The sequence below is a fragment of the Schistocerca nitens genome, chromosome 5 (assembly GCF_023898315.1).
Source record: "Schistocerca nitens isolate TAMUIC-IGC-003100 chromosome 5, iqSchNite1.1, whole genome shotgun sequence".
NCBI classification, from domain to species: Eukaryota; Metazoa; Arthropoda; class Insecta; order Orthoptera; family Acrididae; genus Schistocerca; species Schistocerca nitens.
The window spans coordinates 537,793,929-537,938,107 of record NC_064618.1 but is presented as its reverse complement, the minus strand read 5'-3'; the positions used below and the strand labels follow the sequence as shown (position 1 = coordinate 537,938,107).

Here is a 144,179-nt window from a genome sequence, read left to right as displayed (position 1 = left end):
TGGTAACTCAGTTGGTTCAGCACTTGCTTGCGAAAGGCAAAAGTCCCGCGATTGAGTTTCGGTCTGGCACACAGTTTGAATCTTCCAGGAAACTTTCAAAAAAAAAAAAAAAAAAAGGTTCAAATGGCTCTGAGCACTATGGGACTTAACTTCTGAGGTCATCAGTCCCCTAGAACCACTTAAACCTAACTAACCTAAGGACATCACAGACATCCACGCCCGAGGCTGGATTCGAACCTGCGACCGTAGCGGTGGATAGTTTAATGTGGATGGTTGCTTTGCGTACGTACATGTAACGGTCATTAATTTTCTAACTAATTCGATACGACCCACCTAGACGTCTTCTTCTGTGTCAACCAGCTCATCTCAGAGTATCATTTACATGCAGTCTCCTCAGTTATTTGTTGGATATAGTCGGATCTCTGTTTTGCCTAGAGTTTCTATCCTCGATATCTCTCTAACACCATGGCAGTTAGTCCCTGAAATCATGACACGTGTCCTCTGAACCTCTTCCTTCAGCTAGTTCCTACACATTCCTTTCCTCGCTGATTCTACACAGGGCCTCTTCATTTCTTATAATGTCAGACCACTTAATTATCGCCGGCCGGAGTGGCCGAGCGGTTAAAGGCGCTACAGTCCGGAACCACGCGAACGCTACGGTCGCAGGTTCGAATCCTGCCTGGGGCATGAATGTGTGTGATGTCCTTAGGTTAGTTAGGTTTAAGCAGTTCTAAGTTATAGGGGACTGATGACCACAGCAGTTAAGTTCCATAGTGCTCAGAGCCATTTGAACCATTTTTGAACTTAATTATCGACATTCTTCTGTAACACCAAATCCCAACACTTCGATTCTCTTCTCACGATTTCCCGCAGTCCATTATTCACTTCTATACAATGCTGTGCTGCAGACGTACATTCTTAGGAATTTTTTCCACAAATTAAGTCCTACCTCTGACGCAAGAAGTCTTCTCTTAGGAATGCCCTATTTAGCTCCTCTATTCTGCTTCTTATATCTTCCTAACCTCTTGCATCCAATATAACAATCCATTCCCTTCTTATGCCATATGGTCCCAAATATTGATGTTAGATTAGTAGTTAATCTCATTTCTGCTACACTTCGTTACTTTCGTCTTTCTGTGGTTTCCTCGCAGTCCATATCCTGTGTTCATCAGACTGCTCATCGCATTAATCAGGTCTTGTTATTGTTTCTCACTTTCACCGAGGACAGCAATATCGTAATCGAATCTTATCACCGATATATTTCCATTTTTAGTTTTAAGTCTGCTACTAAACCTTTATTTTATTTTCGCCATTGCTTCTTCGACGTACAAGCTGAATCGAAGGAGAGGAAGACTGCTTCCTCATCTTACGCCTCTTTTAGTCATACAACATCTCTCTTGATCTTACATTATTACTATTCTCAGTTGGTTCTTTTACGTATTGTATATTACCTTTTTTCTCTTTATTTTACACTTTCACTAACTGAAAAGGAAACTGTCATGCTATGAACATCTTGACCGAACGCTACCAAACAGGTACTCTAACAGTTTTTATGCCTGTGCGGTATGTTAGTCACAATTTCATCTTTATACACGCTTATTTTGAGTGTTTTCATGAGAGAAAACACCTATTCCTATAGATGAAGAACAGCATGAATCGATAATTTCTGTAATGTGTCTGACGTTACTGAAAATTGTCAAGAGGAGATCGCAACACATACCCAGTCGATGTGAACCAGCAGCATATAGCCATATTGCGGGCACTGATTAAGGTCGAATCATTGGCGTATGTTACACGGCAGTACCATTAACGACAGAATACGCAGACAGTTGACTGTTGTGGAATGACAACAGAACGAGTGGTGACGAGATGGACGGTAGTGTCGCCAGAAGACTAGTCACGGATCCTTACAGAATGTCTGCATCACGGTTAGATATTAGGGTACGATGCTGCGGTGCCTGTGTTGTTAACAAGAACAATGCCATGTTCTTTGCGGCGACTACAGTAGTTATCAAATACATAAATTCATGAAATGTATTCACAGTTGCGAATACAAAGACCCATCAGCTGCGTAAGGGAACGACGAAAACGAAAATTTGTGCCGGACTGGGACTCGAACCAGGATTCTCAGCGTTACCCTAGAAGCCGCCATAACTGCTTTGGCTATCCGTGCACAACCCATGGCCAGGCCCAGACTTCCATATGTCGTCGTTCCTGCGTCACAACCTGTACTCGTACACACATTACGTAATTCCCGTTTAGGGGACGACGCTTTCAATTGAAAGCCGCTACCTTGTAAGAGTGGATAAATTACATGCACGCAAGCCGGAAGCAGCATTACATCATTCTTCTTAAGAACAAAGGCACCGCTATATCGAAGTTATCCGGCGATGCTAGGCAGTCACTTCCAATTAAAAATATCCTTCCCTGTAGGGGAATTATATGTGTATACGTGTACAGGTTGTGATGCAGGAACGACGACGTATGGAAGCCGGGGGTCTGGATGTGAGTCACGCGCGGATAGCCACGACGATTGAGGCCACCGTTCTCGTTAAGTGGGAAATACGGGTTCGAGTGCCGCTCTGGCAAAGATTTTCATTGTTGCCATTCCTTTAGACACCTGACAGTTGTTCGTTTTCGCAACTGCGAATACATTTCGCGTAGATTGTAGGATTGTTCGACTCGCTCTGACGTTTACACGACTGACAACAGCATGAATCTGGACAGAGATTATAGGCAGAGTATCTCCACAAACCGCCGGGAAGCCACGTTTTCAGTCTGGGTAGAGCTCTCAAGTGGCAGAGAGTCGCTAACCATTGACACAATTCTACAGACAACAACCGACATCAAGATCTCACGCCAGGATGGACTGGGACATTGAATAGCATTCTGTGGTGTTCGGCGATTAGTCTCTGTTTTGTTCCAGGTGGTGATGCAGCCACGTAAATTTCACTTCTTCTTCTCATATTTCGGCTGTGTACTGTGCAGCCATGTCCAGCGTAGGCCGGGTGACTGACGCTTCAACACTTTTTCCGTCTCCTAAGACCCGCGGATCGCGCCAGTGCGCATGTGGCTACAGATACACAAGACGCCAGAGATGTTGATCGGCAACAAAGAGCAACAAAATATGCATGAAATAAGATCTATGGCTGGTCGGTCGATCCACACGGTGAAATCGATGTATCACTGCGCGCTGCGTTGTTGCGACGCCTTCGTGAGTTTATTACAGAAAGTGCCAGATTCCATGATTTGTCCAAGCTAAGCCAACCATCTCTGGGACAAATCACGGAATCCGGCACTTTCTGGTATAAACTAGCAAAGACGTTGTAACGGTGCAGCCCGTAGTGATACATCGATTTCACCGTTTGGATCGACCGTGCAGCCTTACATCTGGTATCATGCCTACGTTGTACCTCTCTGCCTCCGATGGACGTCTCTGGCGCCTTGTGCATCTGTGGGCGCAAGCGCAGTTGCACGTCCCGCGGGTGCTGGTGCGTTAGTCACTCGCCTCAATCTGAAGATGGCTGGAAGGTATACAGCCGAAAGATCGGGAGAAGAAGTGAAATTTATACGGCTGCACGCCCTAAATTTTATGGAACAATCATTGCGCCGCGAAAATATGAAGATGCACAGTCCCTCTTTTGATTGTAGCAGTCAGATACGAGCCGAAGTGTCTGTAAACGTGCTGGTGAAAGAACAGGAAAGAGCAATTCTCGCGTCCCATACGTCTTCAAGTCATCAAAGGCTCCCATACCATAGTTTTTAGGACGGGAAGGAGGGGGGAGACTTGGGAGTTTGGAGTATTTCCAATATTTTGGAAGACGAATGTCGACTTGTAAATGGCCATGAAAATATTCCAGTTCCGGCCCTATTAAAAACCTACGGAATACCGATTTTAAATCGTTTCCTTGAAAGGAAAAACACCTGCCACCATAAGAGCTGGTGGAGTGGGGGAAGGGGGGGAGGGAAGGGAGGGCCCATCCTTGCCCTCGGGTTTGGACTAACGACGGCTGTTATCACCGAAAAAACCGGTTCTCATTTACGTCAGGTTTTTTATCCCCACTGCTGTTTAAAATGAGAACCGTTCAAAATAATCGGTTTCTGAAGTAACCGATTTTCGTTTTCTTATGCCTATTATTTTGAGCAATAAACGTAGAAATCGAACAAAGATTGAAAAATTTTCACTCACTCAAATTTCAAGACGTATTGAATCAAAATATTAAATTAAATAGCCAAATAAAAGAAAACTTATTCCATCCAGTGTTTGCTGCTTTTATCGAAAAGTCGTAACTACTCGCATACTACAAAAAGTCACCAGTATTCCCCTACTGATTTCAACTTTTTGAAACTATGCTCAAAAATCGATTTGCATTCGGGGATCATACCACTATTTAGGCTCTGCGAATAATCAGTATCAACTGGTAAATACTGAGGACTATTTTTCGTGTTGTTTTGTCAGTTTTCAAGGGCTACAATTATACAACGCCACATCTTGTAGGCACAGAAGCAGGTCAGCTACTTGCTACTTTTACTGTATACTATGAATGAATTATTGCTAACTTTTTAATTTGTTACTGTTTCCATAAATTCTTTCCTCTTTTACTACTTCATAAAAATAACAAAGCTCCGTCTTTAGGCCACAAGTGGCCCTTCCGGGACCGTCCGGCCGCCGTGTCATCTTCCGAGGAGGATGCGGATAAGGAGGGGCGTGTGGTCAGCACACCGCACTCCCGACCGTTAGGACGGTATTCTTTGACCGAAGCCGCTACTAATCGGTCGAGTAGCTCCTCAATTGGCATCACGAGGCTGAGTGCACCCCGAAAAATGGCAACAGCACATGGCGGCAGGATGGTGACCCATCCAAGCGCCGGCCACGCCCGACAGCGCTTAACTTCGGTGATCTCACGGGAACCGGTGTAGCCACTGCGGCAAGGCCGTTGCCACTTCATAAAAATGGCAGACAAATCTTTATTCTTTTAAAGCAAATGAAGCATTGTTCCTCATTGCTACGTCACTTCCAGGCTAGGTTTTGTGCCATTCTGCAATACAACGGATGTTCGACGATGACAGCGAGAAACTGCCATGTAGACCAGATGGGTGCGAGTCGGTAGCAGGGACATTATTGTCTCAACAATGCTGTACCAATTCTTACGTCAGGTGTTTGTTGTCCCTTTCTGCCAGCATTGTTATTCAAATAGTACTGATCGCTTTTCCCATTTACTACATAACGCAGTATTTTAAACCAAATCAAACTTTACAAATAAAAATTAATTTAAAAAAAAGTATTACTTGCAAATGAAAAATTTTAGTAGCGCTTCTATGTCAAATTGATATTTCGGTTTTTTATTCGTTTATTAGCAAAAAAACCACCCCTATGACTGAGACCAAACAAATACCGAAAAAAAACGTTTATTCATAATTAAAATATCGATGTCGGTATTAACCAGTAAATCGCTGTGTGGAGAGTTACTGACTATGACAACAGAAATGATTTGGGAATTTATTGATGGAAGATTAAATGCATTCCAGAATGTGGCAACATAGGTAAACCCTGCTGGTACAGCCTCTGTTTATTCTATCATTATTTACGAGTAAAGGTAACGTTATGCTTTCAACAACATCGGTGTTAATGCAACGCTTAACCCTAACGCTTATCTTGAAAGTACATTTGTACTGGCATGGTGTCCGCATCTTCAGTAATCTAACGCTTATTTCGTCAGCCTCCATCCTCTGTACCAGAAACACACGAACCCGTGCAATCTCGTACAGCGTTTGCTAGCCAAGACTATGGTTCTGATTGTTCCCCGGGTTTGATTCCCAGGTGTCAGTGTCTAAATCAAGATCTTGCTTCTTCAGTTGCAACCGGAAAGTTGCTATCTGAAATGAGTATCTACAACGATTTCTTAGCCAAATTTCACCATATTCAATGACGGTGTTCTGAACTGGAAATTAAATATCGAAAAATGGAGAAATAAAGTGCTTAGGTTTCACCGATCAAAATTCCTGAGGTTCAGTTTACCCATCGTTGGATGTCTAACAAAAATTGAATGTCAGATAGCAAATTTTCATGTAATAGAGAAGTGACAAATAGATAAGACACCACCGTTGTTACTGATGCCAAAAAGCTTACAATATAAATGTTGTTTCTGTGTTAGTCCACAGCCTCGAAATATTTTACGAATGAAAACATTGTCCTTTCTAGGTTGTTTATTAATGTTCTTCATTAATTTCTGCTATTAGTTAATTTCTACTCTCAGTCGTTTTCAAACATCCGAAATTGAAATATACTAACGTGGAAGAGAATAACATTGTATGCTGTGTAGATATAAAACATTAGACATACTGCATTAACATAAGCACATTGTAATATGATAGCTGTACTTACATCAACTTATGCACATCACTTTCTACATTGTGTAGCTATAGGATTTATCTTACACGTATCTAGCCACAAGCCACAAATCATAAATACATGCAGACAGTATACAGATCATGATGCTGCACCAGTACATTCCACACGATATTAACCGTAACTAAGAGTGATGCAGCCTGAAAGCTACAAACAGCTTTTATGATATTGTCAAAAATACACTTACAGCTAACATAGCAAATGTTGTATCTACGAATCCTCCATATTCGATTAGCTAGACAAACAATCAAACAACTCGTATTAATGAGTTTTATTTGAACAAGACAAATGCAAATACTCAACTTTCATCCGCAAATTCTTGTAGTCTTTTATATATGATCATCCACAAGTGCAATTACACAGATGTGTCGCAAGCAAAAGGCGACATACAAAATAATCATTCTTCTTCAGAATGGACAGACACAAGTAACACTTCTGGTCCTAGCGACCGCTACTAACAACTGTCTGTCAACTGAACTGTAGTGAGTACTGATCTCTAACTGAGCTACGTAGAGATTTCTAACGAAGAGGCTATGATGCGTAAGCTAACGATGTGGCTAACGTTGAAGGCGCTATCGCAGAGGCTGCAGGCAGTCGGGCGCGGCGATTATGTCTTCACCTAGGGGCCGGTGTTGTCGCGTTGTCATCCCGGAGGTCACGCGAGGGTAGCCGAGCGGTCAGGGGCGTCTTGTTACGGTCCGCGCGGCTCCCCTGTCGGAGGTTCGAGTCCCCCCACGGCCATGGGTGTTTGTGTCGTCCTTAGCGTAATTTAGTTTAAGTTAGATTAAGTGGTGTGTAAGCTTAGGGACCGATGACCTCAGCAGTTTGGTCCCGTAAGACCTTACCACAAATTTCCAAATTTCATCCTGGAGGGAGGTCGGTCAGCATGCGATTGGCTGACTTCTTTCCACAGCCTTCTCTTCTCTGTCGTTCCCTAATGGCGTGCTATCGCTGACTTTATGCCGTAACAGCAAAATTGTCGATATCGATGCGGAAGATGTATATTACATTATTTGCTGATGTACCAAATTTGTGTCACGTACTGTACCCATCCACATCTACATGGATACTCTGAAAATCACACCTAAGTGCCTGGAAAAGGTCATCGAACCACATTCTCAATAATTCTCTATTATTCCAATCTCGAACAGCGAGCGGAAGAAACGAACAGCTTTATCTTTCCGTGCGAGCTCCGATTTCCCTTATTTTATTATGACGATCGTTTCTCCCTATGCATGTCGGCGTCAATAAAATATTTTCGCCTATGGAGAAGAAAGCTGGTGACAGAAATTTCGTGAGAAGACTCAGCTGCAACGAAAAGCGCCTTTGTTTTAATAATGTCCATGCCAAATCCTGTGTCATGTAAGTGACATTCTTTCCCGTATTTCTCGATAATACAGAACGTGCTGCTCTTCTTTGAACTTTCGCGATGTACTCCGTTAATCATATCAGGCAACGATCCCACAGCGCGCCGCTGTACTCCAACACAGGACAAGCGTGAAGAAGACAGCCTTTTTGATAGACCTAATGCATCTTGTAAGTACTCTTCCAGTTAAATGCAGTCTTTGTTTCGCCTTCCCGAAAACATATTGTATGTGTGCTTTCCAGTTTAAGTTGACCGTATATTAATCCCTAGGTAATTAGTTGATTTTACGGCCTTTAGATTTGACTGTTTTACTGTGTAATAAAAGTTTAACAGATTCCTTTTAGCACTCATGTGGATGACCTCACACTTTTCATTGTTTAGGGTCAACTGCCAATTTTCGCACCATACAGATATCTTTTATAAATCATTTTGTAATTTGTTTCGATCTTCCGATGACTTTACTAAACGATAAACGACAGCATCATCTTCAAGCAGACTAAGACAGTTGCTCAGATTGCCTCCTAAATGATTTACATACATAAGGAACAGCAGAGCGTCTACAACACTACCTTAGGGAACGCCAGAGATCACTTCTGTTTTACTCGGAGAGTTTCCGTCAATTGCTAAGAACTGTGACCTCTCTGACAAGAAACCATAAATCCAGGCGCATAACCACTACGATATTCCATAATCCTGCAATCTGAATACAAGCCGCTTGTGACATACAGTGTCAAAATCCTTCTGGAAATCTAGAAACACGGAATCAGTTTGAAATCTGTCAGTAGCACTCAACACATCGTGTCAGTAAAGAGCTAGTTGTGTTGCCCGAGTACGATGTCTTCTAAACCCGTGTTGACTGTGTGTCAATAACCCATTCTCTTCGAGGTAATTCATAATGTTCTAACACAATATATGTTCCCAAAATCTTGCTGCATATCGACGTAAATGACATGGGCCTGTAATTTATTTCATTACTCCTACTGCCTTTCTAAGTAAGTAATCAAAGACGGAAGGACATATAAACAAACGTATTAAAAATTTTGTTTAGTACATTGAAAGTAATTTATAAATTAATTTAAAATCTTAAAATTTCATTGAAAGAGATACATTCCATTTTTTGTTGGCGTACATTACGTACTGAAATTTTTGTAGAGTACAGCACTACTTGAAAGAAAATAATTTAATGAAGTATTTTAAGCTTAAAAAGCCTATACATTATAATACATATCGGCATGATCCAATATATTTGTTAGTTATTAGTTACAATAAAAGTATGAGCACTACATTTTATTTAAGAAACAAGCTTGTTACAAGTTAAAACATATGATAATTTCACAGTGAATCCAAGCGTGAAATTATAATAAATCTAAAATTATATCATCCATGCAGAATAAGCAAAATTTCCTTACGGGGGACATTCTATAACAAACAAATATGCGGCTATATGTTTCCCTTGTGTTTCTCCAAAAAGTGTTAAACAGAGGTTGTAAGTACCAAATTATGTGACAACAGAAGGATAGAAAGAATGAAAATGCCTGCAAGTATACACAATCAACAGTCATTGCATAATACACTACTGAACACACAAAGATGCCATAACGTTCGTCTCAAGTCATGTAAAGCAAGTTACATGGTAACGCAGAAACTTACTTGAAGGAACAACGGGTGGTAACCAAGTAGAATAGTTAGGAAACCACTGGCAAAAATTATTCAGTAACAAGCATCGAGTGGAAGTATACACCCTACTTGAGGTAGTACGAGCTAATACACACAACTTGAGAGAAACAAGGCGTCAGTTAAGGTAACATTCAACAACTTTTTTAAAACAGAAGGTACCAAAAAACAAAAATTGTTTCTTTAAAGTGTATGGCTAAAACATTTTTCATCTGTCCGACGATATAAAACATAAAGCAGACGGCAAACAAACGGCGCCAGCAATAAGAAGTGTGGGAAAACAATGCTGGTTCCACCATGTACTTCATGACACAAATGTATACTATGTTGTCATAGTATAATACATCCTTTAAAAACTTTAGGGGTCCTTTCAGTTTAAATATAAAATGCCGAGAAAACATGACGTTGAAAAATAAAACTGAATATCAGTAACACCGAAAGGCTTGAACCAAAGTTTACAAGGCTGCATGAATTTAAAAAGTCGTGAAATGTAATATTTACAAAACAAATTTTTAAAATTCAGAATAGAAGTTTCGTTTTTCATATCCGTTTACCATGAGTCAGAAGTAGATCTCAATTGCTGAAGCTTGAAAATAACGCAAAATCGAAATTAGCTAATTACATACATTAAATAAAGATCATTACTATACAGTCTACAATGGACCATGTTTTCATTTGTAGCTTACTGCATAACCTTAAAGAAAAGGAAATTCACAGTTTTTTTAATTAGAGTTATGCTGAGAGCTAATTTCTTTTTCGTGTGCTAGACAGTGAAGTTAATTTTTGTTTTTAATCTGTGCGAGGAGGAAAGAGTCCAAAGACCGCAAAGACGATAGGATATGAGGTAGAGAGAGGTATATCTCGTGCTGCACATAATCGTGTTTGTCTTTCTTCAGCTAGTAATTTGTTGCTTTATTGATTTAGATAACAATAGAAAGACATAAAAGTGTGAATAGAGGTACACAGTACACTTTCTTCTCCACATTCTGTTTCGCGCTGCCTTGAGTTTGCGTTATCGGCAGTAGAAGGAAGCGTGTGTTGGGTAGTGAAACCGTGGCGGAAGTGGATGCGCGTATGTCAGCCACGATATTCTTTGTCTACAACCGGCTGTTTACCAGAATGATGAGGCAAACTCGTATTTTTAATATGTCCCATCCTTCTCTCAGCCACCCACTAAACCTTCCCAGACTGTTAGACTTTTCTCAGTAGCAAAGAAGAATTAAGTGAATGATTTCCTGACGTTCTTATTTAATATCTTCTGATGCCAAAACTCGACGAGGAATAAATTTTACCAGTGTCACAAAGAACGTTCACCGATATTACCCGTGGCCTTTAATTCACGAATAGTGGTGGTGCAAAACTTCGATTACGGATGTACCAGTTTGAAATATCTTGAGGATGTTCAGCTGGGTCCATTTATATCGTTCTAGAGGGAGAAATTCTGACACACACTTAGGAGCAGTGTCTGCCACATGGCACGAACATATCATGTCGTATTTGGTAGGATACAGGAAGTTCTTTAAGGGATCCATCTAATCATCTAGCATTCGAACAAAAAGCGCAAAGTGAAGAGCTACAAGCAGAGACGAATCTTCGACGACCTTGGATGTGGATTTCTTGACATCCACTATCGGATGGAAATGTGTAGATATCCCCACAATAGATCAGGCGTACACTACGGAGAGACAGCTACTTGGATACCAGAGTAGGTATGGCGTGCACATGTCCCTGTTTTCTTTTTTAGAGGATACCCTCCCAGGGCACGAGGGGAGTTGAGTGCTACAGTTAGAAAGAACAGAGCAGTCACTTTAATGACAAAATAATTTCCTTGCAGATCAGAAAAAAATGTTAATATGGTGTTAGTTAACTCGAGCAGCAACCCTGGAAATGACCCAGAATTTGAAACACTTGTTGTTGTTGTTGTTGTTGTGGTCTTCAGTCCTGAGACTGGTTTGATGCAGCTCTCCATGCTACTCTATCCTGTGCAAGGTTCTTCATCTCCCAGTACCTACTGCAACCTTCATCCTTCTGAATCTGCTTAGTGTATTCATCTCTTGGTCTCCCTCTACGATTTTTACCCTCCACGCTGCCCTCCAATGCTAAATTTGTGATCCCTTGTTGCCTCAAAACATGTCCTACCAACCGATCCCATCTTCTAGTCAAGTTGTGCCACAAACTTCTCTTCTCCCCAATCCTATTCAATACTTCCTCATTAGTTACGTGATCTACCCACCTTATCTTCAGTATTCTTCTCTAGCACCACATTTCGAAAGCTTCTATTCTCTTCTTGTCCACACTAGTTATCGTCCATGTTTCACTTCCATACATGGCTACACTCCATACAAATACTTTCAGAAACGACTTCCTGACACTTAAATCTATACTCGATGTTAACAAATTTCTCTTCATCAGAAACGATTTCCTTGCCATTGCCAGTCTACATTTTATATCCTCTCTACTTCGACCATCATCAGTTATTTTACTCCCTAAAGAGCAAAACTCCTATACTACTTTAAGTGTCTCATTTCCTAATCTAATTCCCTCAGCATCACCCGATTTAATTTGACTACATTCCATTATCCTCGTTTTGCTTTTGTTGATGTTCATCTTATATCCTCCTTTCAAGACACTGTCCATTCCGTTCAACTGCTCTTCCAAGTCTTTTGCTGTCTCTGACAGAATTACAATGTAATCGGCGAACCTCAAAGTTTTTACTTCTTCTCCATGAATTTTAATGCCTACTCCGAATTTTCTTTTGTTTCCTTTACTGCTTGCTCAATATACAGATTGAATAACTTCGTGGAGAGGCTACAACCCTGCCTCACTCCTTTCCCAACCACTGCTTCCATTTCATGGCCCTCGACTCGTACAACTGCCATCTGGTTTCTGTAAATATTGTAAATAGCCTTTCCCTTCCTGTATTTGACCCCTGCCACCTTCAGAATTTGAAAGCGAGTATTCCAGTTAACATTGTCAAAAGCTTTCTCTAAGTCTACAAATGCTAGAAACGAAGGTTTGCCTTTTCTTAATCTTTCTTCTAAGATAAGTCGTAAGGTTAGTATTGCCTCACGTGTTCCAACATTTCTACGGAATCCAAACTGATCTTCCCCGAGGTCCACTTCTACCAGTTTTTCCATTCGTCTGTAAAGAATTCGCGTTAGTATTTTGCAGCTGTGACTTATTAAGCCGATAGTCCGGTAATTTTCACATCTGTTAACACCTGCTTTCTTTGGGATTGGAATTATTATATTCTTCTTGAAGTCTGAGGGTATTTCGCCTGTCTCATACATCTTGCTCACCAGATGGTAGAGTTTTGTCATGACTGACTCTCCCAAGGCCATCAGTAGTTCTAATGGAATGTTGTCTACTCCCGGGGCCTTGTTTCGACTCAGGTCTTTCAGTGCTCTGTCAAACTCTTCACGCAGTATCTTATCTCCCATTTCGTCTTCATCTACATCCTCTTCCATTTACATAATATTGTCCTCAAGTACTTCGCCCTTGTATAAACCCTCTATATACTCGTTCCACCTTTCTGCCTTCCCTTCTTTGCTTAGAACTGGGTTGCCATCTGAGCTCTTGATATTCATACAAGTGGTTCTCTTCTCTCCAAAGGTCTCTTTAATTTTCTTGTAGGCAGTATCTATCTTACCCCCAGTGAGACAAGCCTCTACATCCTTACATGTGTCCTGTAGCCATCCCTGCTTAGCCATTTTGCACTTCCTGTCGATTTAATTTTTGAGACGTTTGTATTCCTTTTTGCCTGCTTCATTTACTGCATTTTTATATTTTCTCCTTTCATCAATTAAATTCAATATTTCTTCTGTTACCCAAGGATTTCTATTAGCCCTCGTCTTTTTACCTACTTGATCCTCTGCTGCCTTCACTACTTCATCCCTCAGAGCTACCCATTCTTCTTCTACTGTATTTCTTTCCCCCATTCCTGTCAATTGTTCCCTTATGCTCTCCCTGAAACTCTCTACAACCTCTGGTTCTTTCAGTTTATCCAGGTCCCATCTCCTTAAATTCCCACCTTTTTGCAGTTTCTTCAGTTTTAATCTACATTTCATAACCAATAGATTGTGGTCAGAATCCACATCTGCCCCTGGAAATGTCTTACAATTTAAAACCTGGTTCCTAAATCTCTGTCTTACCATTATATAATCTATCTGATACCTTTTAGTATCCCCAGGATTCTTCCAGGTATACAACCTTCTTTTATGATTCTTGAACCAAGTGTTAGCTATGATTATGTTATGCTCTGTGCAAAATTCTACAAGGCGGCTTCCTCTTTCATTTCTTCCCCCCAATCCATATTCCCCTACTATGTTTCCTTCTCTCCCTTTTCCTACTGACGAATTCCAGTCACCCATGACTATTAAATTTTCGTCTCCCTTCACTACCTGAATAATTTCTTTTATCTCGTCATACATTTCATCAATTTCTTCATCATCTGCAGAGCTAGTTGGCATATAAACTTGTACTACTGTAGTAGGCATGGGCTTTGTGTCTATCTTGGCCACAATAATGCGTTCACTATGCTGTTTGTAGTAGCTAACCCGCACTCCTATTTTTTTATTCATTATTAAACCTACTCCTGCATTAACCCTATTTGATTTTGTATTTATAACCCTGTAATCACCTGACCAAAAGTCTTGTTCCTCCTGCCACCGAACTTCACTAATTCCCACTATATCTAACTTTAACCTATCCATTTCCCTTTTTAAATTTTCTAACCTACCTGCCCGATTAAGGGATCTGACATTCCACGCTCCGATCCGTAGAACGCCAGGTTTCTTTCTCCTGATAACGACGTCCTCCTGAGTAGTCCCCGCCCGGAGATCCGAATGGGGGACTATTTTACCTCCGGAATATTTTACCCAAGAGGACGCCATCATTATTTAATCATACAGTAAAGCTACATGTCCTCGGGAAAAATTACGGCTGTAGTTTCCCCTTGCTTTCAGCCGTTCGCAGTACCAGCACAGCAAGGCCGTTTTGGTTAATGCTACAAGGCCAGATCAGTCAATCATCCAGACTGTTGCCCCTGCAACTACTGAAAAGCTGCTGCCCCTCTTCAGGAACCACATGTTTGTCTATCCTCTCAACAGATACCCCTCTGTTGTGGTCGCACCTACGGTACGGCTATCTGTATCGCTGAGGCACGCAAGCCTCCCCACCAACGGCAAGGTCCATGGTTCATGTGGGGGTTGAAACACTTATCAAAGGAAATTATGCTTACCGTGAGAATGAAAGAGAACATAAAAGTCGCTGAAGCACCAAGATATAATTATGAAATTCGGGCTGTAAATTAAATAATATTAGGGCCGTCAATTCATCGATGGCAGCAACACTAAACAGTAAGATGGAAGAGTGAATTCACAGCACGAGAGGCCTTGGGAGTAAAGGATTGTTCTAAGAATATGAATCCAGATTGGTGGGCAAAGTATGTTGAGATGGTGAGGAACTGATGAAAGAGAAGAAACAACAGCCGACGGTGTAGCCGTGCGATCTGAGGCGCCTTGCCACGTTTTGATCGGCTGCCCTCCCCCGCCCCCCCCGTCGGAGGTCGAGTCCTCCTTCGCGAATGGGTGTGTGTGTTGTCCTTAGCGTAAGTTACTTTAGGTTAGATTAAGTCATGCGTAAGCCTAAGGAGTGATGACCTCAGCAGTTTAGTCGCATAGGAACTTACCACAATTTTTTTTAAAAAAAGAAACAACTATACTAGAAGTGGTTAAGACAGGACAACGGGGATGGGAAGTGCTGTGCAAGCTGCAACAGGGAGGTTAAAAAAGACACTGTAAGAGCAAAATAGGTGATGTGGGAAAAAAAATATGAGGAAATCAATTGTTATATGGAAGGTACTAAAGTAAAAGGGGCCTGTAAAGCTACAAAACGCCTAAGATCTGACAGACGATAAAAAGCTAATATCGCAGTAATTAGTGTACAGAAGTGGGAGGAGTATTACAATAAGCTCTTGAGCGAGAATAGAAATGAGTACAAATAGGTAGCACATCATCTGAAAGATGCAGATAATTTGAATTTGGAAACAATTACGCCAAATTAAGTAAAAAAGACTGTCAAATAGATGAAACATAACAATTCGTCTGGACCGGCAGACATTCCTATTGGTTTAGTGAAATATATACAGAGCTATTCGTGAGAAGCGTTCGCATGTTTCTTTAATGAACTGAAAATGGATGGTGAAGAGCTAACAGGGGATTTTAATACATTTGTCATGAGTTCCATTCACAAAATAGGAAATAGGCAGGACTGTAACAATTACAGGGGCATCAGTGTAACCAGCTCGACAGGAAGGCTGTGTAGTCGGATACTGAGAAAGAGAGGCGAAGTAGAAATTGTAGACATCGGAGAGCAGCGTGGGTTCAGAGCAGGCAGATCATGTAATAAAGATATATTCTCTCACCGATAGTTGACAGAAAATACATCTGAGAGAAATTTGGTAATCCATTTAGCGTTCATCGACCTCGAGAAAGCTTATGACGACGTCCCGCTAGCCAAGCTATTTGAAGCACTGGAAGTATATGGCACTGACCCGTTATACCAATAAATGTATATAACATATATAAAGACGTGCACGGAAGAATAAGAGTAGGACCTCCCGTCTCTAATTCCTGGGAGAGGGATTCTTGTGAGATTATTCTAAACGTCTTCTATGGAACCGGAATCAGACCAGAACGATACTATACCTATAGGAAAGGAAATCAGTGATCACAAGATCATTGTAGTACCAATGACTGAGGTGTTAAAAACAGTGAAGAAAAATGCAGGAAAATGAATTCGCTTGTCAAGTACGACAGGAAACCTACAATAGATTTCAAGATCAATTAACGCCGAACCTGTATTTATGGGGGCGGAACATGGGGAGTATCACTTCACAATATTCGTACTATTGTTTATTACGTAACAGACATATATCTACGGAGTAAGGTTTGCAGGCGTGAGAAAGAGACATGGCTGTAAAACGGGCCAAAATAGAGAGAAGTGCAAGTAATTTCGGAAGGGCCTCGATGGAGGGCCATTACTCTTTCCAGTATACGCCTACTTTAAAATTTAAGACCGTAATACCTTTAAAACAATACTAGATATTAACAAATGGTCTTCAATATGTGGTAAGATTACTCATAAAGTTCGCTTACCTCCTTCATACACGTCAATTTTTGCACCCTTAATGGCTCGGATAATGTCTAGTTGGAATTCAATGTGTCTCCACGTACGATTCAAGACGTCCACCGTGATCCGTTCATACGCACTGCGAACCCGTGCCTTCAAATCCTGTAGGTCTCCAAACTTGCATCGGTACACCAAATCGTTTACAAAACCCCACAGGAAGAAGAATAGTGGTATGAGGTCAGAGGATCGTGGTGGCCATAGAATTGGACCATCTCGTCCAATAAATCTATCCGGAAACATCTAGGAATTGACGGACGTTTAGGGACCAGGAGGTTAGTGATCCATCCTCTTCGAATACGACATAAGGTTGCAGGTGTTTCAGTTGTGACACAGCAAACTCTTGTAGCATGTCCAGGTAAACATCACTGTTGACGGCAGACTCGATGAAAAAGAATTGACCAATGATGCAACTATGCATCAGTCAGCACCAAACATTGACCTTGGGCTTCCTATTTTCATTTCAAGTGTAACATGACGATGCTGTGAACCCCATATACGAACGTTATGACGATTCCGTTTGCTGTATACATGAGACGTTCCGTCATCGGAGAAACAAGTCTTTTCCAAAAAGTGGTTGTTTGCGTCAGTCTTGCCTAGTATACCCACTGTAAAGCGTTCGCTTCGAATTTCGTACGTAGGCTTTAACGCCTGAAGCAGCTGTACCTTGTAAGGATCTATAACCGTAACCTCTTACGGCATTGTGCACTGTTGATCGTTTCATTTCCAACTGTCTGGCCACCGAAGGCACCGATTTTGTCGGACTCCTTGTTAACGCCTCCCGTACCTTGTCCACGCTGACGTCTGAAACAAATCTTTCCATAAAAGACGTATGTCAAGTCCGAATTGTTGGTTGGGATGGCGGTTGCCGTTCATACCGTGTTCGAAAGTTTCGTTGCACTTGGGTATCGGACGTCGTGTGTATGAAGTGGGTTACAGTCTGAGCTTTTTTCTGTAGAGTCCACATTTTATCAAATTTTCAATGTCAATTCTGCGTCAAAACTGCGTCACCTGGAAGTAAGAAAACTTTATGAGTAATTTCATCACATGTTGAAAACAATTTGTTAGTATATAGTACAGTTTTAAAGTTGTTAAAGTCTTTAACCCTAAAAATAATGTATCGACATACTGTATATAAACCATCTAACATCTAATCAATCTAATAGATAATATCAAAAGATCTGTGGGGCTGTTTCTGGAAGATGCTGCTGTCTACGTTATGGAACTCTATTGAACGGCTGCTGAGATTATACATGCAGGGAAAGGTCGGTTAAGCTGACGAGAAGTCTAAGATAACGAATTCTGAATCGCTCCAACAACTCCATAAATGGTGCTATGTACAACTCCATAGATGGTGCTATGTACACCATGACATTACTTCCTTAGCACGCTCTGCAGGCACGTCTGTTGAATTAGACTCGCTTGATCATTTTGTTTCATTGAGAAGAGTGACTTCGAAGCGGACGCCGTTTCTATAACAATATTTCTAACGGTTTAAATAAATTTCATGTAAGTAATACTTGATGAATATTAGTTCATTTATGTTAAGTCTCATAGATTTACTGATGGTGTAAGAATAGTTTAATGAAATTATCCTGTAAGACTTTTTGCATGTTTAAGTCTGCACGCAAAATTTCGACTGCGGTTAAGATGGCGAATATGCAGAAGGTATAGGGCGTTTAAAATAAGTTGCAACTTTTGACAGTTCAGTAAGGAGCGAGTGGAGGGATGTGTAGTTGCCAGCGTGCGCTGCGCGCGTCAGCAGGTGACCGCAGTATAATACGGGTCCTATTCGGCGTGGAATCTGGCAGGATCGCTTGGCTCGGTGGAAAGCAAGCCGGCCGATCTGTGAACATTCTGAAGCGATTTTAAAGAAGCTGTTAGGTAGTAATTCTCATTCTCGCACATTTTATTGTTAAATTCATCAGCTTCGTGGTGATCTGTCTATCACTGCGTGAATGGTCATAGTTATTGCGATGTTTCGATAATAAGTAAACTAATGCAACAAATTCTTGGTTTGCAGTGAAAAACGGGTGTCGCTATAAACTTGTGTTTGGTGTGTGTTAGGTTAGATGTTGTTGTGGATTACACGTTGTAAGACGTTGTGGTCTCCTTACCTTCATTGCTTGCATATTCCGCCCTCACAATCATATTCCGCACATCAAGACGCTTCATTCGAACCCAAACTCGATAAGATAAAGTCAATGTTGTATGAATTCATGTAAACGATAGGCAAATAACTATTAAATCGTAAGTGCGCACCAAGATTGAAATACTCGAGGCTGGCGTACACACACACATTCAAGACATGACGGTCGCAAGGGCTTTTAGTTCGGGAGAGGCAAACAACATGCCGGGGGGCCGGTCCCTTCAGAGGATGAGTCAACCTATCTACGTCGGCTGGCGACCGCCCGTACAGCAGACAGCATTTGCCCGAGTGAAAGGGAGAACGACCCCGCATTCGGCTACAAACAAATTCCGCTACATTGTGTGGGAGCGCCCAGCCTACACATTCTTTACAAACATAGCTTGCAGTTTCAGAGGTTTTCACAGAGAGACAGCAAACGCCAAACGCCGATTCTACAGATTTCCGGATAGGTCGCCTTAAAAGAAACGTCATTCTCCCGTTTTAGAAGAGCAATGCTGACTGGCAGACGATATTCCTGATGCCTTGAGCTGAAGGAGTAATGGAAGAGACCGAAAGATATAACCCTCCTCATCTGGTGTGGAGATGGGGCGTTTCATTGTCACTCTTGGTGCATAACGAGAGCATGAGCGGTCATACGTGTACTCAAAGAGCGAGGAACAAGTCTCTCCTCAGTACTTCACTGGGAGAGCACCTCTGTTGAGAGCGAATCGGAGTGCGACTCTATATTGAGTCTTTGCGATTAAGCTTTGTTCACTGTGTTGGCTCCCACAAATATTGTGCGGTGTGAATGGACAGAGTTATAGTTAAACGCTTGCGAAGGAATTTTTGAGTGGCATCGCTGTGGACTGATTATCTGACTGGTGTACCACGCCAATAGTTAGACTAAAGGCGAATAGGAGACGTTGACTTCATCAAGGCGTAGGGAGAGTTTGATTGGCGAAGGTCAATCCAGATAGAACGAGAGTTATCTTATTTGTCAGCAGCGAGCGGCGCAGACAGCAGTCATCGCAGCTTACGGTATTGTGCACTACAGCTCTTGCGAGCCGCATATTTCCTCCACAACAGTACACTTCACTGCATTTCACACGCGACAGCCTTGACCGTACCTAGCAACATTCTAACGGATAATTATTCAAGTTGAGTAGGTGCGGCTCTCAGCCATTCTGCCAAGTCAATAACAATCTTAAACTTTGTATAGAAATTTCAGTAGCGAATCCTATCATGAAGAGATAACTTCACATTCTAAAAGAACCCGGAAATAATTTGTTCAGTTCATAACTAAAGGTGCCATTGTGATTTCTCAGAATTTTTGCAAAATAAATAATAATTTTCGTTAGTTTCATGTTTTTCTTGCACTAACTAGTACTACTCCAGTACCCAAGTACCCCACTAGTTACGTAAGAAATTTTGTGAATTTTTGTGTCATTTCTTTACAGTGGACGACTCCAGAAGATATTTATTGCTGAAAGTTTTTCCGGCATTTCTCTTTAGAATGTTAGGAGCGTCTATCTGACTTCTGTAGTAGTGTGGGGGTGGAAATTGCATCTTGCAGGAGCCACAGGGTAAAGGGTACATCTCAGATTAATCCGTTGCTCAGAATGACAGAATAGCACCTACATGCTCACAATGTAGGTAATTTTTGAATTATTCTTTAAACTTGGAAGGATAAAGGTGTCTATTTCCTATCTCGAGAAAATGGAATGAGTGTAAAGAGCTCTGTCACGAACTCGTGCACCAGTGAAAAACTAGAATGAAATACTTATATAGATTCTTCATGTCTTATAAATGTTGTCAGGTATCGCAACAAGATTTAGGCAAACAATAGTGCGCAAAAATATGGTTCAAATGGCTCTGAGCACTATGGGACTGCTGAGGTCATCAGTCCCTTAGAACTTAGAACTACTTAAACCTAAATAACCTAAGGACATCACCCACATCCATGCCCGAGGCAGGATTCGAACCTGCGACCGTTGCGGTCGCGCGGTTCCAGACTGTAACGCTAGCGCCTAGAACCGCTCGGCCACTCCGGCCGGCTAGCGCGCAAAGACGAGAGTGTTTTTCCGTATGATTAATATGCGAAACTTCCATCTCTACCACGATATTCAAGAGATCACATATTTTTTCAATCAAAATATGTCATTATTGAGGGCCATCGATAGCTGCTGCAACGAGAACTGCTGTGGTTTTTGTATCAAGATAAATCGTGAAGTTACACGTTTATTTTTATACTGAGAATTGGCTGTTTCGTAAACTATTGACCTGACTAGCAGTCAGTTGCTAGTTTAATAATACACTATATTTCAGGATTCTGTCACAGTTTCGACTGCATTACAATGTTAGTGAGATGAACATTTCTAAACTCTGCTGTATTCTGACAACAGATGCAGATTTTAACATAGCAACAAGTGATGTGACGTATTCCTCAGAACTCGTCACAGTCCTTCATGAATGGCTCGTTAACACCTTCCTGGTGTGGTTGATAACTCAAGACCAGTCCTGTCGTGTAACATTTGAAGTGCCTTCTTTTGTCTGCATTTCAACCTCAGTGAGCGTAAACTTCTTGCTGTTTTCGCCACATTACGTTTCACCTACACCCATATACCCTCAGTCGGATTTAAATGAGCATGATAAGGAGGAGGCCTGATTAAACTATGCCCTTCACAGTTAGCCAGTTCGTCGACCTGGTAGCGTGGAGTTTTGACTTGTACAACAGTACAAGTTCCATTAACTTCGTCTTATACACGCTTCGTTATCCTTTATCTCATGGAGCATTTATTTGCACCCAGAACAAAATATCAACTTTCCTCTAGTGCACTGTTGGAGCTTGGTGCATCACAACGGCGTGGTATGGCATTTTCTTCATTACTATTGTCGAATTCCGCGGAACGTTTTGCAGCAGAACGTTGTCTTCTCAGCCAGTGAGCGTGTTCCTGGAAGACACTTTTATTGAAAATCTCGTAGTCAGATGTACCACACTATTGATATTAATGCAACGTCAACACAAAACAATTGTTCACAATACGACGACTACAAAACAAAGCAATGTGAGAAAATACGACTTTATAACGAAAGCTGACAAAAACGTTGATGTATCTAACGCGAGTCACCACGCGGTACTGTTTACTCATGGTGTGGCAATAGGGGCGCTTTACCAGCCGAACCGCTGGCGGCAAGGTAGGGAAAGCCGGATCGCTATTGGTGGTGCCTAGGCAACGGCGTCTCGTCCCCCTCCGTCAAACGTAGCAACTAATTTTAAACGCACTATAAGACGTCGAATTCATCATCTGACCCTCCTCGTTCTGTTACCATAATTCAAATTCCTTGGTTATTGTATAGTCGTGCCAGTTTGATTTTAGGCTACGTAATAAACATTGGGGAAGTGTGTACGAGGAAGAAGAAGAAATGCAATCCTTTTGTTTGCGGATAATCACAGTTCACATGTCGGTTTGGAAGCCATTAATGTCTGTAGATCCAACTTCACAACTCTTCTGGGTTTCCTACGTCACACAAGCCACAGATTGCAACAGTCGGATGCGTCATTTTACAGACGTCTGAAGACTGCCTGTAGCAAAGCTTGTACCGACTATCCTGCTAATCATCCAGCCTTTAACAAAGGTGCATCTTTAAATAATACGATCATGTGTTTTCTAGACACAATAGTTGGCTGATTAAATTAACAAATATCTAGTGATGAAGACTTCATGCCACCACCAACAATGGACAGTGCCACCACCACCAACAACGGAGAGCGCCATCGATGAAATTCCGTCCATTTTATCTGCGATATCAGCAAACCCAAGTGCAGAATTTGATGCACTACCAGTTTCCTCACCTAACTCTACAACACCTCTATTTGACTTCCGTTATCCCAAGCAGAACCTCTAACAGGGCCTTCATCTAGCTGTACACGTACTTCTATTTTGTTCCGATTACCCAAGCAGAATTTGGTTCATTATCAGTGGCCTCACTACCTCTAAATCCACAGCTACCTCTGCTTCACCTACCTTATCTCAAGCTGCAACTGAAGGAGGTCCAAAAAGACGAAGAAATAAGATGCCGTCTCCACAACTAACCAGCATACCCGTGAAACGAGCTGTGGAAGAAAACAGGACAATGAGAAGTAGAGACAAGAAAGAAAAATGAAGAGAGATCAAAAAAATTAAAAGGAAATGCGAACGCAAAGGCAAAACATGACCAAAAGCCCTAAATGTAAACTTGCCTTCGACAGAGGTTTCGGAAAACAAAGAAAGAATACTAGAACAGACTTCTGCAACTCATCTTCAAACTCATGAATCGAATGTGAGTACGCCGACAGTGATTCTGCTGATGTCGTTGAAAGAGACGGCATACCTTGTGGTGAAGTTGGAAAGGCAGAAATATGGTGGTATCAGTGAAACTTTTTGGCCGATTAAAGCAGAGTGCTAGACCGAGACTCGACCCAGGGGCCTCTGCCTTTCGCCAGCAATGCTCTACCGACTGAGGTAGCCAAGAACTACCTCATCTCCTACCTACCAAAATTCACAGAATCGGTGTCTCGATGCAAAGGGTGGACGCATGCTCACTGTACGGGCTTAAATTATAGAAAAGGAAAGGAGAAATGTTATATTTGTGACTTTTGTGATAAACAGATAAACTTCAAACAAAATGTCTTTGTTTTTTAAATAAAACTTTTATTTCAGTATCTTACCCATACAGCAAAGTCATCCTATCCTCACTGTACAGTAAGTTGACGAGTGATACTATCTCTGACAAAAAAGGTCTACCTAAAAACACCTTTATTTTTAGGAAATATTTAAATGATAAATGAGGTAATAATATTTCCGTAAACCAACTGGTTTCAAATTAAGGGCCAGAAAAATCGTTGTATAACTGAATCGCATCAGCTTACCCGACTTTCTCCTGTATATCATGAATGGGCCCTACCAAATCAGCAAATATATTAATAAAGAGCTATTGACTACCGTTAGCGTACCTCACGTTTCCAGTGCAAAACAACATCGCTGCTCGTAGACTTTGTCGCCACAAATTCGTACTAAATCAGTCCGATGGGATGTTCAAAGTAGTTACTTGCATCAATCATACATCGTTTGAAATCGTTGAGTTCTCTGGGTTGACTTATTGTGACAGAAAAGATACCTGTGAATTACAGAAATATGAACGCGTACACGATGGCTGCACACCGTTGGGATGCCTACCTGTGCGTATTTCGCACCAGACTATACGGAAAGGAAGTGAAACTGATTTATTTCTCTTACCAACTATGTCTCTGCTTTGACCAAATTCACTGGTATTCTAGATAATACAGAAATCTTACGAATACATAAAGTTTAATACACTAAATCTGGCAAACTTTTTGTAGTTATGCCGTCTTTACTTCCTTCACTTTATTTAAAGTACAAACACTCCATTTTTAGAGACTCATGAAATGTCGAAAGGACTTAAACAACTTCGTGCTTTTGCTGAGTAAACCAAGGGTAACACGACATTTACAGTGTCCATTCTTCTAATTTCCTGTGTTTCAATGCAGAAAGTTGTCTTCCTGACTTCTCATTCGTAAACGACTTTCCAGCTGAGTTCCTCAAGTCAAATCACATATGTACTTTACTGCACAAGTTCGATAGCATCACACCTAATTATTCTTTAATTACATTAACGTATACTTCATCGATCGTCCAGATTTACAGTATCTATGGGTTGCAGGGATAGAATGTGACCCAAACAGGGAGTTTTGATTTTCTGTCCTGTCCTACCACCTGGATTACCCATTAAATTCACAGCAAAAGCTTTCAAAAGCACCATAATTAATGGCTACGCTGGTTTCAGCATCTGCGCCACAGGAACCACGTTCTGCTACGCAGTTCTCGGCAAGCTATTTCAAGAACAGTACATTTCTCCCAGATTAACTTTATCAGGACTGAATGCTGTTATCGCTCAGTCATCCGGGAAAGAACTCTGGGGTTTTCAGTCCCATTCTTCTGTGGTTCCCTTTTCCTTGTAACAGTAAACAGAAGTTTCTTTGTACCAGAAAAGGGTCTAAGAAAACTTTATACCACTGTATTTACAATAAACGGAAATACTCTCACAAGTGAGCGACAGGAGCTAAAATATTAATCTCTTTTTCCCTCCTGTGTGTCTACACGGCAGGTTTAATTTACGTTGTAGACACTAATATGTACAATACAGTACTGCTTTTGAACGGGGCACGTATTTTATTTGTTCCGTGTTTGGGAATAAACTGCACCGAATTAGAAAATTAATTCTCAGAAAAAAATCGCTATAATCTGTTTGCTTATGTCTTTATAAAATAAAATTAAAAGAAAATGAAAAATATTGATACATGAAATACCCTCTTATACATGAAGATCATACCGATGTTGGGAACAAAAGAACATAAACTGTAGCTACAATGACGAAAATTGTGTACGTAACACGAACACAATATAAAGCGCGTATCTGACCAGGACTCGAACTGCTTTTTCCATGCAGTGCCCAACCAGCTACACTATCCGAGCTTAGCTGGGGGTGAACTTACTCAATACAATTGACAACTACTTCGTCTCTACATCTTATTGATTCCACACGTAGTCTTTATTCACAGAAGAGCCAAAGAAACTGGTGCACCAGCCTAATACCGAGTAGGGCCACGCGAGGACGCAGAAGTGGCGCTACACGACGTGGCATAGAGTCGACTAACGTCTCAAGTAGTGCTGGAGAGAACTGACACCATGAATCCTGCAGGGCTGCCCAAAAATACGGAAGAGTACGAGGGGGTGGAGGTATCTTCTGAATAGCACGTCGCAAGGCGTCCCAGATATACACAATAATGTTCATGTCTGGGTAGTTTGGTGGCCAGTGGAAGTGCTTAAGCTAAGACGAGTGTTCCTGGAACCACTCTGTAGCAATTCTGGACGTGTGGGGTGTGGCATTGTCCTGCTGGAATTTCCCAAGTCCGTCGGAAAACCACAATGAATACGAATACATGCAGATGAGCAGACAGGCTGCTCACATAAGTGTCACCTGTGAGAGTCATCGGCGTGTGGAGCCGTAAGGCGTTCTTAAGTGTAATTTGCGAAATTAAATTTCCTAAAAATTATAGTATACCATCCACTTTTGCTTCTTTTTTTTCTATATGGCATGACTGTGATGAAACTTCTACATGTTGTTTACACTATCGTATTAACACAGGCCGTTTTCAAAGATGGCACTATAAGTTGCAAAGAAGTACACGTATTGTATGACTGCTTCGGTACGACAAAGGTAATAAATATTTTACATTTTCTTTAACACAAGTGGCTGTCGTACAGGAATAAATGCTAGTACATTCTTGATGGAAGCCACAGTGCCTATTCTTAGCAAAATCCAGACACAGAAATAAATTCTGTTGATTCGACTGTGGGTTCTTGATGAAACTTCATACATTTTACTAACTAAACGAATTCCTTTTTTAGCCTTGTTACACAACCTTCATTATTACTCTACGACTTAGGTTTCGTATTATAACTCCATTTTCTAGTACGTAACTCATCCAAAAAATGAGAACCAGGCAAACATAAACATGTTAACTTTTTAATCTATCGATTCTTTACTTCGACTGTAAAATTTATCGAAGTAGACAAAATTAAACGTGGATTTACAAATTTCATGAGCACGGCATTTACAGTAACCATGACTATGACACTGGACTAGAACTATTCGTAGTAATGGAATTTCTTTCCTTTTTTTATGTGAATGAGCACACCAAGGTTCTAGTTTTATGTAGGGGTTGTAATAAATGTGGGGACACACATATTTGTTTCTTAATTTCTGGCTAAGTGAACTCTATGTGGAGGACTTCTGCATCTGTTACGTATTTGTGGTTTTCGTGCACCCTAAGTTCAGCAAAGGATGAATCTGGCTTTCCTTATCTCCTACTTCTATGGTATTCTCTGAGCCCAAAGCACATTGACCTCCGTGTCAGCCCAATACAGCAAGACTGACTCTCTTGGCAGATCATCTTATAGACCCCACTCTTCATAATGGCTTGTTGTTTATCTTTTCAATTGAAGAGGCATCTACCTACAGTCTGTGGGACGTAGAAAAGCACAGAAAAACCTATTGTTTTTAATATTTTGCTTAAACTGTTCGGTTTTACCTGTAAAAGGCAAACGGTACCATTTCCTTTTTGGCTTAGGTCCTTTAGGGACCTGACTGCGTCTTCACTTTTTACTGAAAATTTTGTAAACAATGCTGCAATCAAACTGTCTGTTTCTGGCTATTATTTTTAAATGAGTTTAAATGAGTTCCTGGACATTACCTTCGTGTGACAAGGGGGTTGATAGAAGATAGTGGATCATGTGGTAGAATGTTGCATGTTTGAAGGCTTTACGATGTCGAGAGGAAGATGAGATGAACGTGTCAGTAAAGGAATCTTAATGGAAAATTTTAAATTTATGGTTGTTACTTTCCATATATAAGCTGATGTCTAGGAAATTAATGCTCGCACCCCCTAACTCGATATAGACCTTTATGCTAGTATGCCACTGATTCATATTTTCCATGAAATTGTGGAGCTGTCTTATGGAATCTTTCCTCTTACAGAGAATATCATCTACATCTCTGTACCAATACTCAGCAAGTTTTGCCACAATTTCTCTCATAAGAAGTTCCCCACTGTCCGTGAACATTTCTGCTAGCAAGGGGGATAAGAGAGAGCCCATTAATAAACCATCTGCTACCATCTTCTAGCTTATATCAGATCCATTCAAAGCAGAAATAATTTTGATTCAAAAAACATACCACTGTACTAATTATGCACAGCCGTTCTACTGGATTAATGTTGTGTAAATACGATTGACACAATATGTATACAATCTTTCACAGGAAAGCTTGAGAACAAAACTGTGTACGTCAAAAGAGACTAATTTTTCATTTATTACGATCTTAACATCTGTTAACTTTTTTACTAAATCGAAGCTGTTCTTAATGCTATTCTGTATACTGGTGCTTGTACTGGAAATGCCACTGGTCAGATTGGCACTTCTGGTTTGTGGAGTTTGGATCAGCCTTACAACTATGAAGCCCTACGTTTCATTTGAATAGTGTTGAAGCACCTGTTTACTATCTACTTAGCCTGACCATTATATTTAGCTGCTGGATTTTCTCTAGTTTTTGTAGCTGCACTGACGGGAAAATTCTTCAATTTTGCTTGTATAAACTGTTTTACTTAACTGAGCTACTGTTCATTTTTTACCTGCTCTAATCACAACCACAATACTGCTTTCAGTCCAAGTTTTATGTTCCTGCATCAGTAATAACTCATTGTTCTTCTAATAATGAAATTTCTTTGCCCTTTTGATATCTTCTGCACAATGTAATTTTGTAGCTATATCCTTATATAGGGGTAATTCTAGGTCTACTCTTTGAGGCTCTAACACTTGGGGTTTTGGCACTATGTCTGGGATATTTATATGGCCTTTTGATAATAACATTTCTTCTGGTTCCGTCAGGGTTAATGTTGATATGTTCACAGTTCTATATGCAAACTGTATTGTTGTTTTTGGGGTTGGAGTTCTCTCCCTCAGCAACAGTAACTGTTCTAACTTCTTGTGTTGACAGAAAAATGTGTTATAAATGATATCTGCAACTGCCACTCTAACTGTATCGTCAAAACAGAGGAATTCTCATGGGTGCAACATGTGAATAAGCTGCACTTGTACTAATTTCAAATGCATACTCACATTATCGCATACTCAATACTAATTCGACATTTTTTGTTTTAGCCATAGTTTTCTCCTGGATTCTTACATGTCTTGCGGAAGCTGGGTTCTCATTGATCTTGATGTTAATGTATTTTAGTGTTATTTCGTAATCTAGGCACCTCTTATTGCGCCAAATATACTGACATGCTTTCTCCTCCTTGATTAGAAATCGCCTGTAACGGACAGTTGTTATGCTTGTTTTGCATTCTTAATCATTTTAACTAGTTTAGTTTCGTTATGTCATGTCCCGTAGATCATTTTCAAGATTATTTTATCGATATGATGTGGAACAAGTCTGATTACAAGATATGTACTAATACTAATTTTACTGAAATTATTATTTCTACACATGTAACTACATTTAAGGGTAATTGATTAAACTGTTGATTCTTGGTGAAACATCGCATATTGTATTTACTGACAGACTTTTTCAACGTTTCTTCACAACATTCATTATTACTACATGATCTAGGTTCCGGGATGTAAGGACATTCTCTAGTACATAAATGATCCACAAAATTAGAAAGAAGCAAAGATAAATATGTCAGCTCTTTAATCTTACGCTTCTTAATTTAAACTGTAAAAGTTATCTCTGTTTATTAATTTCATGAAATTGGGTTCAAAAATGGTTCAAATGGTTCTGAGCTCTATTGGACTTAACATCTGAGGTCATTAGTCCCCTAGAACTTTGAACTACTTAAACCTAACTAACCTAAGGACATCACACACATCCATGCCCGAGGCAGGATTCGAACCTGCGACAGTGGCAATCGCGCGGTTCCAGACTGAAGCGCCTAGAACCGCTCGGCCACCCCGGCCGGCTCACGAAATTGGGTATGGATTTACAAAATTAATTAGGCCAGCATTTGCAATATTCATGACTAATTATGCACACGAGTGGAACTATGCACAGGAACGGATGTTTTTTCTATCCAGCCATCATGAAAACTGTTATTTGTGAGATCATCTGCCGAGAGTGTTATTCTAGCTATACTGGACAGACTAGGAGGTCAATCTACACAGGGCTCGGATAACACCATAGAAGTTCGAGATAAAAGAAACCTGATTCATTCTTTGCTGAATACTGCGTAAATGGAAACCACAAATACATAACAGATGTAGCAGTTCTACACATAGAGAAAAAGGGTGCAATGTTCAGTCAGTTAGAAATTGTAGTAATTAAGAAAAGATGACTGCGTTCCCACATTCATTTTTGAATAAACAAAATTAGTTCAATTATTCCACTCCTTTTGGACAATATTATAATCTTTGCATAGAAGAAGAATGTCGGTGTCTTGACTTACGAAAGATTTTTAATTCCTTTTTTTTTTTTTTTTTTTGATCGTAGGAAGATTGTCTTACTAATTAAATACGGATTGACTTAAAAAAAACAATTTGTTTTGCATTTAAATAAAAGATTTCATGTGTTGTTTTCAGTATTTCTGCTGTACAATAATGCAGAGACGAATAGAATTTCCATGCATAGTTAAATTGGGGAAAGTGGAATTATATTTCGATTTAAGTTTTTTACGTATTTCAATTTTTTGACTCAAGTGGAAGCAGATAGGCTGGATAATTGTCCAATATAGTCTTTCCTATTTTTGAAGGATGAGAGGAAGATGGGAAGGAGGGCTAGGTGCGAGAGACAAAGAGTAGAAGACATATTGGTGATATTAGAACGGAGTGGAATTGGGCGGCATCAGCTATGCAAGAGGGGGAGATTACCCACTCTGCTTACTTTCCCTGGGGCCACCATGACTGTAGTTACACCACTGGTGAATATGCAGGTTTTCGAACAGCCTCTCTCCCATCTGTATGTCTGCTACTGTACAGGGTGAGGCAAAAGTCTGCGTACACAGCTATCAAAGTCGAACGCTGTGAGGAACCGTAATGGCGTCTGGTATGAGGTGTCTGTCGGTGAAGGTGCAAGTTACAGGAGCTATGGCGACAGCGGCTGCCATCTTGAAATCCGTCATCTTGGATTAAGGTTACATGTTTCAGATGGGAAGGGGGTCATGTACTAGAACTCCTTCTTTATCAAGAACACACATGTGAAATCTATCTTAAGACATATATACCTGTTCAGGAGTTAAGACCTGTTAAAGTCTGAAACTGCAAGTTTGTGATCAGTTCTGTTTATCGTAGCAGACGACCCACAATGGCACTTACATAGCACGAACGCACTAAAATTGTGTTTCTGAGTGCTGGGTGAAGTACCAGAGTAATTGCTGCTGGCTTCATAGCCAAGCATCCTGAGAGAAATATAACATTATCCAAGTTATTGGACAAATTTCGTGCAACAGGTTCTGTAGTGGACAAGCCAGGTAGCAGACTTCCAAGAACAGCCCCCTACTAGCACACTGCAACAAAAATTGTGTCAACGTTTGTGAAATGTCCACATCGCAATACACACTGGTTATCAGCAATATCCGGTGTCAGTCAGCGTACAACCCTGCATGTGTTGCACACACACCAATGACACCCGTAAAAGTTATAGTTGCAACATCATCTCTCGGAGTATGACACTGATCGGTGGGTGCACTTTGCAGAATGGGTTCTGGATCAGTGTTACAGGAATCCAGACTTCATACAGCAGCTGTTGTTCACTGAAAAAGCTAATTTTTATGTGCAAGGAGAAGTAAACAAACATAATCATCATTTGTGGTTAGATGCAAATCCCTCTTGGGTGACCTCCGTAAAGGTTCTGGTGGTGAAAAAGTGATGGTTTGGTGTGGGATTTGAGACAGAAGAATCGTGGGTCCAAGCTGAATGGGGAGATGTATCTTAACATGCTCCTTGATTAAATGTTTTCAAAGCTGTTGAATCCGCAGGGTGATTTCCCAACCTTCTTCTGAAAAAGCGGCGCACCTCCCCATTGTGCTACCGAAGTCAGACAGTTATTGGATGAGCAATTTGGAGGTCATTGGATAGGTAGGAGGGGCCCTCGTCACCATGGTGCCTTGAGCTTGCACCTCTTGAATTTTATCTGTGAGGACATTAGAAATCAATTGATTGTGAGATCAGAATCATCAATGTAGCTCATCTTTCCTGGCATATTGAGGAGGCTGTGCCTCTGTTGACTCACGGATCCTGAGGCGTGTCCAGTAGGACTTGCAAAAAAGACTCCGATTGTGTGTCCAGAGCAATGGAGGTCATATTCAGCCTGTGCTGGAAAGCCGACTCTGACAAGTGTAATGGCAACGTCTGCCACCGAATGTAACAGCAACACGAAACGTAGCGGTAAGAGGTAGAAGGAACCGTATTAAGACTCGTCCGAGTTTTCCAAGTGATTTAATGTTCCCAACTACAGTGCCCCCATTCCTCTCGGTCTACGTCACCAAGTCACATACTCATAACACTTAGGTTGGCCAGTGGGCCCCTTCTGGCTGTGACTTGCACCACGCAAACTGCTTCGTCTACTTTTTCCAGCGGTTCTACGCCCCTGTGGCCTCTACTTTACTTCGCTACTGCTGATGAATGTAACTCACTGTAAACAGGCCCGCGCCTGACTGCTACTTGCGCGCTCAGAAATATGGCACCGGAACTGACTTTTCCTATCCCAAACGGTAGTGTCGCTACACAAGTGTTCTAAAATTTAACAGGTCATAATTCCTACACAAATAAAGAAGTCTTAGAAGTATTATAACAGATTTCACATGTGTATTCCTGAGAAAGAGGCAGTTCAGAATAATGTGCCGTAAGACCTCTTTCATATTTGAAATATGTAACTCAAATCCAAGATGGCGGATTTCAAGACAGCCGCTGCTGACGCTATAGGTCCTATAAGTAGCAGCCCCACCTACAGACTCCCCATACCAGACGGCATTATGGTTCCTCACACCGTTCGACTTTTATGGAGGCGTATCAAGACTTTTGCTTCACCCTGTAGTTACCAGCCCTGCATCTCGAACAAACCGATTAACTTGTGCAGGAACCCAGCCGAGAATAAAATAGACGATTCTTCTTATTATCGTAGCAAACGTAGCAAAGGAGCGGACAAACATGTGCGATGGTCTATAGAAGCAGAGGGCGACATTTAGAGCGTTAAATATGGAGTTTTCTATGAACTGTTGGCAATGAGAACAAAATCCATTGTTTCTTACGGCCGTATACAAATCAGGTACCATTGTGTATGCACATCATGAGTTAGTAATCTTAGTGCTCGTTATTATGTTTCCTAAACCTGTGTCAGGGAAGAAGAAATATAATACTCTTTATGAAACATGCTTACATATCTATTTGGCGATTTTGATAAGAAATAGATCCGCATACGATGTGTCATAACTGTTGAAATACTTCGTGAGTGAACATACGTAACCAAAAGTGTATGTCGTTTGCCGCTGTCGTGGATAAATGAAAATGTCTGATTATGCCTCGTCATTGTTAAACCCGTCGCCAAAAACAAGGTATCCCACCTTTTATAAATTCTGCACTACAACAGATCCAGTGCTGTAATAGTTTTGCCTTTTCAGGGGATGATAGAATTTAGCTTTGTGAGGAGGCTTGTGAGTTTCGTGAAAAGTTGGATAGTAAATGTGAATGTCATTCCAAGACACCACATTGGACAGTATGATGAGCTGAAACCCGAAGTTTGTCCAAGCACCGGGTGATCAAAAAGTCAGTATAAATTTGAAAACTTAATAAACCACGGAATAATGTAGATAGAGAGATAAAAATTGACACCCATGCTTGGAATGACATGAGGTTTCATTAGAACAAAAAAAAAACAAAGTTCACAAAATGTCCGACAGATGGCGCCTGAAAGATCTTTTGCGCGTCGTTTGGTGATATTCGTGTGCTCAGCCGCCACTTTCGTCATACTTGGCCTCCCAGGTCCCCAGACCTCAGTTCGTGCGATTATTGGCTTTGGGGTTACCTGAAGTCCCAAGTGTATCGTGATCGACCGACATCTCTAGGGATGCTGAAAGACAACATCCGACGCCAATGCCTCACCATAACTCCGGACATGCTTCACAGTGCTGTTCACAACATTATTCCTCGACTACAGCTATTGTTGAGGAATGATGGTGGACATATTGAGCATTCCCTGTCAAGAACATCATCTTTGCTTTGTCTTACTTTGTTATGCTAATTATTGCTATTCTGATCAGGTGAAGCGCCATCTGCCGGACATTTTTTGAACTTTTGTATTTTTTGGTTCTAATAAAACCCCATGTCATTCCAAGCATGTCTGTTAATTTGTACCTCTCTATCTTCATTTATTCCGTGATTTATTCAGTTTTTCAAATTTATACTGTCTTTTTGATCACCCGGTATTTGGATATAGCCGAATGATACAATAAAACTTACGGTACACACACAGTTTATATTAAATTACGAACCGTCTAAAATCTCCAGTGTGTTTCGGTGCATAGGACAAAAATTAAACTGCAGATGGAAACCCGTGACCGTAACCGTCACTCACCAAGGCAACAGAGCATTGAATTCATAGAAAACAAGGCCTGCCTACGCAGCAGCTAGCCCCATCGTCTCCATTGGTTACCATGGAAATCAGTCGACGTCACTGAATAACAGACAACATTGCGAGACGTTTCACCTACTGTCCGCCAGAGTACAAAGTCACGTTTTCTGTTGAATGGGTGACCTAGTGGCAGGCAAAGGATGTAACTTCGACACTCTACAGCGTCTTTGGATGATGTTTTCGCACAATGGTTTCTATCTTTGATTTTTTCCTCAAGTGAACCTCTATAAGCCCTCCAAGTTTGTCGCAACGTATCTTGGACATCCGATATATACGAGGTATGAGGGATTTAAGTGCAGGTGTTGTGATCATTGGTGCCTTAATAGGTACCCACTTTAGTGTGTTAATGTTTTTTCCTATGTGTCTCACAGTCTTCCCGAAAATACGTCACATAATTTACTACCTCATGTTTTCTGCGTGGTCGGAACTGCACCACTAAGTGGACTACACCTGTCACTATAGACTAATCGTTTTGCGCCCACGTGTCTACAATTCAGCACTGCCCAGGGGAAAATAAGCATTAGTGGCTTGAAAATAAACAATTTTTTTCAGCCTTCAGTTGCAAGGTAATTTTTACTCGTTTACCTAGGTTTCGATTCCAGTAATGGAATCTTCTTCAGAACCTATTTATTAAACCACATACGGACATATATTACTCACTGAAATGCATCATCAGTCTAATGATTGAATAATAAAGAAATCGTGATACTTAAAAAAAATTAAATTATTTTGAGAGCCAACTAAAAAATAGAAGTTATTTCGAAGGATTTCAACCTTTACTCCAGTGGAGTTGACCCACAGTCCGCTTCGAATGGCCAATGCTGTTTCCCTATCTGCTTTGTCCCTTTATTATAGTGCGATTGTACATGTGTGTCTTCGTATTTCGTAATATGCTTGGTAATGACACATAGTTGCTAAGGCGTTTTTATGTTAAAGACATTTTATGCTTAGCACGCATGGTTTCGACACTAATTTTTTAGTTACTGTAGCGGGGCTTCGCCCTCTTACTATAATATTTAAATGTAAAAAATTTTTATACCTTGGCTTTGTAGTTTGTTCTCAGGTAAATTGTTTAATGTTGCCATACCAATAGATAGGTTTGTCCATTTGTAAGACGGCTTTCAGTCACATTTTGTTTATATGTTTATTTGCTCTAAATAATTATGAGACAGTTTGTCTCTCGCGCCTGCGCTTGCGCTTGCGCTCGCGCATGCGCTTGGCCGCGGCCGAGCCTCGGCGCGGAACTGCTCGCGACGCCTAGTTTCCGTGCCGCTCACATGTGGTCTTTATTTCTGCCCGGCGTAGCTTCGTTTACGTTCGCCTTAATGGTTTTTAATTTTGACAGACATTATCTTATGATTATGCGTCTTTATTGTTTTAATTTTTAATCTGTGACATGGCCAGTGTTTGGCTCTCAAAATAATTTAATTTTTTGTAAGTATAACGATTTCTTTATTATTCAATCATTAGACTGACGATGCATTTCAGTGAGTAATATATGTCCGTATGTGGTTTAATTTATAGGTTCTGAAGAAGATTCCCTTACTGGAATCGAAACCTAGGTAAACGAGTAAAAATTACCTTGCAACTGAAGGCTGAAAAAAATTGTTTATTTTCTATACATATACGGTTGCTGACGCGCTGCATTATGTTAAAGATTTGTAAATTAGTGGCTTGCTCTTGGCACGTGTACTTGGAGATAATAAACAATATAAAGCACAGAACTCCTAATATCTATAATGATCAGTCTTCAACTGAAGCACTACTGATGTAAGGTTGTTCAGTACACTGTCCTCAGTCACCAATAAAAACAGCTGCCCTTATACCGGTAACACACTGTGTATATATCCGTCGATATTGCATCTTGTAACTAGCAGCTTCATGTGAACACTATGTGGGGTGTCAGAAATATCTGGTGTAGCTTATTAGGTTAGTAGATACCAGGGCGAATGGCATGTCTGAAGCGATGTTCTTAGGATACGTTCACCCAATCAGACGCTTTTCTCTGAGATTTTAGCCATGGCAGTTAAACTTAGGCACTTTTACTTCCAGCTCTACCTGGCGTCTTGTGGATCGAGCTGTCGACGTCTACCGATCGGTGTGCTGTCTGTATTCATGTTGCTCTCACTGCTTTTTTCTTAAGGAAAACATTGCAGCGACAATCATCTGTTTTAATTTTGGACGAGCTTATTATTATTATTATTATTCCTGGTGTCACGCTTGCTTACAGTAAACCACTTCATTTTATTTTGGATTCTAACTGAAACTGGAACTTTAACTTTGTGAGTGCTGTGCCCACGCGGACTGTGGTGTCTACACTTGTCCATGCTACAGGTAAACTTCCCCTATCAGCTGGTAGCAAGTCAGTTTCACTGTTACAAAATATTAGTTTAAATCTTGTCTCAAAGTAGGTACTTTCGTTTGTAGAGCAAATTTGTAACACGTATTGTGTACACGTAATTGCTTTTTCGAGACTTCTTTTGTTTCTCTTTTAACGTCACGTACGGAAGTCCAATGGAGAGATAATTCCATCTGTTTAGGTAAGATCACGCCCTGCAGCAGGCGATGTTTTGTTACCTTTCCCTGTTTACCCGTGCCAGTCGCCTCAAATATTTCGGAGATCATCATCACTGTTGGTACCGTTATTATATTCCATATCTCCCAATGCAAGAATAGTTATCTTCTCGAAATTTATGCCCATAAGTAGGCATTCACAGAATGTGATGTGGAGTTTTTCTTTTCTTTACCGAATTAGAGCCTCGAGCTGCCATTTAGCTGTAACTCTACACTCCGCCATGGTTACCGCTTTAATGCTGAACGTACGTATGTACTCTGAGTACTGTCGTACAATGACAGGAAGAGTTTGTTGCGGAAATATCTTTTTTATCAGATGTTGTTTGATTTTGGAGGTTCCACTTTTAAACTGCTACGTGAGGTGTGTAGTGGGACGTGGTGTGTAACAACGGGGTTCAGCATCGAGTTTTTCAACAGGGTACATTTTAAAATCATGGTTTACAGTTTACAGAAGCAACAAACAATTGTGCAGCTTCGAGGAAATATGGAGTCACAGATGAAGCAAATGTTCGGAGTTGGCAAAAGGACAAAGGACGTCTGAAAAGGGCGAAGTTGACTAGGAAAGTTTTCAGTGGCCCACAGAGAAGACGTTTCGAAAATACTGAACTGGATGTAATGACATTTGAGAGCAAGAAACGCAAAGAAGGAATGACAGTGTCTCGCAATGTCATACGAAATAAAGCATTTGAAACGATGCAGGAACACGGCATCCAATGTAAAACAAGCTCTTGGTGGCATACAACGAAGCTGCAACGCAATGGACCTGTGCTGTGACATCGAACATTCCTTGATCAGTCTCTTCCAGCATCGAATGTCGAGAAGTAGGTTGAGTATCAACGATACGTTATGTGGTTGACAAAGGCATGTGCTACGTCCTGGGGGAAGCCGGTAACGCTGACGAGACTCCTGTTTACATCGACATGCGATCGAGTACAACAGCTGAAGAGAAAGGAACCCAAAAGTAGCTATTCTATGTCAGCTTCCATCGTGAAAATATGCCAGAGGAAAAGCTGTCACCTTGTGTCATATTTCGTAGCAATGGAAACGCTTAGATGAGCAATGAGTTGGTTATAGATTGGCTCCGTACGGTCTGGAGCAGGGGGCCTGTTGGTCTCCTAAAGAATCGTGGGATGTTGATCCTTGATGCTTTCAAGAGGCATCTGACACGAGAAGTGAAGCCAGATATACTGATATTAAACACAGATCTTGTCATTATTCCAGGAGGCATGGCTTCGGGGCTACAGGTGTTACATGTGGTGGTGAATAATTTAAACAACAGCTGAAGCAGTTGTACAGCAACCGGTTACTTCAAAGTGGTCGAGCAGTGACGCCTACCGGTAAGTTAATGAAGCCCTCAGTGTCTCTAATTTCGGACTTGATGGAGACGGCCACGCATATCCAGTGCATCAGTTGTGATCGGCTTGAAGAAGTGCCACGCAACAAATGCATTATATGGGAGTGGAGGCGATCTACTGTGCGAATAACTAAAAGGTATACATGACAAAGGCAGTGGCACTGCAGATTCTGTGGACCGTTGCAGTGAGGAAGACTGAGAGGCATCTGTGTCTGACTAAGGGAGGTCTTTTATCTGATTCCCTTTCCTGTGTACCGGTACTTTTAATGTCTTCTGTAGTAAGGTAAGTTTTAAAATTAAGGCTAGTATGTGTATACATGTTTTCCGTGACCCTTGTTGAACAATGGGAAGAGGGGGATGGCGGTGAGGGGAGGGGGGTGGGAGGGAGGTCGTCGTCCATTCAGAGTCGTTTTGGATTCGGAGATATAGTTACAGGCACGACATCGAACTGGATACCGATGGCAGTCGAACAGAACAGCCAGCACTATCTTCAGATCGTCTCTTAGCTAATAGTCAGTTAAAAGACCTATGTTTGTACTCTAGGAGACAGTTATTTATGATGTGCTTAAGGCCTGCACCCACATGTGCACCGCACAGACGATACCTATAAGGAAGACTAAATTTATACTAAAAATTCTTATCTGCAGTTCGTATACGTCGTTTTCTGGGCTACATTATCATTTTTATAAGTAACAATTTCTGCTGATGCTTAATAAACTGTGTTATGTTGTTCTTATATTGAGAAAGTTAACTGTTGTCGCCACGTAGTATAGCCAGTACCAGATGGCAGTTATAAGAGTCGAGGGACATGAAAGGGAAGCAGTGGTTGGGAACGGAGTAAGACAGGGTTGTAGCCTCTCCCCGATGTTATTCAATCTGTATATTGAGCAAGCAGTAAAGGAAACAAAAGAAAAATTCGGAGTAGGTATTAAAATCCATGGAGAAGAAATTAAAACTTTGAGGTTCGCCGATGACATTGTAATTCTGTCAGAGACAGCAAAGGACTTGGAAGAGCAGTTCAACGGAATGGATGGTGTCTTGAAGGGAGGATATAAGATGAACATCAACAAAAGCAAAACGAGGATAATGGAATATAGTCGAATTAAGTCGGGTGATGTTGAGGGTATTAGATTAGGAAATGAGACACTTAAAGTAGTAAAGGAGTTTTGCTATTTGGGGAGCAAAATAACTGATGATGGTCGAAGTAGAGAGGATATAAAATGTAGACTGGCAATGGCAAGGAAAGCGTTTCTGAAGAAGAGAAATTTGTTAACATCGAATATAGATTTAAGTGTCAGGAAGTCTTTTCTGAAAGTATTTGTATGGAGTGTAGCCATGTATGGAAGTGAAACATGGACGATAAATAGTTTGGACAAGAAGAGAATAGAAGCTTTCGAAATGTGGTGCTATAGAAGAATGCTGAAGATTAGATGGGTAGATCACATAACTAATGAGGAGGTACTGAATAGGATTGAGGAGAAGAGGAGTTTGTGGCACAACTTGACCAGAAGAAGGGATCGGTTGGTAGGACATGTTCTGAGGCATCAAGGGATCACCAATTTAGTATTGGAGGGCAGCGTGGAGGATAAAAATCGTAGGGGGAGACCAAGAAAATGCATACACTAAGGAGATTCAGAAGGATGTAGGTTGCAGCAGGTACTGGGAGATGAAGAAGCTTGCACAGGATAGAGTAGCATGGAGAGCTGCATCAAACCAGTCTCAGGACTGAAGACCACAACAACAACAGTGTAGGCAGTTGCAAAGTTAAATTGGCCTGCTGGGAAAACGACTACTAGCAATTTAAAAGTATTGATTCTTTAATGTATAGTGAACAGTTGGCTTTTAACACCTTTGGATGACGCAGGCCTACATGAAGCGTGTACATTAAACAGGCCGCATCATTATCCGCATGAATGGTAAAATGTTGCCACGTAGGCGATGAGAAGATTAGCTCAGTGTAATTTGCTACGAAGGATGTTACCGGGAGAATGGAAGATTAAATTAATTCAGAAAACAAAAGAAGCTTCTGACACACCCTACACAGAAGAGCCAAAGAAACTGATACATCTGCCTAATATCATGCAGGGCGCCCGCGAGCACGCAGAAGTACCGCAACACGACGTGGCATGGAGTCAACTAATGTTTGAAGTAGTGCTGGAGGGAACTGAAATCATAAGTACTGCACGGCTGTCCATAAATCCGTAAGTGCACGAGGGGGAGGAGATCTCTTCTGAACAGCGCGTTGCAAGGCATCCCAGACATGCTCAATATTTTTTTTTAATGTCTAGGGAGTTTGGTGGCCACTGGACGTGAATGGATGCAGGTGATCTGACAGGACGCTTTCGTACGTGTCACCTGTCAGAATCGTATCTAGAGGTATCAGGGGTCCCCTATCAATCCAATTGCTCCCGCCCCACACCATTACAGAGCCTCCACCAGCTTGAACAGTCGGCTGCTGACATGCGGGGTACATGGATTCACGAGGTTGTCTCCAGACCAGTACACGTCCGTCCGATCGATATAATTTGAAACGAGGCTCGCCCGACCAGGCAACATGATTTCAGCCTTCAACAATCCAATGTCGGGGTTGATAGGCCCAGGCGAGGCGTAAAGCTTTGTGTCGTGCAGTGATCAAGGGTACACGAGTGGGCCTTTGGCTCCGAAAGCCCATATCGATGATGTTACGTTGAATGGTTCGCACGCTGATACTTGTTGATGGCCCAGCGTTGAAATATGTAGCAATCTGCGGAAGGGTTGCACTTCTGTCACTTTGAACGATTCTCTTCAGTCTTCGTTGGTCCCGTTCTTGCAGGATCTTTTTCCGGGCGGTGCTATGTCAGAGATTTGATGGTTTACTGGATCCATGATATTCTTGGTACACTCGTGAAATGGTCGTACGGGAAACTCCCCACTTCGTTGCTACCTCGGAGATGCTGTGTTCCACCGCTCTTGCGCCGATTGTAACACCACGTTCACACTCACTTACATCTTGACGACCTGCCACTGTAGCAGCAGTAACCGATCTAACAACTACGCCAGAGACTTGCTGTCTTATATATGGGTTGCTGACCACAGCGCTGTATTCTAGCTGTTTACGTATCTCATAATACGCTTTTCTATACCAGTTTCTTTGGCACTTCATTGTAGCTGTGTAAAATGTGCGGTTCATTTCCCACAAATTTTATGCGACTGATTCTCTTGGAGAGAGCTAGGTCAGTATTTGGTGTGCCTTCTATGGAAGTGCGGCTAGGGAAGTGCGTGGATGTTGGCTGTGGCCGCAGCGACGGGAAGTTCGCCGCTCCCACGAGCGTTTATCTGGTACGTCGCGAGGCCTCGATACCGCGTCACTAAGATAACGCTCTCAGTTCTCGGCCAGATTCCTCGGGAAACGGACGGCCCGTCACGTCACATCACAACGTACCATATGTTCGCAGTAAGCAATACTTGTATTTAAACATTGTTTTCCTTAGATCTGCAATCCTTCTGTTCTTTGTAATCATTTGAAGCAGCTACTCAGCTCCGGCCAGTGTTCAGCTGTTCGTTGCTAGACTTATATTACTTGCGATGTCTTATATATGTGCGAGGACGTAGTTTTTATTTGCGTTACAACGTAAGGATGGATTTGTCATCTGTTTACTACTGTTTCGCACACACGTATTTTTGTTGTACATACTTTTTATTTATCCACGAACATAACCTTTGAAATTACGTCTGTTTCTTATTTTCAAAACACATGGGAAGGCGTTTGTTGTAATCCCTAACTTACGATAAAACGCCCAATGCACTCACACTGTAAAAGAAAAGTGTCTTGCCTGTTTCTCTCACTTATGGCTAGGACAAAGACTGTAATTTCTAAATGAATTCGAAGGACATGAAATCTACGCTCTTTACATGTTGTGCATACGTGCTTGACATCACGTACGAAATTTCCATGAACAGATAATTCCATAATCATTACTCGTCACATCACGTTCCGGCAGCTGACAAGACAGCACAGTACTGCCGTAGTAAAAATTTTGTAACTGCGACTTCACTTGACGTACGCCAGGTTTCAACAACATGCCGTATTATCTGTCGATATATCAGCTCGAACATAGCATACTCTTCTCCGAGCCAAATCGATCTCCTCTGCTGACGTAACAAGATAGTGGTGTGGAGAAACAGAACGATTTCATTAAATACGGTGTCACAAATCGCTGAAACGGACCGTACATTAGGGAGCGGACCGCCATTCAGCACCACTTGTTTCGTAACACAACTACGTAGTGATGGTTCCAAAGAAGCCCACGTCAGCGGAAGTGTGAGGTTAGCGCACGTGGGAATCACGACCTTGATAGCTGATTTCTGAATAACCACCGCTTAGTCGATAGAAAAAGCAATGTACTAGACACAAAATCGACAAACCGAGTCTTCGTTATCGGGGATATAGTGACTGTTAACAATTAACGTGCAGTTTAGTCACCATAGGTCATTTATTAATTTATCTATTACTTGTTTCACTAATCAGTCGCGAGCGTCTCTAGACGTTCATTGCGCTGATGGCAGTATGTTAGCTGATATACAACATAACATAGGCGACTCACGACGTTTTGAGTAGAGGATTGCGCCGTATGGTGCTTTAAACATTAAACGACTTGTATTCAGGGCAATGAAAGTCTGAAGATACTAGCAGCCGATGGCCGAAGCTAGTAATAGAACAAATAATAAGCAACATGTGGCCGCTTCTCTGTTCATTAAGAAACAAAATTTTTTATAATATCATAGTTTGAACTAACAACGTTCCACAATGTTTCACTTCTGTATTTGGCTAAAAAAGATCTTTAAAACCCGACAATGCAGGACCGAGGAAAGCTCAACATAAACATTTCTAGAATAGTGTGTATTTGGACTAGCATGTGACTATGAACAAATAACACCTTGAAAAATTACAGATCTTGGAAAATTTCTAGTAACGCAGAAAATATGGTTATTAAAAATTTGTGCTTAGGTACTGCTACTGTTTATTTTATTGATAAAAATATTACTATTCAGTATGAGTCTTCTTACTTATACAGAACTCCCTGTGAACAATGAATGAAATATTTGCAAGGAATCTAACCAAATCAAGGTTCGAGACCGTATTTCTGAAGATACTTCGTAACTGATGAAATTTTCTCGGGCTACCAGCCTACTCGTGGTGTCGTGTTTTGGCAACGGCGTGTATGAACTTGTAATCTTGAAGATGACGTATAGGTAATTTATCTAAACGTTGCGACAACACGATGCCACGGCTCAACTTATAACTCGAGAATATTTCATTATGAAATTTTCCGAGAAAACCTTCATTCCCATACTTTGTAACTACTATTTATTACGATTAAAAGATATCGAAGAGACATCGACGGCCATTTTGGAGATAGCTGAGTTAGTTTCAACAGAACTGATACGTTTTCTTGAATCTAGAAAGTCCTCTCACATCCATTATAACCTATACTTACATGTCACAGTCTTCTTTTGTCAGGCTAGTAATTTTTTAGTAATTTTATAGCGTATTGCACTGTTTTATTCTCTTGTTTATATTAGTTTTGTGTATTTTACTGACTTCTTCATCAATTCATAAACGAAGTACTGCAAAAAAATGATTATTTATTTCTTCGGGTGGAAAGCAGCATCTAGTAGCACGTTCAGTGTTTCTTATTTCACTAATCGCTAGATACAGTGCCCAGTAAATTTCAAGGTAGATTCTAAAACAGTGTTGCGTTTCAAGATATGTTACGAACTACTACAATGAAATGAACTCACAAACAATACGACAGGGCAAAATTTCTTCTTTTAAGGTTCACCATCTACGGAAAGCAGAAAAGAGTAACGCCCAGGCAGAGCCAGCAGACAGATAAAATAACAGTACAGAATCGGTCTGTGAGATATCCACTGAGGAAATTCGGGACACAACAGTGAAAAGGTACTGTAAATGGATATTCAACAAAGTGCAAATGAATACAAACGCCGGAGTAGAACTCACCACTGACAACATCTGCATTGTTAACTCTTCGTTTAAAAGTGAGGTTTATCCACAGCCTCCAGATTACAGCGTACACAGAATTCCAGTGTAATCTGACACTGTTGTTGCTTTATCTCAGTTTTTGAGAGGGTGATACTGTGCATTTGTGTGTATATGACATTATCGGTAGTTCACGAATTTTTGGAATCAACTCTCCTAACTACCAGAATTCTCAGCACTATTTTGTATAGTCGGATAGCTGTCATAAGCCTAGCACGTCTGCTTCAAGACTTCAGTGAAATCATTTACAATACGAATCCTGGTCTTGATATGTGTACTCTCATTCTACCACATTTTTAATGTTTTAAAAAGTGGAGTGGTGTTAAAAACATTCAGTGGCAGCACACGTTGTGACCACCTGCTTAATAGGGTGTTGATTCATTACTGCAACACAATGCAGCTCCGATTCTGAGTGGCATGTATTCGACAAGTCGTTGGTAGGTTTCCGGAGGTAAGTTCCAGCGGAAGTAAGCACATAAGCAAACAAACTTCATAAACTGCGGGCCGGTGGTATGTGGCTGTCCCCCCATACTATGTTACCGCCCGCCCCCACCAGCTTGGGTACATTATAGTGCGGTGCATGTTCCAAGTAGCCGATTACCAGGATGAAAGCGTGTCCGTATGCAACCATCTACCTGTTGTAAGAGGAAACGTGATTCACCCAACCAGGTGACACATTTCCATTCCTCCACGGTCCAACCTCAATGGTTCCGTACAAATTGCAGTCGTCGTTGACTAGATCGTCAGGATGCCACGCAAAGAAGTAGGAGTCGCCTGCTTGCGAGCCCCATGTTCAACCGTGCTCCCCAAAATACTTTTGATTGCACCAGCGTTGTACTCCATCATCAGGCATGACACATATCGCCGCCTTCCCTGCTTTATAGAGTGGGCAAGCCCCAGACTTCCAAGTTTTCTGATGATGCATGGAAGTCCAACAACTTTTCTACTAGAATGAGACGTTCACTCTGCAGGGGAGCGTGCGCTGATATGAAACTTCCTGGCAATTTAAAACTGTGTGCCGGACAGAGATTCGCACTCGGGACCTTTGCCTTTCGCGGGCAAGTGCTCTACCGACTGAGCTACCCAATCACGAGTTGCGACGTGTCCTCACAACCTCAGTTCTGCCAGTACATCGTCTCTTACCTTCCAAACTTCACAGAAGTTTTTCTGCAAGCCTTGCAGAACTAGCACTCCTGGAAGAAAGGATATTGCGGAGACGTGGCTTAGCCACTGCCTGGGGGATGTTTCCAGAGTAAGAGCACTTGCCTGCGAAAGGCAAAGGTCTTGAGTTCCAGTGTCTGTCCGGCACATGTTTTAATCTGCCAGGAAGTTTCTATTTTTCTACTACTCTTGGTAACACCATCCTTAAGTCATTTTCCATGGATACCCATGATAGTATCACACGAACAGCAGATCAGCTTCGCCATCTGTGGGGTACTGGTTCAAAAATGGTTCAAATGGCTCTGAGCACTATGCGACTTAACTTCTGAGGTCATCAGTCGCCTAGAACTTAGAACTAATTAAACCTAACTAACCTAAGGACATCACAGACATCCAGGCCCGAGGCAGGATTCGAAGCTGCGACCGTAGCGGACGGTCAACTCCAGACTGTAGCGCCTAGAACCGCACATGTGGGGTACTCTTCTGGGCCATAACAGTCAGCACTTTGTCAAAATCACGCACTTCAGACTATCTGAATCGATCCCCATATGTTTCTGCAGATCATATGCCTATTATCACACTAAGTATCATTCTGTCTCTCTGTGGGCAGTTGTCATAATGCTTTATCACACTAGCGTATATGTCAGAAAAAACATAAGTACCTGTGCAGTTGTTACGGCCGATAACTTTGTGTAGAGATATAATTTACACATGTAACTTCAAATTCAAAAGATACACTTTTTCTGAATATTACTGTGAAAGAGAAATAGGAGAAGATTTATTGGATTCCTATTAGATTTATAATCATCAGTAGTTGTGAAATTTATCATAATTCTACTACGGACTTCACTAAAATTTTCATCTCTGTTTGCAATAATGCAAGTACTTGTTTCATGGTTTATTTGTCTTCATTTTATAATAAGAAATATTAAAAGATCTGATATACAGACACATTTTATAAGCCCCTGTTATATAGGCTGCCCAGCATGACAGATACATTGTGTGGGAACAGCTGCAACCTCCCTTATCTACTATATTTGCAATGCAGCCTACATGTCATGGGCAAGAAACAGTTATCCAGCGCTTTAGGTGTAGGCTGCCCACCAATACAGGTGTGTTGTGCTGTTGCAGTAGTACTGGCCTACTTCATCGGCCTGTTTTGCATCAGAGCCTGTACATTATGGGGAAAAAAATGTTTTCAAGCACTTGACGCATAGGTGGTGCTGCACAAGAGGCATTTTGTGGGAGTAGTACCAGCACGTTATCGACCCCTTTTGTAGGCACTACATGGGTAGGTGGGAATGCCTGGAGGAAAGTTGAGATTGAGAGAGAGAGGCAGGGGACAAGGTAGGGAGAGAATGGCCAAGAGGGATACACAGAGAGGGAGGATGGGATGAGGTGGACAGAGAGAGAGAGAGAGAGAGAGGTGGAGGAGATAGACAGAGAGAGGGGAGGTCAGAGGGAGGGGGAAGAGGAGATAGACTGAAAGAGGAGAGGGAAGAGGTGCGATTGGGGAAGGAGGAGATGTGCAAGTAGGGAGATAAGGAGGTGATGGGGAGAGAGGGGGAAGGAGATGGACCAAGACATGTGTGTATTACAATGTGTGACATACACCTACACATGCAATGCTTTGTGGACAAGGAAAGTCTCTATTAAAAGGAACTTTCTTCCAGTATTTCTGTTAGTTCGATTTATGGTTGTGTCCATATAGAGCCAGTGTAAGGTACCCAATATGAAACAAATTCATGACATGGGTTGTGGAACACCATGTCAAAAATATTGTACAGAGAGAAGTGATAGAGAAGTCTGTCGGCAAGGAGAGAGTTTTTGACAGGTTAGATATGAAAACTACACACTTTTTCACTGCTATCACTACCTGCTATGACTACTACCGAAATTAATCAATAATTACTCATGTACTCATTGTGGAGTTTTGTGGGTACCCCTTGACTCATTTATTACTTGTTTTAAGGTCTATTGCGGGTAGTTTCCGCATCTTTTTTTATTTTTTGACTTGTTATAAGTAATTAACTGTCTGCATGTGATTTTTTCCCTGGAAGGAGCACAGTTTTAAAGGAGGCAGCAAAGAACAGGAGCCGAGACATACTGTTGTTTTCGATTATTATCAAGAAAGTTGGTCCAGTTTACTGCCTCCATCTGAAGGATGAGTCACAAGGCCGACAGCAGTGTCACACATACCTTCACTATAAGTGCTTGACCTTTATAAGTTACGAATGACGAGGGGAAAGTTATGGTACACCTCGTAATATGACACCTCGTAATATCGTGTCAGTCCTCCTTTTGGCCGGAGTACTGTAGCAGTTCGACGTGGCACAACTAAGTCATTGGAACTCCAATGCAGAAATATTGATCCATACTGCCTCTAGAGCCACCCATAATTGCCAAAGTCTCGTCAGTGAAGCTTCCCCCATGAACCATGGACCTTGCCGTTGGTGGGGAGGCTTGCGTGCCTCAGCGATACAGATGGCAGTACCGTAGGTGCAACCACAGCGGAGGGGTATCTGTTGAGAGGCCAGACAAACATGTGGTTCCTGAAGAGGGGCAGCAGCCTTTTCAGTAGTTGCAGGGGCAACAGTCTGGATGTTTGACTGATCTGGCCTTGTAACATTAACCAAAACGGCCTTGCTGTGCTGGTACTGCGAACGGCTGAAAGCAAGGGGAAACTACAGCCGTAAATTTTCTCGAGGACATGCAGCTTTACTGTATGATTAAATGATGATGGCGTCCTCTTGGGTAAAATATTCCGGAGGTAAAATAGTCCCCCATTCGGATCTCCGGGCGGGGACTACTCAAGAGGATGTCGTTATCAGGAGAAAGAAAACTGGCGTTCTACGGATCGGAGCGTGGAATGTCAGATCCCTTAATCGGGCAGGTAGGTTAGAAAATTTAAAAAGGGAAATGGATAGGTTAAAGTTAGATATAGTGGGAATTAGTGAAGTTCGGTGGCAGGAGGAACAAGACTTTTGGTCGGGTGATTACAGGGTTATAAATACAAAATCAAATAGGGGTAACGCAGGAGTAGGTTTAATAATGAATAAAAAAATAGGAGTGTGGGTTAGCTACTACAAACAGCATAGTGAACGCATTATTGTGGCCAAGATAGACACAAAGCCCATGCCTACTACAGTAGTACAAGTTTATATGCCAACTAGCTCTGCAGATGATGAAGAAATTGATGAAATGTATGACGAGATAAAAGAAATTATTCAGGTAGTGAAGGGAGACGAAAATTTAATAGTCATGGGTGACTGGAATTCGTCAGTAGGAAAAGGGAGAGAAGGAAACATAGTAGGGGAATATGGATTGGGGGGAAGAAATGAAAGAGGAAGCCGCCTTGTAGAATTTTGCACAGAGCATAACTTATCATAGCTAACACTTGGTTCAAGAATCATGAAAGAAGGTTGTATACATGGAAGAATCCTGGAGATGCCAATAGGTATCAGATAGATTATATAATGGTAAGACAGAGATTTAGGAACCAGGTTTTAAATTGTAAGACATTTCCAGGGGCAGATGTGAATTCTGACCACAATCTATTGGTTATGAACTGCAGATTGAAACTGAAGAAACTGCAAAATGTGGGAATTTAAGGAGATGGGACCTGGATAAACTGAAAGAACCAGAGGTTGTAGAGAGTTTCAGGGAGAGCATAAGGGAACAATTGACAGGAGTGGGGGAAAGAAATACAGTAGAAGAAGAATGGGTAGCTCTGAGGGATGAAGTAGTGAAGGCAGCAGAGGATCAAGTAGGTAAAAAGACGAGGGCTAATAGAAATCCTTGGGTAACAGAAGAAATATTGAATTTAATTGATGAAAGGAGAAAATATGAAAATGCAGTAAATGAAGCACGGAAAAGGGAATACAAACGTCTCAAAAATGAGATCGACAGAAAGTGCAAAATGGCTAAGCAGGGATGGCTAGAGGACAAATGTAAGGATGTAGAGGCTTGTCTCACTAGGGGTAAGATAGATACTGCCTACAGGAAAATTAAAGAGACCTTTGGAGAGAAGAGAAACACTTGTATGAATATCAAGAGCTCAGATGGCAACCCAGTTCTAAGCAAATAAGGGAAGGCAGAAAGGTGGAAGGAGTATATAGAGGGTTTATACAAGGGCGATGTACTTGAGGACAGTATTATGGAAATGGAAGAGGATGTAGATGAAAATGAAATGGGAGATAAGATACTGCGTGAAGAGCTTGACAGAGCACTGAAAGACCTGAGTCGAAACAAGGCCCCGGGAGTAGACAACATTCCATTAGAACTACTGATGGCCTTGGGAGAGCCAGTCATGACAAAACTCTACCATCTGGTGAGCAAGATGTATGAGAAGGACGAAATACCAACAGACTTCAAGAAGAATATAATAATTCCAATCCCAAAGAAAGCAGGTGTCGACAGATGTGAAAATTACCGAACTATCAGTTTAATAAGTCACAGCTGCAAAATACTAACGCGAATTCTTTACAGACGAATGGAAAAACTGGTAGAAGCGGACCTCGCGGAAGATCAGTTTGGATTCCGTAGAAATGTTGGAACACGTGAGGCAATACTAACCTTACGACTTATCTTAGAAGAAAGATTAAGAAAAGGCAAACCTACGTTTCTAGCATTTGTAGACTTATAGAAAGCTTTTGACAACGTTAACTGGAATATTCTTTTTCAAATTCTGAAGGTGGCAGGGGTCAAATACAGGGAGCGGAAGGCTATTTACAATTTGTACAGAAACCAGATGGCAGTTATAAGAGTCGAGGGGCATGAAAGGGAAGCAGTGGTTGGGAAAGGAGTGAGACAGGGTTGTAGCCTCTCCCCGAAGTTATTCAATCTGTATATTGAGCAAGCAGTAAAGGAAACAAAAGAAAAATTCGGAGTAGGTATTCAAATTCATGGAGAAGAAGTAAAAACTTTGAGGTTCGCCGATTACATTGTAATTCTGTCAGAGACAGCAAAGGACTTGGAAGAGCAGTTGAACGGAATGGACAGTGTCTTGAAAGGAGGATATAAGATGAACATCAACAAAAGCAAAACGAGGATAATGGAATGTAGTCGAATTAAATCGGGTGATGCTGAGGGGATTAGATTAGGAAATGAGACACTTAAAGTAGTAAAGGAGTTTTGCTATTTAGGGAGTAAAATAACTGATGATGGTCGAAGTAGAGAGGATATAAAATGTAGACTGGCAATGGCAAGGAAATCGTTTCTGAAGAAGAGAAATTTGTTAACATCGAGTATAGATGTGTCAGGAAGTCGTTTCTGAAAGTATTTGTATGGAGTGTAGCCATGTATGGAAGTGAAACATGGACGATAACCAGTTTGGACAAGAAGAGAATAGAAGCTTCCGAAATGTGGTGCTACAGAAGAATGCTGAAGATAAGGTGGGTAGATCACATAACTAATGAGGACGTATTGAATAGGATTGGGGAGAAGAGAAGTTTGTGGCACAACTTGACTAGAAGAAGGGATCGGTTGGTAGGACATGTTTTGAGGCATCAAGGGATCACAAATTTAGCATTGGAGGGCAGCGTGGAGGGTAAAAATCGTAGAGGGAGACCAAGAGATGAATACACTAAGCAGATTCAGAAGGATGTAGGTTGCAGTAGGTACTGGGAGATGAAGAAGCTTGCACAGGATAGAGTAGCATGGAGAGCTGCATCAAACCAGTCTCAGGACTGAAGACCACAACAACAACAGTCAGTGAAGGATGTTTTGCACGAACTGACCTCTCGATTATGACCCATAAATCTTCCATGGGAGTCATGTGGGGCGATCTGGGTGGTCAAATGATACGCTCAAATTGTCCAGAATGCTCTTTAGACCAATCGCGAACAACTGTAGCCCCGTGACATGACATTGTTGTCTGAGAGCATGAAGTTCATGAACGGCTGCAGATGATCTGCAGGTAGCCAAACATACCAACACAACCAGTCTATTCCATGGAAACACGGCCCACGCCGTTATGAAGCCACCACCAGCTGGCACACTGCCTTGTTGACGGGCCTATCGGTTCTTGGGGTCTGCGCCACACTCTAACCCTACCATCAGGTCGTACCAAATGAATCGGGACTCATCTAACCAAGCCATGGTTCCCAGTCGTCTAGGGTCCAAACGATAAGGTCGCAAGCCCAGGAGAGGAGATGCAGGCGATGTCGTGCTGTTAGCAAAGGTACTCGTGTCGGTCGTCTGCTTCCACAGCGCAATAATACTATATTTTGACGCATTGTCCTAACGGATACGTTCGTCGTGCGTCCCACACTGATTTCTGATAATATTTGACGCAGTGCCGTCTGTGTGTTAGCACTGACAACTCTAAGCAAGCGCCGCTGCTCTCGGTCGTTAAGTGAAGGTCGTCAGGCACTGGGTTATTCGTGACGAGAGGTAATGCCTGAAATTTGGTATTCTCGGCACACTCTTGAGATTGTGAATCTCGGAGTACTGAATTCGCGAACGATTTCCGAAATGGAAAAGCCCACGCGTCTAGCTCCAACCACCATTCAGCGTTCAAGGTCTATTAATTCCCGTCGTGCTGCGATAATCTTGTCGGAAGCTTTTTCACGTAAATCACCCGAGTATAAACGGCAGCTCCCCCAATGTATTACCCTTTTATACCTTGTGTATCCGACGCTACCGCCATCTGTACATGCGCATATTGCTATACGATGACTTGTCACCTCAGTGGGTATTGGTTTCGGATTAGTGACAGTATCACAGGACAGACGCGGTCAGGCCAGTAAGATTCTGGCTTTGCGTGGTTCCTCTAAAACTCCTCGGATTAACGAGAGCTATAGCTTTAAACAAATCAAGATCGCGTCTCTTTTCAGTTTTAGCGAAATTTAGCTACTTTTCTGTCTCCCATGATTCTGATGTCGAAAGGAGGTATAGCTATATCTGCTTCTCACTTTGACTCCTTGAGACACTGAAAATGTTAAGGAATGACTAGAAGAACGACTCTGGAATTGATGTTCACAAACTGGATGACAGCACATCTAGCCGTCGAAATATTTCTGAAGCAACGTTTTGCACACGAGGGATTCCAAGCGCTGACACGCTAGTACGCTTCCTATTGACGGATTTTTTTCGACAATTGCTCATACGAATGAACTGATGATGCAAACTTAATTCATCTGTAGGCAGCATTCCTGTCAAACAGACCTTTTCTAGAAAGAAACTCGAAACGAGACGGCCTTTTAAAGAGCCTCTTCAGTCTAAAACTGAAACTATCCTAGCGTTTGTGAAACGATCACAGATCGTCCGCAGCATAAATCTACGGTAAATGTCTGCCAGCTTATAGCTTCATGAAAAGGCGCGCTCCAGTTGCATCATCCACATTCTTCCAGAACAAAAAAAAAAGTTTTGATCGTTCCCCATTTGGGTCATTAACAAGTAGTTAATTCCGTCATTTCGCCTTTCATTAGATGTTTTTGATAATTTGAGCTTTTACCGTTTCTCTACTTACGTTCTAGTGTAATCGCTGAGACCAACCGTGAGAAAATTGTGCGGTTTCAGCGCAGCATGATGGACGAAAGTAAACTAATGCGCTGCCAAATACGGAAATTAATTACCATGGAGACGTCATGTGATATTATTTTGGAAACGCATAAAGAAATAAGATGTTCTCCTCGACATGGGATAGTGACAAAAATTTGAAACCTGGACTGGGAGATAGCCTGTTGCTTCCAACTAATATCATTCGAGTAAGGCTGATAAGAAAGATAAGAGAGAGTAGAAGCCTTGTTAAGGCTCTCGAACTGTGCTTTCTCTTTGGCAGTTCGTGAATGTAACGGGAAATAGCGAGGTTCGTACTATTTATTAACTTCACGCAGTCCGACTCCAATATGCCTTTTGACTCCGCACTTCACAATACTGTGAAACTACGGAGCACATAACTTACGAACTCCGTGTATTCATTCGTAACTATGAAATTGAATGCAAAAGTAACTGCCCATCCCGCTTTATTTTCCTATCCTCAGTATGTTAGCTTGAGAGACTACAACTTCAATTAAACATTTGTATTCAGGTTACGTGATGTAAAGCAGTCCTGTTGTTACCTGTTTGCCACACGCCATAAGAATGTTTTGTTTGGCATTTCTATTCGCTATAAAATCTAATCATTATTTACTTAAATTCATTGAAGTATCCAACTGTAATTAGATTTTATGATCTGTAATGGGCACTTTCCCAAATCGTGATGTTGTGACCAATTTGATCGATGTTCTTGGAACATACTGAAATACAGAAAACGGATCCTTATTCCTTTCTCGAAGTAACAACTGGTTTGTACGCAGAGGCAGACTAATTTAGATGTTAGTGGAACGTATTCCTCCACCAATGTTCCTGATTATTCATTTCAACTCGGAGATATCGTCGACCCTTAACTGCATCATCAATTATGTTTAACTCAAAATTTTTATCATTGCTTTCCTGAACTTATGGAAAAAACCCCTGAACGTTTTATGTTATGTCTGAGCACTTTTTCAAACTGCAGTTAATTACGATTGCCTCAAGGGTTCTATTTTTGTCATTGTGTAGCGGTAAAGAAATACCGAAACTGAAAGCCTTTCTTTTGAGTTGATACATACAGGATGACAGTTATTGAACTATATGAAATAAGTAACTTAGTTACAAACTACGGCTTGCACACACTTAATTCAACCTGTAAACGTCACTACAGAAATTTGGATTTAGTTTATGACATGTTCGATATGACTGCCATCATAGGCTATGAAGTGGCGGAGACGAATAGCGAAATTCTGCATGACCCGCTGAAGTGTCGGAACATAACTGCTGTCGATGACTTCCTGAATGGCTGTTTTCAATTATTTAGGGTTATTGCTGTGCACCTTGTTTTTAATATAGCCCCACGAAAAGAAGTAGCATGTGTTCAGATCCGGAGAATATAGTTGCCAATGGAGGTCCATGCCATTGGCCTCTGGGTATCCCAGAGACAGAATGCGTTCCCAAGCTGCTTCTCCAGGGCGTCAAAAACTCTCCTGATTCGATGGGGTCGAGCTCCGTCTTGGATGAATGCGGATTCTCTGTAAACCCAAATGTGTCCACTTTGCTTATTGGTGAACCCACCCAACTGAAAGTGGGATTCGTCGCTAAACGAAACCATATTTCTATCAAAGTCCTGCTCGTTAGTTCTGTGGACAACAGTGTTGGCGAAACGCAGCCACTGTTCCATGGCCCTGGGGCTTAATGGCTGATGGGTCTGAATTTTGTAAGGGAAGAGGTGCAAGTCTTCAACAACAATTTGTCGCAGTCTCCCAGATGATTTCCACCTGTTGCACAGCTCGTCTGACCAATTTCCTGGGGCTGATTTGAAACACAGTGCGTGTCTCTCGATGTTTTCGGGCATTTACATTCTTCCTGGACGGCCGACATTGCCGTCATCACGAACACTACCCGTTCTCTCAAATGTGCGGATCAAATTCTTGATTGTTACCACACTTGGACCGGTTGTCTTCGGTTTGAACTCGGTCACAAACTTCCTTTGAAACGCATTTGGGCTGTTATTGCTCGCATAATAGGCCTTCAGTAGCGCTATAAAAAATGGTTCAAATGGCCCTGAGCACTATGGGACTCAACATCTGAGGTCATCAGTCCCCTAGAACGTAGAACTAATTAAACCTAACTAACCTAAGGACATCACACACATCCATGCCCGAGGCAGGATTCGAACCTGCGACGTAGCGGTCGCGCGGTTCCAGGCGGAAGCGCCTAAAACCGCTCGGCTACAACAATAGCGCTATACTCTCAGGCACGCTGTAACGTGACATTTTCACGTGCAAATGGTACCAATTCCCGTCATGGCCTGCGGCCTACCGTGCCGTTTGAACGTCCTAAGGCAACCTTTTAGGAGTTATGACGACTTTGTTTTATATAATTCAATAATTGTCACCCTGTATCTGGAAACATATGCAATGGTTACACATTATATTGCAAGCACATTTAACAATGACGTGAGTTTGAAACTTGCTTGTCTTCATATAATTCAATAATTGTCACCCTGTATCTGGAAACATATGCAATGGTTACACATTATATTGCAGGCACATTTAACAATGGCGTGAGTATGAAACTTGCTTGTCATTGACACCTGTGAGATAGGAATATATGTTAAGTCTTATCTTATGAACCTAAAGAATCTGATATCTACAAGCATTATCTTCTCTCACCGTCAGCAAGAATACCTGCTTTGTAATTTTGTAGACTACCATTGTGCTCACATTTTTCGTATGTATGAATAATAATAATAGACCTCTGATGCAAGTAATATTGCTATTAACTTGTGAGAAACAACAAGTTCTTGTATTTGAAAGGCTATTAGCACCTACACCTATATAGATATTTCGCAAGCCACCATAAGTTGTATGGCGGAAGGCACCATTTTCCCCCGCTAGTAGTTCCCTTTCCTGTTCCACCCGCAAATGTAACGAGGAAAAACGACTGTTCATACGTTTCCGTACGCGCCCTAATTTCTTCGTGATGCTTACTTACGTTGGCAGCAGGTGAATCGTTCTGCACTCAGCCGCTATTGGCAGTTCTACAAATTTTCTTACTAGCGTTTCGCGAAAAGAATGTCGTCTTCCCTCCATGGATTCCAATCTTCATAATAAAACATAAAACTACAACAAATTTTCTAGTATTATATCGCCGTTACACGACATAAAAACGACTAACTTTCAAATTAAATATGCTTCTTTTGGTCAGTGGCAAAACCTGGGGTTTGTGTTACTGAAGATAGTAAGTACCGAAAACGCTTTAATGGAGGAAGGTATAGGTAAACTGAAAGTTTATGTTGAGATTTCCTGTGAGCCAGAAAGATTCAGCTCCATAATGTGGGCTACGGGGACGGAGGTCTGAGTTACCGTTCTGAAATATATTCCTCAGGAAAGAAGATTAAGGGCTGACGTCCTGTCGGTGACGAGTTTCAGGCGGTGAAACACTGTCAGGAAGATTGATTGAGTTTTCTGCCTTGTTAAGGAATTTGGAAACTGGCTGTCACATTACTCAACTGCCGAAAAAGTAACTCGAAAGGTATGATTTACTGGCAGTTGGTAGAACGCTTTTCTTTCTAAATTAACCCAATGATATGAGTTTCTATACCTAATATGTCACCAAAGTAACGATGTTTGAGCGCCGAAAAAGCGTTTTAGGTAAAGAAATAGTTGTGGGTTTCAGTGTTTTCCTGGGACTTCTGTGAATGGTACGTCAGTGTAGGAACACTACAGTGTAGATAATTAAAGGCAGCTAGGGGGCAAGATATGGTGTTAAGAGGAGGCTTTTTCACTCGAATAGCACTAATTCTTGATAATCTTTATACTTTCAGTGATACTTTCAGCGAAAGGGGGCCACATCCTGCCACACACAGTCTCGTCAGTAAGTTTCAGTCTCTCGCTTCCTTCACTGTCAAATGATGGGAACTGAATGTTATTTCACCTCTACCATTTCAGCCAGCTTGCTCTATGTCGTTTCGGCAGCGAATTTTAGAAATATATATCAATATCTTCGTAACGATAATGGGCTGTCCACAACTCAAAGAGAAATCAGGCACCGAAAATACGCATCAAAAAGCTAGAGGATGTCCTGAAATCGCTGAAAGGGAAAGGAAGAAAGACAAGGGGCGAATGAAACCTCCCTGTACCATTTCGTTACGCCAATGGTTCTGTGTTGTCTGCCCTTAGTGTAACAACAACTAGACGAAATTAATAGAGAAATTTTGAAATTATGCCTGAAAATCAGTTACAACACTAAAAGAAGATGTAATGAATACTTCGAGAACAACTGCACAAATTTATAATGATAACAGCAGCTGAATTCTCCGTAGTTGCTGAAAAATATATGATAATCGAACAAAAAAAGAATTTATTTTCGCTTGCAGATACGTTAAGAATGGATAATGAAGTTACAGTACGAGCTGACGGGCTTTTGTATTTAGAGCAGTTGAAGACAACCAATCAGTAAAAGCAATAAACAGAAGAGTAGAAAACAGTCTGTAATGCATTTGGTAAACCATACAGAGGGCTCTTAACCAAACATGCGGTGTGTCGTCAACAGCTACATCTATACCTCGCAAGCCACCTTCGTTCGGTATGTGGCCGCTGGTTACTATGCGTACTGCAAAACTTACCCCACTTCTTATCACAGTCGCGAAATAGTTGCGGGAGAAACGGCATTATTAATCTCTCCCTGTCAGTTGGAATCCCTCTAACTTTGCCTCCGTGATCTTTTGGTGTGATATATGTTGGAGGAAGCAAAATTTTGGTTCACTGTTCTAGGAATGTACGCTGTTCGAACTTAAGCTGTAAGCCCCACCGTGATTCGCAACATCTGTATTGCAGCGTTCACCAATGGAGCGTCTTCGTGGCGCTTTCGCACTAACTAAACGATCCTGTGATGAAACCTGCTGCCGTTACGTGTTGATTTCCGATTCCTCTATCACCCTGTCTGGCAAAAGATACAAGCGTGAAGAGTAATTTTCAAATGTCGGTAGAAAAAGAGTTTCGTAAGACGCGTCCTTCGTGAGAGGTCTACACCGCCCGAGAATTCTTTCCATGTATCTCGGTGTAGCACTACCTGTCCTGCTATTAATTTCATGTGGTGAGCCCACGTGAAAGTATTCCGTATGCGTTTCCAAGATGTTTAATGAGAGTGTTTATTTCAGTTATTGTTCGACAACTATGTAATCGAACAGTAACGGATCCTTTAATTTACCCTCTTGGTCAGTTTTTTAATGCTTCCTCTGACATAAAATTGGGGCCAGTCCTGAAGTGGGTGAGCTCTTGGTGATAACTATCTCCGTAAATAGTTAGAAGGGCACGATTAAACCATAGTAAGTAAATCCTACTCCCAAATTTGGCGGATAGTAAACGCTACTCATTATTGTTTGGGCGTCCACCACCACTCACCTGCGAGTAAGTGAAACCAGTCGTGCGCCCTTGTGTACGTGTGTACGTGTGTGTGTGTGTGTGTGTGTGTGCGTGTGCGTGTGCGTGTGTGTGTGTGTTTGTTCATATTTCTAGGTTCCGTCCTCTTCTCTTCTTTTGTTATAGCCTCTGTAGGACTACTGGCATCTCCTTCATATTTTCCTTTTCTCGACCCCCAACATCGCGCTTTCCCTTTTTCCCTTCTACTCTTCTTATGAGCTCTTTCAAATGTTTTTCTCCTCTCTGTTACACTGGTGGCTCTCCATATTTTAGCTGCATTGAGTACCTGCTTTTCAAGTATTCCGTTCCTTCCAGTGAAATCCCACCTCCGAACAACCCATTCTGAGTTCAACAACTCGCCCAAGGAAATGGCACTAATAGAGGCTACCAAGACGATGCATAGTGAAAAGGTAAACAATCTTGGAAATGTAACAGCACAAAGATTGTAAATAGACTCGAAATAGTGGCAGCCAACGTTGCCACATATTTTAGCAGTCTGTAAATGTGGCAAACATTTCGGTTTTTCTTTTATATGTATGTGTAGTAGATGTTATAATGTAATTAGATGTTATAAAGTAATCTGTTAAACACACCACTGCACTGAAGAATACGGTTTAAGAAATTTCCATTATCGCTGTGTTAGCCTGCGTTATGAAAATTAATTCTGAAATGTGTAACTTAGAACTTTCTAGATCCTATCTTAGCAAAAGGTTTACAGTTCTGACGTTATAACAATTACAGTAAATGCACTAACGAAAGTTTTATTGCTCTGACGTCCTAACTATAATTAAGGATATTTTGGACAAACACAGGACTTAACAGTGTCACATACAGACGGGAAGTAAAACTTAGATTTTTCAATAAGATTATCAAATGTACAAAAATTGTTCAAATGTGTGTCAAATCTTATGGGACTTAACTGCTAAGGTCATCAGTCCCTAAGCTTACACACTACTGAACCTAAATTACGCTAAGGACAAACACACACACCCACGCCCGAGGGAGGACTCGAACCTCCGCCGGGACCAGCCGCACAGTCCATGACTGCAGCGCCTAAGATTATCCGTTACAATGATAACCATAATGGCTTTATTCACTTAAGATAAATTAAAGCTAATTTAAGAAATGTCAGGTTTTATAATGTTTCCATAACAGCAGGATTGCCAAAGTAATGATTGTATTAGGTTTATCTTTCAAGTTCAGTTTATTTGAGAGAGACTTCCACAAAAATTATTTTAAAATGGGCTTATTGGACGTCAAATGAAATTATATCACTTAGTACTTACGAGGCAATTAAAACTGTAAATGAGAGCACTCAGGATTTATGGACTAACATGCAGCAAGAAGGCAGTAAGCACAACTGTATATACAGTAAGTTCTCGCTAAAAATAAGAATTGTAAGTAGCACAGAAATTGTAAGCTTAAGCAATAAATAACAGTCTACTGCAAATTAAGGTCTAGACTCCAATAATATAAATGTAGAAAATTTCAAGATTACTAGTTAAAGTAATATAATACATTAACGCACTGAAGAACAAAAGAAGCTGGTACACATGTCTAATATCGTGTAGGGGACCCGCGAGCGTGCAGAAGTGCCGCAACTCGACGTGACATGGACTCGAAAAATGTCTGAAGCAATGCTGAGAGAATTGACACAATAAATCCTGCAGGGCTCCATAAATAGATAAGAATACCACGGGTTGGAGATCTCTTCTGAACAGCAAGCTGCAAGGCATCCCAGATATACTCAATAATGTTCATCTCTCTGGAGTGTGGCGGCAAGCGAAAGTGTTTAAACTCAGAAGAGCGTTTCTGGAGCCACATTGCACCAAACCTACGGGTGTGGCGAGTCCCATTGTCTTGCTGGAACTGCCGAAGTCCGTCGCAATGCACAATGGACATGAACGGATGCAGGTGATCAGACAGGATGCTTACGTACGTGTCACCTTTCATAGTCGTATCTAGACGTATCGGGGTTCCCATATCAATCCATCTGCACACTCCCCACACCATTGCAGAGCCTCCACCACCTTGAACAGTCCGTGCTGACATGCAGGGTCCATGGATTCATGAGGTTGTCTCCATACCCGTACACGTCGATCCGCTAGGTACAATTTGAAATGAGAGTCGTCCGACCAGGCAACATGTTTCCAGTCATTAACACTCCAGTGTTGGTGTTGACGGGACAAGCTAAGGCTTAAGACTATGTGGCGTGCAGGCACCAAGGGTACACGGGTTGGCCTTCGGCTCCTGAAGCCCATATCGATGATGTTTCGTTGAATGGTTCGGACGATGACACTTGTTGATGGACCAGCATTGATATATGTAGCGATTTGCGGAAGGGTTGCAGTTCTGTTGAACGATTCTCTTGAGTTGTCATTGGTGCCGTTCTTGCAGGTTCTATTTCTCGCCGCAGCGATGTCATTGATTTGATGTTTTACTGGATTTCTGATATTCACGGTACACTCGTGAAATGGTCGTACCGAAAAATCCCCCATCATCGCTACTTCGGACATGCAGTACCCATCGCTCGTGCACCGACTATAACATCACGTTCAAACTGGCTTAAATCTTGATAACCCACCATTGTAGCAGCAGTAACCGATATAACAACTGCGCCAAACACTTGTTGTGTTATATAGGCGTTGCCGCCCGCGGCGCCGTATTCTGCCTGTTTACACATCTCTGTATTTGAATACGCATGCATATACCAGTTTGTTCTCGCTTCAGTGTATATCATTTAACATAAGCGTGCTCAAGGAAAGAAAACCAATTTTTTTCAGCTTAATTTTATCAATAATTTCTCGAACTGTATAAAATGTATATTATAGTTTTTATCTTATATCTGTGTATATTTATTTGTAAATAAGTAAGCAAAACTGCTAAATACTATTCAGAAAAGAGGGCACAGTGCTCCACCTCCACGTTGCTCGGACCACGGGCAACACCACCAAAGGCAACAGTAGCAGCAGTGGAGAAAAAAAAAAAAAAGAAATAAACAAAAGAATCTCGATTCCAGTATTACCTCTTTCCCACTCTCTTATGTAAAACGTTTGCTTCTCCAGACATGTCACACACCAACTCACCAGTCTCTCCTCGTGATGATGGTGATCGATGGACGTGAGTCACGGATTAGCAACGGATGGTGACACTCGGCGATTCTCGCGGCGGTGAGGGGATATGTTTCCCCTGGTGACGGCCGTGCTGGTGGCGCTGGCGGCCTCGGCGGCTGGCGCTGCTGGCGGCTACGTGCACCCCGTCAACTGCCTGTGCCGGCCCCCGCCCTCCACCCCGCAGACGGCCGTCTGCAGCCACGGCGGCCTCTCCAGGGTCCCGCGCTGCGTCGCCTCCGACGTCGCCGACCTGCACCTCGCCTACCCGCTGGTCCACTCCGTGCTGCCGGACGTGTTCGTCGGCATCGAATTCTACAAGCTTCAAGTATGTCGACTTCTTTCGTTGTAGCGTTCCTTCGTCCCGAGGCATCGATTAGTCTTCTCCAATCTTGCGACGAGAAGCCATCAGCGGCTCGTGAGGAAAATTAGACCCCCTATCGAACCTCTGACAAATTCGGAAACGTTTGTTTGGGACGGTTTCTTGTTCCTAAGACTTTTAGTACTCTCATATTTAATTATGTCGACTTCTTTCGTTGTAGCGTTCCTTCCTCCCGAGGCATCGACGGTAGTCTTATCCACTCTTGCGACGAGAAGCCATGAGCGGCTCGTGAGGCAAATGAGACCCCCCATCGAACCTTCGAAAATTTCGGAAACATTCGTTTGAGGCGGTTGCTTGTTCCTAAGACTGTTAGTATTCTCATATTTAAATAACTTGCATTTACCAATCCAGTCTCTTCCCCACGAACATTACATTGGTCACTGACAAGATCACACCATTTAAACACTACTTACACACACACATCCTGATGTCAGACACTCAATCGGTACCAAACGTTGTATGTCGAAAGACTATCAGCCAAAACACCGATTTAGATCGTGTTACGTGCTCTCGTCCAACAGAACATTGCAAATGTTAATTAAAAGTAACACCGGAACTACTGAGCACAGGAAAAGCAGGTCAGTGCACAGTGGTTTTGTAGATGTCGCGTGATTGGTTTAGCAGAGCGTGAGGTATCGAATCAAACGTCCCGCGTTCAGACCCCACTGATGACAATTATTTTTAAATGTTTTGGCGTGAAACTCTTATATGGTAGGACACTTCCTTCACATGTAAAAGGACCTTTCGGATTTTGTGGCAATGTTCTTTTGACAGTCTGCTTTCGCTCCGGTAGTTGAAAGTAGCGTCCATACGCGCGGAAGAACACCACACCTATCTACACAAATGTATTCTATAGATTTACTGCTTTCAACTAACGAAGCGAAAGCAGACTGCCAAAAGAATATTGCTACAAATTTCGGAAAGCGCTTTTACATGTCAGGAAAACGTTCTTCCGTATAACAGTTTCACGCGTAAATAGTTGAAAAGAATAGCAATCAGAGGTTTGCATGCGGGACCTTTGATACCTCATCAGGCACTACCAACTTAAGCGCCCGAGATATACAAAAAAACTACTCACAGATACGCTTTACCTGTGCTCCGTGGTTCTGGTGCTACTTTTAACTAGCATTTTCGCATATTTTACTGGACAACAGCAGACATCACGAACTAAATCGGTGTTTTGGTTGATAATCTATCGAAGTCAAACGTTTGCTACCGATCTGAGTGTCTGACATATGGACGTCTAAGTGTCTGCCACTATTTATAGGAACATGTTTCACATATAAATTCAGTTAATAACTGAAAGTTAGTATTCACAGTGAAGTTACAGGGGGTGAAAAAAAGTATGGAAACACCGCGAGAAACGAACGCTTGAACATAGATGCAGATGCTAACCAAAGCTGCACGGTGCGCTGTTGTATTTGACCACGTACGGTGTTAGTGTTGAAAAATGTGTTCAAATGTGTGTGAAATCTTATGGGACTTAACTGCTAAGGTCATCAGTCCCTAAGCTTACCCACTACTTAAGCTAAATTATCCTAAGGACAAACACACACACCCATGCCCTAGGGAGGACTCGAACCTCCGCCGGGACAGCCGCACAGGGCGTTAGTGTCCTCAGCACGTAGCAAGTTTACGTCGTGGCCAGTACAGTGTTCCGTATAGCTGTGAGGGTGTTATATCGGAGCTAAGTGGCTCTGAATGAGGGCAAATTGTTGGTGCTCACATGTTGGGTGCTTCCGTAACAAAGGTAGCCAAAGTGTTTGGTATTTCAAGACGCAACATATAGAATACTATTACCGCATACAGGGTAAGTGTAAAAACACCATCCTCTACGTCACAAGCTGCGCACTGCGCGGCGGGTTGGAATTCCGAAACATCAGTGGCGCAAATGACCGTAACAGGAAAACGTGGTGCTGAAGCCACAAAACGTGGACTATGAAGCAATGGAAGAAAGTCATTTAGTTGGGTGAATCTTGCTGCAGACTGTTTCCAACTCCCGGCCCGTCCGAAGAGTGAAACAGGAAGGGATTTGGTGATGGTTCGGGGAGCCGTATCGTTGTATTCCATGTGCCCCACGGGTACTCTGCAAGGTCGCGTTACAACCAAAGTTTATGTGACGGTTTTGTCTGATTAGCTTCATCCTGTGGTACAATGTTTGTCCCCAGTGGTGATTCTGTATTCCACGAAGACAGAGACGCCGTTCACAAACGTCGCATCGTCCAACACTGGTTTTGTGGGCACGCGGATGGGTTGTGCCATCTCCCCTGGACACCACAGCCAACAGATCTATATATAATTGAGCCTTTGTGACGTACTTTGGGGAGAAGGGTACGTGATCGCTATCCACCTTCACCATCTTCACCTGAAGCCGTCTCCAATGACAAGGAAGAGTAGTATAATATTCTCCTGAAAACCATGCAGAATCTATATTTATCCATTCCGAGACGACTGGAAGGTGGTTTGGGTGTCAGTGGGTTTCCTACACCGCATTAGGCATGATGATGTCCGTTTTTGGTGTTCCCATATTTTTCTCCACCCCCTGCATTGTCATATAAAGATTCCTGTAGGGGAAACACTGGGAAGATAAAGTCTGTCTGTATAATACAGAGCGAGCTGCACTTGTGATGCGGGAAGTGGCTTTTCCCGGAAGAACACTGCAACTGCCCCACATGATGACTAAAAGTCAATGTTCCGTGTAGCAGCGCAGATTGTTCGTACTTCACAGCCGAATAACAGGCGAGCTGCTTGTGGGGCAAAGGTAATCCCAAATGAGACTAATTGGGAGGGTATTTTTAGTCCCCCGCAACTTCCTTACAACCAAGGGAAGCTTCCAGAAAACCTTTATCCTAGACGAGATTGGAGAACTATTTCTTGTTCTGTTCTGGGATGAAATATCCTTCACAGACTTTGAATTCAGAAAATTGTGTTAATAAATGTCGCCATTGTTACTTGGAATTGCAGGATTGGGTTAAAATCGTCACTAACCCAGTACCATCGGTTAACAATCATTAACTTTCTAACTGCTTTCAGAAAGATTTCTAGACTGGACTGGAAAATGTACATTGTTAAAAGTCAATACAGTGCTTCCACCTTGTTGCTATTATCTTTAGCCAGGAGTTCAAATGGCTCTGAGCACTATGGGACTTAACATCTGAGGTCATCAGTCCCGTAGAACATAGAACTACTTAACCCTAACTAACCTAAGGACTTCACACACATCCATGCCTGAGGCAGTATTCGATCCAGCGACTGTAGCGGTCGCGCGGTTCAAGACTGAAGCGCTTAGAACCGTTCGACCACACCGGCCGGATAGCCAGTAGTCTCCACAAAGATAAAAACAGGATAAGAGCTCACAATATGTAGCCAGAAGAGTTCTATTCCACGAAAACAAACTCGTTTTGTTGGGTTAATATCATCCACAGCGGAAAGGAGCGAGTGTGGTGTCACCGCTAGACACCACACTTGCTAGGTGGTAACTTAAATCGGCCGCGGTCCTGTAGTACATGTCGGACCCGCGTGTCGCCACTGTGTAATCGCAACCTAGCGCCACCACATGGCAGGTCACGAGACACGGACTAGACCTCGCCCCAGTTGTACGGACGACATAGCTTGCGACTAGACCTACCAAGTCTTCCTCTCATTTGCCGAGAGACAGATTGAATAGCCTTCAGCTTAGTCTATAGCTACTACCTAGCAAGGCGCCATTTGTATCAGTGCATATAGCTTCCTAATATTCAAGAGAGATGTATTCCAACAAGAGAATAAAAGTTAAGTAACCTATATCTACGTACTTTTCTTCTTATTCATTAATAAGTCTCATGTTCCAGAACTTCAAGCCCGTCTGCGTTAGTTTAGCGTGCACCTAGCTACCTCATTGTGTCTATGCTGTATGAGCTAGACACAACAGCGAGGTTGTGATTATATGTCGTAACACCCCACCCGTCACTTATCTGGTTTTGGTGTGTGTTCGCCCCAGGTAATTGACTAACAGATCAACGGAGAGTGCAAAACTGCCGCAATATCGGATAACGCAAAGAAAGTAATATGGCCCTGTGACTCCTGATGGAACTGCGGTGGCAGTGTTGACATTAATTGATTCAGAATTGATCCCTTTTAATTAAAAAGGGGTGAACATTGATGTTATATTCAGCTATTGAACACCAGATGCAAATGTCGAACATAAAATTAATTAAGAAAATGACATGGGATTTCAACTACTTGATTAAAAACAGATGCAGTCGATTAGCACAGATTTATTTTAACTCACGACGTTCAATCATCACATTACATGACTCTCCTAACAGGCAGTGGTAATGAATTGCGTTTGCGTGGAGTAAAGCGCGATAAATCAAAAGTAATTCCTATCGACTGACCCAGGCGTAATGTGAAGTGCGAGAAGAATTCTACAATACACGGCCGATGAAACCCTCGTGGAAACCTTGGCGACGTGATGCAACAAATTAATCAGTGGCCGGAGCGGGTGCAATATCACCGAATACAGCGTGGCGTAGTGGTGTCGTTGTGTGGACGTCGGCCGACCTTGTGGTACTGCAAGGCTGTGCTCGTCTATTCACTCCTAGATATCTTGCTCAGTACATAGCTGAACCAAAACTTCCTATCTCCAAACTCAATCGTTCCCTTTGCTAAGCCCTAAACTGCAGAGATGCTCACTCTTTCTCAGGGAAGCTGAGTAAAGAACGCCACGTCCGCACTCTAGGCAAGCTGGGAACGGAAGACCTCTACTGAGACTTCTTCGAGTCCGCTCTTCGCCTCGGTTTCCCCTCCAGCAAAGTCACTTACGCCAATTGCAACGCAAGTCGCTTTAATTATGCGTCGCTTCCCAGCGTCGACCAATGCCTGCTCTGGGAAGTGAACAAATTCCCACAAAATTTCCCTTCCTCTCAACTTATTCTATTTAGTCCCCCCAGGCCACCCATCAAGGTTAGCGTCTGCACAAACACCACGTTTTCCAGAATTCTGTCTCCCAGGAGAGTACTTCAAATTCCATGGTCCTACGTTCCCATCGGAGGCCGGCGTATTTCATGCTGTCGCTCTTCACCTGATTTGCTTCAGACTCTGCAGACCGTGAATTCAGTGTGAAGTTGCTATAGTCACGAACACCCATATTTTGACCTCTGTTGACCGCTCCACCATAGCCTTGCGCGGCTTTGTCGCATGTTTCACAGAAAACGGGACGACGGGCATTTATAAACAGGCGTACAAGTTCTCCGTCTGTTTCCCAGTACACCAGCATGGAGTCGGGGTCATCCACCCACTCACTGTCACTCATCTTAAGGCGGCTGGAGGCTGCGCCACGTTACCGCTTTCTCAGAGCTTGAGCCGCCCTAAGCTGCCTATTGTCGCTTCCCTTCACCATTCCCCAGCCAGCCATGGTCGACTCTAAATGTTTCCCTGGGGTAAACTAGTGTCCAGTAAATCGACTCGTTTCCACAAAGTTTTCATGTCGTGTGAATTACTTTAAAACCATCACCCGACATTAATTATTCCAATACGTCCATACTATACCTTCTACAAGATGCATTGTGCCTTGTCAGTCATTTTTTGTTCAGCCCTACTGTTAGCTCAACGTGAGTTAGGTGATCTTTAATGACTTCATGGAAGGGGCATAGTTCTTGCCATCTTACAATGTTAATAATTTGATAGAGTAACTCGTATGAACCACATTAATAAACTTCATCACTTTAGAAATAGTTTAGGTTAAAACAGGCGTGTTTCCGAAGAACTGGATTCCATATTGAAACACACACTATCAGTTTACTGAATAGCTTGTGCTTTCATTCGTTGAGATATGCTGGTTATTATGAAGGATGTAACGATTCAATTCTCTTGTGAGCTACTAAATCACATTGTAGAAGCTAGGCACTTGGATGCTGTGTAATGGGTAACCTGCGTTGGGCAGGACGGACGCTGTGAGCAGTTAGTGATGCCACTTGCAGACCGGTGACATAGCATATTTTCTTAAATGACCTCCCATAAGGCCACGACTAGCAAAAGCTGTACTCCAAATACTGTCGTAGCAAATCACAGAACAGAGGTAACTGAATCAATACAACAATAATTAAAAGTAACGTTTAGAAGAAAGAAGTAGTCCCTGAAGGTATAGGCAAGTCTGACTGAGACAATGTAACCAGAATCTAATGTACGTAAATATTAAAAAAGAATAGCAAAATCATACATTGTGGGGGAAGGTGTCCCTTTGACTGGCGCTCCTTCAGAAAAGCTTCTCTAGTAGAAAGCCCACTTGCGTAGCATTCTGTCCCACTTCGCAGGGAACGATGGTAAAGTTTACTTCTAGCGGATATCTGTTGGCTTTGGCTTCTCATGCATGACTGGTGGACAGAAGAAGGGGAAGTGGTAAGCCGTCTTGGTAATTTCTAGCACTGCTGAATCTCATTTCCGGCAGATAAACTTTAGACACATTTATGTTTTGTTCCACTAGTGATATTTCTGTGTACAGAATTATTACGAGTCACGTGTTAAGACAAGCAGTCTAGTAGAGTATTAGATGTACTGAGGATAGGAATGCTATGCTAATGCTTTCGTAACGACTTTAATAAGGTGGAAGTCATAAGCTTTAAAGTACGTAATTGCAAGTTCTCTTTGCGAACTAATTATAATATGAATTTTAATGTAATTCTCATATTTCCAGCTAACTTTATTCGTCGCTTGTGGGCCATTGCCAACCAACACACATATGTACGAAATATTTCTCACCTAAGACATGTACGTTTGTCAGGAGTGTCTCTGAAGGTAGGAACTTCCCAACCTCATTAGTTTTAATGTGATCAATTTTCCATGTGATCAACATTATTAATGCGGTTGGGCCTAGTTACTGTCTTAAATTTTCTGTTCATTGGCTTCTATTACATTTTGTCAAGACCGTCTTATTCATAAAACACCATATCCAGCTCGTTCACCACTCCACAGTCTCAAAGAGGTTACTTCCTTCCAACCAAGTGAATGCAAAAATCGAAAAATGAATAATCGCAATTCGACACCTGTGCTGTGTAATCCCTCTTCTTTCCTTACAAGTTGAAATGCTTCGTGGATCCTAATTCAAAAATCAGTAATACCATCGACACACCGTTTTTACTCCAGAGAACCCAAGACCCTTCCACTCACAATGGTTGCCGACTATTCCTACAATTTTATGAGCTTCTCAGAACTCCCGAAGGGTTTTAAATACACACATCAAAAAAAGTTTGGCATCACCTCGGTTCTGAGACTTCCGGAAATTGTTCAGAAGATTTAAATAGAGACCAACATAAACATCATTTCCGCTCTTATTATTGCTCATGAAAACCACACATTGCATGTTGTACTACCATAGAGCGAGACCTTCAGAGGTGACGGTCTAGATTGTTGTGCACACCGGTACCTCTAATATCCAGTAGCACGTCCTCTTGCATAGATGCGTGCCTGTATTCGTTGTCGTATAGTATCCATAAGTTCATCAAGGCACTATTGGTCCAGATTTTCCCACTCCTCAACGGCGATTCGGCGTAGATCCTTAAAAGTGGTTGGTTGGTCACGTCGTCCATAAATAGCCCATTTCCAATCTATCCCAGGCATGTTCGATAGGCTTCATGTCTGCAGAACATGTTGGCCACTCCAGTCGAGAGATGATGTTAGTAATTCACAAGATGTGCACTATGGGGGCGCGAATTGTCGTCCATGAAGACGAATGCCTCGCCATTATGCTGCCGATATGGTTGAACTATCAGTCGGAAGGTTTTATTCACGTATCGTACAGCCGTTATGGCCCTTTCCATGACCACCAGCGGCGTACATCGGCCCCACATAATGCCACCCCAAAACGGGAGGGAACCTCCACCTTGCTGCACTCGCTGGATAGTGTATCTAAGGCGTTCAGCTTGACCGAGTTGCCTCCAGACAGGTCTCCACCGATTGTCTGGTTGAAGGCGTATGCGACACTCACCGGTTAAGAGAACGTGATACCAACCCTGACCGGTCCATTTAGCGTGTTGTTGAGCCCGGGTGTACCGCGCTGCGTGGTCTCGTGGTTGCAAAGATGGACCTCACCATGGACGCCGGGAGTGAAGTTGCGCATTATGCAACCTATTGCGCACAGTTTGAGTCGTAACACGACGTCCTGTGGCTGCACGAAAAGCATTGTTCAACATGCTGGCGTTGCTGTCAGAGTTCCTCCGAGCCATAATCTGTAGGTAGCGGTCATCCATTGCAGCCGCCCTTGAGCGGGCTGAGCGAGTCATGTCATCGACAGTTCCTGTCTTTCCTCCATGTCCAAACAACATCGATTTGGTTCACTCTAAGACACTAGGACTCTTCCCTTGTTGAGAACCCATCCTGGCACAAGGTAACAATGAGGACACGATGGAACCGCGTTATTGACCGTATAGGCATGGTTCAACTACACAGACAACCTCCTTCCTGGTGGGATGACTGGAACTGATCGTATGTCGGAGCCCCTCCGTCTAATAGGCGCTGCTCATACATTGTTGTTTACATCTCTGGGCGGTTTTAGAGACATCTCTGAACACTCGAAGGGACTGTGTCTGTGATACAACATCCACAGTCAACGTCTATCTTCATGAGTTCTGGGGACCAGGGTGTTCCAAAACTTGTTTTTGATATGGGTACTTCGACATTTCAGCCAGTCTGCCCTAGCAGCAGAAAACAAGCATTCTCTTTGGTCATTTTATTTACAATAACACTCTGTAGGAACTGCTGCATTCTGCCAGAACTTACAAGATAACTGTAGCAGGCACGGGAAAACAACTGCCTTTTTGGGTGACCTTCCATCTCACTCGGTAGGTTCCGACCACAACCGTTTAAGACACTATAGGGAAAGATAAACCCATCAGCTCCATGCTGGATAAAGGCCAAATCCACTGGATGCCAGAATCCGGCGTTTGCATCCCTAACGGGCAGCCTGAAGACTGTACAGCGTGGTCGGGAGTAATATATTACGTAGTCTGTGCCATAGCAAAATTAACATTATATTTTGTCGTCGTGGTGTCTTGGAGCTAATTGAAGTTGGAGTCTGGCTCAACTGCACTAGGAAATCGGCGATGGCCCAAATCTAAGTATTCAAATTGTTATTATTATAATATTATTACGATTTTAGATCAGGATAGTTATTACTAATACTACAACGGTTACTACTACTACTACTAATAATAATAATAACAATAAGCATGAAAGTTTATCTTCCATACTCCTGGAAAATGCTCTAAATTTTCATTTTATCGAGCACTAAGAGCTTCAGTGTATTTGTTCTCAAAATAATGTTAGATGAAAACCATTAGTATGTGATTAACCTACAATGAATAAGCTGCCTTAGGCAAAAATTAACATATCAGGACAATAAGTTGCATTTAGTGACTGGATCAGTCCTGCACATAAACATTTCTTCTTTCTTTATTTACGTGTTTATTTATTTGTTGTTTAACCAGTTCAAGAGGCCGGGATAGAACTCTTCCGGTCATTTTATTTATAAATGAGTTTTTTATGAATGAGTTTTTTATAAATGAGTAGCATTAAAACTATACAGCTTGAAGAAATACAATCACATGTTAATTAGTTCAGGGAATGTTTGTTTGAACCTGTGCGTTTTCTATAGTTGGCATATTCTTGATACTGCTCTTTCACTGAGTGTAGAGATGCATGTTTGTTGGTTGCGTTGCCTTCACAGGTGCAATCGACATACATTGACATACAGAAAATCGCAACACAAAAAATTAATGTAGAGTAATGAAATTTTGGAAATTCAGTTGTCTAGGTGTCTTATTTCAGTGGATGAAATTACAATATCACAGGTTAACGCCGAAATGCGAGATAAACCATTACAAATGTAAAATGCTGGTGCATTGAAAACAGGTATAACCGACAGAAAGTTGCATGCAAGCATGCAAACGCGGATGCATTGTGCTGTACAGTTGTCGGATGTCAGTTTCAGGGCTGCAGTTCCATATCTGTTGCACTTAGTCGATCATTATAGTGGCCGTTAACACTGCTTGTGGATGACACTGAAGCTTTGCCGGCCGAAGTGGCCGTGCGGTTAAAGGCGCTGCAGCCTGGAACCGCGAGACCGCTACGGTCGCAGGTTCGAATCCTGCCTCGGGCATGGATGTTTGTGATGTCCTTAGGTTAGTTAGGTTTAACTAGTTCTAAGTTCTAGGGGACTAATGACCTCAGCAGTTGAGTCCCATAGTGCTCAGAGCCAGCCACACTGAAGCTTTCGTCCAGTGGTGTCCCACAGGTCCTCGATTGGAGGCGAATTTGGTGACTGAACAGGCCAAGGCAACATGTCGACGTTCTGTAGAGCGTGTTGTGTTCAACAGCAATATGTGGGCGAGCGTTATCCTGTTGATCTTGTCGGAACCTTCGCTCCCCCCCCCCCTCCCACCCCATGAGAGTACTCCTGCTATCTCACGAAATCGCATCCCAAACCATAACTCCAGATGTAGGTCCATTGTGTCCACCATGCAGACAGGTTGCTTGCTGCGCCTCAACTGGCCTTCTAACCAACCAACACACGGCCGACACTGGCACCGATGCGGAACCAGATTTTGTGAGAAAATGCTACTGACCTCCACCCTGCCCTCCAATGAGCTCTCGCTTGACACCATTTAAGACTGAAATGGTGGTGGTTTAGGGTCAGTGGAATGAACGAATGCTCTAGGGCGTCTGGTTCGGAGCTGTCCTTGAAGTAACCGCTTTGTAACAGTTCATTGTGTCACTGCGGTGCCAATTGCTGCTCATATTGTTGCTGCAGATGCAGTAAGATGCGCCAGAGCCATTCGCCAAACACGATGGTCTTTCCTCTCGGTAGTGCACGAGCCCGTCTGGAGCCTGTTCTTCTTTCCACCGTACTTTCTTGTGATCACCGCTGCCAACAATCATGTAAATTGTCGATATTCCTGCAAGCCTTTCTGCAGTATCGCAGAAGGAACATTCAGTTACTCGTAGCTTTACTACACGACCTCGTTCAAACTCCGTGAGGTGCTGATAACGGTGTCTTTATTGCTTTAAAGGCAATCTTTATTAACATCAACTCGACACGCTACTAGAGCCACGCCTATGTGACTGGCGCGAAATCTGAATAGACATCTTTCAGGTGTAGAAACACGCCTACCAACTTTCGTTCATGTCGCACAATTCCTCCTTGGTGTTGTGATTTTTTCCGTCTGTGTTTAATTTAAAAACGTGAATTTACTGGAGCACGTTACATTTTATCACTGGACGTAAAATTTTTAGTCAAATGATAAGAAATGTGAAATGTAAAGAGGCTGCACTTTGGATGCGTACTGAAAATACTTTCTGTCAAACAGGTGGTTCTTCTCGATCACAACCGGGTGCGTTTTCTGCTCGGTGACGAATTCAGGGAGACGCCCAATTTGTTCGCCGTGGACCTGTCGCACAACATACTGGAGGGTCCGCTGCCTGTTGACCTCTTCACGAAGAACAGCGTCATGCACCACCTGGACTTGAGCCACAACCTGGGACTGGGGATAGTCCCTGACAACACCAGCGGCGCTGCCTTAGTGACCAGCGCCACGCTCCGGTCCCTGGATCTCAGCCACTGTGGACTCGTCGACCTGTCCACTGACACTCCAGCCCTCCAGCGGCTTACCGCCTGCTGGAACTCTATTGGAGAACTTCTGCCGGAAACTTTCGCCTCCATGCCACAACTCGTTGCAATAGATGTGTCTCACAACGTACTTCGCTCGCTGGCGAATGAGACATTTAAGCATTTGACAGCGTTGTCGGATCTCAACTTGTCGTACAATCTGCTGGAAGGCCAACTGCCGGGAGATCTTCTAACGTCTTGCACCGAGGTGCGTCACCTCGATCTAAGCCACAACACCCATTGGGGCGCGAGTATTGAGGACGACGAGTTGCCACTCGTGTCCAGCAGCAGCCTGCTGTCGATGGACGTCACCCACTGCGGCTTGGTTCGGCTCTCCCTCGACACACCCGCCATCCAACGTCTGAACGCCTCTTTCAATTCTATCAGTGAAGTGCACGAGATGACGTTTCGCGCAATGCGCAACCTGTCAGTACTGGACCTGTCGTACAATAAACTAAAGACCTTCAGTCTATCGTTCCCGAATATCCGTGTCTTGAACCTGTCCAATAACGCTATCGAAAACTTGGACCAAGACACCTTCGGAGAAATGCCACAGCTCTCAGTGTTGGACTTATCTTCCAACAAGATAACAGCTATCAGTTCCATAATCCTGCCCGAAGTTTACTTTTTAAATATGTCTGGCAATGCTCTGACGTTTTTTACCGACTCCGTGATAAGTGAAAATGCTTCTAAAATGATTCTGGATCTGAGTTACAATAAGTTAACAGAGGTTTCGATATCTTTAGATTATGAAGAACTACTATTAGGTGAAAATCCGTTCATTTGTTCATGCAAAATGCTAAAAGAAATAGGGAAGTGGCTCCGACGGACAGCCGATAACAAAAGTAGAAGATGCTGGGAACCGAAGCCGTTGAGAGGACTTCTTTGGACACATTTTCTAAGTAATCAGTATTGTATGCATCTCGAAGGACATATTCCAGAATATGCTACTTCGTCCAGTGAATACACCAATTCCTCTACCGTTAACGTTACAACTGCCGCCAACACAACGCCTTCGTCTCTTACCAGCCAAGTAGTTCATCAGGAGGAGATGAAGGTATGTACATCACTTATCTTACCTGTTGCGAAAAGTAGATTTGATTAACGTGAGGTGACCGTTAGCACCACTTCCTTCCTCTTCTTCATCTTTAATCTTCTCACTCATCCAGGCAAATACTTTTAATTTTGAAGTATTCCTTGTGAATCTATTTTTTTTTTTGGTACTCACCATAAATGAGATCGGGTCAGTGTAGGAACTGCCTACAGCTCATTACTTCTCGCATCGAGTGCCAGTTGAGCTACTCATCCTTCACTAATAATGTCGATCTCGATCTTTCTTCAAATTAAGTTTCTGATGACACACGGTAAATTCACTTATTTGGTCTTCACAGCTTGTAAAATGTAAACAGCACTATGTTCCACATTCCTGAAACAAAATTTCCGTTCAAAAAAACCTGGTTCCTCCATCATTGTCAAAAAAAGTCTAGAAAGCAAATGTTCGCAGGCGTCTCTTAAGTTAATCAGACTGTTTTACGAAACAAATACTTATTACATTGTCTCCCTTTGCTCCCAAATTTAGCAGAGACAAATATGGTTATAATACAGCGTGAAACAGTAATCAACATCATTATTGTGCTAATTTACGTAAAGAAGTTAATGAAACATACGTACATTATAAGCAATGTCTTTTGCGCAAAAAACAGTAAGTCATCATGAAAACAACTACATTTCCATGCAATAGATTTGTTTTTAATTTATTTCAAACTACTTGAGAACAGTCCATGAATTATTAGTTGCATAAAGTAGTACTCTGTGTTTTATAATTTTGTGCTATTCAGCGCAATAGTAGGTAGATGTAACATGTACAAAAACCCATTTCTACACTGTACCAAGTGTTTGGATTTTTATTACATTAAATAGAAACTTGATATATAAAACATGTAGTATAGAAATGGGAACTGACATCCAAGAGATATTACTCTCATTTAAACAATGTAGAATTCGCCTCCAGGGACCTTCCTGCCCACGGAAAGCAAACAATTCAATTCTCCCTCCTACCTTAATTATGCTTATTCCATCACCAATTGAACTGTGTGGTAGTTGTGATATATCTGTCTTTTCTTCCTCGTCGAAGGAACCTTTTTTTCCTTGGTTGGTATTATTTATACTTCCCTGAATTGGAACGTACTGAATGAATGACTCATTCAGCTCTTTCTATAATACTCCAGGCGACCTCATAATTTGCATTTCTCTCCTTATTTTCACTTTTCATTTCCTGTATCGACTTGTATAACGTTCTAATTCATTTCAAACAGTGGAAAATCCAGGACAGAATGTAACAATATTATGAAAAGGATAGTTGCTACTCACCATATGGCGAAGATTCTGAGCTGCAGATAGGCACAAAAAACTTACTAACGCAAACGCAGTTCACATACACGTCGCTACAGTCACTGGCAACTGAAGCCATATTCATTTCAAAATAACTATTCCTGCTATCTGTAACCTTCTTAATATTCTCTTTCTTTGTAACATATATCATGACTGGTTGAAAAATGAGAGCAGTTATAGTTTTGTGAAACATCATGTTTCGATTATTACTCGTATTTTATTTCATAAACACCTATGTGTTTTCTCATAAATGTTAATAGTCTTCAACGTCCAGTTCGCCTTGGAAACACAACTGCGACATAGGAAGTTGAATGAATTTACACTTTCCGTGCCTTTTCGTGGTCCGCCCCGAAAGCTGACTGAGTGGTCAGCGTGGCGGTGTGTCTCGCCAAGGGGCCCGGGTTCGATTCCCGGCTGGGTCGAAGATTTTCTCCGCTCAGGGACTGAGTGTTGTGTTGTCCTCATTATCATTTCATAATAATCAGTGGAAAGCAACGGGAAACCACCACTGGAATCACTTCCTTAATCGCTCATGCCGTGGACCTCTCTGACGAGGCTTCCCCTAAGACCAGGCCATCTGAGCTATCCAACACGACACGCGCCCCATCCTCACAGCTTTACTTCCGCCAGTACCTCGTCTCCTACTTTCCAGAGTAGAGCACTTGCCCGCGAAAGGTAAAGGTCCCAAGTTCGAGTCTCGGTCCGACACACAGTTTTAATCTGCCAGGAAGTTTCATATCAGCGCACACTCCGCTGCAGAGTGAAAATCTCATTCTGGAAACATCCCCCAGGCTGTGGCTAAGCCATGTCTCCGCAATTCCTTCAGGAGTGCTAGTTCTGCAAGGTTCACCGGAGAGCTTCTGTGAAGTTTGGAAAGTAGGAAACGAGTTCCTGGCGGAAGTAAAGCTGTGAGGACGGTGCGTGAGTTGTGCTTGGGTAACTCAGATGGTAGAGCACTTGTCCGCGAAAGGCAAAGATCCCGAGTTCGAGTCTCGGTCCGGCAAACAGTTTTAATCTGCCAAGAAGTTTCATGTCAGCGCACATTCCGCTGCAGAGTGAAAATCTCATTCTGGAGTTATTATACATTGAATATTAGGTTCATTTTAAGTACAGCTGTTTCCATTCTGTATTCATATTTTTGAAACATCATAGGTAAAATAATTATAGATAAATTTTGTACACCTAACATATATTTAATTTTGAAAGGCTTTCTTTCTAACAATGACCATCTCTGATCCTGTGTAGACGCTTTTGAGAGCTTTTATTGAGTATCAATGTAGACTGGCCAATTGTAGAATCATCTAGTATTTTTCACTGATAGCTTCCCACTACTTTATAAAGGAGAATGCAAGTTTCTCTTTGATATCCTAGACGAGTTTCGCGTCTTTCCTAAGAGTGAAAGTGCTGTGAGTACATGATCTGTCTCGTGTAATCACTTTTACAACACAACCAATCTGTTTTGATATATTTTACATAGTACCTGGATTATTCATTTGGAATATAATACATGTTTTGAACACTTTTTTTTAAAAAATGGATTTACATACAATGGATTACACAATGTCTCCTGTTTCAGTCACTATACACAATTAAATTAGGCAACGTAAGATTGCAATGTTATGCTATCAATAACAAATTAGTGTTTTCTAATTTCAATGCTGCATTTTTCAGAATTTTATTCAGCCTTTAATGTGACATTTTGCTTAAAGTGTTCAGGGACACTGGAATATGCCGCTTAAAACTAAAACGAAAATTTCTCCATCATCAGGGAAATGTGCAGCAAGTTGATCTGAAACCGGTTCCTGGAGACCCAGGCTATTTGGAGATGGGTGACATTCAGAGTTAAGAGGGCACAGATTTGTCTCAGTTTTATACGACAGCAGTCCATCTTTCAGATGCATTGGCTACAACTGTGTACATTAATTTTTTCTGTGGTTTAGGTGCTACAGAAATATTTTTTCCTCATGTACACATAAGTGAATGGTTCATCATGCTCATGTCCTGCCACCTTTTGTCACTATAAAAAAAAAAGGCAGCAAGTGAATGTAGCATCACGCAGCTTCTTGTGACCATCAGAATACATGGGAATATTTGTTTAGTTATATTCCAATGAATAACTGAATGTTACTATAGTAAGTTTGGATGGTAGTTATTGAATGATCAGTTTATTTATTTCAACTGTGAATATACCAAAATTAATTATTGTTACTGCATAGAAAAGAAGCCATGTGTACAAAGTATATTTTGAAAACAGGTACATATATTTGTATAAACCTTGATTCTAAAATAATTAAAAATTCTTCTAAGATCATGAGACTATAAAAAACTTTCCTTCCTCTAGAAAAAATTGAGGTCTGAAAGGATTAACTTGTCTTATTATCCGTCCTGACTTTGAGAACCACGTGCAGAATAAAGCGATACGTTTACCGTTCGCTGTAGTCGTTCCTTTTGAAAGTTGTCTTTAGGTTGCTAAATTTAGCTGCCGGCTCTCTAGACCTGATATCATCCATCTTCTGTAAATAGTTTAAGGCAACTTCCCATTATGGAATATGTTTTCAGGTAGAGATATAGGCCTACAGGCCTACAGGTGTTCCAGGGTAGGGTAATTTTTCTCTCTCTCCAGAACTTCCAGGAATGTGGGAGACATCCTATGGTCGTCTTTCATTGTACAGGGAACTATTCTGTTTCTGTGGCAACATAGGTGATACATGAGGTATGTGTACAAATAGATGGAAAAAAAATTGGCAGAAATTCTAAGCCAGCTGTCGGCGGGAGGGAGTTTATGCTGTAAGTCATTCTATACTCGGCTATTTGAGTTAGCCATCACTAGAACTGGGTGACACAAGGTAAATCTGAGTATGTAGTATCTAATTAGAGATGCTGATGTCTCTGCCATCTCAAAAGGACGTGAAAACAATTAGCCTTTCCTTATTCGAGAGTCATTCCCGCTTCTACAGCATTTCTAGCTTGCACTTGAATATACTCCATGGAAATCACTGAAAATGTATTTGGATAGTTAATCTAATAGATTGAAACATGAAAATGCATTGCATAATTAGTCAAGGTTTCTCATAACAACTGCCGAGATATCAAACCCTACGCTCTCGCGACGTTTCATCTATTACTGCAGGACTGCTATGAGCAAATCAGAAAAAAAGTTTTCCCATCACGCACGTATTCTGAATAAATAAAGATATTTTTGTTGACGGTTATACCCACCCAAGAAACATAGCTTAATACCACCGCTGAAAAAAAGTGGTAAGACTCTCCCTTCTACTACGTTATTGTCATGCTGAAGTTTCGCTTGGCAAAAAAAATCTACTCTCTAAGCAAAAGCTGCAGAGTAGAACTCGCCACTGTTAGAAGTACCTATCTAAAGTACGAATCTACTATGGTGAAAACATAGAAGACTCAATGTTGTAAAATAATACATGGATCAGATTTATATGATCTGCTCGACTTTTGTGAAAAATTCCTAGGTTTTCAGAATTCCTTTTCTCTTTTTAGAATGATACATTACTTGACAGTTTCAATTAGTTTTGTCACAAAATTTGGAACAACTTTTTATACTTGCGTTTAAAATTAATTTTAGTGTTAGTATTAAAAATTACATGATTAAGGAAAGTTACAGCTATGAATTCAACATATTTCGAAAATTTTAGGTTCCGATGATTTCCAATTAATTACAGGAAAAGTATGTACAGGACTGTCCTCGGATTTTCTAAACGTAGCTCCTAAAACTTTCTGAACAAGAAAATAAAATGAAGTGCAATTTTTCATACATCCAAAAACCACCAGAAAATATTGCACAATGTGTGAAGTTCTCCACGTTTGCTTCCTTACTTGGGGGATACTTTATTTAGACCCTGTCAAGAACCGACCCGTTCTTCCAAGAGTTTCTCCCGCTTACACACTAACTGACCAAAAGTATCCAGACACCCCAATGTAATGCAGAACCGATCACTATATGTGACGAAAGGGAGAACCCTCAGAGTATTGTGTTGTCATTTGCAAAGCAGAAAAAACAGAATGAGTCGGTCAGGAGAGGTCAGTGACTGGACTGGTTACTAGATATCACGTGCGTCGTACATCATGGATATTGCACTCCTTCTGAAACTGACCAAGTCGAAAGTTCCGTGATGTGATTGTGAAGTAGAAACGCGAAGAAACACCCACTGCTAAACCAAGACGAGCCAGAACTCATGTACTGGCGGACAGTGACCGTCGATCGTTTCTGAGGCTGGATGTAACAAATCACATGAAATCAGTGGAAACAATAATAATCGGTTGATATCGTCGCTATTAGCCATCGAATTTGGCGCCTCCACGCATGCGCACTTCCTGCCTAAGACTGGCATAAATAGGCTGGCTCTGGTTCTGCCTTAGCAGTGTGTTGGTCGCACCTGAAGATGTCGGCCAGTTGCGCTGATGAAATATTGTGGAGTTTTCACTATGACATCCGACGTCTCGCCCGACAACCACATATATACAACTTAATAATAAGTTCCTAAGTGCTACCACCAGACCGGCTAGGACAATTGCCATGCGTATGCTGGTACACAGACTTGGATCCAATGGTCTTACGGGTTCTCATAAGCCACAATGAAACGTTATAAGGCGTTAGATCAAATAAATTGATACCGTTTCAATTACTTTATTTAACAATAATGTCAAACATCAAGAACCATAAATTTCAACTCTCTTAATGTCCCAGGTGAACACTTAAAAAAAAAAAAAGAAAAAAAGTTTACACCTTATACTTCTGGTAAATACTCAGTATATTAAGGATGCGATCAATAAAATATGTATAGCAATTGCAACTATTAGCCGCCTTAAAAGGCAACAAAATAAAGGTGCACTGTAGTTAACTATGCGCCTTCACAGCGACCAATGTGTTTAAAAACAATTTTGGAACAGTTATAGTTAGTAGCTCGTCTTATTCGGCAACCAATAAAGGCCAAATTTACAGACATAGCGTTTGGCAACTAACTGTAGTAGCAGCATCCAGATTAAACAGCCAAAACAACGCACATCAGAATTTAATTATGCGCCTCCGGTGGGCAATTACTTTTCAAATCATTTACCAAAAGTTAGAGAACATCTCTTGAAAAGAAACCTTTAGGAAAAAAGACAAGCCACTGGAATATCTCTTAAGATTTTAAATTCCTTACAATACCAGAGGCCGATAAACAGTAACAGGCTGCCTGAGACACACCCAGAGTCTTTAAGCTTTTAAGTACTACTTCAACAACTCCACAGAATTAAACCTGAATTTTAAATGCACAAATCAGTTTAAATACAGTTCAAACATTTTGCCTTCAGACGGTAAAACAAAACATAAAGAATACATCAAGGAGCAGCCATCAAGCAGACACCAGTGTGAGAGGTCAAAAGAAACAAAATATAAATAACAGTTAACGCCGATAGGCCACTGAACATATCGAAATAGAAGTAATAATGGAGGGGAACAGTACTTTTGTCAGGGTTACCAGTTTCACGCAATTTTATGTGCCATGTGAACATAAATAAAATAATATTAAACACTTCCCAATGGTCTCCAAAACTATATTTATTTGGTCACGAACTTGCTTTCGGCTTCTCAGTCCATCTTCAGTTGACAAATGAACGTCGCGAACTCAGATAAACATGATGTGCGAGTTAAACAAACATTATAGGTACACAAGACACAAAAATGAGAGAGTGCTTAAGTAGGAAAACATTTTTGTAACATAAAAATAATTGCATTAACCAAAACACGGGAGGGGTAAAGAAAGTTTTTATGTGGAGGTAAATTTGACAACAGATGAGAAATAAGATAAACTCGTAGTTTGAATCTAGTACTTGTAACGAAAACCTAATCATCAAATGGAAATTGAGTATGGTCCTTTAATACTAAGCTTGCATTCTGTGTCATGCGTTTGATTTCCATTATTTTCAGAAAGGTCACCATCCCCCTTTTCTTAACGGAAAAGACGATCTGTCTTACGCTGACTGCATAAATATGATGTTCTATTACATCGTGTGGTGACATCCTTTCCTGCACCGTGTGACTCACAAAGAAAACCTAAGTTTGGTATCAAAAATTCTATGGCTGTTGTCCATAAAATTACAGGCATGAATATCCCACCCATTCTAAACTTTTATCGTTCGATGTCACTAGTTTATTTAAAGACGTTCCTACTAATGGAAGTATAAAACTACTAACGAAACTTTACACAGTTGTAAAGTAAATCCTGTAGAATTACATGACATAATCGATGCTACTGAAACGTATGTACAACAGATATACTTTCAGCTTCAAAACACGTTTAATAGTCAGTCTGATGACCTAGTTAGCGAGTCAATCTTATGGCCTAGATAGTGGTTCACCTCCAAGCCCTATACTGTCTGACAATTTCGAACAAATGTTTTGTACAGAAAGAGCCGTTCAACTACAATATTAAGTACTGGTTCAGACATATCGTTTATGTGCTGTGGTTGTGGACCAGAACCACTAGTCAGTTAGATACTACAGCATCCACATTCTCACCGTAAAAAATTCAGTTTACGATGGAACTGGGAGGCTCTTCTTTAATTTTCTTGGACCTTAATATAGATATTAGTACAAGACAAGAAGCCACTGTAAAAAACACAACTACTGATGTAGTAATCCTTGCAAATTCTCAGCATCCACACAGCCACAAAACATGCAGCTTTCCATTCGATGGTGCATTGCCTCATGTCTCTACCATTATCCGAGTCAATCTATCAAAGAGAACTGCAGATCATTAAACATATTGCTTCCAGAAATGGCTATAGCTCTGCTCTGATTCACAATATGCTACAAAAAATGCATTAAATTACACTGTTCCTGTGCGATTGGCAACAGCAGTTGCTCAGCAGCTACAAAGCCTGGTGCAAAATCATATATATCAGCAACATATCTGACAATCTAGCAAAAAAGACTCGCAACGACAGACCTGGATTCTATGATACCAGCTTCATATCAAATTTTTCATTCAGTAGTAAAGACAATTGTAATGCTTGGCGCAGACTGGTGTAAATAAAATCACTTGTAAGCAGTGTGAAGAAGTGTGCATTGGAAGTCAGGCAAAGGTGTGGCATTCAGACTACGTGAAGATGAGGGAAGCTGGAGATTGAGGAAGAAGGATTCAACCTTTACTGATCATCTTTCAGTAGAAAACCATTCATATGATGCAGAAAAGTTTTACATTCTGTTAAAAAAAGAAAAGCAGAACGATGACACTTCAGGAAATCAACAAACACATGACGCAGAATGCCAGCCTAATATTAAACGATCAGACTCAGTTTCCATTTTCCCTTTGTTAAATTACGTTTCCCTTACAAATACTAGATTTAGGCTAAAATTCGTCTTATTTCCCATAAGTTATTAAATGTACCTCCATAGAAAAACATTATTTACAGCTAAAGCAATTATTTCTATGTGACGAAAAAGTGTTTTCCCATATAAATACGCTGTGATTTTCGCATCTTATGTACAAATAATATCTGTGTACGTCGCATATCGCGTTCATCATGTTTATCTGCTTTTGCGGTAGTCGGTTCTCACCTGAAGATGAGCTGAGAAGCCAACAGCCGGTGTTTGACCAACTAAATACAATTTTGCAGAACATTAAGAAGTATTTTATTTTTTATTATTAATATCATTTTGTGCCAAGCAGAGATGGAAAAATCCGTTCATGTTATAGATAAAACAGATTAAATACGGACAACGTCCGCTCGCCAGCTCACTGACTGACAAAGCAACAGTCCGCTAAATGTAAGGCAGAACTTCAAAAGAATTTAACAAGAAGTAAAACACTTGCTTATTACAAGCACAGAAGCAAAACCAGTGCACCCACACAGATCGCGACACATGATATCAAAGGACGATATGTCACGATAACCAGGGTGGCGGAACCTTAAAGCAGAACACAAGGATATTCCAAAAATTTCCCTTCCAGGCACCGAATGGTTGTAAAGCAGATGCTCACCGTAGTTTTCACGTCGTCCTGGATGATATTAAAACCGCCACAAGCCGCCTGTGCACCAGGTAAGACAGCATATTCAGGGACTCGGAGTCCAGCCTGTGATTCGCCGATGTCCATACCAGGAAGCAAACTGCCAGCCCAAAAGCCTGGCCGCCCTCTAACGGTGGTGAATTAGTTCGTCTCGATACTCCAGGTGTTCCTAACTGCAGAGGCCAATCCCTCGGCTGTTACGCGGGGCCCCCAGCAAAATGTCGTCCACAAGTCACAATATTTCAACGGACGCTCAACCCTTGCCATAGTTCATGCACGAGACTTTACCTTCACGAAGCACTACATCGCTGCTACCTAGCAGGACTCCCAAGGCGCATTTACCAGGCAACGGCCTTGAGGCGATAAGCTAGAGCGGCAACAATAATGTCTCTCTCACGCCTCACACTTGTTTCTGATATCAATGCTAAGCGACGTTGGAGTAGGTCTAGAGAGTATCCCATTGGATAGTGAATGTGACTCGTAGAGTCATGTGGAGAGATGAACCGCCCTATACAATGTCACAACAATCCGATGAGTTTTGGGTTTGACAGATGTTTGCAGAACCTTACCTGCCAGCATGTGTAATGCCAATCGTGAAGTACTAAAGAGGTTCTGTTACAACATTGGAGTGTTTTTCGAGGTTATGGTGTCATGCCCCTATTGTACTTTAGAAAATGCTAAACACTGTGTACTTTGTACGGTAGAAGAACAGCATCCGTGAGGCAATGTTTTGTGGATGAAAACATTCCTGAAGTGTTCTGGCCCGTCTAGAGTCCCGACCTGAAACCAAGAGAACAACTTCGCGATGAGTTAGTGCGTCGACTTCACTCCTGACTGCAGTGTCCGAAATCACAACCTTCTCTGGTATCAGCTCTTGAGAAACAATGGGCTGCCATTCTCCGTAGACATTTAGACAGCCTAACAGGGTGCGTCTTGGGGTTCTACTGGGTTGTTGTTTCTATTTTGTGCACAATAATTCGACGATCGACCCAGCCGTCTTCCGCTGCTGCGAGGTTTGCTGTTGTGTGTACGCGCTGCTTAGTTGAAGTCCAGCACCTGAAGAAGACGGTACCGTTGCTCGTCGAAATATTGCGCATTGAATAGAAACAATAGCCCGGCAGGACAACCAGTAAAAAATTATCAATCAAAAGCGCCGAGAAAACCTGCGAGATCAATTTTATACACTCCATTGAAAGTGCACCCAGAAGAGCTCAGGCCGTCATAAGCCGAAGAGTGGGGTCATCACATTTTAATGCATGAAACGTATTCACAGTTGCGAATATGTACAACCAGCAGCTATACGATAGGATGACGATGATGAAAATTTTGCCGGACCAGGACTCGAACTCGGATTTCTCGCTTATCGTGAGCATTCACCTTACCAGTAGGCTATCCGAGCACGACTGCCCTCCACGTACAAACTTACATATGTCTACAACAGAAGTCGTACACCCGTAATGTATACAGAATGGTCCATCGATAGTGACCGGGCCAAATATCTCACGAAATAAGCATCAAACGAAAAAACTGCAAAGAACGATACTGGTCTAGCTTGAAGGGGGAAACCAGATGGCGCTATGGTTGGCCCGCTAGATGGCGCTGCCATAGGTCAAACGGATATCAACTGCATTTTTAAAAATAGGAACCCCCATTTTTATTACATTTTCGTGCAGAACGTAAAGAAATATGAATGTTTTAGTTGGACAACTTTTTTCGCTTTGTGATAGATGGCGATGTAATAGTCACAAACGTATAAGTAGGTGGTATCACATAACATTCCGCCAGTACGGACAGTATTTGCTCCGTGATACATCACCCGTGTTAAAATGGACCATTTACCAATTTCGGAAAAGGTCGATATCGTGTTGATGTATGGCTATTGTGATCAAAATGCCCAACGGGCGTGTGTTATGTATGCTGGTCGGTATCGTGGACGACATCATCCAAGTGTCCCAACCGTTCGCCGGATAGTTACGTTATTTAAGGAAACAGGAAGTGTTCAGCCACATGTGAAACGTCAGCCACGGCCTGCAACAAATGATGATGCCCAAGTACGTGTTTTAGCTGCTGTCGCGGCTAATCCGCACAACAGTAGCAGACAAATTGCGCGAGAATCGTGAATCTCAAAAACGTCGGTGTTGAGAATGCTACATCAACATCGATTGCACTCGTACCATATTTCTATGCACCAGGAATTGCATGGTGACGACTTTGAACGTCGTGTACAGTTCTGCCACTGGGCACAAGAGAAATTACGAGACGATGACAGATTTTTTGCACGCGTTCTATTTAGCGACGAAGCGTCATTCACCAACAGCGGTAACGTAAACCGGCATTATACGCGCTATTGGGCTACGGAAAATCCACGATGGCTGCAACAAGTGGAATATCAGCGACCTTGGCGGGTTAATGTATGGTGCGGCATTATGGGAGGAAGGATAATTGGCCCCCATTTTATCAATGGCAATCTAAATGGTGCAATGTATGCTGATTTCCTACGTAATGTTCTACCGATGTTACTACTAGATGTTTCACTGCATGACAGAATGGCGATGTACTTCCAACATGAAGGATGTCCGGCACATAGATCGCGTGTGGTTGAAGCGGTATTAAATAGCATAATACATGACAGGTGGATTGGTCGTCGAAGCACCATACCATGGCCCGCACGTTCACCGGATCTGACGTCTCCGGGTTTCTTTCTGTGGAGAAAGTTGAAGGATATTTGCTATCGTGATCCACCTACAACGCCTGACAACATGCCTCAGCGCATTGTCAATGCATGTGCGAACATTACGGAAGGCGAACTACTCGCTGTTGAGAGGAATGTCGTTACACGCATTGCCAAATGCCCTGAGGTTGACGGACATCATTTTAAGCATTTATTGCATTAATATGGTATTTACAGCCAATCACGCTGTAACAGCATGCGTTCTCAGAAATGATAAGTTCACAAAGGTACATGTATCACATTGGAAGAAGCGAAATAAAATGTTCAAACGTACTTACGTTTTGTATTTTAATTTAAAGAACCTACATGTTACCAACTGTTCGTCTAAAATTGTGAGCCATATATTTGTGACTATTACAGTGCCATCTATCACAAAGCGAAAAAAGTGGTCCAACATAAAACATTCATATTTCTTTACGTACTACACGAATATGTAATAAAAATGGGGGTTCCTATTTTAAAAAAACGCAGTTTATATCCGTTTGACCTATGGCACTGCCATCTAGCGGGCCAACCATAGCGCCATCTGGTTTCCCCCTTCAAGCTATACAAGGTTTGTTCTTTGTAGTTTTTTCGTTTGACGCTTATTTCGTGAGATATTTGGCTCGGTCACGATCAGTGCATCACCCTGTATAACCATATAGGGGAGACATTGTAACTGCATTCATTTCGGAAGAACACAGCCACATATCTGTCGACTCCGGGCAAGCGACTTTCAATTAAAATCTGTGTCAAAGGGAATACACATAATAGATGTGCAAATTGTAGACACGTGCCCCCCCCCCCCAAATTCTATAAGTCCCTCCAGATCCTTGAGCGTCATGCACTCCGCCTCGCCTTCCGTATACGCCTCCCGTCCCCCACGCGGATCCTCTATGATCTCATTCCTTTCCCCCATCTGCTCCTATTCCTTGAACATATCCGCATCCTCTACACCTCCCGCCGTCTTGAACCCCCTCACCCACTGGTTGCTCCTCTGCTCTCCGATCCCCGCCCCCTGCCACGTCTTCACCATTTTGTCCCTCCTACCCTCCATCTCTACACCCTACATCTCCTTTCCCAAGGTGGCTTCCATCAACTCCCCCTCCCAGATGATGCCCTCTCTCCCTCCATTTATCCCTCCTATCAACTCTGATCCTCAGTCCCCCCCTCCTTTCCTCTGTCCTTTTCCCGGGGTCCCTCTCCCCCCTTCCATCCTCTTTCTTCCACGCCTCCCCTCTCTTTGCCCCCTTCTCTCCCCTGAGTCCTTTTACATTTCCCTCCTCTGCCTCCTCTCATTCCCTCTCGCGTCTGCCCTTCTCCCCCTTTTAATAGTCCTCTCCCTCCTTGGTCCCCCTCTTCTTTCGTTTTTTTTCCTCTCCTCCCTCCTTGTTTTTCCCCCTACTCCAGGTCCCCCCCCCCCTTCTGCCTTGGATCGGGAGTGCCATCTCTGTGCCGCCATTTTCGTGCAGTGTTTTACGGTGTGGTTTTCCAGTGAGTGCTCCGTGTTGTGTCTTTTGGGAAGTGTAGCGAACAGCCATCATACTGTCGCTGGGTGTGCTCTTTTTATCTCTTGCGAACAGAAACCAGACTGTGCCATGTTTTTTAATTGTGTGTCTACTATGTTACTTGTCTGATTCCTGCGTATTTTAACAATATTGCCAACCCCTTTAGCTTTCTGTTTTAACTTTCCGCATTTTTACGCCATTTTACACTCTAAGTCACCATTTTATCGCCTGTTTTTTCTTGTTTCTTTCTTCTTCCTTTATTAAAAAAAAAGTCTGTAGGCTGTAGAGCAGCGTAGTAAGCTGCTGCCAGCCCGCCCCCTTCGGGGGGAATTGAAAATCAATAAAGAAAAAAAAATAGACACGTGTTTCATGACGTGTGGTAGTTTGGGTCCAGCTATGAGCCATCATCTGATAGCCTAGCTATAAGGTCAGTGCTCGGAATAAGTGGGGAATCTAGGTTCGAGTCCCGGCCCCGCACAAATTTTCACTGTCGTCGTTCCATCATTTAGCTACTGGTTCTCCATATTCGCAGCTGTCTAAACATTTCACGCATTTCCTAACGGCTTTACACGCCGCAGCGCCTGTTCCTGCGGACATGCATGTTTCTCCGTAGGAATATTGTGTCATACTGCAATATTGTCCCCATACTAATTTTCCCTAACATGTGTCTGAACACTTTTGATGAGATATTGTATGTTCTTAACCTCTGGTTGGACAAGGTTCTCAACTAATAATTTTCTTTCAAGCTGAATGCACTCCATACTGCGTATAAGTTACAGATTCACAAAGAAAATATTCTATCATATCATAGAATTCGGAGATTGTAGTTTATCCGAAGATTACCTGTCTGTTTAAATGAGCAGTTAACGCACATGAAAGTTGTGGAAAACAACAGAGAAACGGTCTCTTAGAGTCTTGTTGCTGGGTTAAGTATAGGAGGCATCTAGTTCCTCATCACCAGATTGTGTACACTGAAAAAAAAAAAAAATTGGCACTACGAAGGAATAATCTGAATGGTTCGGAAATCGGCGGATGTGATTTACTTATACAGACAGACAAATGATTACAGTTTCACAAAAAATGTATGATTTATACAAGATAAAGAGCCTCACGAACTGAGCAAGTCAATAACGCGTTGATCCACCTTTAGCAATTAAGCAATCAGCTATTCAGCTTTGCATTTATTCCCCGAGTTGCTGGATTGTCCTTCTGAGGGATGTCTTACCAAATTCTGTCCATTTGGTGCGTTAGATCGTAGATTATAGATTGTGAAACCTCGAGCTGACGAGAGTTCCCTGGCCTTAATGCTCGAATCGTTCTCAGTAGCGGATAGATCCGGCAACATCGCTGACGAAGTTAGGGTTGGCAAGTACGAAGAAAAGCAGTACACACTCTGGTCGTGTGCAGGCAGACATTATGTAGCTGGAGCATAGGCCCAGGATTGCTTGTCATGAAGACAACAAAACGGGGCGTAGGATATCATCGACTTACTGGTGTGTTGTAAGGGCGCAGCGGATGACAACCAAGTGGCACCACGAACCACCACTCTCTGCTGTCGGGCCGTATGGCGGGTGACGCTCAGGGGCGGCTTCACGCACGTCTTTGCTGGTCATCGGGGTGCAGTTCAAAGAGGAACTCATCACTAAAGACAATCCTGCTCCAGTAATTGAGATCCAGGACGATGACGCTTCTGCTAAGACCATAGGCCGGCCGGAGTGGCCGTGCGGTTCTAGGCGCTACAGTCTAGAGCCGAGCGACCGCTACGGTCGCAGGTGCGAATCCTGCCTCGGGCATGGATGTGTGTGATTTCCTTAGGTTATTTGGGTTTAATTAGTTCTAAGTTCTAGGCGACTGATGACCTTAGAAGTTAAGTCGCATAGTGCTCAGAGCCATTTGAACCATTTTGCTAAGGCCATAGACAGCAGCGGGGTACCATCCTGACTGTCACCTCCGTACGTTTCGACAACCTGTAGTCATGGTCTGTGGTGAAATTTCATTTTATAGCAAGGTCCCTTTAATTTGCATCCGCGGTAGCCTTACAACACAGCGGAACGTCGACGATATTTTACGATCCGTTTTGTTGCCCTTTATGGCGATCCATCCTTGGTTTACATATCAGCAAGATAATGCCCACCTGCATACGGTGAGAATTTCTACTGTTTATCTTCGTGCTTTCCACACTCTGTCTTGTCCAGAAGGGTCGCCAGCTCTCTCCGCAACTGAGAATGTTTGAAGCATTATGGGCAGAGGCCTCCAAGCAGCTAGGGGTTTTGACGAGCTAATGCACCAGTTGGACAGAATTAGGAACGATATCCCTCAAGGGGACATCCAACAATTCTATCAGTCATTGCCCAGCCATATACAGTAACTGCTTGCACAAGGGCCAGAAGTGAACCAACGCATTATTGACGTGCTCTATTTGTAATGCTCTCTTTCCTTAATAAATCATCTAGTTTTTGCGAAACTGTAATGATTTGTTTGCGTGTACATTTTTTTCCTTACAGTGTATTATGTTAATTAAGAGAGCTACCACTCAATGTCGCACGGATGACATGGATTGAGGGTATATAATAGTGTTGACGATGATAAAAGTGGTGTATTGACGCCACTACCCCAGCACCACTCCGACTAACGTCATTCACAGAGGAGGGCATGGCGGCAATTTGCACCTTTTGTGAAATAACATTTAGGAAATGGGATAGAAGCAATTCACTGGTTATACAGTAGTTGGTTCAGGGAGAAGAGCAGTTAGCCATGGACGGATGAATGACACACGTAAAGCGAAATGACTGCTCGCAAAATCTAATATGTAACGAGCAGTGAAGTACTGAGATGTAACTACCGTAACGTATAGTAGTCGTGCAATTCCCAGGAGCTGGAGATTACGTGATTGGAGAACTACTGTGTATTGGATTTTCTGTGGAAGAATGATGGAGTTGGAGACATAAGTACATAGTAGTGGCTCTGGACCACTCAGTGCCCAATAAGTATTAAGGAGGAATTTGCTGCCACTGTTTTCAGTAAAAATTACTGCACATTGGGAACGACACATTAAACTGCCCCGTTATAGAATGCTCACACTAATAGGGAACTGCACAGTCGTTCTTGTGGTCTTCATTCCGAAGACTGGTTTGCTGAAGCTATCTACACTAGTCACTACTGTGCAGGTTTTAATTTCTGCGTAACAATTACAACTTAGACTCATTTTAATCATCTCACTGTCTCCAACCTATGGGCTCATTAATATCTTTACCCCATACCTCCCTCCATTACATTTCCATGGCGCCACTGCAAGTGTCTTATAAATCGATTCGTTCTTTTAAGTCAGATTTTGCATGATTTATTTTCGCACTTAGACGTAGTACCTCCCCATCAGTTATTCAGTCTACCAGTATAATCATCAGCATTCTTCTGTAGCACTATATTTCAAAAGTTTCTGTTCTGTTCTTTTCCAAATTTGTTTAGTTTGTCCACATTTGATTTTTCTCACAAGGTTACACCCCAGACAAAACTTTCGTAAAATATTTCCGAACACTTAAATTTGCCTTACTATTTTCTGATTTAATTGAACTACATTGTTTTACCTCTGCTGATATTCATTTTATAACCTCTTTTCAAAACTTTGACTGGATGACAACGTTATCAGCAAACCTCAAAATGTTTTTCTACTCCCTGAGCTTTAATTCCCTTTAAAATTCATTCCTGTATTTATCAGAGCTTGATCAATGTACAGATTAGGTAATACAGTGATTAGGCTACCATTCAGTATCACTCCCTTCTCATGTACAGCTTCCTGCTCACTTCTTTCGATCCTTGCAAATACAGTCCAGTTTCCGCACAAGTAATAGTTTAGTTAAGTAGTTTAGTAATGTGATGTTCAGTAGATCATTTTCACGAATATTTTATCGATATGATGTGGAACAAGTCAGATTACAAGATAAATATACACACACACATGAATAGTGCTAGTATTAATATTACTAAAGTGATTCTTCAATTTCTCCGGCGTATTTCTTGCTCGAACAGTCCACGGGTGTACCGCCGGTCCATAGTGTCCAACGGACACAATATTTTGGCGATCAGACATGTCGCCATCGTCAGGTGCACTGACGAACTGAGCTCCTGAGGGCGGGTGGCCGTCTTAAATCCCCTCCACTCGCGAGGCGTTCTCTCCGCAGTCCACGCCCGCGCGTCAGCGGTTGGTGAGACGCTGGCGTCGGTGTGAGTGGTGGTGTCGGTGTAATCGGCTCGTCCTCCCTAGTCACCCGTTCGTTACCTTTGCTGAGCGTCTTTTTAATTAGACTCAATGCTCGTTCCCATGCCCTGCTGAAGTTGAAGCCGCAATCTCGGTCGATCAGTGCGTCCCTAGTACCAATTTCGATAGCCTCTCTAACGATACTGTCCAAGTATTTAGATGTCTGTGCCAAGACCCTTCTACGTTGGTTGTCTATTTCGTAATTTTCAGACAAACAGTGCTCTGCGACCGCCGACTTGTTGGGGTACCCAAGTCGAGTGTGCCTCTGATGTTGTCGGCAACGATTTTCCATGGTGCGCACTGTCTGTCCAATATACGTCTTCACACATTGACACGGAATCTGGTAAATGCCGGCCTTCCGCAAACCGAAATCGTCTTTGACACTTCTGCGGGTGCGGACCGTGGAGAGAACGCCTCACGAGGGGAGGGGATTTAAGATGGCCGCCCACCCTCAGGAGCTTAGTTCGTCAGCGCACCTGACGATGGCGACATGTCTGATCGCCGAAATATTGTGCCCGTTGGACACTATAGACCAGTAGTACACCCATGGACTGTTCGAGCAATATTACTGAAATTTACAGTTCAATACATGCAACTACATTTAAACGTCATTTTTTTTTACCAGTTTTCAAACAGAAACTTGTGCATGGAACAGAAGGAGTTGTCCAAAAGAAATGATATCAAGCAAGATTTAGGACTCGATCTGCTACCTGCCAGATACTTTATGTTGTTGGGCAAATGGTCAAAGATTTTTGTTGCTGAATAATGTACTCCGTTTTGAGCAACTGACAGCTTCAATAATGGATAGTAAAGGTAATTTTTCCCTCTAGTGTTGTATGTATGAACATCACAGTTCTTCGCGAATTGAGATGGATTATTTATAACGAATTTCATTAGCGAATATATGTACTCTGATGGTGCAGTTAGAATATCTAACTTCTCGAAGAGAAGTGCAATCAGTACTTAATGTGTAAGTGGTGAGTTACCCCAGAAAACAATTCCATAAGACATTATTGAGTAGAAATATACAAAGTACGTTAGGAGGCTGATTTGTTTATTATCAAGACTAGCGATTATACGAAGAACAAAAGAAGCTGAACTTAATTGTTTGATAAGCTCAGTAATATGCTTCTTCCAGATCAAGTTGTCATCAATGTCAACATCCAAAAATTTGGAGAAATCTACCTTGTTAAATGAGCCCTGTTCGTATGCTACATTAATATTCGGTATGACTCTATTTGGTGTACAGAACTGGATACAGTGAGTTTTTTTCAAAATTAAGGGAGAGTCCATTTTCTGAGAACCACTTAATAATTCTTTGAAAGACATCCTTAGCAATATCTTTAGCTGCTTTTTCTGGAATGGGATTTATTATAACACTCGTGTCATCTTCAAAAAGTACTACTTCTGCTTGCAGAACGTTAAGTGAGAGATCATTCACATGAATAAGGAATAGCAGAGGACCCAAAATTGAACCCCATACACTTGAATTTACCATCATCCCAACATTATTTGAGTTACTCAATACAACTTTTTGCTTTCTGTTCATTAAGTATGATTGAAACCAGCTGTGTGTGTAGCCTTCAATTCCATAAAACCTGAGTTTTTCTAAGAGTGTTACATGATCCACACAGCCAAATGCCTTGGAAATGTCACAAAAAATACCAACTGGCGATAATTTGTTACTTAGGACTTGTACTATTTGATGGATAAATGTGTAGATAGCATTCTCAGTAGAGTAACCCTTCCGGAATTCCAACTGTGACGTGCTGAGTAGATTATTTTCACTTAAATGTGAGATTACTCTTGACTACAAAACTTTTTCGAATATTTTAGAAAATGAAGTCAGCAGTGAGATTGGTGTATTATTATTTAAGTCATTCTTGTCCCCTTTCTTATGAAGAGGTATGACAATTGCGTATTTCAATCCGTCTGGAAAAATTCCCTGTGCCAGCGAAGCATTGCATATATCACTGAGGACTCCACTTATTATATTAGAACAACACTTCAAAATCGTGTTAGAGACTCCATCAACACCACATGAGCTCTTGTTTTTCAGTGTATTTATAATTCCCTTAATTTCAGTGGAGGATGTTGGCGCTTTTTCTAAAGGCCTAAAGTACTGGGGAATGTCATTTTTGACATATTTTTTTGCTTCTTCAGCTGTACCCTTTAATTCTATTTTTACTGCTACTTTCAGAAAGTGATTGTTAAAAATACTTGCAACTTGGGAAATATCACTCACATCATCATTTCGCTTTAGTGCTATGGTATGCTGTGCATTGTCAGGCTGCCCCATCTCCCGTTGAACAGTATTCCATATAGTTTTAATCTTATTATCCACATTATTAATTTGTCAGAACACGTAAGCTTCTCGACTTCTTGATGACTTTCCTTAAAATATTACAGTATCTTTTGTAGTAAGCAAGTAACGTCGGATCTTGATTTATTCTGGCCTGTACAAATATTTCCCTCTTCCTCCTACACAATATCTTAATTCCTTTAGTAAGCAATGGTTTATTTGACTTTTTAATGGCTTTTTTGAGTAACGTTTGAGGAAAGCAACTCTGAAATATGGAGACAAATTTACGGTGGAATAAATTCAATTTGGTATCAGTATCATTTTCTGTGTGTACTTCATCCCATTCTACCTCTTCTAGGCTGCTCTTAAAACTCTGTATCCTGTTCGCATCAATAATCCTCCCTGTCTTGTATGAACCTGCCTCAAGCCTGTAAGGTGCTATATATGTTATTTCCATTAATTGTGCATCATTATCAGTTAGCCCATTGACAACTGGGTACACATTAATTGTTTTATGCCTGAGCACTGTCTATGAAAACGTTATCGATAAGTGACCCACTATCCTGCTGCAAACGAGTTGGAAAATTTACAAGAGATACTAGTTTCAAACAACCAAACAAAGATTCTAGCTCATTTTTCCTATCCGTATCTTTTAAGAAATCTACATTAAAATTACCACAAACCAATAGCTGCTTCTTTTTGTCTGACAGGTAGCTCAATAATGCCTCTAGATTTTTTATGACTAGCTGAAAGTCACCTTGAGGGGATCTGTACATTGTTACAATTACTATAGAAGTATATTGCAGTAGCAACGCGCAAGCACATACTTCAAAGATCTTATCTACACAAAAACTATTTGTTTCAATATTTTTATTTTGTGTCCAGTTGTTATATTAGTAGCGACTCCTCCTTTTTCCATGTTGACTCTACATGAATAAGATGCTAATCTATAATCCCTTAAACTTAACTTCTCCTTCCCTATAGTTACATGGTGTTCAGAGAGACACAAAACATCTATACCTTCAGAATTTTCCCCATTTTCTAGGCATACAAGAATCTCATCTATCTTATTTTTCAAGCCTCTAATGTTCTGATGAAACACACAAATTTTATTACTTTAGATATTGCAACAGACATTATGGAATTGTTCTGTTTTAATCTCTTTCAAAACTCTATGTCTGTAACCTGACTCTAACCCTGACTCCAGTAACCAGAGGTATTTTGTCTTGTGTGCATGTGGTCCCCTTACATTTTCTGCAAGAATATCAACTAATCTATCCTTCCTCCTCCCATTCAGGTGCAGGCCATGACTAGTGTAACCCCATCTCCCAATTGCAGCAACAGGCACAGCACAGATATGAGATTTAGTTTCTGCCAACAGTCACCCCCCCCAGCTCTCTGTTAATACGGTTGGCAGCCGTATTAACCCAGGGCTGGTCATGGCGCTTAAAACACCCACAAACCCTACACGAGTGTGAGCTGTTGCTGCTCCTATTACATCAAGGTCAAACCTCATAGTATAGTCCGCATTGCTAGCCAGGCTGTTTCCTGCTCCTCCTACTATAAGAACATGGTCCTCACTATCAAAATCTTTGCACTAGGCCCCTACGTTTCCTGTAAGCTGGCTAAGCTTAGAACTAGGTTACATGATGCTTGTGACCTGGTACTCGACTCCTAACCTATCCTGTAGCAACTGGTCTACACCTCTCCCATAACAGCTACCTAACAGCAAGACTCTTTTCTTTCTGCTTGACTTTACTCCCGATCTAGCATTACAATTGTTACTACGAGTCTGCTGCACCCTAATTTGCTCAAAAACTGTTTGAAGCTCTTCTACTTCAGGTAACAAATCAAACTGATTGCTCACTGAAATCTGAAATGTGATTTCTGAGGTTTTCTCCTTCTGACTACGACTTGTTACCTGTTCCCAGCTCCCATTGTCTCTTTCCCCCTTCAAACTGTCTAATTCGAAGTACGCCATTTCTAATTCAGCCTGAAGGGCACAAATCTTTTTTCCCTGTTCCACTATTTTCTCGTCACGGCTACATAGTCTATAACTCCATTGGCGAGCCTCATATGGCACTATAACAGCGTTCCCGTTGCAATCACCCCAGTGAAACTCCAACCCACAATCCCGACATTTCACTCCCGTGCTCACTAATCTACGACATCATCCACTTTTCTCACACATGACGGCAGTTTAAACAATACAAATTACACTACAAACAATTCCGCTGCACCAACTAATAATTAGTAGAAACTTAACTGTTCGGAAGTATAGAAACACAAAAAAAGAACCGAATGAAAACTATACATGCACGATACTCTTCACAATAAAGCTACACAGACACTACCCTGAAATTACTGAATAATCACACAACTTACTGCGGACGATAACGAAAATAAACTCATGCCAACGGCTTGCACTTTAGAACAGTTATCTTTTCTCGAAAACTACGCATGTAAAAGCGAAACCCTCAATATATAGATCACAACAGATTGTAATTTACTCATTTAAGCAACAATACTGCCTTAACAAATTGTTTTTCTGCGAGTAAACACCTATATTTATGATCGCACTGAGTAAACACACACGCCTGCTCCAAAGATCTTAGAGGATAGTGACACCTTTTCGTTCCCTGTAATTTATCCCAGCTGCTTTCAGAATTTCAAAGTGAGCAGTCCAGTCAACACTGTTAAAAGCCGTCGCTAAATGTGTAAATGTAAACGTAGGCTTCTCCTTTTCTGAATCTGTCTTCTCAGATAAGTCAGAGGGTCAGTATTGCCTCGCATGCCCTTGTATATCTCCGAGACCTAAAATGATTTTCCCTTAGTTCTGCCTCTAAAAGTTTTTCCATTTTTCGGTAAATAGTCGGTGTCAGTATTTTGAAAGCACGGCTTACGAAACTTATTGTTCGATAATATTCACATCTGTCAGCATATGTCCTTTTAGAAACTAATAATTTCTTCCTCAAATCAAGGGACACTTCGGTCGTCTCATACATCTTGCATACAATGCGGTATAGTGCTGTCATGTTTGGCTCTTCATAGGATCTCAATAATTCTGAGGGAATGTAGGCTGCTCCTGGACCTTGTCTCGAATTAGGTCTTTCGGTGCTACGTCAAAGTCTTCTCACTATCTGACCTTCATTTACTTACTGTTCTTACTGTTTCGTTTCTAAACTACTATTTTCAAGCTCATTGCCTTAGCATAGTCTTACATACTCGTTCCACCATTCAGCTTTCCCTTCTTTGCTTAGTACTGGCTTTCCATCTTAGCTCTTGATGCTTCTATCTTTCTTCAAAGTAGTCTTTAACTTTCCTGTAAGCGGTGTTTATCTTTCCCGTAGTCTCGGATGCTTCTATAGCCTTGCTTTTATCCTTTAGGGATAACTACTTGGCCACTACGCACTTTCTATCAGTCTCATGTTTTAGAAGTCTGTATTCCCCTGTGTTTGCTTCATTTGCTGCATTTTTATATTGTGTTCTTTCGTCATTTGAATTTATTACCTCCTGTTTTTCCCAAGACTTGCTACTTGATTTTGTCTTTTTGCCTGTTTGATCCTCTGCCACCTTCACTATTTCAACCCTCAAAAATGCCCTTTCGTCTTCTCGTCTTCTGTTGATTCTTCTCTCCTGTTTCAGGTAAATATTGCCTATAGATCCGTGGGAACCTCTCAGTGTCCTTTGTTACGTTCTGTTTAACAAGGTCTCATCTTCTTGATACTGTCTTTTTTCAATGTATTCTGTTTTAATCTGCGGTTCACCTAGCCGATAACATATAGTAGAGTCCATATCTGCCACTGGAAATGTTATGCAATTTAAAATCAGCTTTACATATCTCTTTATTACCATTATACTCGTACAATATGTCTCAGAAACGTATCAGCGTCTCCAGGTCTGTTCCATGTATGCAGCCTTATAGTATTGGCCTCAGTTCGAGGAGGAAAAGAGACCTCAAATTTCTTCTAGTATCCAATGTCCATCGAAGCCTCTTTTTGATGATCAGATGGCGAAGTGCTACCAAATTGTGAGAATACAGATTGGTTTGTTTCACACACGTTTCCAAAACTTTAGTTCTTATGCCGTGTTACGAGTACAAGGCCGCGAGAGGTACTTCATTCCTTGTAAAGACTTCGAACAATCCGTGTTGTTACAACAACAAACAGGGCAATTTCAATCGCAGTGATGCCATCAGTGTCACTAAGTTGATTCCATACAACCGATTGGTAAATACACAATCTGATCAAGCGTAACCGGAAATCCATTACTGCGTAATAATGTTGCGTGTGTCCCCACTTCGTCTTTATGACGCTTGAACGCAGCTAGGGACAATGTAAATGAGGTATCTAAATGTCTGCAGATGAATGGCAGGCAATTATTCTTTAGGAGCCGAAGCGAGAACAGATAGTAGCGTTGCACGCTGGGCAACCTTTTTTTTTTATGCGACCCGCCATGAATTCCTCTCCTGTTCCAAACTCTTCATCTCAGAGTAGCACTCACAACCTACGTACTCAATTATTTGCTGAATGGTATTCCAATCTCTGTCTTCTTCCACAGTTTTTGCCCTCTACAGCTCCCTCTAGTACAATGGAAGTCATTCCCTAATGCCTTAACAGATATCTTATCATCTTGTTCCTTCTCCTTGTCAGTGTTTTCCACATACCCCGTTCCTCAGATCTTACGCAGAACCTCCTCATTTCTTACTTTATCAGTCCACCTGATTTTCAACATTCGTCTGTAGCATCACATCTCAAATGCTTCAATGTAGGCCGTGTATACTGCTGTAAAACGTGTACATGTTCTTCATGTGGTTTTCTTAAGCACGATGAGGTAGCACGACATAACCATGGGAAACAGCCTCGTACCGTGATACTATATTCTTTGTACCTCAGGGTTCTCACTGCGTGTGACTGTCACAAGGTGTAGAATGATTCATCATTCCACTTGTTCCATCCAATGTCCAGCTTACACCACCACAGGCGTCTCTTAGAATAGGCTTTAGAAAAGCGTGGCGTATGAAGAGCTACTCGAACACTGTACCCCATCCATTTTAACTCCTTGTGCACAGTCATTGTGTTAGCTGGACACTCATAGCAGTTTGGAACTAACGAGTGATTCCTTTCGTTGATTTCATCTGATTTTTACAAACATCCTCCGGAATGCTCTACAGTACCCGTCTGTCAGAACATGAGGTTTGCTTGGTCTTGATTCAACAGTGGCTGTTTCGTCACGTTTACACTTGACAATCACATCACCAAGAGTCGACTTGGCCAACTTTAGAAGGACTGAAAAGTCGCTGGTCGGTATGTTACTCAGGTGACATTCGATGAATAGTCCGTGTTCGCAGTCACTAAGCAATCCTGACCGACCAGTTCTGCTTTTACTGCTTCTTATATGTAGTACCTTAATATGTCTACACATCTGTATGTTGATTGTTTCTGCTCTGAGTCGAGCGCTCTTCCCACTAACACATCACAAACTTTACGGCTTGACGAATTCTGCATGGTCGTAACTCAATTGCTAAGTGGACTGCACCTGTCAGTATAGATTAACTGCTTCTCGTCCATATATTCGCACTTCAACGCCTGACCCGCTGCCCAGGGGAAAATAAACATTAATTGCTTGCTCTCGACACACTTACTTGGAGGTACTAACCAAACTGCAAACATAATACTTGTAATAGCAGTTATTATTAGTCTGAAACTGATGCAGATGCTGATGTAATGTTGTCCACTATGCAGTCCTCAGTCACCAATTGAAATATCTGCAGTTGTACCTATCCATCTTTTTTTTACACGGCGGGTCCACCTGTGGCTAGATCTAGTCGTCAGTTTCGAGTTACATACACGGGTCCGGTCCTTTTGATCCGATAGTGTACAGAATGGCCATGAAGTCCCGTTACCCCCGTAATGAACAACATTAACCCCTGGACTTAAATAAATAACAACAGTTCATTAGAAGTGTTTTCCTCTGATATGAATTGTCACTCTCATGGCAAAGCATAATACGCCACCAGGTTCTGTGCGCGTTTTTTTCTCAGCATTGCTAGTGTAACTTGACTGAAAACTTGTCTCACATCATCTCGTAGATCTTCAGTAACACTGTAATAGTTTTGTGAAACGACACCTTTTATGAATTCCAATAGCAGATATTACATGTGGTGAGGTCCAGGTTTCGTGATCGTTAGGAAAGGTTGTTCATAAAGGGTACGGTTTCACAAAACCTTTATGATAGCACTGAGGAGCTAGAAGATGCTGAGAGGCATCTCTCCCTTGAGTTACACCAGCAATGCTCTGAAAAACGTCGCACAGCACCTGTCGGCGTAATATGTCTTATCATGAGAATGACAGTGAAGAGATTGATCCTTTGGAAAAGTAATGGTTCATATCTCAAGGAAATTCCTCTAAATATATGCCGTTTATGTTGTACTTAGCATCTGCAGCCATAACTTACCGTGAGTGGTTGGAGAGTCGTGTGGGTGCCTGGTACCATTCTGCACCATCTGCAGCGCTCGAAAGCGACCAGAGAGCTATTTATAGGGACACTAATATTTTGTCCGGTATGCTTATACAGAGTGTAACAGGTACAACTGCAGATATTTTAGATGGTGACTGAGGACTGCGTAGTGAGCAACATTACATCAGCATCTGTGTGATTTTCAGACTAATAATTACTGCTGTTACCAGTATTATGTTTTCAGTTTGGTTAGTACCTCCAAGTAACTGTGTCGAGAGCAAGCAATTAATGTTTATTTTCACCTGGAGAGCAGATCAGGCGTTGAAGTGTGAATATGTGGACAAGAAGCAGTTAATCTGTACTGACAGGTGTAGTCCACTTAGCAGTGCAGTTATGAACATGCAGAAAACATCAGGTCATAAAGTTTGTGATGTGTTTGTGGAAAGAGCGTTCGACTCAAAGCAGAAACAAGCAACACACAGGTGTGTAAACGTATTAAGGTACTAGTTATAGCCGGCCGGAGTGGCCGTGCGGTCTAGGCGCTACAGTCTCGAGCCGAGCGACCGCTACGGTCGCAGGTTCGAATCCTGCCTCGAGCGTGGATGTGAGTGATGTCCTTAGGTTAGTTAGGTTTAAGTAGTTCTAAGTTCCAGGGGATTGATGACCACAGATGTTAAGTGCCATAGTGCTCAGAGCCACTTGAACCATTTTTCACTAGTTGTAAAAATATCTGCACTTATACCCATTACACACGGTATGATAAGTTAGGATGTAATTCGCATCCGGGGTAGTACATGACGGGATGATAGCCAAAGATAAGTTCAGAGCTTTTTTGAAATAAATCATTCAAACAACCAGATTTATCAATACAACTTTATTTCTCTACCGTTTTCACATCACAAATCCATCAACACTGGAGGGAAGGCTGGACATTGCTGCTTTACACAATTCCAGTACAGTGGCATTTCACTACGAATTTACCCATGTCTTGGCGCGCGTGTTATTTGCTAATCATTACAACTTATTTCATAAGATAAAAAATCACCTTCTTCTCAATTGCTATAATGATTAGCAAATATCATGTACTTTTTGTATGTTCTGTTTTTGCTGTCTTTGGCACTATGTCATGATATACTTGTAAGACTTAACTTCATGAATGTGACTACCATATTCGAAGTTGTGATCGTGAGCTTCTGACATAAGGTGTAATAATTAGCTAATGAAGTGTGAGCCAAGAGAGAGGCAAATTCACATTGAAATGCTATTGTACCGATCTGTATGTTTAAATCACCAATTCCAGCTTTCTCTCCAGTAATTATGGTTTTATGAACCGCAATCTGTAGAAGAATAAAGTTGTGTTGTTGCAACTGATGCTTTGCAATTCATTTTTCAAACACTCGACAGCTGTATACTGTCGTTTCAACTAATTATAATATACCCAGAGGTCTCAATCATTCATACTATGATTTGACCATCCTCTGATACCATGAGTCACGAACACTCATTTAAAAGAGGAGGTGGAGGAAATTAGTGTGCAACATTCGCTAGACAACGAGGTCATTATAGTCATAGTACAAGCTCGGATTAGGGAAAGATGAAGAAGAAAAGCAGCTGTGGATTTTCAAAGGAACCATTCTTTCACTTGCCTTAAGGGGGGTAGGACGTCAAACGGACCTACTTGGAGCAGGAGAGGCACCACAGGACAATTTAATTTCCACTGTCTATCCTTTTACAAATAAATTCATAAAACTTTGTCAGCATGACCAGGAACGATTCAGGATTCACACTCATAGCAGTGGAAGTTCGAAAACATAACGAAATAATTTTTTTTACATGTTAAATTTCATCATGTTTTTCACTTACTAATGGCAGTATTTGTTGCCACATCAAAAGTAAGAGAGATTCTTCGATGAATTTTGCACAGCATACAAACCACACGTAAAGGTAGATGAAATTCTAGAATTTTTCAAATCTATTAAAAACTGTGGTAAAAATTGAGGTAATTAACTACAAATTTTGTGTTTTTTTCTAAACATGAAGTTTAAAATATAGCAGCTCATTCGTTTTTTTCATAAATTAAATAAATTCTAGAGTTTCATACACCTGTAAGTGCTGTGCAAAGTTAATCGAGGAATCTCTGTAACTTATAGAGAATAGTGTACCTACAGCAACAAATGCAGCCATTGGTAAGTGAAAAAATGATGAAATTTCGCACGTAAAAAAAAATTATTTTGTTACGTTTTCGAACTTCCACTGCAATGAGTGTGAATCCTGACTCCTTTCTGGTGATGTTGACAAAGTTTTATGAATTTATTTCTAAAAGTATAGATACTGGAAAATAAAATGTCCTGTGATGCCTCTCCTGCTCCAAGTCGCCCCGTTTGACGTCCTACCCCACTTAAGCGATTTTAGGAAATCACGGAGAAGCTAAATCTGGATGATCGGACGCTGGTTTGAACTGCCGACCTCCCGATACGAGTCCAGTATGGTAGCCACTGTGTTACCCCGCTCGGTGACACTCATTTACATGATACACTATTTTATTGATTTCATTGCCATCTGTGCGCCAAACTGTAAACGTTGTACCCTACCGCATCAGACAGTAGAAGCTTTTAACAAAATTCACTAAATTCTGATAATAATTGCACTACTTTGTCGACACCCAGGCCTCGGAGGAAGACGTCGAGGAGGGCATGAGCGCGTACAACGCGACGATGGTGGCGTTGGTGGTGTGGGGCCTGGTGGCGTACCCGTGCGTGGTGGCGCTGCGGCGCGCCTCGCGCTCGCTCTGCCACTACGTGAAGCGCCACCGCTCCAGCGTCGCCCCGTGCGTCGCCAGGTGCGACGAGGACGGCGGTGGGGGCGGCGGCGGCGGCGGTGGCCCGTCGCCGCGGCCTGCACAGCCCTCGGGGCGGCGAACGCCGATGCCCTCGCCGCCCCCGCGGCCCACCACCCTCGCGCTGCCCCCGCAAGCTCCTCCCACGCTGCGGCGCCCGCCACCCCCGACGCCACAGAGACCGACGCCGCTCTCCGGCTACGACGTGCTGCAATTCGAGGCGCCGCGCTTCCGCACGCCGCTGCCGCACTACCAGCAGGTCGTCACGCCGACGCCGACGCCGACGCCCACGTCAGAAGACTGCTCCGAGACGCAGCCGCTGTGCTTCGAGCTCAGCGAGCGCGCGCCGCCCAACGTCTACGTGCAAGACCCAGTGCAGCCGCGTATCCCCGAAAGGACGGACGAGCCGGTCTACGCGGAGATTTACGATGTCGTGCGGCGCTGATCTTGCCCAAGGCTTCCGTGGCACGCCTAGTGTCTAATCTGCTGTCTCTGCCACTCTCTGTGAGATGACTGCCTTATTTGAAACTTCTTCTGTATCCTCCATCCAAGTACCAAACCTATGCATTTTTCAACTTTCATAAAGTATTACCCTAAAGATAAGATATTGTTGCTCTAAACTCCATGAGACTTCCCAACCAAATGAAAAAAAAAGAAGTCCTCGCCTCCCTAGACAATACCATTACTAGTCTCCGGCGTGTCATGATGTGTCAAATGAGCAAATTCCTTTTCTTTCGCTCATTGTCTCCTTCGACATTCTGCAGATAGCCGCGCGTGGTAGCCGCGCGGTCTAGGGCCCTTGTCAGGGTCCGCCGGCTCCCCCCGTCGGAGGTTCGAGTCCTCCCAAGGACATGCGAGTGTGTGTTGTCTTTAGCGTAAATAAGTTTAAGTTAGATTAAGTAGTGCGTAAGCTTGGGGACCGATGACCTCAGCTGTTTGGTCCCATAAGTCCTTACCACAAACTTCCAAAATTCTTGCAGTAATTTCACATTCTGGTGTGAAAAAAGAATATGTGATATTTTGAGAGGTGGTAGTATAGACCAAAACAGGAAAAAAGTCCGGTAAACATGGCATCTAAAATGTATCCCTTAAGAGCTGCTAGCACTTGTTCATCTTCGCTACTACAAAACACATCTCTTCTACCGAGTGATCAAAAAGTCAGTACAAATTTGGAAACTGAACAAATCACGGAATAATGTAGATAGAGAGGTACAAATTGAAACACATGCTTGGAATGACATGGGGTTTTAACAGAACCTAAAAAATACAAAAGTTCAAAAAATGTCCGAGAGATGGCGCTTCATCTGACCAGAATAGCAGTAATTAAACTAACTCCGTCTACAGGCCGCAAGCGACCCATCGGGACCATCCGACCGCCGTATCATCCTCAGGTGAGGATGCGGATAGGAGGGGCATGGGGTCAGCACACCGCTCTCCCGGTCGTTATGACGGTTTTCTTTGACCGGAGCCGCTACTATTCGGTCGAGTAGCTCCTCAATTGGCATCACGAGGCTGAGTGCACCCCGAAAAATGGCAACAGCACGTGGCGGCGGGATGGTGACCCATCCAAGCGCCGGCCACGCCCGACAGCGCTTAACTTCGGTGATCTCACGGGAACCGGTGTATCCACCGTGGCAAGGCCGTTGCCAGAATAGCAGTAATTAGCATAACAAAGTAAGACAAAGCAGAGATGATGTTCTTTACAGGAAATGCTCAATATGTCCACCATCATTCCTCAACCATAGCTGTAGTCGCGGAATAATGTTGTCAACAGCACAGTAAAGCATGTCCGGAGTTATGGTGAGACACTGGCGTCGGATGTTGTCTTTCAGCATCCCTAGAGATGTCGGTCGATCACGATACACTTGCGACTTCAGGTAACCCTAAAGCCAATAATCGCACGGACTACGGTCTGGGGAACTGATAGGCCAAGCATGACGAAAGTGGCGGCTGAGCACATTATCATCACCAAACGACGCGTGCAAGAGATCTTTCATTAGTCTAGCAATATGGGGTGGTTCTAATAAAACTCCATGTCATTCCAAGCATGTGTGTCAAAGTTTTCAAATTTATACTTTTTGATCATCCGGTATTACAAGTTCTTTGCTGTTAGGAACCACCTACAGAATTCAGTAAACAAATTATTGCACATTCCTCCGTTCTTGGCCATGGATACAGCTTTCAGTAAAAATCTGTAGCAGTACATTGTATTCACAATTCTAGATAACTGGAGCGCATACATTAGTTCAAGTGGAGTCAGATTTTGTTTGGATCTGTATGTGAAATACTTTTACAAGTTTTTTTTTATCTGTATGTGAAATACTTTTCCATCTGCACATATCAGCATAGTGTTTTTTTTATGTATCCTTGGAATATGTCCTCATTTATTTGCTGTATTCTATAGATCGTCTGGAATATAAAGAGCTTACAGCAGACGAGACGTTTTTCAGCAGCGGGTTAAACAAGTGCTCAAAGCAAAAGATTTAAGAGCCTATGTTTACTACACATTTTGTTCTTGTTTTGGTTTTAATACCATGAATAGTTTATTCATTTCTTCTCAGCACTTCTAAGCCCTCATACCATATGACGATATCGAATACTGTTTTCAAGTCTGTGAGTGTAAGACAGATTCGCTAGTTTTCCTTCATTTTCCCTTCTAAGGGCGAAGTCACCATATTTGTTCTGTCCGAACTAATATTCTAACGCTACCTTTTCGTATATTAATCCGATCTTCGGTAAATTATTCTACTCACTAGTTTGAAAATGTGAGATGTCAGATTAATATCGTATCTGTTCCTCTTCAATAGAGCAGTGATGAAGCCTCCCTCACAAACCTCGGTTGCTCTGACACGCTTCTCTGTCAGCCTCTGCTAACAGAGCTTACTGTGTGCCGTATGGAAGGGGCTGCAGCCACTCAACATTAGGCCACTCATTGTTAGCTTTGCTGTCTTGGAACCGCTACTTTCAAATTCAATTAGCTGAACATATGGCCTCACGAGGCTGAATCATTCAGTTCAGTCCTTCCATCAAGCAAAAATTCCTGTCAGTACCCAGTTATGGGAGTGCATCCAAATCAGATCACAGTTGGTCGTTACTCTCCCCACCGATAGTACCAACACCTTATTAACTCTAGCTAACTTGTTAGAGCTTCTTCTGTTGTCAATATCTGGCTAAATTATTTCATTTAACTTTGCGGCAGAATGCCCTTCCAGGCCACACAGTAGTTCCTTAACCTAGCGGAAGGAAGTCGTGTGCGCCACCCCCATGTGAATCGGGGAAACTGTGTTTTCGTATATTAGCTGTGTGCGAATCATATCTTCTGAAGCGGAAACTGAGGTTTTACGGAAACGAGCGTGGAAAACCGCCGAAAAAATCAGGCTGAGCCACATTCCAGAGTTTGTGTCAGTTGCACGGAGTGTCACCTGTGTCCAGATGGAACAAAACGACGTTTCTGAGGAGCTCAAGACACTTCAAATACTTTTTGCTTTCACATTCGTTGCCTTCTGCAACTTACAACCGAACAGTGACAGTTCAACCTAACCTAGACCTCGGGCTGAGCTACACATCAATCCGTCACGACCCAGGTTTTTTTGCTTTCAGGTTAGTTACTACTTTTAACTCACAAAAGTGACACTCCGCGGAAGTGTTCCAAACTTGTACCAGTCCAATGGCCATTTGATCATTCTTCCTTCATGTGAAGTCACAGTCATACAAAACATACGGAACGGCCTTTTATTGGCCGCGTGGATTGTATTTAGGGCACACTCATCTCCCTGTAATTTGATTTCGATGTTCACCCATGGAAATACACACAAGCACATGTTCTTCACAAGTGCTTTATTCCATAGTCTTATTAGCGCAGTCTGTGTGGCGCTAAATCGTACTCTCTGCGCACCGACTGACTCTCACATTTTTTCAGTGCCTTGCAGTTATCATCGTTTCCGTAGTAGCATAATGATGTATGTTTAAAGAACCATGGTTGTGGAGAGGTAATGGCGGGTCAGCATTTCCTCATTTTTCTTACTACGACGAGGCAATATTCCGGCTACCACGCAGGGATAGAGTGCAACCAGAACCCTCGAAGTCGTCAATTCTGCAGACAGTGTTCATTTTCTGTGAACAACTTCAGTTCAGTGTACAAAGTAGCTTCGTTTAAATACGCTCTGCATCTAGTACTGAACGCCACTCTGAATAGAACTTGAAACACGTAATTGTCGGCACCGCATCTAAATACAGGATTTTATTAGAGATCCTTGTCTAATCTCTTCGTAAAAGGTATGAAAACTGTAATTACTTGGTGTATCGCAGAAAGAGCCGTCCGCTGCGAATAAAATGTTTCCTTTGTCAATAGCTATGGACAGTACCAGTGCACTATCAAAAATGGTTTGTTTTAGTTTATATATTTGCACACCTAAAATAAGTGTTTCTCAAAGAAACCAGACTGCTTTATTAGACTTATGTAGTGTTTGATACCTATTTTACTGTTTGCTCTCCAGTATAAAATAAGATGGAGGATTGTCTGTACAGTGCATCACTGTTTAATGTATTTATAACTGTAATAAATTTTTCGTATTTATATCACCAAGTTCTGTCGATTAATTTCTTTATACGTAAAACACAACTAACAAGTTACGATTTTCACATTATGTTTATTTTTACAAGCTATCCCATGAAAGTACAAGTAGTGTTCCACGTGTGACACGACGGGTGTAGCATCGTCTCCGTTTTTATTTTATTTCTCAGTTATTCAATAGTCATTTAAGAACAGTGGAATATATTTCGTCATTTGTTGGGTAGAATTATCAGGTATATTATTAAAAGTTATATGCTTCTCGGTCCACCGCCATTTAGACATCGATATCTGCCTGTAATTGAATCGTCCTTTATGGAACGTCAAACCCTAATTTTCTTACAATTTCTTGAAATAATGATGTGAAAAATAGTCTGAAGCGTAGCAGTATTAGACATTAATATACGGCGTACTTTTTTACTGATTAGTTTGAAAATGTGAAGTATGAGATCAATCGTGCAACAGATATTGCACTTTTCCCTCTTTGGCAGAACAATAATGAAACCTCCCTGTGAAAGTTTTAAGTCTATTTTTCATAGGCTTTGGACACCAGATCGGATATAATTAACCCATTGATCGCAGCTGAAGACTGCGACTTCTTATCGGCCGCCGCACGGTGGAACAATTCGCTTCCGATCCTGGAAGCCCTGTAACAAACATAAGTGAAAAGGCCGCGCGTAGAATTGCGGTTTGGTGGGGCGCGGGGGGAGGATATAACACTACCGTCCGTTACTGTTACACCAAAGCTGGAGGAAGTTCGTATAGTGAGCTTATTTTTATTAAAGCAATTGCAGTATAAAGAAGCAGAGTAGTGTTACCCTCAGAAAGGAATTTTGTTGTGTTGACCGTGATGTACCTAATGGAGGTGGCTTATCGGAAGTGAAAGTCAGAACTACGTAAATATTTAAACTGTAACAAACAATACTTTACCTATCCACACTGTTCAAAGAGTAAAGAAAACGGTCGCCATCCTAATTAGGCATGAGAATGATTAACATTCTTGTTCAAGAAAATAGATATGAGTAACTTTAATGGACAGACACAGCCTATACTTTGTCACACGAGAGTGCAATGAACTCTGTCACTAGCAGAGGTTGACGTTAAAGAAAGTGCTAACAGTTATAGAAGAACAAAGCTATTTGAATGAGTACAACAGATGACATACACTTTTGCCTTCAAGGCTTGGTCAAACTCAAAGGTTTCAATAATATGATTATTAAAGTGCACTTTAGAATCATAAATAGGAGATGGATTTAGTATCACTTTTCAAACGCTGTTCTATCTAACAAGAGATGTGAATAAAGTTCATTGCAAAATTATAAATTGGGAATAGGTTTAGTCTTTCTTTAACCAATTACTTTTCTAACTGACATGGGAATAAAAAAAACACTAGCAAACTATTTCTCACTGTCCTCTGAATAAAAGAAGTTACTGTTTTCATAGGTAGAGGACTTTCCCGATAATTGTTATCTATCATGTGCATAAAGGACAAACTGTGGATCCTGTTACACTATTAATGTTGACTTCCAATACTCAAGAGGAACAAGTACTTAGCAAGCATGAGTATATAACTTCCCACCATTGCGGTTTTCAACTTTTACTGCAGTGAGACACAAAATTGACATATTTATAAGATACTGACTCACCTTTTGCGATTTACAACATGCAGCAATAGGATCATTTACTAAGCCAAACTTCATTAGCCTCAGTTTTAAGAGCATTTAATTTTGAAGTTGACAGCGAACTGTTATAATACCTGTTTTTACTACTTTATTACTTTAAATTCTATTTTTCACTTTAGTTTTTAGCAAGCCCACAAACTTTTAATAAGCAGTTTTAGTTGCAAAATTATTTTCAGCAAACATTATTTTCTTCAGCTCACTCTTTTGCCACATTAACTTTAACTTTCTTTTTACTATGTTCAAGAGGCATTAAATAGTAAAACATTGGGCTTTAATGTTCTTTCAATAAGGATACTAGGTAATCACTTTAGCATGGGAAGGATCCTAAGTGGAAACGTGACAGAGGATAAATCGAGGTAAGTTTTCATAAATAGTCTCTTGGTTTACCTTATAATTGAAAACAAATAAATCATCCACATGAGCTGATACTTCACTGTACATTTCTACAATTCCTTGGTTCCTTTTCAGTGATTGCGCAACTTGGTGGTGAGTGCATGTTGGTGGGTGGATTTGCAGGCGGAAATGCTGGACTCTGTCATTTCTTGGCCAATTACAGAGTAGTTCCAGCTCTTTATCCATCCATCCGAGGCATTGGCACATTGGAAAATGGCAGGAAAAGCCTCTCTCGGCACCAGCACGATACACAACTTTTACACGAGCAGTTGACAGTTTGCTAGCTCATCTCCGATATAATACTGAATAATACTGAAAAAACATAAAGCAAAAAAAAAAAAACAGTAAACAGTTATGTATGGTCTGATTTGTGGTTTTACAAGGAGGAGGGTGGTTTGACGTTCGGTTCTTATCTGAGCTAGGAACATGGGTAGAAGAGTTGGAAAAATTTTTGATTTAGCCCGGACAAGCAGCCGTTTATATTGCCGTTCGACTATCTCTCTCTTACTGCAGCTATGTTACAGTATATTAAGAAAGTTTTGACGCCGAACCACAGCACCTTCTACATACAAAATAACAAAGAACCCTCGGTGAGAATCAGCAATTACATAACAGAACCAAACATATTAAATGAAATAGATCAGTTACACATATTGGTATTACTACAAAAAAAAAATTTCACACGGAAATTGCAATTATATATATTAAGTTTTGTTCCCTCCAAACGAGGCAAAAAATTTTACTAATAAAGACAATAAATTGCACAGTATTTTATCGAGACATCAAAGTTTTTACAAAGAAAGAAGTATACAATTTTGTGTGATCGATTCAAACCAACCACACTTACAGAAACTCAACGATACAATACTGAAAAACCACAAAGCAAAAAAAAAAAAAAAAAAAAAAAGCCTTGGCAAAGAAAGAACGTCCATTAAATTTGCGCAGATATGCGCAAGCAAATAAATTTGAATTCACAACTACACTACTGAGGTAGTATAACAGCCATTTACAAAAGCGGATCCTCGCACAGGAAATTTTGTAGCCAACGGTTTCGGATAATATTAGTTGGTATTGTATCGGCTTGTGGCTAGAGTGCCACCAAAGCGTTAGAAAAGTATACACTAGTAGTCTACACAAGATTTCGCGCTAATAAAGTTGGAACGAGAACCATTCTCTGTTTCTGTTCTGTCCAGGTTTCGAAGGGAGTTGGCCCACGGTGTGCCGTGACGACCTCTGCAGCGATCAAGTTGGGGTACTGCTGAGGCTCTAGACTGGTATTCGGTAGGGCAGCGATTCAAACCCCCGTCCAGCTATCCACATTAGATTTACCGTGGTTTACCTAAATCGCGTAAGGCGAAAGCGATTACGATTCCTTTGAAAGAGCATAACCGATATTTTTCCCCATGCTTTCCCAATAGAAGCTTGTGCTTCTGCTTTAATGACCATAAAAGGTAATCCTCCTTTCATCGTAACTTCGTTGTATGCTAGCTATATGGGAAGGCCAGTGGTCACCTCACAGACCACCTATCTATTGTCAGTTTTCACCGAGCACCCGGTGGGGTCGGGGATTTTCTCTGCCTCGTGATGACTGGGTATTGTGTAATGTCCTTAGGTTAGTTAGGTTTAAGTAGTTCTAAGTTCTAGGGGACTGATGCCCATAGATGTTAAATCCCATAGTGCTCAGAGCCATTTGAACCATTTTTTCACCGAGCAAGGGGACGCAGTGGTTAGTACACTGGACTCGCATTCGGGAGGACGACGGTTCAAACCATCGTCCAGCCAATCTGATTTAGGTTTTTCGTGATTTCCCTAAATCACTTCAGTCAAAAGCCGGGATGGCTCCTTTAAAAGGACACGGCCGACTTCTTTCCCCGTCCTTCCCTAATCCTATGGGACCGGTGACCTCTCTTGTCTGGTTCCCTCCCCCACATCAACAAATCAAACAGTGTAAGCTTTCGAGCCTTGGAGCCGCACTGCTCATTCAGTTATGAACAAGTATACTCTTTAGGGTTTCATTTGATGTCTCTGTTACCCGTTCTGGGTTTTCCTTTCTTTGTTTTCTTCCTCATTTCACAAAAAGAATCACGTTGTACATACTCCATAGTAACTGGCTAATGTCTCAATAGGCGCAGACGGATTTCGAAATATTGGAAGTTCATTGCCGCAGAGTACATCAAAAGAAATTCGCAGTCTCTGATCGCTGTCATATAGATACTCAAACAGCTTGGTGAGTGACTGCTAATAACGGAGGAAACAATCGTTCGTGACAGAGGTTGAACATTTGACCCAAGTAACTACACAAAGTTATTTTAGCATGTACTCGTCATATACACTGACAAGCTCTCGTATTCCTAATTCCATATGTGAGTATCAGTAAATCGTGGGTTTGTGACGGCGAATTTTTTCGACGGTGGTACGCCCAGCTCCATATGACGGCTCAGCCTGCCGCAATGCGCATCGACCCATTTTTATCACAGTGCGTGCTAGCCCCGTGCTCAATACTTGGTATCTCATCGCAGATACACGTTATCTTATCGGAAACATAGCCGGGATAACATGTGCGACGGCACCGCTTCGCCTGACAGCGAAATAATCACACTGAACGGACGGTGTTGACTGGCTGCCAGTGGTCGTTACAGATCGCCGTATGGTTGTTATATTGTGCTGCATTCGAAAGCTACGTACTTTCTGATGAAAGTAAATTCATAGCACAGAAATCCAGCGACGTGTAGAAGCACTGCGTAGTACAATACAAAGCAAAAACTCGATGTGATGTCACTGTGAGTGGAAAGCTCTGGCAATATTTGAAAATTTTCATGATTCCTTGTATGAGACAAGCTATCTTACCTACAAAGAAACCTTTGCCTGTTCAAATTAAGTGCACAACAGATGAATGTGGCTGTCCGAAAAATATACTAAAACAACCACAGAAGTAAGTAGGCTGTTTAGATTTTATGTTGGTAACGCCACGTAGCGCTCTGTATGAAAATCACTGATTGTGTTGTGTGCTGTGGCTGATTTGCATTCTTGGAATATTTACTATTGTAGCGTTGGGCAGTTGGATGTGAACAGCGCGTAGCGTTGCGCAGTTGGAGGTGAGCCGCCAGGGGTGGTGGATGTGGGGAGAGAGATGGCAGAGTTTTGAGGGCGGACCATCTGGACGTGTGTCCGTCAGAAGAAGGAAATTTCTAAGACTGGATGTCATGAACTGATATATATAACTTTTGAACACTATTAAGATAAATACACTCCTGGAAATGGAAAAAAGAACACATTGACACCGGTGTGTCAGACCCACCATACTTGCTCCGGACACTGCGAGAGGGCTGTACAAGCAATGATCACACGCACGGCACAGCGGACACACCAGGAACCGCGGTGTTGGCCGTCGAATGGCGCTAGCTGCGCAGCATTTGTGCACCGCCGCCGTCAGTGTCAGCCAGTTTGCCGTGGCATACGGAGCTCCATCGCAGTCTTTAACACTGGTAGCATGCCGCGACAGCGTGGGCGTGAACCGTATGTGCAGTTGACGGACTTTGAGCGAGGGCGTATAGTGGGCATACGGGAAGCCGGGTGGACATACCGCCGAATTGCTCAACACGTGGGGCGTGAGGTCTCCACAGTACATCGATGTTGTCGCCAGTGGTCGGCGGAAGGTGCACGTGCCCGTCGACCTGGGACCGGACCGCAGCGACGCACGGATGCACGCCAATACCGTAGGATCCTACGCAGTGCCGTAGGGGACCGCACCGCCACTTCCCAGCAAATTAGGGACACTGTTGCTCCTGGGGTATCGGCGAGGACCATTCGCAACCGTCTCCATCAAGCTGGGCTACGGTCCCGCACACCGTTAGGCCGTCTTCCGCTCACGCCCCAACATCGTGCAGCCCGCCTCCAGTGGTGTCGCGACAGGCGTGAATGGAGGGACGAATGGAGACGTGTCGTCTTCAGCGATGAGAGTCGCTTCTGCCTTGGTGCCAATGATGGTCGTATGCGTGTTTGGCGCCGTGCAGGTGAGCGCCACAATCAGGACTGCATACGACCGAGGCACACAGGGCCAACACCCGGCATCATGGTGTGGGGAGCGATCTCCTACACTGGCCGTACACCACTGGTGATCGTCGAGGGGACACTGAATAGTGCACGGTACATCCAAACCGTCATCGAACCCATCGTTCTACCATTCCTAGACCGGCAAGGGAACTTGCTGTTCCAACAGGACAATGCACGTCCGCATGTATCCCGTGCCATCCAACGTGCTCTAGAAGGTGTAAGTCAACTACCCTGGCCAGCAAGATCTCCGGATCTGTCCCCCATTGAGCATGTTTGGGACTGGATGAAGCGTCGTCTCACGCGGTCTGCACGTCCAGCACGAACGCTGGTCCAACTGAGGCGCCAGGTGGAAATGGCATGGCAAGCCGTTCCACAGGACTACATCCAGCATCTCTACGATCGTCTCCATGGGAGAATAGCAGCCTGCATTGCTGCGAAAGGTGTATATACACTGTACTAGTGCCGACATTGTGCATGCTCTGTTGCCTGTGTCTATGTGCCTGTGGTTCTGTCAGTGTGATCATGTGATGTATCTGACCCCAGGAATGTGTCAATAAAGTTTCCCCTTCCTGGGACAATGAATTCACGGTGTTCTTATTTCAATTTCCAGGAGTGTACATTGTTTGTTCTCCATCAAAATCTTTCATTTGCTAACTATGGTTATCAGTAGTTAGTGCCTTCAGCAGTTAGAATCTTTTATTTAGCTAGAAGTATTGGTGCACGCTGTATTGCAGTAGTTTGAGTAACGAAGATTTTTGTGAGGTAAGTGATTCATGAAAGGTATAGCTTGTTGTTACTCAGGGCCATTCTTTCATTCTTTTGTAGCGATTATTGAAAGTCAGATTGCATATATATATATACAGTGTGAGTCACCTAACGTTACCGCTGGATATATTTCGTAAACCACATCAAATACTGACGAACCGATTCCACAGACCGAACTAGAGGAGAGGGGCTAGTGTAATTGTTTAACACAAACCATACAAAAATGCACGGAAGTTTGTTTTTTAACACAAACCTACGTCTTTTTAATGAAACCACGTTAGTTCTGTTAGCACATCTGAACGTATAAAGAAATACGTAATCAGTGACGTTTGTTGCATTGTAAAATGTTAATTACATCCGGAGATTTTGTAACCTAAAGTTGACGCTTGAGTACCACTCCTCCGCTGTTCGATCGTGTGTATCGGAGAGCACTGCAACATACATCGCGTTTATACAGAATGATCTGGCAACGTTGCTAGAAAATGTCCCACTGGAAACGCGTCGACGTATGTGGTGCATCTGCACATTCCGCAATTAACACTAGGCTGACCCTTACAGGATGTTCGACGGGCGTTTCATAGGACGTGGAGGACGTATAAATTGGCCAGCCCGTTCTCCTGATCTTACACGTCTGGAATTCTTTCTGTGGGGCACGTTAAAGGAGAATGTGTACCGTGATGTGCCTACAACCCCAGAGGATATGAAACAACGTATTGTGGCAGCCTACGGCGACATTACACCAGATGTACTGCGGCGTGTACGATAATCATTACGCCAGAGATTGCAATTGTGTGCAGCAAATGATGGCCACCACATTGAACATATATTGGCCTGACATGTCGGGACACACTCTATTCCACTCCGTAATTGAAAACGGAAACCACGTGTGTACGTGTACCTCACCCCTCATGGTAATGTACATGTGCGTCAGTGAAAAAGACCAATAAAAAGGTGTTAGCATGTGGACGTAATGTGCTGTTCCAGTCTCTTCTGTACCTAAGGCCCATAACCGTTCCCTTTGGATCCCTACGTAATTCGGTGCTCTCCGATACACACGATCGAACAGCGGAGGAGTGGTACCCAAGCGTCAACTTTAGGTTACAATATCTCCGGATGTAATTAACATTTTACAATGCAACAAACGTCACTGATTACGTATTTGTTTATATGTTCAGATGTGCTAACAAAACTAACGTGGTTCCATTTAAAAAACGTAGGTTTGTGTTAAAAAACATACTTCCGTGCATTTTTGTATGGTTTGTATTAAACAATTACACTAGCCCCTCTCCTCACGTTCGGTCTGTGGAATCGGTTCGTCAGTATTTGATGTGGTTTACGAAATATATCCAGCGGTAACGTTAGGTGACTCACCCTGTATATGTGTGTGAGTGTGTCAGTTTACTGATGATCAGAAAAAGTAAAGAGAGAAATGTCTGAGTACGTTCAGTTTTGCTCAGCTGTTTGAAAATCAAATAACGTAAGAGGTTTACCAACACTGTCATTCTTAATTTTTCTAAGGGAATGTTTCAGCTTTACATTTTTCTTTTTCTGCACTCTTGTCCATCACAGTACCAAAAACTCCCGATTGGCTAGGTTACTCTTAAGCAGTGTGAAAATATTCTTTGGTATTCGATCTGAAGTTTTCCCGGCGTATTTCCAATTAGAACAGTTCTCGGGTATCCGATCGGGTAGCGTCGTAATTTCTCCACAATATTTCGGCAGACGTACACACTGCCATCTTCAGGTGGTTCCTGACGAATGCTGTGCTGTTCCTCTCGGCGCCCTATATACACTAGCCGTTACACCCTCCACCGATCCTCTCGTGGTTTCTTCGGTGCGGCCGGCGTGGCGGCTACTGGAGGTGGTGGGCGAAGCGGCGCCTGTGTCTGAACTGGGGTCTGGAGCCTCCTTGCTGCTGTCGTCTCCATAAAAAAGTTATAGCCAACAACTTTTTTATGGAGAATTTCGATGAGAAGGCACTTCAACAAGCCAAACAAAAACCTACTTGTTTCTTCCGCTACGTGGATGAAGTTGTTTGGCCACATGGACGGGACAGCATAAGTGAATTTCTCGAACACCTCAACTCGCTGCACCCCAACATACAGTTCACGATGGATGTGGAGCAGGATGGTGCCCTACCGTTTACTGACGTCCTGGTGAAGCGGAAACGTGATGGCAAGCTGGGACACAGTGTTCACAGTAAACCTACACACATCGATTTGTACCTAAATGCCTTCAGTTGCCACCACAACTCCCAGCGTGAAGGCGTTTAGCGCACACTTGTTCACAGGGCACGATCGATCTGCGATCAGGAGAGCCTTCCAGCAAAACTGCAGCACCTCGAGATAACATTTCGGAAAAATGGGTACAACCAGAAGCAAATAAGACACGCACTCAGACACACTGCGCCAAGAGAACAAGAAGAAGAAACAGAAGAACACAAGTCATTGGCGTGTATTCCGTTTGTCGGCAACACCTCAAGAAAAATCGGTAGAAGCCTGGGGAAACACAATGTGAAATGTGTATTCCGACCCCCTGGAAAAACCTTGACTCTACTGGGTTCAGTGAAAGATGACCTAGGCCTTCGAAAACCAGTCGTTTATCAAATTCCCTGTCAGTGCGGAAAAACATACATTGAGGAGCCAGTCCTCACTGTAGAAGAGAGGTGCCGCGAACAAAAGAGCCATACCAAATTACGCCAGGCCACTAAATCAGCCATGGCTGACCATTGTATAAAGACTGGCCATACTATGGACTATGAAAAAAACAAAAATACTCTGTTAATCCTCCTACTTCTGGGACTGCGTTACTAAAGTGGCCATAGAAATCCGACTACAGGATGATCTAATTAATAAAGGCAGCAGCCTTCAACTTAGTCAGGCTTGGAACCCTGCACAGCCTGGAGAGGAAGATGCGGTCCCAGAGATCGAGGACCGCCCATGACGGCGGAAGCAGGGAGACTGCAGACCCCAGTTGAGACCCAGGCGCCGCTTCCCCCACCACCTCCAGTAGCCGCCGCGCCGGCCGCACCCAAGACACCTGGGGAGGAACGGAGGAGGGGGTAACGGCTAGTATATATATGAAATTCGTTACACCGACGGGGTCATAGATCAAATCAATTTAAGGGATTTGTACACACAATGTAACTGTGTAATTTGTTAGACGTAATTTGTTAGGTCACAGTGCACACTGCACAGAATGAACCCCAGTAACATGCTTCCCATGTTATAGATACGGACATTATGATAGCCAGTGTGGTGATTGCACATGGCTCATGATTAGGTGGAAGGACTTAGAAATATTACTTCCGTTAAATCCATTTTGTTTCTCCTGTTGCTCCCTTGTATATTGGATAAAGTCTCCAAAATGACTTTGTCAAAAATTAAGGGAGTTACTATTCAGTAAGCATTAATTCTTTAGCAGACCAGGTAGCTCAGTTCACTGCAGATAATAGAGAATTGCATAGGGAGTTATCTGCTGTGAGAAAGAACAGCCTCTCGTCAGGTTTGGCTGTTCCCACTCTAGAATCACCTGCCATCAGCCTAGTTAATCAATTTTCAGGCAAGATTGGGGGGCAAGTACAGTGTTTATAGATAACCTTGTCACAGCTGCAAAGCTGCGAATTTGGTCAGAAGAACGGTTGTAAGAGATGAGCAAGATACGCTTGACAGGAGACGCAAAAATTTGTGTTAGATACCAGGAATTCTCAGTCTTTAGATGAATCAAGGAGATGTTTGATACAGCGATACAGGAGGCAAAATAGTTGCAGATACTGTCACAAACAGGTAAATGGAGTGTCAGAGAAGTAAAATGAATCTGTCAATAGTTTTGTAGAATTAATGTCAGTTCTTATCAGTTAATGGCCTGTGACGAAACAAACTGGATCGCTCAGCAGGAAGCGGAACAAATGGCATTAGATGCATTTCTAAACGGACTGCAAACCGATGTGCCAAAAATGGTACACGCAGAATGTCCAAAGGATTTGGCTGATGCCATAAGCATAGCTGTAGCACCGGAGGAAATAGAAACGGTAACGCGAGTCCACAATAGAAGGAATGTCTTTTCTGCTGACGTGGAATACTACAGGTGTGCAAGTTTGTGTCACATACAGTGGGACTGTTCACAACTACAGTGTAAGAGAAGTGGGAGAGTAGGATACAGGGAGTGAGATTGAGGAAATGGGAAAGAATAGTATGTAAATAATCAACTGTTGAACTACAACAGGTCCTCCGAGCCAACAAAGTGGCGCTCCCAGTAAAATTAAATGATATAAAAAAATACGCAAAAATGGAGTGTTGTTTGATTGGTGTAGTATATCAGAAAAATAGTGCATTTGCGCTAGGGGTTGGCAGCTGTACTACACTTACAAGCTATTTTAGAATACGAAACGAGAAGTGATGACATGATCTCATAGGTAGAAGTTACATAAAATCGATATAATTGCGAAAAATGAAGGAAAACACGTATCAATTGAGTGGAAATACACCGAAATGCGGGGAAATTGAGGAAGTACTTACGTGTGTTCTGGTTGGCGTAGAACGATTCTTACACATGGCAACAAGTATGCGACAGCAAGAGGAATCTGAGAAAACGTTGACATGGAAGCGCCGGGAACCAGGGAAACAATCACTTTTTTCCGTCGAGGCAGCATTCTACTGTATATCTATTGGGGTAACAGTGATACACGTGAGTAGACTACTGTATGTGAAGCTTTCCAGGGAAACCCAGAACCATCTGCGTCTAAACTTACATCCACCTGTGTTAAAGGATGACAAGAGCGGCCGGAGTGATCGGTTGAGATGGAGCTGTAATGAGGTACAATTTAATAGCAGACTGATGATGCATTCTAGAGAGGGAGGCAAATGTTGCTGCGGGTCATTTGACCATTATTTTCTGCTTTTCTGTCAGGATGCATCAGTCGTGTGACATGGCCTGCGATCGACCAGTATACAACCACGTGTTCTGTGTGTGACTTAGAACACTGTATACCGGCGATCGTTAACAGCAAATCTGTCGGTCATTAGAGGACTTCCATCTCGAAATGTGACCATCCTGTTTCTACACATTCCTCTAAACGAACGAAGATGTATGCGGTGTACTCTATTCCCCTGTCGGTTCTTGGGCATAAAATCGGGAATTCAGTTTCATAACTAAGATGATTCGAAGATAGCGACAGATATTTGTAAGGCACTGCAATCCCCGAGTAGACATCTGCTTGTCAGATGTCCTGCTTACAGAGTTAGTGGCGGCATTATACGTAATTTCAAACTTCAGACGCCGCTGCGAAGCGTTCATCTGTTTCCTTGTAAGAGGTATTCTCCGTTACTAAAGATCATTTTATATAGGACTGAGGCAGGCATAGTATAATTTCTGAACCGTGATCAGATGCGAACAGTGGACGCTATACATCTCTGGGAAGCTATATTGAGCATGTATCACATGTTTTAAGGAAGTAGTTTTTTTCATTTTACAGTTTGTTAATATAGTTTATCATAGAGAAACCTGCAAGAAGGATGTTGTCATGCACTGGAAATATATTTGTTAAATTGTAATATTAACAGCACTGTATTACACACGACTAATAGTTCGGAAACTGAAGCGATCTAACTATAGGCTGTTTTAGGTGCAGAATTGTGTAGCCTTAGGGGTGCGTGTGTCTTACAAATGCCCTCCTGGTACTGATCCCAGACACTAGAACAATACTTTAGAATTGATAGCGTAGCTGATTTACGTAAAATGCTTCGAGCTCTGGAGCTCCATCATGCGTAAAAACCCACCTGTTCCCTGTTCTTCTCAACCGTCTGCTATTACATCACAACGCTTTCAGATGTACTACTATACATTGGTAAGGGGTGCTAACATCCTCGACATGGGCGCATCTGGAGCAGGGTGCGGTCTCGGCAAGCGTCGTTAATTTACGAGATGCGAAGTGTAGCAGTCTAAACCTGGTAAGCTGCAGATTAGATCGGTAACGGTGTTGCAGGGTGGCTTGATCAAAGATAGTGCGAGGGGATCTCTCAGTCTCTAACTTTATCCTAAGACTGCGAGAATGCCCTATGACTCCCATCCCCATAGAGACAGACCGTCAATTATGCACTATGCTCGAGGTGCTAGAAATATGTAGATAGCTGACTGGCATACTTTGATGACGTATATGTTCGAGAATTAACAATGAATTGACGTCTGCACAGTCATCTACCTACATTCGCAATGGTCCTCGCAAAGTAGAGAAGGGGCGGTTTAGTGATGATACTGAAATTGGAAAGCATGCTGTCTCATCAGTGGTCGGTGACGTAATTACTGTAAAATTGCTAAAATTGTTCGCACTAACAACTGTGATGATTATTGTTACAGTGCATCGACGTGTCTTTTCATCCCATCTTATTGTAACACAATGATTGACTGACATGGCTCGGTTGAGAAGGAGAAAGGGTCTTGGTAGGGCAGCAACACCTTCTTGGGGTGGGTAGCACTGAAACAGTGATCACTTACATGACTGCAATATGAAGAATCAATCGAAAAGGAACACACAGTCACCAGCTATCCTGTCACTCTGACAGATGAGTTTTAACGTAGAGGTCTTCAATCACCTTGGTACAGCAGTTTGGAAACGCTCCACAGCACCTCAAAACTTTTCCTTACATTGTGACTGTCTTTTATTTAAAATCATCCAGTGTGTGTGCGTATTTCTGCATGTGTGTGTGTGTGTGTGTGTGTGTGTGTGTGTGTGTGTTCAGGAAGCAGCAGCTACAACGTCGTGCGAAGTCTAATTTTCTATGAGAGGCAATTGATCAGTACATGTTAATGTCAGTTTAGAGCCAGGCACAGACCTCGAACTCATGGTAGTAAAAACAAAATGTATGACATTGTACAACGGGTGTGACAGAAGAGAAAAAAAAACAGTGCTTCAAACAACAACACAAGGAGTCTCTCTTCTGACCGACACTATTGACAGTATAGTCTGTGGGTTATGGTTATCCTCCTACAGTACGGGCATTCACACTTTACACTCGTCTGTGCCAGCGACTTCGATCACTGGCTCCAATGGATCAATAAATACCTCTATTTTTAACAGGATCGCCACATGCGCTCGTGGGTATTTGTCTTCGATGTATGGGAAGAGAGACATGCGGTAAAAATCTTGTTGTGTTCTCTATCGTAAGACGTTAGCAGGGCTTGTATAGTTGGTAATTTTTTCTCCGTTGGATGGTACGGAGTAACGATGATAGAATGTTGGGATGATGGACATGAATGGAACGTGTGGCATGCGGATCTGCTTCAGACTGCAGTACCTGTATGAAGTTGAGTCTTCCTAATTTTCCTGTGAAGAAACACCACTGTAATTGTTCGTACTGTCTTTCTAGTACCTCCTGTTGCAAGAGTGGACTTCGTTTGGCACGACCTTACTCATCATGTATGGTTAGCGGAGCTAAGACAACGTGTTCCCATTTCTATCGAATGGTCAAAACACGTTCCTGCCGCTCTAACTCGGCTTAGCCTGTTTCTACACCGGCTGCAGAATGTGGTAGATATAGCTTTCTCTGACTTCTACTCAGTTCCGACTTAAATTGGAACGATCACAAGCGCGAGGCTGCTGGTGGGATGGTAGCACAGAGTCTGAGGGGCAGTGGTAAGATGAATAGGGACTACCTAAAACCACGTTGGAATTTTACTGTAGCACATAGGTGCGAAAAAGGTGACTCGCTTCAAGAAATGTGAGTGCCAGAAATATGATTCACTAGTGGCTGTAATCATTAAAAGACTTCTCCATAGGATCCAACACAGGTATGTGGTTGAATGGAAAGACTTGATTCCAAATCGCAGACAGCATTTCTACCAGAAAGCGTGGCACTAGGATCTGGAAAACCTGTGTACATTTCTTAAGACCTCAATCAGCACACCACCTGCTGTTTGTGATCCTTCTCAATCAACCATCGCCTATTATCCAGTGGATATGTCACGGAACCTCTGATGTGACATCGAGACAGAATGCGTTACAAGTACTGGAGGAATAGCGCAGGGTTGGCATGAGGGAGCTGCAAATACCGGCTTCATACTGCTTTCGTTAGCCGATTCACTTTCTAAATTCCGTGATCTTATTAAGCTTACACCGTCAACGACGTGGAACGGCTCTTTTGATCAGTTAGTATACAGTCCGGCGATCACCGTCTATATTCAGTATCATGGTATTTGTGTGGAAAAACCACTTCATTGGGAGGTAATGCCATACCACGATTGATAAGACTTGTATAGTTTTTTAACATGGATATCGTCAGTGATACTTGTGAGAACCTGTAGAACAAGACCGCTTGTGACAGTAACATAGTCGCTGTGATCGCGTTTTTAACATCTGGTGGCTTCTAAGACGATTGCGTCTCTCTTTCTAAGACACTGTGGTAGCACTCGCAAGAAAAACTTATGAGACATGACAACCCATCGCTGATTTTCACTCAGTATTTTTTCGAATCGCCAGCAATCAGTTTACAAAATGATTATGTCCAGTCGTAAGGGAGGTATGGATTTGATGTGGAACACTGCAATAGCCGCAAAATGAATGGAAGATTTATTTTTTTTTACTTTTTTACTATGTCGAGTCATAAGAACGGTACAGATATTTCTATTCCCAGAGACACAGCCGTCAGTAGGGGTATTACCAATACTTCGCTCATTATCCAATTGGCACCGCAATCGTAATATTTAATTGTAAGTGTAGCGATCAAAAATGTATGTGGCCAGTTTCCTAGGACGATTCTGTTTGCGGACGCGTGGCGCACGGCGGCGGTGGCCTGTGGAGGGAATGACTCATGTATCCAGTTAACAGCAGGAGCTCTCCGAATGGAAAGGCCTGTTGAGGTATAGGAATGTACATGACCGAACCTTGTCGTCCTCTAGATGACTGAATAGCGAACTAACACTCAGTACGTGTTGGGCAGCCTTCGTGATCAAGAGTGTTCTCCAAGCAACTTTGAGAAGATTCAATACGGACGTGTGTTGACGATGGACCATTATTCCCTCCCAGGAAAATTGTGCTCTTGACAGATTCTGCACATTTCTCATTTTTATTTGGTTGAGAGAACATCGATTAGTGTGTGTGTGAAAGACAGGTGGAAGACACGTTTGCTTGTTCTCTAGACATGAGAAACATCTTAGATGTCTTTGTAAATTATAAGGATGATTTGGAATCTGTTATATCACTGACATCAGTATTCGCAAGTGGAAATATCAGTTTCCTCTATTTTCTTAGAGTTTTCACGTAAAGGTCATCGCAGACGAGATATGTTTCTAGTTACTCAATGGTTTACAGCACGCTCCACCTCGCTAAAGTTTCGGGTTTGTAGAGAAATAATTTCGTGTCTATATCTTCGCAATTATATCGTGCAAGCGATCGGTAGCACTCTGCTGAGTGCTTGATATCGAGAAGTAGCGCGAAAATAGTATGATATTCTGGCAAACCATGTGAAAATACTTATGTTCTTGTAATCCCAGATTCTGGAGATGGGTTAGAAAGCAAGCAAGTAAGCAGGTAGGGGCCAGAAACAGTAATGCCTTTGTGCTGAATGGAACCAACCCAGACTTTCTACAGCAGTTTGGAGAGTGACTTCGGTCTGCTGAGGGCGCTCTGGTTATGGATTGGACCAGTGCGTGTGTGGGGGCATCATCTGCGGTGAAAGGCCACCCAATCTAGCAGGAAATATCTAGTGCTGCGAGGAGTATAGACATTGTAGGTGCTTATGCTGTCTGTCTTCGCGGTGTATGTACGAGTGTCTGGTGGACGATAGCTATATGCAGGATGCAGAAGTGGAGATTTTGTATGGCGCAGGATACGAATTGTGGTTTACTACATCGATATGGTATGTGGAGATCGGTTTCACGCTGAAATATTCAAACTTCTGACGTCAGTGGCAGAACAGTGTAATTGAGGAAGTGTCTTTCCATATTTGACGATCTGTAGACTACTTTTGCAGGGTTTAACTGTCAGTGCAACATGGCGATCTGTACAAAGTAGTTTTGCTGCTGAAAGATTCGTCTGCAGAAGAAAATGACAGACAGTGCTTTCACACCGGCAGCAGCAGCAGTTTGGAAGGTAAATTAAGTAAGAGCCAATCAGAATGCTCCATTCATTCACAAGACATCTTTTGTGCTGGGACACAGGAGCCTCTACAGGCTGGTTGGAACAAGATGGGGACGAGGTATCTACAGAAAGTTCTGAAAGTAAGGTGATGTATTCTTTGTTTAAGTGTTGAGAGACAAGTTGAAGCAGACATTCCATCTACGGCATGATGATGTCCCTCATCCGCCTTTGTGGTATTAGGACATCTCCAGAGCAGTAGCTGTAGCACACCAGAAATTCCACCCACGCTACACAAACATCTTGCGTCTGTGCATCAGCCACACTGGACAGGTAAACACAGGCATGCGGTCTGACGCACTTCGCATGTGGCACAGATGTCCTGTTAGGATCGCCAGGAACCATACATCCTGTGCTTTGTGGGAAGCATTACAAAATATTTCTAAACCTTTGTTTGCATAGATTTCAGTATACTGCTGACAACTTTTCCGCTGCACTTGCGATGGTGAGGCGCTAATCAAACATTTCTCACTCAGTGCTGGACCTGCAGCTATGTGTCAGAAATGGTGAATACATGCACACCCAGACATATCTTGCATGTGGGACCTGCTTGAGGGCACCATCTTGCGGGCTCTGTAGGGAACAGTTCGCTGATGCGCTGTGGTAGAATATCTTAACGACAGTTCGAAAGTGTTTTTATGTACAGTGATTGTTTGTGCAGTACATAATTTTTGGATGTATAAGCGTTGTGAGCGTGTTTGCAGAGCCTTATACATGCATTATTTATTTCGACAGTTTACAATCAGTGAGCGTGTTTGCAGAACCTTTTACAAGCATTATATTGATAATTTATGAGGTGTTTACACGTCTGTACATCAATGTACTGTATTATTTCGATATTTTATGAGTAGTCTGCCCGTCTGCAGGCTGTGAAATGCATTATTTCGACAGTTTACTATTTGTGAGCTTGTTTGCAGAGCGCTATACATGCATTATTTTGATAATTGACGAGTTGTTTGCGTGTCTGTACATCAGTGTACTGCATTATTTCGGTAATTTGCGATTAGTTTGTAGGTCTGTAGGCTATTTATTGTGACCCCAAGCATACCAAGGCTAGTGTTTTGTATCAGCGTAATAAATATACTATGTGAAATCAATCCCTATAAATTGATCCTCACCCCAGCAGTTCGACACAGACTGAGTCCTTTCTCCACCATTTTTCCCCAGAACGCCATGGGAATATAGGGCGCTCTGGTGACAGTACTGTGGACTAGTTCACTAGGACTCTGTACCTCATGGTGAATACACTGGATGGAGCTACTGTCTAAGGCAGCTCAAATTGTTTAAATAAACACAGGCTGAGTCCTTTTCTCGCCATTTCCATAGAAAAAGTGGTGGATGGATGACTTAGGTTAGTGGAGAAAGCCCAAGCTATTTTCCCATTTTCTTAGGTTAGTGGAGGTGGCCCAATTAACTTTTTCCCACTAAAATTAGAATTCCCACCATTTTCTGTGGGAGGGGGGGGGAAGGGGGAGGAGGGAGGGGGAGGGGAGGGAGTCAGGTTAGTGGAGATAGCTCAATTGACCAATTTTTCCAGCCAAAATTGAAAATTCCCGCCATGATATCATTGTGAGGTTGCCACTTCTATTGCTTCCACTTGGATCCGCCATCTTGAATAAATTTGGCAACAATGTAACTTTGGATGGTTTTGGCTTTGCCCTACTACTAACATCAACCACTCATACTTAATGAGGTCGAGCATTACGTCCATCAGTAAGAAATCTGAATGCACAGCATCCCACAACGACCGTACATGACATCCCAAAACCGCATCACGATACTTGACAGCAGTTAAACCTTTCCGATTCTTCTGTACAGTTTCATGAAGAGATGTTTGAGAATTCAATATAACCCCTACCCATACCTTTAGCGATCCTCCTTGATATCGGCCTCTCTTCACAATATTTTGGTCCTGAAATCGTATTCCACGCTCCCTTCAGATGCGAATCCATCGAGAATCACTCTCCAGCCCAAATCGGGATTCATTTGTGAGAAGAACATTGGACCACCGTTCTACTATCCAGGTGGCATGTTGATGACTCCTCTCTTGACGTTTCCTTCTGTGAAGATGTGTCAGAGGTACATATACAGCAAGCACTGAAATAAAGGCTTCTATACAGTGTTTGCCTCGATACAACAGATTCAGTGGATGTTGCTAGGTCAGATGCCAGTTGCCACGCTGTACTAAGGCGGTATAGTTGTAGTCTCATCGCCCAATAACGTTTTTTTCTTTCTGTTGTTACACGTGGTCGGCCTCCCCTAGTCTTTAGGATACAGTTTCGGTCTCTATAAAATGTTGCCAAGATCTGAGAAACAACAGAACCATTCTCTTTAAGCCATCGGGCCACATCAGTTGGCAACTGTCCTGCTTCCATTCTTCCTACGCCTCCCCACTGAGTCAGGTAGGCGTCTTCCCTGTGCCATACTGCACCGTCTGTGACTATGTACATAGCGATTGTGGATGTGGGACTACCCCGCTTGATGGGTGCCCTGACGTCACCGCTGGCGTGGTTGTCCGCTGACCGGAATGCTATTTTCCGTGCATAATACGATGTTGTGGACATCTGTTGACAGTTTGTATGATTACATCTTGAATTAGACATGAGAAGGGGAAATAGCGGTTTGTTGCTTTAATTTTGTACACCAGTGTCCTTGTTATCAGTCAAACTACTACACTGAAGGCGAATTCTAAACATAAGAAAAATCACAGAAGGCAACTGGATGCACAACAGAAGTTGGTGTCTGAAGGCACGGAATGGATGCTGACAGAAGTAGCGGTCATCAACAGCACGTTAAGTACAAGCATGTGAGCATCACTCTAAGTGACAAAAACAGGTATGTCGGAGCTTACCGAGGCCGACCACGAGTGACGTGGAGTCGGTGCCCGAGCAATCTGACTGAGAACTATCCCTGAATACATAAGCATGGGTTTTTAAAGAATCTTAGAGGCACACCGTTTCCTGCAGTTGAGCCACCAATCCACCGGCACTTACCAAGCCTCGGCCAGTCTGGCGAGTCGCTCTGCAGTTCCAGGGCGCCCCTGACTAACCACATTTATATTCCTCCCCTACTCCTACTTGGTAGGTAGGCGTGCTTCTGGATTTTACATTAACGAACTCTAAGATTGGTAGGAAGACCGTTCAGTTGAAAGCTAAACGTCACTGCCACTCCTATTACGGTCACCGAGAACAGTGTTTTACTTCACTTGGTGCCGCCCTCCGTCCTTCTGTGGGTGAGGACTGCTGTAATAGCACTGTAAACTGTGTAAACCCTCTGATGTTGCAGTTCTCAGGAGCTGGTTTCAAGCTTAATACCTCTCCCAAGACATGCGTTTCCGTGGCCATCGTCGACACTGACGTCTTACAACAGCGTGTAGGCGGTGGGTAGTGATATCAGTTAATTCTATGGAGTGAAACTTCTCCCCTAGAACAGCTGCTCAGAGCATGTGCAGTTTGCAGGGCTCCAGTGTTACTACTAGTGATCTCTGGTAACCCAAACGCTACCATTTTTGCCTGCTCTCTGCATTGTGTCTCTGATTTCCAACCTTGGGGTGCCCTTGATGGCTCCCAACAGCCTATAGCATAACAACGTGCAGGTCTTTATGTCGTCGGAATATTACAGGACGCCAATGGGACGTCCCGGCATTGCAACCCCATTTTCAGTGAATGGGTCACGGTAGATGTATTCCGTCTATGATCGAGTAGTGGCTATTGCTAATTGTTATGAGTAGGGACGACCTAAGGGTATGGACTGGCTACAGCTCCGTCGGTGCAACTTACTGATAAGCAGCAAAACTTCATGGCAGTGTAAGGTGTCAGGCAAATCCAACACCTTCTATGAAAACCCTGACATGATAAACAAATCCAGTAGTATGTCACATAGCTCCGAATAAATCGTGACATTAAATTAACCAAAGTAATACGAGTAACGAGTGAGCAAATGGAATACCACAGACTAACACAAGAATGCCTAAATGCATGTCATACCTTCCCACCGTGAGACAGGCGCAGTTCCGAGGGGAGAAACGAGAACAGAAGCCGAGAGCAGAACCGTGTTAAGCTGGAAGGCCCTACGATAAGGGACGGACACCCACGTCGCCAGCTAACCGCTAGGACCACCCCCCAGCCCATGTTAAAAGCTAGAGCCCTCCAGAAGAACAGTATAGGTCTTACGATAACACAAAAAGGGCCACATCACCCGTAAGTTTTTAGCGTGAGACTTTTTCACGTCTCTGTCATGTCAGGACCACCCCCCAGCCCATGTTAAAAGATAGAGCCCTCCAGAAGAACAGTATAGATCTTACGATGACACTAAAATGACCACACCAACTGCAAGTTTTAGCGTGAGACTTTTTCGCGTCTCTGTTACGTTGCAAACTTTAAAAACATTGCCCCACCACGAAACGTATAACGTTTTTGTAGGCTGAGCTTAAGGTTAACATTGAGACCCTGATTGGTCAGATGAAAACGCAGCCAGATATTTTTTTTTAAACCAACTTCGGTAAATTGTAGTAAGGAGAAGTTAGGAGAGAGTTGCTTCCGAGACGGCGAGGTGAGCGGAGCTGTGCAGTCTGCCGCCCCCTGACGAACACCGACAAGGTAATGAACGCACGCGATGCCGCATAACAGCGCATAAAGCTTCACTCCGAACTGCATAAGTCTCATCTGTTACACCCCCTTTTTGCGTAATACTAGTGTCGATCGTCAATTAAAGCTCATGGTGTTCACATTTGCCACTTGTAAAAATCTGAAACGCGATGATTTTTCTTTTATATAGTTATTGAGAAGCCACATCAGCTACTGTAATTTACGACAAGTTAGATAAGTAATTAAAGATAATTGAGGGTCACTGTAGACAATTTTGATAGTTTTCTCTTTTGTGAAACTTAATTTAAACCTAGATTATAGATGTGATATGGCATAGGTCATCCTTCGATCCATTGTAGAACTTGGAAACCCTTTCAGGGAATATTCGTTCACATTTTTGTTGAACGCAATTGGTTTTTACCACCCTGTATTAAAACATTTCCTTTTATCAATAGTGCAATTTATAAACAATGTTTTGTGAGTAGAATAAAATTTCCAATGGTAAACTTAACTGCTTTTTCGACGTTATTTTACCAGCTAACTAAAAATAGGAAAGCCTTGAACCTCTTCCACTAAATTTAGTTAGTATGAAAATTCTTTTACAGGGAGTGCAGTGGAGCTGATGCTGAAATAATTAAGTATTTGGTTATATCATCGCTAGTCTCAATGAACTCTTCTGAACTCTACATGTCATGTGTGGTCTGGCGTCTCCTTACCAGCAACAGGTACAAGGTTCAAACTAGTCAATTCCCTAAAAAACACGCTCAGAGCGTCGTTGCGCGTAAGTGGTAGGGAGTCACGATGTAGAACACACAGACACCACGCAGAATGTTAGAACAGTACTAGGATTAGGATTATATCAAACAATAAAATGGAAGCCATGATGCTTATTCGAAAAATTATTCACTAAGGGTGACAGATGAAAAAGGTAAAGTAGAAGTTATGCTAAGTTTTCCTATTTATGTTACAAGATAATATGACACAGTGAGAGTAAGGAAAAAGGTATATGGATAATTATCTTGTAGTGTTAATGTGTTTAGACGTCTGAAACGAATCCACTGGGCTTTATTTGTCACAGTTAAGGGCAGTGGCTATGTGACGTAAAATTTCCTCGCCATTCGTTGTGAAGCTCTCATTTTAGGCTCGCAAAGGGCGATACTTGACAGTCGTGGTTTGACTTTGATAAATGAATCTCAAGTGCTTTAATGGTCCTCAGCAATATATAACTCATGTTTCTGTTAGCACGAGTTAACTCCCTCGCACTCGTGGAAGGCAACGGCGCAGCACTCTCAATTTATTAAACGATTTAACTTTAAACTTGGCTCTTGTCGTATCGTATCGTGTTCCAGTGTTAAGACCACTGAACGGAAGAGACAAGATGGGAAGGTACACAAAATGTTGGCATCGGAGACTGGAGGGTACTTTACATCAAGAGTCTGTAAAGAGCGAATCGACTTAATTCTCTAATGAAAAGAAAACGGTATGAAAACTCCTCGCAGCAATTCTCTCAAATACTAACAGTTTGAAACTGAACTGTTCAAAATTAGTTTTCCGCTGGCTTTCATATCTCCGAACGTGTCTGGGCTTTCATCCAAGGGGATCAGGGAATGAAAGAATCATATATGTAATTTGTGCTGTATGGGGATAAAGGAAAGGGGTAGCCATCAATGATTCGCTAAGGAAAGAGTGAAAAACCAGGTAAAATATTACTAATTTTTATCTGAAAAATTGTGTTTGGAAATATCTGATGAATCAGTAACATTGATTAATTTTTTTACTATCTCTGTATTACCATTATTAGTACAACTTAAGGAGATACTGCTCACAAAGTTTTGTCAGGTAAATACGATGAAAAACTCATTTTTTTTCAAAAATGGTAAAGCCTTTTCTTACCTCCTGGAAACATATGGTGGTACTACGATGCTACCAGAAGCACATAATGCTCTTGTTTCACGTTTTACATAGATTATATTTTGTAGCCCACCATGATCTCGTCACTTTTCTCAGCTAGATCGTTTAGAACTTGAGTTATAAATATATGGAGAGAGAAGATATCTTCACCTTTATTCCACTGTGAAAGAATTGTGTTAATTAACTGGACATACGAATCAGCTTTGGAATAAACACTCTTGTTTTCTTAAAAATAAACTGGTCTGTCCCATTATTGATAATATCTAGGATTTGATTGATTCGTATTTTAATTATTACAGTATTTTGGTCTAATAGACGTCCCACATGAGTTAACGCATTGAATATTCTCATTTTTTTAAAACCAGGACAGGATTTAGGATAAAAGGTGGCTAAGGCACCAGTACAGGCAACGGGTACCACAAAGAGCTGTTTAGTTTTCTTAAAGCAGCACGAATGACATTTAGACGACAACCTGATACTAATAAAGCATAGAAAGAATACTGAAATTGAAAGACGGTGTGTTTGTTTCATAAGAAGCACAGAATCACGCTTCGAGATACACAGTGGTGAGGAAAATACAAATATGACGAACTACTTTCTCTTGTATTCTCAACCAGTAAATATGTTTCACCATTCACTTCGCATGCTGGTTAGTGCCTAGAATATGGTAAATACTTGTAGAGTTGGCTCTTCGAAAAGAAAGACCGCAGTTAATTCTTATATTCTATATAATCCTCTATTGGTTACTGTTCTTTCAAATACAATCGAGGATTCGAGACACAATGACGCGATCGAAGTGTTCCTTCCCATTTCCATGCTGAATTAGTCTGATCAACGTCAATAGTAGAGCTAGCGTTTTGGAATTTTTGCAAGGTTATCCTTGCCTAGTCTGTGTTTCTACAGCTTATCATGTCCCTCAAACCTTTTCTGAGAATTATTTCATATATCTATCGGCTGAAAAGGAAATACAGGTGGTCTGTATGCAAACAGTCAGTCTCCAGGGAGTTCATAGACAACAGTGGCAGTGGCTCTGAGCACTATGGGACTCAACTGCTGTGGTCATAAGTCCCCTAGAACTTAGAACTACTTAAACCTAACTAACCTAAGGACAGCACACAACACCCAGCCATCACGAGGCAGAGAAAGTCCCTGACCCCGCCGGGAATCGAACCCGGGCGTGGGAAGCGAGAACGCTACCGCACGACCACGAGATGCGGGCTCATAGACAACCTTTGCTTCTTCTTTTACAGGGCGTTCATAGACAACGTTTGCTTCTTCTTCTCGATAGTAAGTTAAAAAGCCGTAATATTAGTAGTACAACCAGAAATGAATAATTGGAGATGAATTTTTCTTTCTTTGATACTGATAAATTTATATGTAAAATTTCTAAGTGCCAGTATACAATATTTTTGTCTCCATGCCTCCCTCTACTCGCCTAGCAGCTCTGTTTCTCATACAACTGATGGTATACAGACCTACCATGCATTAATGGTGGCTATTCTTTTAACCACTGGTCGATGAAAAGCTCGCTGTCTTCCGCAAAAATAACGACATTAAAAGCGTTAGTATATGCTACCCTTTAGGGAAAAATAACGTACTTATTTTCACTTGTGAACGTCTGATTACCTGTTGTCTGTAGTTGCTTTTGTTGCTGATAGAAAACTTCTAAGAAATTTCTCCTTGGTCCCAATAAATACCCACTTCCTGCACACATAGTGTGGCACCTTGACGCACACTTATTTGGTACATTAAGTTGTTGTAAATGTAAGTCAGTAGCTCTTGTTTGACATGAGGGGGTTTGCTTCCAATTATTTCGTTGAACCAATAAAAGAGCCCATAAATTAAAGTCTATAAAAAAAACCTTCAAAATTTTTATAAAGTATTCTGACAAACCCCTCTCTTGCGTGACGCCCAAACAAAATTTGAACTTCACGAAAAAGATACCAATTCCAGATTCAGATAGGTCAACAGTCATAGAGGTAGAGGAGCATTTAAAACAATAAACAACAGATCCCCAGGAGATGGCGGGGTTATCGTGGGGACATGGAAACTCAACGACAAAATCATCACAAAGAAATTCGCACACGGGTGTGGATTAGAGAGAAAACCCATAGACAGACAGACTCTATTAGATTCACCGGCCGGTGTGGCCGAGCGGTTCTAGGCGCTTCAGTCCGGAACCGCGCGACTGCTACGGTCGCAGGTTCGAATCCTGCCTCGGGCATGGATGTATGTGATGTCCTTAGGTTAGTTAGGTTTAAGTAGTTGTAAGTTCTAAGGGACTGATGACCTCAGATATAAAGTCCCATAGTGCTCAGAGCCATTTGAACAATTTTTTTTTTTTTTTTTGGCATGAAAAGTCAGAATGCGGAACTTTACATATGTACCTACCTAGGACGCCTTAGAATATTTACCATTTCTCCTGAAGCAACGTCTATACAATTACTGTGACGTTTATATTCAGTCATTGTTTAGTGTACCATGCTATTGTTAAAAGCTTCAGGTTAGAATATCTCACCCTCGAAGATTCAACCATTTGTTCCAGGGTAGTTACGCCAAAATTCACAAGTTGTCTACGCTTGGGTAGTGGAGAAACTGATTAATTTTAGGTTTTTTCATAAATTTAATAAAAACACAACAGATATACATAACAGAGACTTTATTCATCAGTAATATATTCACCTTCATTGTTTACAACAGCCTGCCAAGGCTGGGGTCCCTTTCCACTTCCCGACTGTGGAAATCAAGTGGTTTTGAGACAAAGAACTCGATGCGCCATGTCCGGAGCACATTTTTATGTGGAAAGAAAGGTTCTTGAAGGATGGTCGATAGAGAGTAGCAAAGATGAGAATGTGTTGGTTCAATATATAGGATGAAAAAGGTTAATGTGGAATGACATCTCAAATCAACCAATGTGGGAGGGCGTTATTGTAGAGTAGCATCACTTGACGCAGTCTTCCTGGTCGTTGGACTACGTCTGCGATACGTCTCACTTGGTGACCGCAGATATAAGCAGTGATAGTTTCACTTCAGGGAGTCAGCACCACCAGATACATGACATTATCTTGTGCAGATGCTCGCTGGTCTCTGTACGGGGAATTGCTGCTTTCTTTGTGTTCAACCATTCCTTTCCTCTTCTTATCTTTCCGGAAAGGCATCATTTCTCGTCACCACCAACTATACAGGGTAGGCATGGCCGATGCTGTTCACAAGCCAACTGATGACGGGCAAGCAGAGATGCACATACGACTAGCCATTAATTTTTGTGACTTTGGCTTAAAGCATGTGGTACCCACACACATGTTTCTGAACCGTCCACGTTGCATGCAAATGTCGCACAATGGTAGAATGATCATAGCCGATCACATTTGTCGTTCTTCAGTACACTGTACACTGCCACGGATCATTGCACATTAATGGATTTAAACTATTTTCCTCTAACCCCATAGGTCTTCCTGAAGGCGGAGAGTCACCAGTGTCAATCCTCCATAAAATGAGAAAACCATTTTCTTGCTGTGCTCTGTCCAGTGGCATTATGCCCATACATGTCACAAATGTTTCTGGCTGCTTCCGCTGCTGTCACCCCCCTACTGAACAGAAGAATATCTCGGAAATGTAGCGATTTATCTACTTAGCACACCATTTTCTAGCGAGCAGAGCTCCACTCACTATCTACAGCTGACAAAACGACAATATGTAAACTCAGATAACAACAGTGAGCTACAAATAAAAAATGACCCTCAACAAATATTCACTACTGGCCATTAAAATTGCTACACCACGAATTGCTACAGACGCGAAATTTAACCGACAGGAAGAAGATGCTGTGATATGCAAATGATTAGCTTTTCAGAGCATTCACACAAGGTTGGCGCCCGTGGCGACACCTATAACGTGCTGACATGAGGAACGTTTCAACCGATTTCTCAAACACAAACAGCAGTTCACGGGCGTTGCCTGGTGAGACATTGTTGTAATGCCTCCTGTAAGGAGGAGAAATGCGTACCATCACGTTTCCGACTTCGATAAAGGTCGGATTGTAGCCTATCGTGATTGCGGTTTATCGCATCGCGACATTGCTGCTCGCGTTAGTCGAGATCCAATGATTGCTAGCAGAATATGAAATCGGTGGCTTGAAGAGGGTAATAAGGAACGCCGTGCTGGATCCCAACGGCCTCGTATCACTAGCAGTCGAGATGACAGGCATCTTATTCGCATGGCTGTAACGGATCGTGCAGCCGCGTCTCGATCCCTGAGTCAACAGATGGGGACATTTGCAAGACAACAACCATCTGCACGAACAGTTCGACGGCGTTCGCAGTAGCATGGACTATCAGCTCGGAGACCATGGCTGCGGTTACCCTTGACGCTGCATCACAGACAGGAGCACCTGCGATGGTGTGCTCAACAACGAGCCTGGGTGCACGAATGGCAAAACGTCATTTTTTTGGATGAATCCAGGTTCTGTTTACAGCATCATGATGGTCGCATCCGTGTTTAGTGACATCGCGGTGAACGCACATTGCAAGCGTGTATTCGTCATCGCCTTACTGGCGTATCACCAGGTGTGTTGGTATGGGGTGCCACTGCTTGCACGTCTCGGTCACCTCTTGTTCGCATTGACGGCACTTTGAACAGTGGACGTTATATTTCATATGTGTTACGAACCTTCTTTCGATCCCTGCGAAACCCTACATTTCAGCAGGATAATGCACGACCGCAAGTTGCAGGTCCTGTACGGGCTTTTCTGGATACAGAAAATGTTCGACTGCTGCCCTGGGCAGCACATTCTCCATACCTCTCACCAATTGAAAACGTCTGGCCAATGGTGGCCGAGCAACTGGCTCGCCACCATACACCAGTCACTACTCTTGACGAACTGTGGTACCGTGTTGAAGCTGCATAGGCAGCTGTACCTGTACACGCCATCCAAGCTCTGTTTGACTCAATGCCCAGGCGTATCAAGGCCGTCATTACGGTCAGAGATGGTTGTTCTCGGTACTGGTTTCTCAGTATCTATGCACCCAAATTGCGTGAAAATGTAATCACATGTCAGTTCTAGTATAATACATTTGTGCAATGAATACCCGTTTATCATTTGCATTTCTTCTTGGTGTAGCAATTCTAATGAGCATAAATGTACCACAGTAACCGGAATACCAACATGCGAAAGGAAAACTCTACACTCTCACGTACCGATGTAATAACTAGCTGTTTGGCAATACCGGTGGCCGCGAGGAGCAAGCGCGGCTGCGCCGCACGTCACGTCGCGTGTAAGGCGGCAGGGAGGCGAGCTGCGTGGTGCGCGGAGCACGCACAGTGGCAAAGACTCTGCGGGCGGTCTGGAGGGGCTGTCGGCCCATCTCCGGCCCCTGCGGGACATTAATTGCGTCGCCTGGCGCAGACAGCAGCGCCATCGCCGGTGATTTATCGCGGGGCGGCGGCGGCGGCGGTGGCGACCCCAGGCCGTCTGGCACCTCGCTCGCAGCCGCCGCCTCCTCCGCTCTCAACAGCTGTTCCCACACCCCTCACCGCATCGTGGGAACCGCCGCTTCATCCGCATACCAGCATCGATCTAAAGGAGCGGTCTTCGTGACAGTAACCTCACACACAACGAAACACCTTCCCGGCTTGACGTTGTGCTAGGTTCGATTCTTAAGAAAGATACGTGGTTGTTTTTGTGTGTGAATTACAATAAGTAAGGTTTCCGCCTGGTTATTATTCCACAGCGCAGCTATGCGTTATCACATAAAGCTGAAAACATAAATAACAATGATCACTCATCACAGTATCATAATAATGTAACAATTTGTACACAGATTTTATGATGTATTATCTCCCCTTACACATACACACACACACACACACACACACACACACACACAGACACACTAACGCACACCCACTCTCATGCACACACGTACGTACACAGAGGACTAATACACGCTCACACAATCACCGAAACAAAACAAAAACGCAGAAAACGGAAGAGCAGAAAAAATATTCGCTCCCTGTTGGGGTTCCCACAAGCACCAAAACAGAACAAAATACTTTTGCGCCTCGTAACATCGAAGAGAAGTACACGAGATATAACTGGGCAGAACTTACAAAACATGAAAATATACTTCGTGTCATTGAAGTACAGTGTACAAAAAACAAGCACATACATCTACAAGAATGACAGGATGAAGTAGGAGACAAAGAAACCGTGAGGAATACCATACATTTAATACTGGTTAAATTCAGTAATTGAAAACATGAGAACTGTTTAGAATTTTGGCAAGCATATTTATATGAAAATCTATATTCTTGCTGTGACCGCTGAAGATGCTTTAAAATCAAGCGAAATATAAACGATCTAAGTAAGACATTGTACAGTCAAAAATGTGGTAAGTAACCTAAATTACTTGTTAATGTATTTATTTGAAGCATTAACTCTGTTACAAACAGTGAACATTTGAACTAGAGTTCGAGGAAAGAGTAGCATGATCATAGAAGATATCTTCATATATAGTTCTCCAGTTGGTAGGAAGATTGTGAGAAAAATTACTCTTAGTATCGAGCTTTCAGACTGTGGTACACAAATAGAAATACTGAACAGAATCAAGACAAAGTCATATCCCAATGTGCCAAATAAAACGTTAGACGAGGGGTAACATGGTCACGTAGAAGGTAACAGTCATTCAGTGTTAGAGACTATGTGGAAATCTAAGTAGTCTATGGTCGCAAATTTGTTTTATCCAGTGTCCGGTTTCGTGGATTACGATCATTATCAGATTGATCTGTCTCCGTAAAGTTAATAAAAACACTCCGTCTTCAGGCCATGAGAGGCCCATCGGGACCATCCGACCGCCGTGTCATCCTCAGTGAGGATGCGGATAGGAGGGGCGTGTGGTCAGCACACCGCTCTCCCGGTCGTTATGATGGTAAAGTTAATAAAAGAGGCGAACAAAATTTATATAATCACATATGGTAAAATTGTAATAAATAGCCATGGCATGTGACGTAGGTCCAGCGTCAACACACTTTAGGACAGTTGTTAACGACAGCCTTGTACCACACACAATGTGTGTTTCTTAAAATTTTATCGTTTGTTTATATTATGTGACAATGACAGCCATCGGTATAAATTTTATTAGTCTCTATTGTTAAGTTTAAGGAGACAGATCAATCTAATTATGATCATAGCTATCGGAACTGGTCACTGAATAGAATGATTCTGTGACCACAGACTGTTTTGGTTTCCACATATCATAACCTTTGGAACTACAGGAGTTAGCCAAAAATAAAGAAAAACCACGAGAAGGGCACGCTTGAACATAAATGCATGTGATAGCCAAGTCTGCAGGTGGCGTTGTTGTATTCGTCCACAAACGGCACCTGTGTAACGGTCTCAGTACGTTGAAATTGGTCGGAATAGTGTGCTGTGTAGTTGTGACTGCATTAGTTCGGAGCTAAGTGAACTCAAAAATGTGGGCAAATTGTGACGCTCGTATGATTGGTTCTCCCGTACTGATGTGTTTGGTCATCGTATCGTTTACCACACACAAAAACAAAGCAGAAAAGCGTCATCCGCTATACCTCATCGCGGAAGAGGATGTGTGTTGAATGACAGAGACAGACAGCAATGGAAGAGGTTTGTGACGAAAAATGAGAAGGTGTGCTGCAAAAGCCAATGCAGAACTGAATGCCTTACTCGCGAGTATTGTTAGCATCATTATAACACAAAGGGAACTCCATAAGCGGGCAATCAAACGGGGAGCAGGAATTCCAAAATCACTCACTAGTAATACAAATGCATGTCGGAAAAGGAAACGTCCTGCCGAAACCATAAAACCTGTAATATAGAGGATTGGAACAAAGTCATTTGGTCGGATGAGTCTTGTTGCCCACTATTTCCAACTTCTGGCGTAATTTAAGTTGAAGAGTGAAACGTTGGGGAGGCGTCGATATCGCAGTATCCCATATTCTGCAAGGCCTCATTACTGCCAAGGATTATTTGAGCATTATGGTTGATCAGGTCAATACTTAACCCTACGGTGCTGGTGTGCTGCGGGACGAGAGGCCTCCTCTTCACACGCATAGTCCAGGACTGGTTTTGTGAGTCAATTAATCACCTCTCACGGCCACTGCAGCCACTAGATCTCAATATTATTAAGCCTTTGAGGTCTGCTTTGGAGAGAAAGGTGAGTGATCGCTATTAACTCCAATCAACGTTCCATTAACTTGCCATTATTTGCAGAAAGAATGGCCCAAGAGCCCTCGGAAACCAAAGCTGTTTCAAATGACACCCGTTTTCCTACATCGTAATAAACCTGGTAATGTATTGTGTTTTTTGTGTCTCCACATTTGTGTCCACCCCTTTTATCTACATCTACAACTACATCTTTACTCCGCAAGCCACCCAACGGTGTGTGGCGGAGGGCACTTTACGTGCCACTGTCATTACCTCCCTTTCCTGGTCCAGTCGCGTATGGTTCGCGGGAAGAACGACTGTCTGAAAGCCTCCGTGCGCGCTCTAATCACTCTAATTTTACATTCGTGATCTCCTCTGGAGGCATAAGTAGGGGGAAGCAATATATTCGATACCTCATCCAGAAACGCACCCTCTCGAAACCTGGCGAGCAAGCTACATCGCGATGCAGAGCGCCTCAAGAGCAGAGTCTGACACTTGAGTTTGCTAAACATCTCCGTAACGCTATCACACTTTCCAGATAACCCTGTGACGAAACGCGCCGCCCTTCTTTGGATCTTCTCTATCTCCTCCGTCAACCCGATCTGGTACGGATCCCACACTGATGAGCAATACTCAAGTATAGGTCGAACGAGTGTTTTGTAAGCCACCTCCTTTGTTGATTGACTACATTTTCTAAGGACTCTCCCTATGAATCTCAACCTGGTACCCGCCTTACCAACAATTAATTTTATATGATCATTCCACTTCAAATCGTTCCGCACGCATACTCCCAGATATTTTACAGAAGTAACTGCTACCAGTGTTTGTTCCGCTATCATATAATCATACAATAAAGGATCCTTCTTTGTATGTATTAGCAATACATTACATTTGTGTATGTTAAGGGTCAGTTGCCACTCCCTGCACCAAGTGCCAATCCGCTGCAGATCTTCCTGCATTTCGCTACAATTTTCTAATGCTGCAACTTCTCTGTACACTACAGCATCATCCGCGAAAAGCCGCATGGAACTTCCGACACTATCTACTAGGTCATTTATATATATTGTGAAAAGAAATGGTCCCATAACACTCCCCTGTGGCACGCCAGAGGTTACTTTAACGTCTGTAGACGTCTCTCCATTGAGAACAACATGCTGTGTTCTGTTTGCTAAAAACTCTTCAATCCAGCCACACAGCTGGTCTGATATTCCGTAGGCTCTTACTTTGTTTATCAGGCGACAGTGCGGAACTGTATCGAACGCCTTCCGGAAGTCAAGGAAAATGGCATCTACCTGGGAGCCTGTATCTAATATTTTCTGGGTCTCATGAACAAATAAAGCAAGTTGGGTCTCACACGATCGCTGTTTCCGGAATCCATGTTGATTCCTACAGAGTAGATTCTGGGTTTCCAAAAACGACATGGTACTTACAACGCTGACATTTAACGCCAATCTTACTTTAGCAAGCAGTCTACAATATACACGACTCTAAAGTCAAATACACGGTGATTCAGAAAGAACGCCGCTTTTCAACGGTCTGGTACCGTGCGCCGCGGAATTTGAATCCGCGCCAGACGTCATGGACGTCGAAGACCCATAGAGGTCTCGTCTCTGCACCATCATGCCGTAAGCTGTGGCGGCGCGAGTCTCCTGGCCCGCTTTTAGTGTGAGGGCACCACAGTGGAACACGTGGTCCCAGCGTCCAATAGCGGCGACCCCGATAGCGTACTTAAGCTATCGCTCAGCCAGTTCCTTACCCTCTCCCAAGGTGGCTTCCGCCAGCTCCCCCTCCCTGATGATGTCCTCGTCCCCTCCGTCTACCCCTCCTATCAACTTTGATCCTCCCCCCCCACTTCCTGTGTCCTTTCCTTTAGGCACCCTCCCTCCCTTCTCTTTCCTTTTCCCCCGTCCCCTCCCTCCACCCATCTTCCCCTGGGATTCCCATCCCCCTTCCTCCCTTCCCCCTATCTCCCCTGCCCATGGCATCTGCTCTCCCCTCACCCTCTCCCACCCCCCCTCCTCCTCTCTTGGCAGGTCCCAGGACTCGTACACAGTTAGTGAACATTCACGCGCCGGAGATCAACGCCTCGTGTTCTGTGTGTGCCATCGTTTTGTGCTGTAGTGGTTCAGTGTTATTCATTTTGTGCACCTACGTTCACGTGTGACAATTTTCGTCTCTGTGTCCAAGTGTCTGAACAATTTTATCTTGGACTCTACGCCCGTGAACGGCACCTTGTATTTTAAAAAAGTGTTTGTCTCCGTTTATATGTCCACCATCTTTTTTTCTCTGATTGTCTTCATTTGTATCTTTGTGTTTCTCTGCGGCCAAAGAGCGGCGTAGTATGCTGCTGCTGGCCTGCCTGTAAACAGGTTTCAAAATAACAATAAAGAAAAAAAAGCTCAGCCAGTCTAAGCTGCTGCCAGGCCGCCCCCTTTGGGGGTAATCGAAATTCAATAAATAAAAAAAACTCAGCCAGTTAGTCTAATCTCACGTCGGTTTACACTTCGCTTTGCGCTATACTGCTTACTTCCTGGTTCGTGTACGAGTGCACGTGTTTGTTTCCTTGTGACTCTGTTGTTCGGTCTTGTATTCGTTCTGTCGTTCTTTGGTCGTGTCCGTCCTCTTCCGTTGTGTTGTTGTTCGCGGGCCTCTCCGAGGGTCCCGCCGCGCCTTCCGTCATTGCTACCCCGCGTGCGTCCTGGTAGCAGTTACAACAAACAGTTTACAATGACTTTACTAACACTGGTCTTCATGATTTACAGTACAGACGTGTCAGTTGGTCTTTGGAGTTTCATGCTGTACATAGCATTCACTTCTTAAGGAGACATGGTGGCAGAAATTCCAAAAACAACCACCAACTTTTTTTATTTGCCTATTTGAAAGTCAATATTATTGAGATTATTATCCCAAATTTTCTTTTAAATATGAACTACAAATGGTACAGAAAAACTCTATGCAGTGTACTGTGCAATGCTCACTTTTCAAGGTACCCAGTGGAGGAAACTTTTCGTGCTTAGTTTTGCCTGTGAACTTCGAATACACAGATTTAGAAGGCTGTGATTTTTTTGTATGCAGGACAGCAGTGTTGTATAGAAAGCTGAGGAGCTATCTTGTGGTCAACGCGGTGTGCTATAGAAGGCCGTGGAGCTTTGAAAAGAACTTTTATGCTGTTTAGTGGAATTTGAGTGAAATTGGATTTATTGTGTCATTCTTTGCGCAAGGATGAATAAAATGATCGTTTTTTTACAATGCCTAGGCGTGGCTAAAGGAACTGCACAGGATGATGAGGAAGAACTGGAATACGGATATGGGCAGTTTTAGCTAAGTCATGATTAATCCAAACTTTAAAACGATTTTTCTGCAACTTATGGTTTTCTTCTATCAGAAACTCACATATCAGAAACTGTTGGAAGGATTTCGATTAAATTTGGCACACCTATTCCTTTACATGGAAGCAATACTCAGGTGTAACAGAATTTTAATCTAGACGTCATGAAGAGATTTATGGTCGATAATATATCGAAAATTTATCTGTACAAAATATTCAAACCCAAAATATCACAGAAAGATCATAGAAATACTTTTCCAAAAAGCTATGGCACTTCATTGTACATTTATTAGTGTAGATTACTTTACCATAGAAAAAATCTGCCAAATTTTGCCTGGAAGTAATGAAAAAGTGTACTTTAAAATGATAATGTAACTAAACCTCAAAATTCTCTTACAACATAAAACTTCCTTGAAAACATGTGTAAAAATTATTTAAAGCATATTGTATCCCTGTACATAAGTCTGCAAAATTTCAATGAGACTGAACAAAACATGACATAGGTATTGGTTTACAAAGATATCAGTGCAAGACTACCACCGTCTCAATTATTCAGATGGGCACCGCCTTTCTCGTGACACTAGAATAGGTCAGCAATGAAGCTACTTCGTGATATATAGAACTCCTGAAAGCTTATGTTTCAAATGGTTCAAATGGCTCTGAGCGCTATGGGACTTAACATCTGTGGTCATCAGTCCCCTAGAACTTAGAACTACTTAAACCTAACGAACCTAATGACATCACACACATCCATGCCCAAGGCAGGATTCGAACCTGCGACCGTAGCAGTCGCGCGGTTCCGAACTGAGCGCCTAGAACCGCTAGACCACCGTGGCCGGCGCTTATGTTTCGACACAACCATATCACAGGTAACAACAGGAAACAGACAAAGACGA

The 144,179-nt window shown here is 42.4% G+C and overlaps 1 protein-coding gene across 1 annotated transcript; it reads left to right on the top strand.

The window, feature by feature from the left end:
- Window positions 1–41,280: 41,280 nt before the first annotated feature.
- Window positions 41,281–104,135, top strand: LOC126260568 (insulin-like growth factor-binding protein complex acid labile subunit). The gene is made up of 4 exons (XM_049957903.1): window positions 41,281–41,366; window positions 61,144–61,516; window positions 72,910–74,265; window positions 103,521–104,135. The coding sequence occupies exons 2-4, from the start codon at window positions 61,259–61,261 to the stop codon at window positions 104,133–104,135; spliced, it is 2,229 nt and encodes a 742-aa protein (XP_049813860.1). The 5' UTR covers window positions 41,281–41,366; window positions 61,144–61,258.
- Window positions 104,136–144,179: the final 40,044 nt, after the last annotated feature.

Bases quoted from the DNA above. Each gene is read 5' to 3' on its own strand.
- LOC126260568 (XM_049957903.1), top strand. From the start codon at position 61,259: ATGTTTCCCCTGGTGACGGCCGTGCTGGTGGCGCTGGCGGCCTCGGCG. The intron at 61,517-72,909 runs GTATGTCGACTT...TCTGTCAAACAG, and splicing joins TCGAATTCTACAAGCTTCAA to GTGGTTCTTCTCGATCACAA. The intron at 74,266-103,520 runs GTATGTACATCA...GTCGACACCCAG, and splicing joins TTCATCAGGAGGAGATGAAG to GCCTCGGAGGAAGACGTCGA.